Consider the following 144,179-nt stretch of genomic DNA (forward strand, 5'->3'; position numbering starts at 1 on the left):
GGAACTTTACATAGGCTAACTCATGTCTTCATCACAGCAACATTATAGGCGAGGTACTACGTTTCCCATTTTACAGACGCAGAAAACAAGCCATGGAGAGTATAACTACCTAAAGTCCCACAGGTAACAAGCAGGCACACTAGGATTTGAACACCAGGAAGCCTGGCTGCCTTCTATGGCTTCCACTAAGTGGGGGCCCACCGCTGACCCTTAGCAACGTCACAGTAGCAGCACCAGAAATAAGGGCTGGCTTCCTGTGGTCTGATGACCAGTAAGTACCTGAGATCTGAGGACACAAGAAAACCCCACAAATCCAATCGAACTGCAGGAGGGCAATGGCCGAATTAAGAGAATTTGCATTACAAGCTATTTCAGAATATACTGGTTTGGTTAATTCCAAATACATCTTGTGCCTTTAACCACAAGTCATTAAATGTGTCAAGTCTAAATTTCAAAGACCTGCTTAAATAAACAAATAAATATTAAGAGGTTGTATATTCCAGAGAAATAACTTAACACATTCCCTATACTCCTACTTGGACTATTCATTTTCTTTGCAAACCATTTCTCCCTTGAAAATACCAGAGTAAATACTAGCCTGGCCAAGTGAGCTAGTGCATGCTTTGAATTAATGGAGGATGCATTAGTGAGATTATACTGCCACAATAACAGTGAGTCTGCATCTCTAAACTAATCTAAGAGGAACTGCAACACTGCCAAATGTATCTTGCTCCCTTCATCTTGCATTTATGCACCCCCTTTGTCATAGCCACTTGGCAGTCCTAAACATATTTGTACCTGAATCAGGCAGCTGTGTAGGCCATGTTCTTCCAACTCCCAACATGCAATTCTCTCTTCACTTATTAGCTCCAGCCCTTCATTTGCATATGACATAAACACTTACTTGCACATGCACTTTAATTAATTTTGGCCTTTTTTTTTTTTTTTTTTTAACTCTAAAGGGTAAGTCTATGCTACCCAGCTGGCTGCCCTCTCTCTGGTCTTCCTTTTAGGCAGAAGCCAGAATCTGTTCAGGTACCTACCCCTCCCACACAGAACTCAGGATTAACCTAACTAATCTCCAGCGACTGGTTTTGGTAAGTGCATGTGAGCAAATGTCAGCTGAAGGGTTTCCAGCAAAAGGCAGCCGGAGGATTTGAGCTTCTGTATGAGAAGCTATACAAGGATGAGAGAGGCTCTTCCATGTCTGTTGGCTATTGCTATGTCTAGATGTGATGTCCGGAACAGCAGCAGCCATTTGCACCTATAAAATCAGCTAGGCTGAAAAGCACAGAGCAGAAGGATGAGAAGGACCTGGGCCAGGCATACGTAGGTGAGCCATCAAATTAACTAACCACAGAATTTCGCTTCTTCCAAACTTCTAGCTGTAGGATTTATGAGGTGTCCTTACCAGGTTAGCAAGTTGACTCAAGGTTTTCTGTTGCTCGATGCTGAAAGTACCCTAAAAGAAACAGCAGGAAATGTGACTCTAATTCAATTTAATTAATTTGTTCAACATATATTGAGCATCCACTATCCCCAGGCATTGTTCTCCATCTTGAACATAGAGCAATAAATAAAAGACAAACCTGTGCCCTTATGAACATATGTTCTAGTGAGAATTCACTTTGTGTGATGCCTTATATGCTCAGCACAGCCCAAAGTGGAAGACAAAAGGCATCTAATATTGGAAGGTTGGGAGGAAAGTTGCACTTATTATGCATCAGAACACTTTTCAAAGGCCATCTCATTCAGCACCATAGCTGCAAGGTGAGCTTAGTGTTACGGCCCCATTTTACAGATGAGCATGTCGGGGCTCATCATATGTGACAGAGCCACGATAAGAATCCAGATCTTCAACACCAATTCTGATACTCTTTCAGCTCTCCTGCTACATCAAGCCTTCAGGGTGTCCATTGGGTCAACAGGAGCAGCAGAACTAGAGACACACTAGATCCTGGTGTCCGGCAGATGGACACACACGGATGCATGTCACTACCTGGTACCAACACAGGCTATTGTGTGCACTGCAAGGACTGTAAACAGGACAAGGCAGTAAAATCAGAACAATCCTGAACAGATGGATGTCTGGCAACTGTGAGATAAACACTCAGAGTTTTGATGGGTTGGTGACAGTGCAGGAAGGAACGGAGATGAGAGCTCCAAAGGGTCTGTGATTTCCTGGCCTGTCAGCTGTGATCCAGGCTGCCCTGTAAGGGAAGTGGCCCCACCCTCTGTAGAAGATAAACACAAACAGTTCTGCGATCACAGATAGGCTGACAAAAGGGAGGGGTGTGGGAGGAGGAGTGCTGCTTCATTTGAGGGCCATGTGTTTTGCTATAATGATGCACAAAGGAATCTCTCCAGAATTTTCTGCTTGGGGCGCTAGTTAGTGACATAATGATGGAGGCTTCCATTTATTGAGCATTCGACATATGCCAGGCAGTGTACTAAGTCTTTTCTCTGTAGGACCATATTACAAAGTTAATTCTATTACTATTCTTGTTCTTACAGATGAGGAAACCAGAGCATAAAGTGTTTTAGTCCTTTGTCAAAAGTCTCAGAAAGTAAGGAGCAGAACAGGGATTTGAACCAAGTCTGTTCTTTTAACCACCAGTCCACACTCCCCTCTATGAGGGTTTATGGAACTTCAAGGCCCTCTGTGCTTGTATTCTCCACTCTGTCCTAGACAGTGCTTCTCAGCCCATCTCAAGGTAAGGACTGGTTTGTTGGCTTGTTTTGTCTTGTCCAATCTGCCATGGGCCGAATGTCAAGTTCTGCTATGCCTGTGGAGCTCCACTACATATGACGCATAACTCAACCCACACTATATCCTACAAGACCACCCTCTGACTACCTCCTGACGGCGCGGCAATGTTAAATCACCGTGGAGGTTTTAATCCTTAACACTTCCTCTCAGTTGCCATATCGTCTCATTGTGGAGCAACAGCAGAGAGTTCAGGACAGGCACTGGTCCACAGCACTGATCCAGGACACTTAATCTGCAGCCCCTAGTCCTCAAAAGGCCAGACGGTCACTTAACAGTGATGAGTGTTCGTATCTGGAACATCTCAGAGAGGAAAGCCCTCTCATTTGGATTTAAAGACCCAAATAAAAAAGGGAAAAAAAATAATGAAATAAAAGGAAGCAGAAACATTTATAAAAAGGTAGCTCACAGACCTAAACGCTATTATAAGCTGATAAGATGTAGTTATCTAATAGTAGAACAGAAAAATAATTCTGGTGAAGCCATTCAGTAGAACCGTATACAGCCAATGGAGAGGTAGATACAATGTTAAATAGAAAAGATTAACACACAAAATTGTATATAGAATATGATCCCATCTCCAGCACATCAAAATCTGCTATCAAGAAAGGACTTCATAAAATATCTTGTCCTTAATTGTTATTTGGTAGATTATTTTAGTTAGTGACTAGTATTATTTTTTCCTTTAGCATACTGGAAAGATAAATTGTAGCTCCTTAACTTAAGAAATGTTATAAACTCATACTCACTAAGGAGTAAATGACTGATAACTCCTAATATTTCCTAGGGAGCATTTGCCTTTTAGTGGGAGACATGGTTAGTTGACAAAAATTAACTGTCACATTTCAATCAGGCAAGAGATGCGATTGGTGCAACAAGCTTGGTCCCAGCTCTCCTCCTTCCAGATGGAAAAGAGTAAGTGTCCTGGGGGACACCAACAAACCATGAAACCAAAAATATAGATGGCTGCCTTGCTCACCCACTTTAGGAGGTATATATATGAAGAGAATGTTGAACCATTTAGGATTTAAAACTTACCTACCTCCCAAAAGAATCTGAAAATACTGATGAAATTTTTTTGGTTTTTTGGGGTTTTTTGTTTGTTTGTTTGTTTTGCTATTTTAGGGCTGCACCTGCAGCATATGGAGGTTCCCAGGCTAGGGCTTGAACTGGAGCTGTAGCCTCCAGCCTACGCCACAGCACACGGCAATGCTGGGTCCTTAATCCACTGAGCATCTGAGACCAGAGAGAGAACCCGAATCCCCATGGATCCTAGTCGGGTTCTTTAACCACTGAGACACCAAGGGAACTCCCTGAAAATACTGATGAAATTTTAAATTAAAAAAAAAAAAAAAAGAACCGAATACAAACAGTTTACAGTATCTAAAAGACAGATATAAAGACATGACTATAGTGGAGCAATGAATTCATTTACATTTTCCTTCCAGGACACAGCATTATTTTTTAATCAACAAAAATTTTCTGATGGTATCGCCCCAAAGCACTTCCCCCAGCAGGTGTTCAAAATGAACAAGTTTAATCAAAGGGCATCAACTTCAAGGTTTGACTATTTCTTCCTAAGGAAACTTGTGGAAATCAACACATAAATTGTGAAGTATTTGTTAAATTCCAAAGCAGATTCTCGCCACAGCTGCATTTTTCCGCCAAGCCATCTAAAGCATGTCAGGCCTGAGGTACATCAGGTGCATTATGTGCTATCACTTCATAATGTATTTAGAACTCAAAAGACTCTCTTTCCCCTCACTTCACCATCACATCATCCACGTAGGTCAAATCTGGTGTCAAGCAAATTAAAAGTGTTATTTTATTATCCAAAGTAATTGTTTCAGTATTAAAAGGCCATTATGCTGAATCGGTTATGTTGGTGATTAGGCCATTAAGAATGTGGGGCTAACTACTGGTTGAGCTGAAGATCCCTGTTTGTGAAAGCCTTCTTTAGGCTCTCCTATATGTGGCAAATCATTCTTAACTGGGTGCTCCAAATGTTATTTGCACCTCAGATGTATTTTTCTAAGCCATTAACACAGTGAATCCCATCCCCAAATTCCCCAAGCAACCATTAATTAACAGTGTCAGAAGAAAGAACCAGGCCTCCCATCGTGATGCGGCTGAGCCTGAAGCATTCGGCAGTGATGGTGCTCAGAGCCAGACACTGGATGAGCTTGCTCTCATTCACATCAAATATTTCTATCATGGGAGGAAGGGGGTGGGGAGGGAAGGCTATTAGAAACAGCGCTTTAATTGAGAGCAGTTTTTACAAAATCTGCTGGATACAAATATGTTTTTGAAAGCTTCAAGGAATCTCAACCTTGTAAGGAACTTTGAAATGAACTCTTCAGCCTGGCCCTCAAACAGCTCCCACACCTGAGGACTCCATAAGTGCTAAGCCCTTACATTAGGTAACTCAAGTAGTACCACTGATGCTTACAAACCCCTGCAAGGTTTCTACTTTACAGATGAGAAAAGAAGCTTAGAGAGGAGACTCTACACAAAGCATCCATCTGGAAGATATATCAAAGATCCTCATGGGTTTGTATCGAAAACACCAGCTCCTATTGCATACCAACCCCCTAAAACAGCCCTCTTAGCTCCAAGCTTATATTCTACATCACAGGGTAGCTTGTTTAAGCACTGTGTGGTTAATCATAAAATCAACAAAACCCTATAAAATTCCCAAAATTAGCTTTACAGGAAAAAGACAAAATCTGTTTATGATACACACACACACACACACACACACACACACACACACGGACATTCAAACAAAGGCTTGAACAATTGGGAAATCATATCTCATTCTCATGTAAGACTCAGAATTGCGAAGAAGCCAATTCTCTCCTCCAAATTAATCTATAAATTAAATGCAATTCTAACAAAAAAATCCCAACAGGATTTTTTTGAAACTTTGAAAAATGATTCTAAAGTTCATCTGGAAGAATAAACATTCAAGGATAGCCAGGGAAATTCTAAAAATGAACAGTAATGAGATATTAAAATGTGTGGTCCTAAAATTTTTGTTTTTTAAAGTGTGGTCCTGGCACAAAAACACAGAGTGATCAAACGACCATGGTAGAGCCCAGAAAGCATATATGGACATTTAGTACATAATAAAAGTGGCTTCTTATATCAGCGGGAATAAGATAAATTATTCAAGAAATGATCTAAAAAAACTAACTAACCATTTGGGAAAAAATAGAGTTGGATCCCAGGCTCATCCTTTATACTGAGTTAAATTCCAGAGGGATCAACAATTGAAATGTAAAAAGTAGAACTGTAAAGTAATAGGCGAGAAAAAGATGAAGATTTTTATTGTCCAAGGAAAATGGCAGCCTTTCTTATCATGAGTTAAAGGCCAGAAATGAAAAGGGGAAAACCTGATAAATTTTATTTTGAAAAAATTAAGACCCCCTGTAATTTTTTTGAAAAAGACAAATGACAAACAAAAACATTTGCAACAAATATGATTTTTAGGGTTAATATCACTAATGTAAAAAGAATATATAAGATACTTTTTTCTTTATATTTTCCAACACGGCCTGATTTTTTTTTGCAATGAGCACATACTATTTTTCTATTAAGAAAAAATAATAAAGCTATTTTTATTTTTAAAGGAAATACTTGTTTAACCATGCCTATTTCCTCCAGCATATAACATTCAGTATTTAAAGGAACCAACCAATTACTTTAGATCATACCACTGCAACCCTAACCACAGAGGGTCTCAAAGCTGGATGTTCTTAAGAATAACCCAGGAAGGTTTTATTGCTGATTTCAAGAGTGGAGGAATTTGCCTTTAAAATTTAACAAGCATTTTGGTGTGTTTTTGTCTGCTAAACTCACTTTGAAAACTGTTGTAGTAGCATATCCAGTCACAGAACATTTTAAGCAGCAAAAAAATACACTCAGAGACTATCTCTGAATTTACCAGGAGGTACAGAAATATCCAGTGCTTCCTAAGGCCACTGAAGAACTGCTTTCTCTGTCTGGTGGCTTTGGTGGCCCCTTAAGATCTGATGTTACAATGTTGGTGCCAAGTGAAACTTGCTGTCTGGGTTTTATCCTCAAGATGGCTTACATTTTATGCCAGGAAAACAGTCCTCGGGTCTGACACTAAATGCTCCACAGCTCCATAGTGTGACGAATGGGAGGTCTGTCTTCCCAGTTAAATGACTCTACAGGAATTTTATCTTCTCTGTGCAGTGTGAATTTCATTTACTGGAGGTGCCACATGTTTTCTATGGTGAAAAAAAAATTGATTCTTTATTGGAACTTTCCTGCTGTATCCTGACAATCAGATTTTTTTTGCATGAACTTGGAATAACCTTTACAAGTTTCAGTGGGGTCCTCTTTCCCTCTTCGGTCTTCACTTCAGTACTAGGAGCTTCAGAGACTTGAAGTATTGAGACACTAGTACAGTTCACTAGGAATGTGTGGTTTATCCAAAGCTATCTCGTTGGATTAGAAACTTAAGATTTCAAGTCAACGATGACATGTCTAGACTTAAATGCTTTCTCCTTTGAGAGATCTTCCTATAATTGGGTTTTTCAAAGGCTGTGAAGACCTCAGAAGTTGACTGTTTTTTTCTCTTTTTTCATCTTTCAGTGACAGTTAGGTCCTATCATCCACACATTGAAGCTTGTAGTCATTTCTGTCCTCATATGTAGGTATTATTGTACTATATTGTACTGTTACCTTTTCATGGTTTATCTAACAGTAGGTCATTCCCTCCTTCTTTAGTCATTTGATCAGTTGTTATTGAGCACCTAGATACAGTCCAGTTACTTCGCTAGATCATAATCACATAAGAATTTTGAAAATGAACTGTGAGTGATATGATTTTGTTCCTTCCCATGTTTCCCCAAAAAGGATCCAAACTCCACAATCACAACACAGCTCCAGAAATAGCAGCTATATGCTATTGTGAAGTTAGTCTCAATCGTCTTGGTAAATGGCCATGAAATTTTTTAGAGTAGCTTTTTAGTAGCTTACCAGTCAGGAACTAACAACCAGCATTACATTCACCTGGTGCTCACAGTCCCCAGATGGGTACTTTCGGAGTGGTCTTCACTGGTGCAGAAATACTCAAGCTTCCTGCCAGCCGATGATATCAATGACCTGCGCCACCAGTTGCTCTACCTCATACTCAAGGGACACATTGTTTCACAATGACCATTCTTCCAAAACAATCTTTACCTCCTCCTTGAATCCAGAAGTGGATCACTGAACAAAGACTCTACTGTCTGAATGAGGACTGCATGTCTCCAAAGTCTTGACAATGATTTGGGATTGGCACCTGCTGACCCAGGCAATGGAAATTCTCTCTCTTCAACTCTCAACAACCTTGTGATGCTGTTTGATTTCTGAGAAAATGAGAAATGTACTCCTAGTGCCCAGGCCTTGTTCCATGCCAATGAAGACAATCAAAGTGGGATCAATCAGGAGTCCCCCTCAGAAGTCATGGCCATGGATTCCACGTATGAGATGATCTCACAGAAAGTTATTTTGGAAATCCCCAATATCAACACATGGGGCAGATGGCTCAACTCTGTGAGGATTCAGCAGAGCCTCTCACATCTCTAGCTTTCATTTGTAAAATTCAAGACTCTGAACAGTGACCAATAGAGCTGGCAAAAAATACAGTTCTTCAATAATTCAATAATTTCATCCAATTCCCTAATCTTAGAGGAGTCACAAGAGTTGTTCCTGTGGCACGTGCTTGGTCCCACAAGCAGTCTGCTTGTGTTTGTTTGCTTCTAGATAGCCTGCAGTACAATTTGGAAACGCTTGAGCCTAAACATTGGGGGAATTATATAAAGTTCAATCATCCGGAAGTCAGCACAGACTTAAACCAAGTCCCTCATTTGCTGGAGCCAGAGGGGCTCCGTAATAATTCTCAAAGAGTGCTGGTATCAGCTTGGAGGAAGGTCTCTAATCAATAGGCCAAAAGGTTCTCTCTTTCTTCAGACATTGGCCCAGTTTTAAAATGCTTCCCTCTGCCACAGGCAAGGCCATGGTTGGCATGCTTATCGGACCTGGTGAAATTCATTCAGCATGTGAACCCCAAGCGACAGGACACCTGACATCCAACCCTGCAACATACCTCAGAGAGACCATTTAAGCGTGTCTGTTCAGTTTACAAGAAAGACGGGGTTTAGCTGCATATGAAGAGTAATTATCAAAAGAAATTTACTGCTTGCTATCGTTTTCTTCTTCATCCTCACTAGTATCCCTTTTTTTTTTTTTTTTTTTTTTTTTTTTTGCAGTGAGGGGGAAGGTAGGATACAACGTATATGCAGACTTCGAGATCATGGTAAGTGTCCATGGTAGTTAGTTCCACTAAATTATAACCAGTCATTTACTACCATCATAAAGAAACACCCCAAAATACCACATAGTGCTTCCTGGCACACAGGACAGAAGATGAAGTCCTTACAGGCAATTTCAAGTCCCACAGCTAAAAGGCCATAGAATTCTGAAACTGAAAAAAATATTACAAATTATCGAGAGTTCCCTTCGTGGCTCAGTGGTTAACAAACCCGACTGCACAGGTTCAATCCCTGGCCTCGCTCCGTGGGTTAAGGATCCGGAGTTGCCATGAGCTGTGGTATAGGTCGCAAACGCGGCTAGGATCCCGTGTTGCTGTGGCTGTGGCGCAGGCTGGCAGCTGTAGCCCGGATCTGACCCCTAACCTGGGAAATTCTGTATGCCACAGGTGTGGCCCTAAAAAAGAAAAAAACAAAGTACAAATTATCTAGCCTATCCATCCCATTTTACAAATGAGACGCTTTAAAGCTACAGGAGTACCACAGCTTCCAAATGAGCCACTACAATTCAGGGACAGAGCCTGAGTGAGAACCCCACTCTTTCCCTGTGTGTCACTCCCTTGGTGCTCCTGGACGCCTGACTCAGCGCCTCCTTTCTCAGTAGGTGGTGCCTCCACTTCTGGTCCCCTTTCCCGCAGTGCACTCCCCATACATCATTCTCACCACCATTGCCAAAAAGCTCCATCCCTTTATTGTAACTTCCTCTAAAAGTCCTTCCTTGCAGGTCTGGAAAAGTTTTCCTAATCATCTTACAGGACCCAGCTCAAACATCAGACTCTGGGGAAAGTACTCCACCAGAGTTAGTTGTTCACTTTGCACAGACTATGTGAATTTTCAGTCTGGTTTACACTGCATTGTCTCTCCCACTATGAGCTGCTGGGAACAAGGATTAAATGTTAGCCATCTTGAAAATCCAGCTTCAGAAAGACTCAGATATATGGTAGACAATAAATGGCCAAATTAAAACAAGCAAATCAATAACAACAACAATTAAAAGAAAAGAAAAAAAAAACTTTAGGCCAGGCCTCATTCCATAATTCTATGCAAGCTACAGAGATTAAAAAGACAAAGGTTTTGTTCTCAAGGGGCTTACAATCCAGTGGAGAATTCACTTACGACTTCTCAACAAATATTTGCTGAATGATGAATTAATGTGATCTAATTCCAATTCTCCCGTGTTGATAAGCTATTACCAAAATTCAACCAATCTTAGTGTATTTTGTGATGCCATCGTTTTTTATCTTGATTAATGAGACTCCCTATTTTGTAGTCTGACTTCCTCACTTCACTGCATTTATCACAGCTCCCCGTGCTGGGCTCTCGCCATAAAGCTGCACAGAGAACATAGTGGGAAAATTCATTCACACACACTGGAAGCCTCCCCTGTGATAAAACTCTTCGTTGGCCTGGAGTGGGGAAATAAACACACCTACTGCAAGATGTAGGCAGCACCATCATTTTGGTTATCAGCTTGGTGATAAGTATCATCTCTGAGTCCCAGCATTTCCACAGCTAAAATGTATCCTGCGGATATGTCTGCACAAATCTGCAAAAATGTATAAGGACATTTATTGCAGTGATGGTTGAAATAACACAATTTTTTAATGGCTACATCCATATCCTGGAATTCCATGCAACCATTACAGAAAGGATGGAACAGATCTGAATGTGCTGAGAAGGAGAGATGTTCGATAGAGACAAGGCACTGGAGAGCCATGTTGGGTATTATCCCATTTGTGTAAACAAAAAATAGCTACACATATTTGTATCTGTATAAAAATCACTAAAAGAATATGCAAAAAAATTTTTTTAACTGTGACAGTGGATGGTATAGTAGAAATTCGTACACTTCTATAGTGTTTGAATTACTTTACTATTGAATATATTACTTTTTATGATTTCTAAAAGTGTCTTCCGTCTTCTTACCCACCTTCTATTTTAGCTCAGCCAACTACGTTTTCCTAAGACTGAGGTTATTTATTCCATATTAACTCAAACCCATATGCACCTCCCAAACTTATTCTCTCTAAACCACTTTTTCTACTTTCAATATGACCTTTCCAAGGTCTTTCGCTTATGGTTAACCAGATGAAACCATCAGTACATGAACCCTGGATCCAGGTACTGAATTACAAAAAGCACTTTTGGGAAAGAAAAAACTGCTAACTCAATTCGGTCAGTTAAAACATCAGCGAACATTATCAGCGCCACAGTGTCATCGTGCAGGAGGTCAAAGAGCCACTGGCTCCACAGAGGAAGTCACACTGGGGTTTAACTGGGGCAGTTCTGGTTCTGCCATTACGACCATGAGCATTCCAATCTCAATGAAAGCGCATAAGACACCGCAATTATCCCCGGATCATCGGCACGGTAGACCCAAACAACTCCAGTCTATCGCGTCAATGTGTGTTCCGGGAGACTTTAATGCATGGATCATTGGCAAGCTGCGCCATAAAAGCCCTGTAGGAGCCATGGCCGTGTGTGGAGTCAATGCACACTCGGGGACTCCCCCAGGCCCTGATCATTGGCAGCGCATCCGTGTCAATGCACACTTCGGGGGCCCTGCGCACGCTGAGGAACAATGTACACCAAAAATACTTATGAAATACTTGTTACAGTGCATACACAGTACTCACTCTTCTAAATGGCATGTCAGCAAGTTTAGCGTGCAACAAATAACTCCTAAAAGGCCCAAAACACTCCTCGAGGCCCAACTTCACACACAGACCGTTAGTCCATGGAATTGCTGCATGGTTGTGGCGGGAGTGTGGGGTCTTTCATTACAGTGAACAAAGGGAAAGGAACCGCCAGTTGGTGCAATCTAAGCCACTGCTTGCTTCTACTCGGTGTTGTCAAGGTTTTCACTATAATCCCAATTACTTCCTAATTATCTGCCTAGGCATTTGATGTTTAAGATCCAAGAACCTTTTCTCTCTCCCCGCCCAGTTCCGAAGCACCTGCAGAGTAAGGTGAAAAGGGTTAGAAGAAAGCTGCTTGGGTCTTAAGCCTCTAGACCAGCACTGTCCAATGGAAACATACGTCATTTTAAATGTTCTTTGTGGCCATATTTTGTAAAAGGTAAAAAGAAACAGACTTCATAGATTTTAATTATGTAAAATTAAAATCTTATTTCACCTAAAATATCCAAAATATGATTTCAATAGCCCATCAATATTTTAGAATGATTAGTAAGCCAGTTTACACGGTTTTTTTCAGAATCTTCACAATCCAGGCTGCATCTCACATTTAGAGCACATCTCCGTTTGGACCAGCCAAATTTCAGCGGCTCAATAGCCACACGTGTCCAATGGCGGCCCCAGTGGACAGCAAGCTTCAGAGCCCTGAGAAAACCAAACCCAGCAGCTTAAACGCTCACTGTGCCCCGTCAACTACCTGTCTCAGAGCAGGTGTGTGTCTAGCTTGTCTCATCTCCTGACAGCGCTGCACCTGCCGAACTCCTTTTCTCCGCCGCCTCAGTGGGTAGATCTGTTTGGGGCTTTGAAATCCTAAAAAGGACCACAAATAAGCCTTCAGAAAGGGGAGAGAACGACTTTTGGCCAAAATGATGCTGTAGGGGTCAGGTCCACTTTCTTGGAGATGGAAGTGAAGGGGAGAGCGAGGGGCTGCCGGGGTACTGGGGGCGGGGGAGGGGGTGGATAGGGACGAGGAGCCGGGACCGCGCTCAGTGTGACAGTGGAGGCCTCCCTCCCCTCTGCTAACCTTCCCAACGTACAGTCAGTCCGTCAGGGGTGTGGGGTCACCCGGCATCAGCCCGGCTGGGGTGGCTGGGGTCTGAGGCTGAGTCTCCCCAGGGACGCAAAGCGGGAGGGGTGCGAGGCGAGGGAGACACGGACAAAGAGGCGAGCGGAGAAAGAACAGAGGGAGCGTGCGGGTGCGGGCGCGGGTGCGGGCGCGGGCCGGGCGGCAGACAAAGCCGGCGGCTGTCAGGGGGAAACGGGGCGCAGCGCTCATCCGGGGACTCGCGGGACGCGGGGGGCGGGGGAGGGAGGGAGGCCGGCGCCCGGCAGGCCCATTTGAATATCAGGCTCTGCCACACTCGGGGCGCCGCTGACAACTTCATTACCTCCGCGGATAAAAATGACTGCGGGCGAATGCAAATGGCGCGCCCGTCTCAGCCGCCTGCCTCCCGCTCCGCCGCCGGCTGCGGGCGGGGCCCCGCGCGCCCCGCCCCTCCCACGCCCCGCCCCTCCCACGCCCCTCGCCCCGCCCCCTCGGCCCCTCCCGCGCCCCGCGCAGCGCCGCCAGGAGCCTGACCCGGGAAGGAGCGCGGTGGGGGCGGCTGGGAGGTGTTAACCTACTAAATTTGCTCGTCACTGTTAAGCAAATGTCCTGCCTCTTAACTGTCATGGAATGAACGTTTGGAAATGCCAGAAAAAGAGTACTCTGTGCGCAGGAGTCCTGACCTTGAACCCTGAGGGAGGAGGTCAGACCCCACTGGTTTCCCACCACCGCGCCCCATTTTTGCCTGCTGAGCACGCAGGTGAGGGGGTTTGCTGCTCCCTGTTCTCCAGGCCTTCAGGTCCTTCCGCCACCAGGACGTTACTACATCACCATGCAGAAACCCTGGCCTGGTTGAGCCGTCCATGCGGGAATGGAGGCAAGTCGTGTGCAGAAGGAAAAGCGGTTTCCGAGCCTCTCTCCTTCCTTTGCCAAAGAGAAGGAGGAGAGGACTCACTCCCTGACAAGAAGTCACCTCCTGCCCTGCGACAGCTGCCATTATACCACGTGGACTCCTTGTGAACTTCTGAGGAGCAAGGGCGAGGTCATTTTTATTAATAACAATGACAATAACAATAATAGTTTATGTCTACTGAAGGCTTACTATGCACACAGCATTATGCCAACTCTTTTACCAAGCATATTTTATTTTTGCCACCAACCCTATTGCCCTCCTGGAAACTAGGGCTTAGCCAAACCTTGCAAGGGGCCTGGGATGACCCAGCTAGGAAGGGATGGAGTGCCTAGGTGAGAAAGCAGGCGTGCCTCCCTCCAGAGACTGTGCTTGCAAACACTCAGCAATCGTCTGGCCTTTCTTGCAGCTCCCGCTGCTCTCTCATGCCTCTTTCCTCCTCTTGCCTCCCCAAGTCCCTCTAAGGCTTCTTTTCTCCTCTTGTGGCCCAAGGGTAAATCCTAACTAGTATAAATCAGTCAGATCAACCGCTCCCCACCCCCACCCCCTCCCGGGTGTTGGTTCAGAAAAAGACCACCTGACCAGTCCTGGCCAACGCCAGGTGGGGGGGACATCTGCTGGGGACTTCTGGGAAATGCTTCCTTGCTGGATGATATCTTAGCGCTGGGTGTAGTTTAAAGGTCTTCACCACCTGGTAACCAGCGGCAAAGCTACTCTACGGAAACAGATTTGCAAGATTTCGTACACTGACTGCAAGGGCTGAAGTTTTGGAAAGTCACTTTCTAGTCCTATCTGTCCCAGCAGTGAAATCGTGCTGCTTCACGTTTACTCTGGGTTATATTTAAGATTAATTCCTCTCTGGAGCAAGAAAAAAATATAAAGAAGTTAACAAATGAAAACGCAAGAAATGTGTGTCTTTCCTGCTGTTTCCATTTCTTCATCAGTAAAATGACCGAAGAGATTCTGTTCCCAGGCGCTTCACTGGAACTTCACACTTCCAGCCTCTCTTTCTCCACAGGCACCTCCAGCCTCATTTAGTCTCAAGGCCCTAAGCAGCTTTTCCTCAACTCCCTTTTCCATCAAGGCACCTCTTTGCCTACACAGGCAAGGCAACTCTTTCCTCCCACAGCATCAGACCCTCCACCCAACTTTCCTGCATGCACTCATCCAGGTATCTGAACTTAACTACCTTTGAAGTGTTGTTTACTGGCCTTCAAGCAGTCTCTCCAGAGAAGCTGCATCTGGTTTTGAATGTTTTGGAAAACACTAGCTACTTAACCAGTCCCTTACTTATTTCCCTTGGCAATTGCTTTAAAACACAGAGTTCAAATTAGAATGGAAATTGATTTTTATTATTTCAGTAGTCATGTACACTCTTCATTAAAATATGCAAAAAAGCCTGTATAAAATATATACTATATGCTTTAACAGTTCATCAAGAATCAGTAAGTGATGGCCAGCTCGAATATCCATGTTTCCCACTATTGAGGAAAGGAAGCCCAAAGGCCACAACCGGACATCCAAGACAATCCACAGTCTATACCTAATCAGCTCTAGCCTTATCCGTCTACCATTATGAACCCCCAAATCTTACAGTTGCATTTCCTGTCCTACAACATATACTTCAGCAGGTTGGGTGCCCACATTCTTTAGAATGCCCTTGAACCTCATCTCCAACTTTTCCATGTTCAGATTAAATACCACCTCTTGCAAGAAGCCTTTCCCATTCCCCATATTTAGCAACACAAAATGTTGAGGTGTCTAGTATTTGTTCTCAGTAATACTTAGCATATGTCTTGTGTATATTGGCACCCAGGATTCTAGAAATAATGCACATGTCCAAATAGCAGAGGACTTATTATTATGCAAACAAGTAAAATGTGTTATAAATATTATCAGCAGAATGTATAATAAAGCTCACCCCCAGGTTAAGGATGAGCTGTTCTCATGGAGGCAATAAAACAAAGCTTCTTTCACCTCTGGTTTTTGTTAGGATAACTTTGATGTTAAAAAATAGAAACCTTGTCTCTACTAGCTTAAACAACGAGGAAAATATATCTCCCATAGGAAGTCTCAAGGTAGCAGATGCTGAGGTTAATTCATGTTTAAAGTGGTCAAGGATCCACGTTCTCATCTTTCCATGCCTCCATCCTCAGTTTATTGATCTTATCCTTAGCTAGTTCTCCTCAAGGTCTCAAAATGGCTGCCATAGTTCCAGGCATCACATGGTCAAGTCCAGCCTAAAAAAGTGGGACTAGGGGAGTTCCCTGGTGGTCTAGTAGTTAGGATTCAATGCTTTCATCTATGCAGCCTGGGTTCAATCCCTAGCCTGGGAACTGATATCCCACATCAAACTGCTGCATGCTACAAAAAAAAAAAAAAAAAAAAAAAAGTGGAACTAGTCTTACTTTACAGTTTTTAAGTATAGGGAAGTTATATCAGAAGACCCTTCAGAAGATCTTTTCTCATATTTCTGGCCAGAACTGGGTCACAAGCCCATCTCTAAACTTTTGCTAGCAAGGGAGATGAGACTATCATCACTGATAACTAATCAGGATTTATCCCTGAATTATATTGGGGGATAGGTGAGGGGAAAAGGCAGGAAATAAGACAAGCAATGTCAAAACAAAAGCTGAATTTTAGTCTCCGGCCACATCTATTCCTGAATACAAACTATCACAAAGCTTATTGGCTTAAAAAAAATAATTTCTTTTTCTTAAGAATCTGGGCTGGTGAGAAAGGAGTGAGTCCCAAGGAAGAAGGAGAGATTTGGGGAGGTAACTAAAAGTACTTCTCTGTAACTTATGATGGTTTATCATCTGAAAGTCAAAAAGAGTCATATTTAGATTATTCTTATATTGGTTTTTTTTTCCACAAAAATGTGTTCCCCAAAATGGTGTGTATTGATTTATTCAATAGTAAATTGGCTGAATTCAACCAGCAATTTTTCTTAGAGGGTGGAAAGTCATTTTTATACTTTTGCTTTGTTTTTTCCTAAATAAGTAGCCATGTAATGGACTCCACATAGGAGTTTTCCTTTTACAATAATAATGCTTAACAGAATTAAGTCATTTGTGCCCTAAATTCTTTAGTTTTCAGACATCTAAGAGTTAAGATCAGGACAAGAGCAAATAATTCCTTTGATTTAGCAAATAATATGATAACTGAATTAATCACATCAGAATATTACCCTTTTGAAAATCAGTAAAATCATAGAAGCTTTTGAAGATAAAATTATTAAATAACCATTCCCTTCTTTTAATCAGGATAGGTAGGAAAATTACAACATACATTCTTTGTTTTGTAACGTCACTTCCTTATCCTAAATAGGCCTTCTAGTTCTCTTTTAACTTTAATATATCTGAGGCATGGAAAGTTCTTAAGTGGTGGATCTAGTTAGATTCATATCATTTACTAAAATAACACATGGACTTCCTTTTGAGATTATATCTTCCCTCTTCTTATAAATGTATAACTGCTTCTATAACAATACCCAGTCCGATGATGAATGTTCATATATTAATGCTACCTCTTTCCCCCTTTTTTCCCCCCAAGAAGCTCATGGCGCTGCTTGCACAAAACCAGATGTATTTAAACATCATCCCTGCGAACTGTAGACCATTAAAGTCAGAATTACAACCCTCTTGTTTGATGAGAGAAGAAAGCTTAGAGAATTTTCTAGAAGTTTCCAGGCTAGTGAGTGGTAGTATGGGATCTCATTATCTTGTTTTCTGGTTGATTGCCCTTTACACCACACAGTGCTATTAATGATTAACATTAAGGACAGAACTAAGTCTAACCAGGTTATCAAGTCAAATTCCTTAATACAGAGGTGGTGGCACCCACTCCGTCAGCTCCCTGCAGGGGCAGGGTTCCCATTACATCCTCAGGAGCAGAGAGCTTGCCCTCTAACCTCCAGCCCATCATACCCAGGGATCCACCTAGCACTATGTACCATGAAGCCCACTCACAGCTACCTAAGCTCTCCTCCAATCCCTGTTGTATTACATGTCCCAGCAGCCCAGGCAAAATCAGGGTACAAGGAAGGTCCTGGATAAGTGGCTTCTCTCGTCTACAGTATTTAGCTAGTGAGGAAAGGGGAAAATGCAAGAGTGCAGTTGATAAAACATTGCTTGCCCTCTTTTCACCATCGCAGGGAATTTAGAGCCAAATTTTAACATTAGCATCTGACAGCTCAGTCATAAAAGCAGGGTTTTTGTTCACAAATGTTAGTTGACTTTCCTCCCCCCCTTAAATATTTGGATTTTAAAACCCTGGAGCCTGTATTTTTTTTCAATATGAAATTATTCCATTTTGTCATTTGTTTAAACTCACAACTCATGTGTTCAAATCACATACTTCTAAACAGGACAAAGGAAAACACATTCTAGCTCTCTAATATTTTTAAACAATTAAAGCACAACCAGAAAATGAAGGCTCTTCATCTGCCTTTTCTTCCACATCCTCTTCCTCTTCTTCTTTGACCAAAAACTGCTATAACCCACACTAATGAGGTAGAGTGTGTTAAGAATTTTCTTCACTTAACATTTCTCATTATTAATAAATTTTATACTGACAACTATAAAGTGAACACTTAGGATTTATGCACCTAACCTAATTACATATGCTGCATGTACGCATTTCATTATTTACTTGACAGATTCATTCCTTGATACCATAAATAATTAAACAAGAATCAAATATTAACAATCAGATACATGTTAATTCTCCTCAAATCTGTAGAAACAAACTATATTTTTATTTTCAGTTCAACAAGCACTGATTAAAATTTCTTCATTAGGCAAATTTCATAAGCAAAGTTCCTGATCTACTTTTCTTACTTTCACTGAAAATAAAACCTGGAACAAATTATTTCAGGATTACTTCATGGAAAAAAAAAAAAAAAAGAACATAACAGTATTTCTAACAACCCATTGAATTCGTAATCTTTCTCAAGCACTGCTGCACCTTATATACAAAACATTAATCTCTGTGTTTGTTAGGAATTTTCAAATATAGCTTTTATTATAAGCTAGGAGCCAGCACCATATTGGTTCTTAGTAGCATATGACCAGAGCTTCTTGCTTAGTGGGATGATGGTTTTAACCAAACAATCATTGTATAAGTTGTTTAAAGAATAATTTCTAGGCATTATGGATAATAATAGAACCAAGTTTACCAGGACTGAAATTTTACCCTGCGGCCAAAGTATAGCCATTACTTTTTCCTGCTTTAAGGAGCCAGGTTTAAATTTTTTTTATTCATGTATGTCAACATCTTCATTGATCAAACTATTCTCACATTTTATCAAATTTGCTTTGGTAGAGCATACCCTACAATTTCATCATTTAAAAAATATTAAAGATTCATAGATAGCCACATTATTCATAATGCAAGATTAATGCCAGGCTGACAGGTTTTTGTAAAGATCTGACTCTTTTTTCTAAGTGCATATACCATGTCTATGTGAAACGTACCTCTGATGGTGCCTATTGATTACTCCCTTCTCTTCTAATGCTAAAGAGAGAATATTATGGAATGAGTGTCAGGGTTAGTGTGTCTCTGACCTACACATGTACTATTAATAATTGATGAGCTGACTTGAAATACAGCACCAAGAAACCAACTGAGGACCACTGCCGCTGCCTGGAATGACCTATTCTCAGAGCTGACAGTGTGTGCACCCACATTTTGAGGTTCTGTCGTTAAAATATTTAGAGAGACACAAATGCTCTAAGTGCCAGAGCTAACTGAAGGGAAGGAAGCATGCTTCTTTGTTGGAAATCTCAAGCAGCTGCATTTATCTCTTCTCCTCCTATCCTTTCCAGGCCATGAAATTTCCTTTTTAAATTTTTTCGACTGTCAAGTGAACTCACGGTGTCTATAAACACTAGAGAATCTACATTCAGTAGAGGCTTACAGAAAGCAAAAGATCAGGTCTTCCTTCTCATTGCCCACATGCCTTCACACCCAGAGTTGTCTAGTGTGTATCCTTCCAGACTGTTCTGTGCTCACACAAAGATAGAGGAGTTGGGGAGAGAGAGTTCCCCCACCCTCAAAAATGGTATCGCACTCAACATACCGTGCTGCAATTTGCTTTCTTCACTCCGTAATATATCAAGACATTCTCCATATCAGCACATACACTTGTAGTTCATTTTTTAAACAACAGCACAGCATTCCATTTTTAAGGGGATGGCTCATTTATCCATCCCCTTATTAATAGATTGTTAAGCTGTCTCAGATTTACCCAATTAAAAAACAACGCCACATGCGCTGAACAAATATAGTATGCACTTGCTTAACCATTTCCCAAAGACAGAGTCCTAGAAGTAGAATTATTAAGTGAGTAACTGATTTTTTTTTTAAATCTCCTGAATCCATCAATTAGGCCAGAAGCAATAAATATTACTATTTAGGATTTAAATATTATACCATTTCATTAACAGATGAAAGTAATTTAGGAAAAAGATTATCTAAGGCTTTAGTTACGTTAATCCGTGTGTGAGTAGCTTTCTGCAAAAGCTAACTAGAGTCAACATTGCTTCTAATGGTTTAGCAGTATGTCATCAAGCCACATGTCTGTATATGTTATTTTAACATCAACGTCCAAAGCAGCCAGTCTTCATTTTAGCAATGCTACCCACAGCTAAGTATGTTTATAAAGATTGACAATTGTTACACAACTGAAGGCTTTTCAAATTATATTAAAGGAAGCTTATGTTTGAAAACATTACATTTAGGAAATATAATTAAAAGCAAGTTATAGTTATTTGAAACCATCAGAAGTACGTACATTTTGTAAAATGTTCTGCTTTTCACCTAAATTGTTTGAAGCCTTCTGCAGACAGTGTAATGGTTACCTAGCGTGTCTGTCAAGTTCTATTATGTGAACTGGAATACGCTTTCAGCAAAGATGCCTTGCATCCGATGACAGGCACTTCCTATCTGCTAGGATTCATAAAAATTGGAGCATTGATCATTTCATGTAGAGCTTTTCTTTAGCAAGAAGATAAAGGGAAACCTTGTTATGCTAAATAACTTACTAGTCAAAAGTAGCCAGGACACGGAAACCTGGAAACTAGTTAATGGTTTGTAACAAGTCAGAAATAAAGATGTTCAACCAAGAAAATGACATTAAGCAGCACTGGCTACAAGAGAAAAGAGCAGCCTGTCAGAATCCAGCGAGGACTGTGGTGACAGGTAGACAATAAAATGGGATGACACCGGTTCCTCTCACCGGGGGTGTTTTCAACAGGGTTCTCTTGGGAGTTTACATACACTTCCTTTGTAGAAAGCCTTCCCTCTAAAAATGGCAGCGGACCCCTTGGAGATCTTATTAAAATTCTCCTTCTGTGTTATGAAGTGTGTTATTTAAGGCAGATGGCAGTACCCGAACCGTTCAGTTTTCGTTATAGAAAGGAAAGTGGGGACAACAGTCACACCAGTAAGGTGGCTCCATGGCTGACACATCCCAGGAATATTTGCTCAGTAGGCATCATGAAACAGGAAAGGAGTCAAGGGGAAAATCAGTCCGCCATCCCACCTTCAATGGCAGACAGCATGGATCCAATCCAAGCACTTGGTACATAATGAATATTTCATATGCAGATTAGTATCAACTATATCTGCAAACAAATTTCACACACCAGCTTCCATCTCCACAGCACCAATAGAATGAACACTGTTTCTAGTTTTGAGACATTTTCTTCCTTTCACGCTCCACCACAAAACTGCAGCTACTGCCGTGTACCTCCATCTACATCGTGCTGGATGATGAAGGCTTTAAAAGAAAAACTCAAAGAAAGCAAAGAGCCCAGCTACTGCCCAGTGTCTACTTTCACATTAGCTATTTCAAGGAGTTTCAAATTTCAAGAAATCCATCTACTTTATGTAAATTAATGTTAGCACTGTTTTTTACTTAACCCTGACCTAATGTAAAGTTGTATCATTTCCCATCAGGTCTACTTGAAGTGTTATAATATCACTAAACTATTTCCAACAGAGTAATAGCTGTTAGGACAGTCTTCTAAACCATTTCTCTCTCTCTCTCTCTTTTTTTTTTTTTTATTCTAGTCCCAACATATTTTAGCTGTATGACAAAATAAACATTTCATAACCTTTTTCAGCTAAATTTTTTTCCTACTAATGTCATTTCAACCAGTGGGAGATCTATATTTTCCACATGGCAGTTCTACATCTCAAATTATTTCTAATATAGATTAGCTGTCCCTTCTTGTGAGCCATGGAAGACAAAATCTTAGCCTCCTTAAGCCCGTCTTATTTGACAGCATGCACATATTTACATGAAATATAAAGCAAATATTTGTTCTTTCCGTACAAGCTGTCAGCACAAACTTGGGTTGTTGAGAAACCTGTTCAGACAAACAGAATTGGCATTTACTACATGACATATGGTAAGAGGTCAACAATAGGTAAGATCAAAGATTATTGAAAAAGAAATAAAGAGTTGACATACATTTGTGGAACCAAAGTTGATCACGTTATGGCATAAATTATATAGCATATTGACAATTAAACCTTCATTGCTTATTCATGTGATTGCTTCAGAAAACATGGGCTTAACTTTAGTTGCTTATTCACCAGAGTATGAATTTTTGGTCTACTGCAGGGATAGGTGTAAGAAAATGCTTGTTACCTTGAAAAGTTCCCAATTAAAGCTGCTTTTCAGATTTTTTTTTCTCCATGGAACTTTCTGATAGCTAATAGCTAATAGGAACATATTCTGGAGATTTCCTGATGTTACTGCCACCTAATCAGGGCCACCGAGCCACTGTCTCCAGTTGCCTGGCAAAGTCAGGCTTCCACTTTAAGGAACTGGTGGTGCAAGCACTAGTTCACCAAAAGATGCAAATTTGCTTTCCTCCTGCCTCCAGGAGTTGCACTATCATGGTGTCCCTGGCGAACGCCTCCATCCTGGGGTGCCATCTGCCCCAGACCCATCCTGTGCTGAAGCCACAAGGACGGAACTTGTTCTGCTTCCTGGGACAGCGTCCCATCTGCCGAACACACATTTTAATAAGTAAACTCTGTTTCCAGGGAAATACCTATTGGTATTAACAAGAAAATGGCATCTCTACAAGATTCTCTAAAAAGAAATCCTGTCAGTGCCACTCGTTCTACCTTCAAAGACAAGTTCCTGTAATTACTTTCTCCCCTTCATTGCCTTGTCTGGATAAAGCAACCAGATCAAGAGAATCTATCTATGTTCCCCAGATACCTTCCAAAATGTGCATTTGCTTTGCAGGCTGGGATCAGAAATTTCATTATCTGTATTTGTATTAGTAATTCACTGCACAAAGAGAACGGGGTGGGGGGGGGAGAGAAGGAGAGCAAGCCTGGAAGCAAACATCAGACAGACAATTGTATATATGCAAATGCTTGCAAATTTCTGCCAGCATCTCCCTATCAATAACCCAGCAACATGGAAGCCTATTCATCCTTCAGCTTCTTCCCTGCCACACACGGGTGTGGATTTGGAGGAAAATATTCAGGAAATGCTGAACTTTCAGCCACTGGGACTAAATCTAACTCAAAACCTACTACACAAAAGGCTAATGTATAAATACAAGCAATGGTTTTCTAGAAAGACAGGAGATTTGCAACCTCCTGACTACAGAGGGTGGGAAAACATGATGCCCCAGGGGTGGGGGTGGGGGAGGGAAAGGTTGCCTGTGACGCTCCAGCCCACAAGTCGAGGACCGAAGGGTTGCCTCCTGGCTTCAAGGCCATGTATGTGCATAAAGAGCCCGGGCAAGAAGGAGCCTGGGAAACCGGAAACAGGCACCATGAAGAAAAATACCCCCAATTCAAAATCATGAATACAGAGTGCTCCCTTGTAAATGAATATGCATGGTATTTGAAAATGACAGCGAGAATCTTTGTGTATTTTATTTGTCTTAAAATCAATTATTCCCAAACAATATTGGTTCTAGAAAATGTCATTACTTCCTTTATTCTTATTTATTCTACCCACGGCAAATCAGTAATAATGGTAATAATTCACACATACATGTCTTTCACACACAGCAATTCCACTCGGCCTCAAAATCATGCTTCAAGGTAGGGTCAGCATACTTTTACAGGTAAAGAAACCTGGACGTGGAGGTTGTCAGCTCCACTGTGAACTGAGAGCGAAGGGGGTGGCCTGAAGAAAAATCAAGATACTTGTGAGAAGGGACAGGGCAGGTGAAACAGTGGATATCTGCTAGTTGTCCTTCAACTGTGGCCTCTGATTGATTCTGTCTGGTGTTATAGTTCGTTAGCTATTTTCATGTGTATCTGCCCTCAGACAGAGCCCCTGTGAGAACAAGGACTATGGATTTGTTATCACTGCATCTCCTGGAGAACCCAGGACAATCCTCAGAATAAGGAGATGCTCAATAAATGTTTCTTGACATGATTGTTTCGTTAGTTTTGTTTTGTTGTCTTTTTAGGGCTGCACCGGCGGCTATGGAGGTTCCCAGGCTAGAGGTCGAATCGGAGCTGTAGCCACCAGCCTACACCACAGCCACAGCAACGCCAGATCCAAGCCACGTCTGCGATCTACACCACAGCTCACCGCTACACTGGATCCTTAACCCACTGAGTGAGGCCAGGGATTGAACCTGTGTCCTCAATGGATACTAGTCAAATTCGTTTTTGCTGAACCATGATGGGAACTCTGTGTTTCAATAGTTTCAACCAGTTCATCTTCTGCTCATTTTATTCTGTAGTGTCTTGTTCTTTTTATTACATGAAAATACACGAAATCTCAAAAACGCATTACACCTTTTAACACTTTCAAAGGCAGGATTTCAACAGCAAATAACCTATGTTCATAATTCACACATATATTGACTCTCCTCTAAAATCATTCCCTTGGCTAATTTTACACGGGTAAGAAAAAAGCAAGCTTCTGCGGTGACTTCCTAAGCCACTTCATTTTGCTGTCCTGTTTTTGTTCAGCCAGTGTTGTATTTTCTGAAAATTCAAGTGCCTAAGACTCCGTGTCCTTTCACACGGAGTTAGTATGCAGTTCTCACTATGTGGACCTTACTGCTCTACAGAAACATCCTTAGTCTTTCTTCAAGTCACATAATTTTTCCACCTCTCTGACCTTTCTCAAGGACTCTCCACAAAGCCTGAATCCAGTAAGGCATTCTTCCCTCCTTCCTGGGTTTGCAGCCACCCAGCTAGAGCTTTCGGCCAGCCTTGCTTGCAGCTGGACGTGGCCATGTGACTACATTTTTAACAAGTGATGTAGTGATGTGTACAACTTCCAGATCATCTGCTTCAAGATGTCTGAGATTTGATTTTTCAAATAAGCCAGCAAAGGAGGACATATCTGGGGGATATAATGGTACAGGTTCAACCACGTGAAGATACTTGAAGCTGAGTGATGGGTACAGAGGGATGTATTATCCTACATTATCCCTTCATTTATATGGATACGTCTGGGATTTTCTACTGAAAAATAAACTCAAAGGTGCTTGCCCCAGTTGTGTTGTCTCCTTTCCTTCCTGCTGGCTGGAAATAGAACAGACTGGAGCACCTGCGGAGGATGGCAGAGCCACCCCACCAGCCTGGATCCCTGACTGCCTTCCTGGAACAGGGCTTGCCCATCTGCCTTGGAGACATACTGAAAGAGAAATTGATTTCTCACTCGTTCAAGCCATTGCATTGTGGGGTCTCTTTGCTATAACTGGAGTTCTCTACATAATTCCAGCTCCTGATTTACTGATATTCTACTCCAAAAACAGTCTCTGTACCCTGACAGTGTCACCTCACGTGCCTTCCCCTTTTCCTTTCCTTTTCTCTGGCTCTCTTGTAGGTCAGCAGAGGTTTCAAACTCAACCAAACGTTTACTCTGGTTATATTTTTTTATTCCTCTGGAGATCAGGCTGAGCCACAAGCCACACAAACGCTTAAATTGTACTAAGATCATCCTAAGTTAACTCAGACACAACACACTGCACAGTCAAAACCCTTACAGAAATGTCACTTTTGAGTTTGGGAGTCTACTATTTAATATAGTTATCAACAAACTTGATTCAGGAAAGAACCATAAGTTACTACAGCAAAACTTAGGATGAAATGATAATGTTGAGAACATTTCAACTAGTCCATAAAAGGTTAAGAAAAATTTCAATGTCTTCATGTAAAATATGCTTGTGTTCTAAACCACCGTGTAAGCTGATGGGTGTAGACAAAACATCCATTAGTGTTTTAATCTTCTCCTCTCCAGGTCTGGCACCACCCAACACAGGGCATTCAGGACTTTTGAAGTCAGTATATGTACAGGGACGATGCTCCCCAGTCCAGACAAGTTTCTGCCCTTCCCTGTGGCCTCCCAACAGCCTTCTTCCACACTGACCCTGGCCACCACAGTCTGGGCTTAACATGTAGCATGAGGCACGTGGGCTATAATAATTTTCTAAAAGGAACTGTTCATCCTGTGATGAATGGCCAGAGAAGGTCACAGACTCTTTACCTAGTGGTCCTTAGAAATAAAGGAGATTTTCACACAACGGCTTTTTAGAGCTCCCATGGTCCCAGGAGGTCCCATGAAGGTCAGAGGATAAACTTGGTAGGTGAACCAACAAAAAGAAAAGCGAACATGGGATGCAGACTAATGTTTGTGATTCGCTGAAACTAAACAGAATGAGGAGATTTTGGAGGTTCTCCTTGCAGGGTTAGACTTGCAGGTCTTATTCTGCTCACTTCTGCTCATGGGATAAAAGGTAATAATCACGTGTGAATATAGCTGACTTGCTCCCAACCTTGGCCCCCCAGCACGCTCCACACTCCCCGCCCAGCCCCCCTGTTCCCACTCTGCAGCAGAATTCTCTTTGCCAGACTCCTTCCCGAGCCTCAGCTGCCCCGGTGGAATTCGGGTGGGCAGGAGTCAGGAGGATCAGTTTTACACTGAGAGCCACTGGAAGAAGAGAACAGACGGATAAAGAAAAAGAGAAGAAAAAGACAAGAGCCAGGGTGGGCGGGGGCTTCGAAGTTTGGGAAAAGGCTAAAGTTGGCAAGAGTTTGGGAAAAAAATTGACGAGGAATGTGAAGTGGAGATAGATAGAGAGACAGAGAGAGAGACTGATGGATCTTTATCTTTCCAGAGAGAGAGAGAGAGAAGAGCACTGAGGCTGTTAAGAAAGTTTGGAAGGTTAAAATTACAATCCTTTGCTGTTTTTTATGAGAACTTAGTAAAGCTTTAAATTATTTTTAAATTGCTTGTGAGAAGTCAGATGGGGCTTCAGTTTATACGGGGCTACCTGACATAGCACTATACATTTGGAGAAAATGCTAGTCTGTCCATATAGTCAAATATTTCACTTTAACCGTCAACCATTTATTGAATGTCACTGTCACATACACACTGCACCAGGCACAGTATCTTAGACACAAGTTGACCAAAAGAAATATTTCACAAACTCTTTCATTCAATGATCTCTTTGATCAATGCAAAGAGGAGTCTCTGGCAAAGCACTGGCTGACTGCCACGCAGACCTCAAGTATATTGCCGTTTCAAAGACTACTGCCAGAGGGAAATGCGAAAGGAGGTACTGCAGCAGAAGGTTCTCCTACACCTTCCGGGAAGCCTTCAAGTTCAAGGAGGGAAACATCCCTGAATTACCTACTACCATTTCCGGAGTATTTCTTCTTCAAGAAAGGTCTGTGGGGCCTTTTGCCTACATAGGACAGTAATGCATCCCAGACTTTTGAACTTGCTCTGAGAGTTCCCTCGTGGAGCATCAGGTTAAGGATCCCGTGAGGTCCCTGCAGCAACTCAGATCGCTGCTGTAGCATGGGTTTGATCCCTGGCCCCCCAACCTCCACATGCTGAGGCACATTCCCCCCCAAAAAAAAAATTTTGCTCCGTATTAAGTACGGGGGGGGGGGTGTCTGAGATGAAATGCAGTCCTCACCCTCCGGGGGCTGCTGCCTGAAGGGAACAGATAGGTGGGTGACCTAGGGTGCAGCACAGGGGGTGGGTACTGTGGAAAAGGTAGCTGCGAATGCGAGGTGGGTTGTGCCTGAAACACCGCAAAAGCGCCCCTGCCCTGTAGGGGGTGTGGTCAGAGTGGGCGGCTGCAGGAGGGGACATTTCATCAGAGTCTGGGATGAATGGCTAGGCAAAACTAGCCAAGCAAGAAGGCGTGGGAGGGGAAGGGAAAGACCCTTCCAAGCAGAGGAAACGCGCAGTGACTTCATCAGCACCGCATACCTGCCCTCAGGTGGTATTATGATCGTCACATGATAACTGCAGAAACCAGCTCCGAAAGACCCCGCACGTCGTTCCTCTTTAAGCAGTGAGCCAAGGATTTCAACCTAGCACCACACTCCCTGCCTCATTACAGAACCTGCTCTCTGAAAGGGAATCCTTCTCATTTAGTGAAGTCCACGCAGCCCTCACACCTTGGCCTCAGGAGTGCTTAAGATGAACACGAGGGCTCTTTAACCAGCCTGGAAAGAACCCAAAGTATTACTGCTTCAAAGATCATAAAAATTTTCTTGTCTTCTTGGATACAGTTTTAAAGTTGCATTCAGTATCCCCCTATACAAACACACACACACACACACACACACACACACACGCACGCGCACGCACACACACGTGTTGTCTATCAGTGTATGAAAGGCACTGAGAAGTCCTGCAGAAATAATTTAATAGAGAATGGAAACCTCCACCCTACCTCTCTTTCTTTCTTTCTTTCTTCTTTTTTAGTAACTCTTATTAAAGTGTTCTCTATTCAGTCTTATTGATATACTGATGAGGAAAGTGCAGTCTACAGACCCGGGGTAGGGGGCGGGGGAGCTGCCTTTGGGTATGGGTTAGTGGCAGAGTCAGAACCCAATTCACCAGACTTTTTTCCTGTCAACACTCTCTTGGGTAAATCATGCTTCAAAGTGTCCAGTCCATACCCCTACTATATACACAGTACACACAGAACATGAGTTGATAACCTTGTGATTGTCAACTTACAAATTACCCTTTTAAAAAAATACAAAGAAATCCCTAGGTGAGAGCTGAGATCGTGTATACAAATTTGAAGTGTGTTTATACACACTATTAATCGCCCTTGTCATGGTTTACGCTAGTTATCCAAGTCTTGCTGATATCAATTGTTTATCTTCACAGCCTTCCCACTGAAATAATAATACCAAAACAACTACTAGCTCGTTTTTGCACATTGAGAATGTGAAGGATAACATTAATATATTGATGTAAATTTCTAGTGTTTATCTTTATGCATATGCGCTTAAATGGAACCAAAGCTGAAGAAATCACTCCTTGACGAGATAATCACAAAACAAATCTTTGTACCAAGTACTTCATTGTTAGATCAAATCCCATTATCATTAACTAAAAAAAATTCTTTACTTTGGAATTTGGTTGGAATGGAGATGGCAAAAACAAATGGGAGAGGAGACTAGCGATCCTTTTGTTCTTGCAAGAGTCACATTGTAACATTAATTTTTATATTAAAATTAAAGTTGTTTGACTGGAAATTACGGTAATATACAAATTTAAAAACATATTTCAAGGGCAGTCAGTACCCACTTTGAGGAGTGTTTATGAAGAATAACATACTAGAAAAGGTCGATTGGGCTTTTTGGCTAAAAAGTTAATATTCAGTGCCTGTATTCTGCCTGTTACCAAAGTTCCTTTTATCAGCAGAAGGAGGCAAATGATACCCTGAAAATGTTTTAAACGTGCAACTTTGCTTATCTTCCTGTATTAATGATCCTTATGGCAGTTGTTATATTAACCTTATCACGTTGCACAGCAATAGGGGAAACCTATTGTGAGAGGAAGGAAAAGAAAAAGCACTTAGTTTAATCTTGGGACATTTTTTTTCAACCTAGCATTTTTCTGATTGTCAAGGAGAGTGAAAATGAAAGTTAGATTTTTACTGGGTTTTCTTAAAATCTCAAAGAAGAAACTAGACATTTCCAAATGGGTGATTCATTAAACATCATACACTGTGAAAATGGCACAAATTAGATTATCGACGAACTGCTCATTATGTGAACTCTCGTTTCATGGGATCCACGAAGGAGTTCTGACCAGGAGACAGTCAGTGGCTCCTGAGAAAGCCCGTTTCTCCTTCAAGGCTCTGAACTGCTCATCTGCGGATATGACATTCAAGAAATGCCACTTGCCCCTTGTAAGACTTCTATGTCCTTCTTCATACGCCTCTGTGGGGCAATTCAGAGAGGCAATTCAAAGGCTCGGTCTTTTCATCCCTTGTAACTGACAACAATACCACACCTGACCCTGAGATCCTTCTACCTTCTCATTCTCTCAAGGTGCTTGAGAAACCACCTAACTTTATGATTAAAATTAATGTTTTCATTCAACTGCAGATGCTTGAGCTCAATACACATACCAGCAGAATGAGCACCAGCCCCTTCCAGTCCTTCAGCCAGGTAATAGGCTTTTTCCCTTTTTTTTTTTTTTTTTTTTTTTTTTCATTTTCCTTTTAATTCAAAGTAGGGCTACTGATTACAAAGAGGCAGTTTGACTCCAGCAATAGGTCTTCTTCACTAATCCTCACTGTCATGGAAATTCCAGCTGCTACAAGAATAAGAGGCTCAATCCATATTTGCCAGCTCTAATATGAAATCTGTCAGAGCCCAAATTAATGAGTTCCAAATTCCTTACATCACGATAACAGGTTAAGACTGGTCAATTAATTACATAAATCCTCCCCGATTCATTGTGCGTTTGCAGCCCAGATTGTGTCTTACATTACTCCATGACACAAGGCCTTTTGGCTCCTGTTGTTCTGCAGAAAGGCCCCATTTAAGTGGAGGCTGCCTGCCACGGCAAAATGTTAAATGTCACACGTTAAATTTGCACTTTTCTGTAATTGCTTTTGTTAAAAAAAAAATTAAATTACAGCACAGGGCTCCCAGTACACCACTATGCAGAGGGCTGGGATTGTACTGAATGGATCCCAGGGCAAGCAAGCTATCTTTTACAGTTTACCCAGGTCTAATACCCAGTTTGCAGTCTCCTTTGTACCTGGTACCCAGGAGGCAGCAGAGCCCAGAACGTGCATGTTTGTAAAATAAACCAAGTTTCCCTGAGATCTGTGGCAACACAAATATATATTCGGAAGATTCCTTTATGAAAAGATTACATGCAGATTCTTTACATAGCCAGTTTCTCTTTCTACTAGTAAAAAAAATTATTAGATATATAAACCCCACTGTTAACCTAATCACCTTTTCAGGAATATGTATGGCACAAATGTGTGCAGTGTTATACTTGTGCAGGTCTTTGCGGAGGACGTTGCTATTTGTATTTCTAACTGGCACACACCTACAGAGGGAGAATAAATCATGATTAAGATCTCCAAGGACTTCAGAAATTACCTGGGGCTTAATCTTCTTAAGACATCAAAATGCACCTGGAATCACAACCAGTTAGATCTGGATTTAGAACTACAGGAGTCCAGATTCCTATGCAATCTCTCTCCATCCCACTACATTTTCCGGTGGAGTGGACCTTTTATCTACCTAGGTGTTCTGTATCGAATGAAACCCGTTCTGGTTGTGTTGCCTGCATCACCTTAATTGAGGGATGGGTGTTCTTCGAATACACAAACGAGCAGCTATGTTCCCAAGCACCGACTGGCGTGGGTTCTTTCCACTTGGGAGCCCTACCACCTCGCCACCACGCAGACAGCTAGCCAGACCCCAGATGCGGCGCGGTCCCCCGCCGACTGCCGCAGCCACCGTGCTGGCCCGGCAGCGCCCCCCTCTGTCCGCCGGCGGCCTTGCAAGGGGTCTGCCACCGGCTGCGAGCCTGTTTCTAGGGTAAAGAAAGCTCGGCCTAACCGGGTGGGGGACTTGTCTCTTCCCGCACGTACTCCTCCCCACCACCCCCCGCCCCTACGTACACACAAACACACATTAAAACCTGACCCAGGGCCGTTTCTGGACCCAGAGGCACGCGCTTCTTCCCCAGCGACCCAGCCCCGCCACCTGGCGCATCTGTCCTCTCCCTCCCCGGAAGGGGCGGCGTGGAGATTGACACGATGGCGCGCCCACCCGCGGGTTTCAGGGAGACTAGAGGAGCCAGCTAGGGTGTGAGGTGCGTGCCCAGATGAAACTTTCGGAACGCGCTCCCGGGCCCCTCCAGGCCTCGGCCACACCCTGGCCTGCGGCTCCTCGTCGACCCCTCCCGGGCCGGGCGGCGGAGCTGGGGCCGCGGCGCCGCGCGAGCATCTACAGAACAAAGACTCGGGTCCAGCCCTAGACTGGGAACCGGCGCCGCAGCCCCCCGGGTTCCGGACCCGCCTCCCTGACCCAGCCCAAGCCCGAAACCCAACCGAGCGGCGGGGCTGGCTCCGTGAACTCGAAGGCCCTGGGGGTCATCGGTATTCAAAGCTCCCCTCCCCCGCACCAAAATCAACCGCCCCCCCAGGCTCTTCTGCATATTATTTTTTATTTTTTTCTCCAGCCGCCAAGCTGTCATTCTAACGTTGGGAAGGGGGCCTCGCGGTGCCCACGTTGGAGGCAGGTGGGCAGGGGAGGGGGCGCTGCAGGTCGGTGCTGTAAATCGTGCCTCTTTGCGGTTGTTGTTCCCACTCACCACCCGCCGCCCCCCTACCCTTTTTTTCCCCCTCCTTTCTTTCCGCCGCGCAGTTGCTATGGGTTACCAGGGCGGTTGCCATGGGTTACCGAACCGAGGCCGGCTGGCTCTCTACCTGCCACCCAGTCGCCGCCGCCGCCGCCGCCGCCGCGGGCAGAGCGGCCCAGGCGGGAGGCGGCGGGAGCGCGCGTGTGCGGGCCGCGGCGCGGGGAGTGTGCGCGAGCCGGCCGGGCGCCGCAGCCAACAGGCGGCCCGGGTGCCGCCGCGGGAGCGCCGCCGCCGGTGGGGTGGGGGGGCAGAGCTATAAAGAAGGCCCAGAGGTAAGAAAGCAGCAAAAACACAACCACAAGTTATGCCCGTGCTGTGCCTCTTGCAGCAAAGACAAGCGGTGTGGGGTTTTGGATGCATCTACACTTCTCGTCGGGGGAGAAAGGGTATTTTCCTCTTTAGCATAAACCATTTGCATAGTGTCTTTAGACCAGAGTTTAAATGCAGCGGAAAATCGTAGCTTAATTTTTTTTTTTTCTCGTTTCCTCTCTATCTTTTGAAAAGAACTCTTTGGAATTGTGGAGAAAGAGAAAAGGGTCATTAACTACCAGAGTTTGCGCAGCTAAAATAAATTAGTGTCCAATGCACTGTTCATAACAATGATCTAGAAAAGTTTCCAGCAAGAGTGAAGAGCAATTGTGTCTGACTTAAAAGGGACAATGGTGACTCGTTTGTGAGATGCATACGGCAAAGAAGAGAGCCAAAATCCTTTGTAAATATTTCAAATTTAAAGAAATTATTGTTTATTTACATCCTAAGATTTCTGAACTCCATTCCACTAAAAATGTATTCATGTCTTATGACCTTTATGTGCAAAGAGAATTGTATCTATGCTTTGAATGTCAGATTGCAGTAATTAATTTCAGACAGCTTTTTGTATTTGAAAATGTGTGTGTGTGTATATATATATATAAAATAAATGTCTACAATCCCAACAAAAGCAGAAAACTGTATTGAAATAGATTGTATCCTCCATCGAAAGATGCTGCATTGTACTCAGAGGATACCTACTAAGTGATTTAAATATTAAGAGGAAAACTATTGAGAAATAGAATAAGCTCTTTATTCTTATTATGTTTTTATCTTAAAATTTTAGAGGCCTTTCTTGGAAAAGGGTCTTCCTTTAAAGCTGAAATACTGAAAACCTTTTTTTGTACCACAGTAGCTCAAAAATGATGAATCCTTAGGCACGGGAAAAAAAAAAAAAAAAAAACCATAAACTGAACTCAAAACAACATTCAATTTACTGTTGGATATAATGGTAATTGTAGTTAAGCTAAATGAATTTGTTTCAATTCTTAATAGCCATAAAAGACATTTTATTCTTTTGCCTTACAATAGTTATTGCATATCACTTGTTTGTATTTAATTATTCAGTAAAATGTGAACTAAGCATGAAAAGCTCCTGCAAGGTATTTACTATCTTAAGGGACATAACTACTTAAAGACTAACATTTCTGTTTTTCTGTAGTAATTTTTAAAACTGGAAAATTTCACTAGAATTTAAATCACTTTCTTTCAAGTGAGACCTTAAAAGAAGCCCTAAGTAACAGGTTGTTGGCTTTCATTGTTGACACCTTTGGCTTACATATGATACCAGTTCTCAAAAAGAACACATAAACTAGCTTTATAGGTGAATAGTCTTGCCCTTGCAGAGTCAGCCAGGGAAATAGCCAGTTTTGCTGTATGTAAATCATAAAGCATCCAAGATGAGGATTCTTTAAGTTACATTTAAAAGACTTAAATAACATCTATTCTATTTAGTTATTCAAGTAATTGTTTTCTTTTTCTCAAGAAAGCTTTATAAAAATATGCCAGAGGAAAGTAAGACTTGAACAAAGCAAGAAAGCCACTGGGGGCTGAAGTTCATTTAAATCTCTCAACTGCAGAAAATCAGTTTTAAGAAGCCAGTGCTTAGATATCAAAACAACCAAACCAAAGCTAAAAGCCTCAAATGTACACAACTATAGTGACTATTAACCAAGTTTTACCAAAATTATTCGTTAAAAATTACAGATCACTCAAAAACACACTGAATTTAGATCTAAGGCAGAAGAAATACATTCTCTTGTATAAAATAAGAGCTGCAACAAACCAAAGTTGATGTTTTCATTTTTAATGTGAAAATGATGACCTCATGAAGTTTACATACCAGAGTATTAGGCAATACTTAATATCAATTTTGATGGCTGTGGTAGCATCATCTAAACGTTATATGACAATTGGTGGCACGTAATATGCTTTTCAAAACTGCTGTAAAACAGAAATAACATGAATGCAAGTACATATTGCCAAGGAGCTGGGGACTGCACTCAAATGGGTGGCAAACCTTACATGTTAGCAAGATTAAAAAAAAAATTGCTGAATCTTTTTTTGTCCTGTATTAAACTAATATGTCTTAGATGGCAAAGTAATACGGTCCAAGATACATTAAATCAAAATATTTGCACAAAGTTCAATAATGTTTTAGACCAAACAGAAAAAACAAAAGGCAAAATTAAGGAAATCATTCGTATTCTAATTTTTTTTCTGTGGGTTCTTAGATAAAAGCATTTCAAAGACTTAAAATAATGCAGTAACTTTTAAATTCCTAGTTAAAATGAGGTGAGGTAACATTTAATTAAAGCAACAAGTTATCCCAGCTATGTAAAAATATCTTCCTGTTAAATTCAGGGATATTTTGTACCATTCAACAAGGAAGAAACTTAGACAATTATCTCAATAAAATTCTGCCTCATCTGAAATTTGCAGTTCAATGTAGTTTATCTAAGACACTTTATCTTTGGGCCACTAAAAAAAAGACATTTTTATCAAATTATACCAATCCTCAGGCAGATGCCATAAAAGAAAGGGCTTTTTAAAAAATTAATTAATTCTGAAATTAGCAAGTTCCTATCCTTTTCTAAATTATGGCAATATTTATTGGCAAAATTTATTAATGTTTTTAAGATCCCACTTTTAACTTAAAGATAAGGAACAATTAACCACCACTGACCATCACAGAAAGTTCTCTTGTGATAAGAAATTGCACATTAAGTCAGAAGATAAATCGTTAACCTGTAATTCTAATTACACACAGATAATGAAAACAAATTATTTGTTTCCAGAAACCACATGTGAAAGCTGATTCTGGACAATGCAAATGCATTTCTGAGTCTACATATTGCAAATATAAGCAAAATGTCTAGCACTATTTCTGGCTTTTTCTAAGATGTAAACATTATTTTAACATGTCTCTATTCATAAGATACATTTTCCATCTAAGTATGGAAGAGAATACTGGAAAGGTTAAATAAACACTCTTCAAATATTTCAGTTAAAGACCCCCCAAAGCAAAGCGTCTTCCCAAGGGCAGGGGAGGTACCCACAAAATACCAGCTGCCTGTCTGAGAAGCAGGCTGTCTGCCGAGGTGGCTAACGTCACACCTGCTGTGTTTCGGCCAACACCGCCCCAGCGAAACCAGCAGAAAGGCTCTATCTGGATTTTAAATGCTACCTACTTACCTATCTTTTAAAATGCAGTAAAATCAACTAGTTTTTTTTTTTTTTTTTTTTTTTTTAAACACATACATCCTTTCATTTGAGGGCAGGATCTTGTTTTACCAACAGTATGCGCCTATCAAGGGGAGTGCTGCATTCACAGGCTCGTAGCTTTTTACAGAAGCTTAGCCAAAGTGGGACAACATAAAAATACCACTAATAAACAACACAACATCTTTATGAATTTAAATACTTAACATGACAGGGAGCTTTAGGTAAGAAGAGAATATGCGCAAGCTTTCGTCTCTGCGACGGGACCTAATTTGCTATTCCTAGAATGGTAACATTGGAATTATTTTTCAGGATTCCTGCGGAGCTGTGATCATTTTACATCCGTGTGAACTGCTGTCATCACTACTGTGTCCGAACCCAGAGGATGAACTGGAAAAGAAGAGAGGGGGAAAATAATAAAAAGAGGAAATTGGTTTTCACAACACACTCAAAGGCTGAGTAACAGAGGAGAACTTTAATTATCTCCAGTCACAAAGAGAGACAGGAAATTTGGACTTTTAATTAGCCATTTGGAGTGCAGTTGGATATTTTTTTAGCTAGATAATTTAAACGCGAATAATTCAAGTCTGACTAAATGAAAGTCACATAATCAGAATGCAGATAATTGAATTTCTACCGCATTCATTAATTCAGTGTGGAGGTGTGTGTGAAGACTCCTATGATGAGCTGTCACAGCTCAATAAAATCTCAGTCAATTAATTTTTTCATTATCTTAGTATGACATCAACAAAAAAGTGAAGTGTGTATATATCTCCACACATGCATATGTGCACGCCGTGTCACATAAATACGTACACAGTGAATCAACATGCAAGGAGATACCTTTCTGAATCATAATCTATATCATTTTCTTTTTTCCCTTCCTCTTCTTCAGGGAAGCGTCTGTTCATCAAGGCAAACTTGTGAATTGCTTCTTCTACAGAGTACTTCGTCTGCCCAGAAACACAGGCCTCAATGTCTTCTGAATTCAGATGGCTCTGCAAGAAGAGGTGGAGGCTGCTGTCGGAAAGCAGAAGCGCGTTCTGTAGGACCCTGTGTGAAAGGGAAAAGGAAGACCTAATCAGGGGACAGGGATGGCCAAGTACAGGGCAGGAGACAGACAAACATCGGAAGTCATTTCTCGGCTGTGGCAAACTTTGCATCAATTACGGACTCTGCCTATTAAAGGGATGAAAGCATATGTTAACTTTTGATTCAATTATTTGGAAATTTGGGTGAGTAAAAACATGAAGCTAATAGTTAAGAACATCTGTTAAAAGAATAACTTCAAGGACATTTCTTCAATTTAACCATCTGTTATGGCCATGTGGATTAATTAGGGAAATATTTTGCTTATATGGTCACAGAAATTTAGTCTACTTTAAAAAAATTTACTGCCAACCAGCATGTCAGTTCTGTGATCTTTATTGGCTAGGCTGTCACGAAACAGCAAACCTTTCAACGACTATTAAAAACTATATTAAAAAGTCAATACATTTCTCAGCATGTTTGACATTCTCAAACTTTACGAGTCTGTTTATATATATATATTTACAGGCACTCAGTTGAGCGGTGCCTTTTTTTGAACGCTTAAGATCGACTAGAAGTTTCTCCAGGATCTTCAGCAGCACTGCGTACCTATGTTCAAATGAGTCACTAAGTAAAACTGCTCCCGGCCAATTTTGCCATACGTGTAATTAAAATATAATTTTGTAATAAGTCCACACAAGCGTTCCCACATTCAAGATCAAAGTTTACAAAGAGAGTACAGATTTCAGCTAGTGCATCAGAACTACGTGGAGAATTAAAACCACCCTGTAGCAAAATCGACACAGGCTCCAATTCATGTATCGGTGGGTGTGTCTTTTTCTGAAACGCATGTCTTAGAACAGGAGAGTAAGTCAAAGAACACCCTATATTTAAAGAAAAACTGGTTTTATCTTTGAAGCAAAGATTTTGGTGCATGACAACTTAGTCTCTATTCATAGTCCAATAAGGATGCAACACGGGACACTAAGGTCAGAGGTAGGGGACAAAACTGAAACACGGCAACCCACATATAATTCTACCCCATGTGGGATTTTTCAAACAGATCTATGAAAAATAAACTTATGTACTTCGGCCCATATATCCTGAACTGTTTAAACAAGTAATGAGAAAAATAAATCTCTTTTGGCCATTCATATCCATTTGCTTAAAACCCCAGGTCTCTGGAATGTTTCCCTGTCTTCCAAATAAAACAGAATTACTGCTTCAGGAAGGCAAGTGTCTAAAAATGCACAGTATCCAAACCAAAGTTCCCTTTGTTTCCAACAGGCTTGCAAATCTAGTTTGAGAAGATACGCTTTACTGACCTACTACTAAAAGGAAAAGGAAAACCTTTGTGCTTTTTTAAAAAGGCACAGTCTTAAGCAAAGCAGCTAAAGACTAGTCCATGTCCTCTGGCCAGGCTTCTTCCAGAAGATAACCACATCACATGATAAAGATCAATGGACCAAGTACGAGTAGTGAAATAGTAAATCCCTTTTACTACTCTTTGAGATTTATTTTCTACATTTATAAATGTTTACCATTCTTGTTTTAAATGCTTCAAATCAAGAGAAGATTTATATGGCAACGACCCATTAATACTAACTTGCATCCACTGTGAGGTCTGAACAGAGTGTTTCCTGTGTCCTTTTGTCAGTGGTTTCCTGCCAGCAATGTTCCGAGTAGCTGTTCATAGGATTATCCTTACTGCTTTGTTTCTGTTGGAAATGTGTTTTATTTTCTTTATAAAATAATGGGTAATCTTTAAAATTGATTTTAGGTGGTTCGAGGCATTACACCACAAAAGTAATGAGCACTAATGCCAATGATATTGGACACAAATTCATTTTAGCTTCATTTCATGTCTAAAGCAATTCTACTGAGCCTTGAACTGCTCCCACACTGTTATTAACTTGCTAGTAACCTAACACATGGGTACAGCAAACAAAAGTGATCAGAGTCCAGGTTGATCGGGACCTCAAGGCTACTGTCCTTTTTCTTGAGCTATAATTCAATTTCCAATTTTACTGTACATTAGACTCATTATTTCCCAGTGTTTTCTTTTCTGCTTCATACTGCCACCTGGAGGACACATGGGTGAACAGCCAGCGGGAGCCCAGCATACACAGCTCCCCATTCTGGTGGGGAGAGAGAGGTGGGCAGAAAGGGGACACCCACACCCGCCCTCAGTTCAAAAAGACTACATCTGCCAGGCACAGCTTAGGTTTTTGGAATTTCCTCTGTCTCTCTGGCTACATTTACGCCACCATACATCATGGGTGTGAGTTTTAAGTAAACAAAAATAATTTTTGTGGTATTTATGATTTTTATTTTCAGTCAAGCATTTCATTTCAAAACTAAAAATACAAAAATTTGAGAGTGTTTTCCCATCCAGTTGAGTGAGCATAATTAGTTCATTTTAAGTCACGTCTGGTTTACTGTGCATCACAGAGGGTTGCGACTGTCATCATGATATTAAATCCTCTTTTGACCTCAGTCATCCTTGAGCCACATTTTCCACCAACAAATCTAATAGAAAATCACCTTCGACCTGAATATAAAGAGTACTTTGTAAAACAGTCCATAAAATGCCATCTTTATAAGCCTCCATAAAAAAATACATGTATACAACTTTCAAGCCTTTATAAAAGGAACCAAAAAATAGCCTCTAGAATTTTAAAGGAATTTAGGAAAAGGTATTTACAACATGAGTCAAACGTTATTCCTTTCTCCATAACAACTTTAAACAAAGCAAAATCTGTTTTTCCTTGAATTAAACACAGTTGAAAAATCTGGTTTTCCTCAACATGATTTTATTAGGTGTATTATATATGGGTTCAGCTGAGACCATACATAGCTATGCACAACCATATAATCCTAAGAATGCCCTGAGTCTACGGAACCCAATATAATGATACATACACACACACACACACACACACACACACCTGTATAACACGCGGAAGGGGAGTGGTGTGATGTAGGAAAAAAAAAATTCATTCAGCCTGTTTACCTCTTACCATGAGAAAAAAACAAAACCTACACATCTTCATTGGAGACACTCAGGATCTTTGCTGTGGTGCCCTCTATCGGACATAAAGACATAAAACTTGTGTGTGTGGGGGGGGGTGTGGTGCCCTCTATCGAACATAAAGACATAAAACTTGTGTGTGTGTGGGGGGTGTTTGTGTAAAAGTAGTTGTAGTGTTTCCATGGTGTCCTTCTGTAAAAAGTCTTTTAATTTAAATTCCTTAGATTTTTAGGAAATACACACTACAATACAGAAGTCTACACTGAAAGGTACATGTAGCTGTATTAATGAATTCGGCAAAGAGAGCTGGTGCCCATTTGTGACAGCGAGCAAATGTAAACAATTAGCGGGAATGCCAATTTCATCATCAGAGACTTACCAACAGAGTTTATAATTCAGTCTGTAACTTTCTTTCATAACTATTAGTAAATGCGACTTGCAATTGAAAATTAGCACGGGGTGGGGGGAGAATCCAAAAGGAAGATTATAGTCAAGACTGAGGAAAAATGAATATACGGAAAATCTCAGAATCATACTGACCAAATTTAGCTAGCATTTAAGAATTCTAACTATAGGAGTTCCCACTGTGGCTCAGCAGTAACAAACCCGACTAGTAACCATGAGGATGTGGGTTCGATCCCTGGGCTCAGTGGGTTAAGGATCTGACATTGCCATGAGCTGTGGTGTAGGCTGGAGGTCCCAGCTCCGATTGGACCCCTAGCCTGGGAACCTCCATATGCCACGGGGGCGGCCCTAAAACAACAACAAAAAAGAATTCTAATTACAAACCTGCGAGTTACTGGGATTAATACCGTGCCTCCACCTTTCTTATAAAACCTTGTCTATACAACTTAGATGGAATGTGACTCCGAATACTGTTTTAAGTATTGAGTTAAAACATGCAAAAAAGCTAAACATATACCCAGTGTTCAATAACATGGTATAAATTATTCTTCTTTGGCACCTCGTTGAAGAAACTACTTTCTAATTCCTTTATGAAGACTGGCCTGGATATGTACTTTGCTATGAAATATTTATTACTTCCCAAATGACTTTAAATGAAAAAAATATTATTACATACACACACACATGTGCAGAGATAGCACCATTCTGGTTTCAAAGGGCTTGGACACATATAGCACTCTTGGTTCATAACTTCAAAACTTATATAAAAAACAAGTATTTTAAAAACACATGCTAAAAATCTACAACACAAGCATATATTTCACATTTTAACGCTGTGGTGTTTCCCTCTCAAGTTCCCGAAGTGCTCTACGAACAAGGTCCAAGCTATTGATGGTGGCCCTACTTAATTAGTAACCCACGGGGCCTCAGAGGACATCAAGCTGGAGTTAGGACACAATGGATGCGACACAAATCACATCCAGTTTCCCAAAGCAGAGTTAGGCTGCAGGGACAGAGGGGGTGCACCAGGGGCAATGACATGCAAGGTCGCTATTTCTACATAAATCAGACATAGCTGGAGGGCTATGCATCAGAATCTGAGAGACACAGAAAAGAGGGTGGGGTGTTCCCTTCGTGGCGCAGTGGTTAACGAATCCGACTAGGAACCATGAGGTTGCAGGTTCGATCCCTGCCCTTGCTCAGTGGGTTAAGGATCCAGCGTGGCCGTGAGCTGTGGTGTAGGCTGCAGACGTGGCTCCGATCCCGTGTTGCTGTGGCTCTGGTGTAGGCCGGCGGTGGTGTAGGCCGGCGGCTGCAGCTCTGATTCGACCCCTAGCCTGGGAACCTCCACATGCCGCGGGAGCGGCCCTAGAAAAGGCAAAAAGACAAAAAAAAAAAAAGAAAGAAAAGAGGGTGGGGAGGATCTAGAGGGGCCACGTATGCAGGGCATTTCGTTCAGGGCTGAATCCAATCATGCTCGTATTGGACTCCTTCTTCCTTCAGGTTCAAGCCGTTCAAGCCATGTAAAAGGACCAGCTTTCCATTTTAATGTGAAACTCATCAGCTGGGAGATTAATGTTCCCAGCCCCTAATGAAACAAGTAACATCACAAGAGAACTTGGGGTCTGTTTCAAGATTTGACTTCGGGATGATAATCCAGACGCAATCGTAATGAATCTAGCCAGCCCCTGATATGTATGTAGTTGCTTTCCCACTAGAATGGAAGCTTCAGGAGAACCAGGAGCTTTGTATGTCCATTTTTGCGCAGTTCTACCTCCCCAGGACCCAGCCTGGTCCAAAGCAGTCCCATTTAATAAAAAGGTGTTCAGAGTCCTTTCCCAGCCATCATCTGAATGACGCGACTATCCGTGAGGTTGGCGGTGCATGTGTTGTACTGCCTCGCTCTTTATAGAGAACCGAGGCTCACAGGAATGAAGGGACTTTTCCAAGGTCACAGACCCAGAAAACAATCGGAAGCCAAGATTCACAGGAGTCCTGGAACTCAGTTCCTTGAGCCCCTAACCCAGGACACGTTCCATTCTGACCTCCGCATCACATTCAACCAGCAAACTGCCAAACGGCACGTCATGCAAAAAAGAACCGGGAGTAACTGAGCATAACCCCACGGCAGCCCCACGACTCTCACTCCAACATGAATTTGGTTGACCAAGTGTGCAAGCAAAAGTCACGTTCAAAAAAATGAAGTGCTTCCTGATCAAAAAAAAACACAAGCCCTGGGCCTCACCAAACACAGAGACACATGCTGTCCTTTGACCTCAAATAAGGACATTTCTTTACAGAACATACGCAGCTCCCCCACGCTTACAGGGGCTGCAGGATTGACTGGCCCTGTCCAGGCCTCACTGGTGATGACCAGTCTGCAGCTTCCCTGAGCCGTCTCTGGGGTGACAGGCCACTCTGCAAACCTAGCTGCGGGGACCACATCTTAAGGGACAGGCCATCAGCCACCTGGGTCTCATAAGACAATTAAAATCAAAGCTATTCTCCAAGGGAAAGGGCAGGGCAAACCCGGCCAGGTCTTTGTTCTGGCGTGCCAGTGACAGCCCTGAGGCCACCACGGGGAGGTTTCCTGAGAGGTGGCACGGTGCATTGGTGCTTCTCGTCTCTGGTCATTTTTACCCTTTCCGCCTTCTTTTCCTTTTCCTGCCCTCCCTCAACTCACAGTCAGGGATGTTTCCACTCGTCTCCATGACCCCTTCAGAGGAAAGGCATGATGCCATCTAAGAGCAGTAAGCACTCGTGTTCACATGCATACATAACAATAGCCAAACCCTTTTGAGTGAGCCATATGCGGAGAGGGCGGTATATTATTTCAGGCTAGATCTAAGGTACCGTGTAGTAAACTCTATACAATAGGAAGATAGAAAAATGAGCTCAACGCTACTTCATGTCTAAGTGTATTAAAATAACCGGCCAATACTTGGCTACCACTCATGATATGTCAGTCTGAGTGCGTGACATTCGTTAACTCATTTAATCCTCTCTACAGCCTTATGAAGTAGATGCTATTACTATCCCCATTGTATAGAGATGGGAAAACACGGGCACAGAGGAGGTAAAAGACTTGCCCAAGCCCCAGCCCCTAAGCAGCAGAACCAAGATTTAAACCCAGGCCGTCTGGCTTCAGAGGCGTGTGCAAACCAGAGTACTGTCCCATGGGATGGGTATTCCAGCATTCCAGAGTGGAGAAAAAAGAGGAATCAGAGCAGCGTGAATTCAAGTCACTTTAACTGCACCAACCATCACCAAGTACTCCAGAGTTATTAACCCACCGGGACTATTCCAACACCAATAAATACGCTCTTATAAACATTCTCTCCAAAGAGCAGCACTAAACGATTCATTTAGAGGAGCCCAGAAGGGTATTAGCAGCCCATTGTAGAGCTAATTTTGGTCAATCCTAAATGTTGTAAATAAAGGGAGTTTTTAAAAAGTGCCTTTTTAATAAGGCACATTTGTTTCCCGGCAAATTTTACTTTTGTCAGCTAAACTCCCAAGCAATTTGACTCTGCTTTATAGCCTAAGGGAGCATATATTTATTGTTCTCTTTTTGGAAGGTCTGGTCCCAAATATGCATCATAGGATGTGAGCCACAAGATGGCGCTCTAATACAGGAAATGAACTACTGAGCTTCGCCCTGCAGCAGTTATTAGCCTTTCAGCAGGGCTAACATTCTCCCCCACTGGCTCATAGGACACTCGACTCTTGCAAAGCACTTTGCTCACATCTCCTGTCCCGTCACAAGAGTTTCTGCACACTTACTTTCTGAGGAAATCTTCCAAACCCTGACGGCGCTGATCTACGTGCTGGCGATTATTCATGTTGAAAAACAGGTTTTTAGATGGAAGTTCTGGCAGTTGTCTTATGAGAAAGAAAAAAAATTTTTTTAATCATCAAATCAAGGCAGTTTAGTTACAGAAACCCTCCAAAATGAAAGTAAATTATGCATAATTATCACACAACTATTATATAGTATTATATATATTACATGGTTATGTTATATAAATAATAAGGGTATGAAAAAAATCAATGTAAAGAAAAAGCATTTTTAAACATTTTTGAGGTCTTACATGGTCAATGCTCTATAAAAGTTAGTATAATTCAAGTGCTAAATTTAGGATTCAGATTCAGTAGCCAAAAACCTAACCAAACCATCGTACATTCTCCTATGATGTAATCAAGGAGAAAGCCTACAGGAGTTCCCATTGTGGCGCAGCAGAAACGCATCTGACTAGTATCCATGAGGATTCGGGTTCCATCCCCGCCTTGCTCAGTGGGCTGGGGATCCAGTGTTGCTGCGGCTGTGGTACTACAGGCTGACAGCTGTAGCTCCGATTTGACCCCCAGCCTAGGAACCTATACCATGGTATATACCATGGGTGCGGCCCTAAAAAGCAAAAATAAATTAATAAATAAAAGAAGAAAGCCTTTAAAATCCTTCATATTTAGATATCTTAATACATTTCAATTTTTTAATGGTAGTTGATTTACAAAATTGTGTTAGTTTCAGGTATTTTTCAGATTCTTTTCTATTTTAGGTTATTATAAATACTGAACATAGTTCCCCATACTATACAGAAAATCTTTTTTTAAATACTGACTATAATAATCAAGACTCCTTGGAGTTCCCGTCATGCCTCAGTGGTTAATGAATCTGACTAGGAACCATGAGGTTGCAGGTTTGATCCCTGGCCCAGCATTGCCATGAGCTGTGGTATAGGCCGCATACGTGGCTCAGATCCTGCATTGCTGTGGCTCTGGCGTAGGCCAGTGGCCACAGCTCCGATTAGACCCCCTAGCCTGGGAACCTCCATATGCTGTGGGTGAGGCCCTAGAAAAGAAAGAAGAAAAAAAAAAAAAAAGACTCCTCAATATAAGTGAAGTAAGTCACAAAGAGAAAGACAAATACCCTATGTTATCACTTATATCTGGAATCTAACATATGGCACAAATGAACCTTTCCACAGAAAAGAAAATCACGGACTTGGAGAGCAGGTTGCAAAGGGAGAGGGAGAGGGAGTGGGATGGACTGGGAGTTTGGGGTTCATAGATGCAAACTATTGCCTCTGGAATGGATAAGCAATGAGATCCTGCTGTATAGCACTGGGAACTATATCTGGTCACTTATGACAGAGCATGATCATGTGAGAAAAAAGAATGTATGTGTATGTGTGACTGGGTCACCTTGCTGTACAGTAGAAAATTGACAGAACACTGTAAATCAGCTATAATGGAAAAAAATAAAAATCATTAAAAAAAGAAAAGACTCTTCGATATGCTCTTTCAATCACTTACACCAGCAATGCATTACTCTGGAGCCTCTGCCTCAGCCACACAAATTCTCTATATCTTCTTCTCACACAAGACGTCTTCATTGTAAAACACATGCTATTGGTCTGTTTAAAGAAAACAAAGAAATATAAGCCTCACTTGGGGGGGGGGAATGCTTTTCTTATATCCGTAACCCAGTATATGCCCCAATATTTGCCTAAAGTAGGATTTTAAAAACCAAAAACACATGTGCACTTACGCCAGACTCAAATCCTGCACATAACGCACCCACACAGCACCCTGAAGACAGCTGGGGTGACACGAGTGAGCAGTGCTGACCCTGGAGAAGGCAGACCCCGCCCCTCCCTGAGTCCTGAAGTAGCTTCCTGCTCACTGCTCAGCCCTCCCGTCAGAGACAAGTCATAAGACAAATCTTGAAAATGATCAAAAGAGCTGGGGATCATCATCCGCTGCATCTCGACCCTACCCGTCCCTCCGTAGAGAAGCCTTTAGGCGTCAGAGATGCGATGCGCGTGGCCCCTAACGTGACATCACAGACGCCGTCGAGTCCTTGGTGTGGCCATCACCACCGATCGCACACATCACCCCGAACCCCGAACTCCCCGTGCAACAAGAGACCAGCCTCTCCCTTCTCGGCGAGACACGCGAGGGTGGAAAAAGAGGCGTGTGGCGCACGGCCCATTTCTTGGGACCCCCCAAGCTCCGGCTCCGCCGAGGCAAGTCGCCTGAACTCCAGCTCCCGGAGTGACAGAGGGCGATGAAACAGCAGCACCCCCATTCCACAGGGTGGCTGTCAGGTTTGATAACAAGGGTGTGGCACACGTTCTCTCTTAATATTATTATCAGCTACTAGGCGTGGGTGTCCTTCCCGCTCCCTCAGGGCAGACTTGGAAAAAGCCACCCTGAATCCCCACCTGAAGCAACACAGCGACGCTGCTCCTTTGCATGAACACGAGGCTGGTAAATACGTGTATTTCTCCTTCGTGTAACATGAGAGGGAGAGGCTGGTCTCTTGCGGCGCAGGGGGTCCAGGGTTCGGGGGGACGCGTGGGGATGGCTTTGTGTGACATGAGGCGTGTTCGTCTACTGGTTTCGCCTAAGAAGATCTCTATTTCGCCTATTTATATCAAAATCCTATTTCTAAATCTTCATGCTGACAAATGAGCATTTTTTTTTTTTTTGCCCCCAAGATTTATATTATTTCAAAAACTGTTACTATTCCACTACTTCATTAGGCCGCCGGCAGCCGTCTGCCGTGGGAAGGGTCAGTGCTGACGCGCATCCGTTCCTATAACCACTCCTGTGACGTGCACCGCACGGTTCCTCACATTCCTGAACTTTCCAAAATTCGACAAAACCTCAGGATGCAGGGAGGTTAAGAGACTTGCCCCCAAAGCAGTTATTGGCCTAAATCCCATCACGGATGATACGGCTGCAAAACATGCCCGGCTGGCGCTGGTGGCACAAAAACAGTGTGTGTGTGGATTTCCAGGCACACCAGGGCCTCCTTCTAATGTGCCCCTTGGGGACTCAGACACAGGCCGTTTATACCAGAATTCCTGTCCTAACGAGGCCCAGGCGGGTGTCCTCTGAGTGCTCTCTCCCCAGAGAGGAGCAGGCCGCTGCAGGGACTCCCGCATCTCAGGCACAGAGAGGCTCCAGCCCAACGTCCTTCCACGTCTCCGCCCAGAGTCACCACGGACGTCAATGACTGCACGGGACGAAGACCTGCACCAAGTCCGCCGTGCGCGGGACAAGCTCAGGGGAGTGTATTCGAAGGACGACCCACCCCTACCGCTCGCTGGTTTAAAATTCCCAGTAAACGCTAAGCCTTCAGAGTCGCCTGGTATCACATCCCTCGAGACTAATTTAGCCGGGTTCAGCACCAGCTTCTCCACCTGCAAAGCCCTATGGGTACAGCATCTCCATGAGGCCGTCTAGAACTCTCCAGCCTCCCCACGCATTCCTCACCATAGGACAACAGGTGGAAGGCTCTTTAGGATGAGATCACTAATTTACTAAGTTCCTCTAAATCTAATTGCTTCTTTCAACCATCTACCAAGCCAAGAACATTTATTTACTGTCAATTTATTAGCACTCCAAAGAAACGCCAGAGTACCAGCAAATACTCTTTGTGGAACCCATCATTTCTGGCTCTCAGTGGACATTTCTGAATTCACACCGTGTTATTTATGTAGAAGAGAAGGATCTATACTTTCATTAACTCCCCGAGGACAATTAAATTTCATGCCTATTACAAAGTGTGTCATAAGGAGCCACACATTTTTTAGAGGGAGTAAAGGGCAGTTAATGAATTTTATCTTCACATGCTTAGTCTTATACACTCACATTACTGTCCACACAGAACATGCATATCTGGTGTGACCTTACGAGCAAAGCCAGATCAAAACACAAGGTGTACCCTGGCAATGGCCTTCGACACAATCATCAACAAAGCAGTTCTGAGTTTTCACTCTATTTGCTAAACTGGGGAACTTTGAAAGAAAAGAGGGAAGAAAGGAGAAAAGGGAAGTTCTGTGGCTGGTATCTGGGTGGCCAATATACTAATTTAGCCATTAACAGTGGGAAGACTAAAGGATGGTTAAAGGGCCTCTCACTTGTGCTACATGAGAACAGGTAAAATCTGAGCCCATTTCTGGGCTCTCATGAGTAAGTCCGGACTACGTCAGAATGGACAACCTTCATGATCAAAGGCTAATAAACCATACAGAGCCTGTGGCCAAACCTGCCATTTGTCTTTACAAATAAATGTATGCTGGGACGCAGTTATACTCATCCATTTATGTATTGTTTATGGCTGTTTTCACTCGACGACAGTATAACTGAGTTGTTTGGAGAGAGTCCACATGGCCCACAAAACCGAAGGTATTTACCAGCTGGCCCTTTACAGAAGACGACTGCGGACCCTTATTCAAGATAATCTCAGGAGGCCACATGCCACCAGACACTGTTCAAGTGATTATGATACAGCATTATTTCCACATAGAGTAAATCATTTGCAGTTATTTACTTATTGTAATTACTCAGAACCTAGACGAAGGCAAAATAACTGCACATATTCACTTCCTACTGCTTGTTCGGCATATAAAACACTGCACGTCTCTCTTCCAAAGAACTCTACCTCCTCTCAAAACCTAAGATTTATCAGGCAATATAGTCTCCAGAAATATGCTATAACAGATCATAAAGACAGACCATTAATGAGCTATAAAAACTCTTTGTGAATTTTAGATGTATTCACATCTTCATACACGAAGGCAATAAACATTAAAGCATTAATATTAACAAAGGTACAATAAGGAATTCAAAGAAGTTCATTTTTTTAACTTAAGAGCCATCGAACTACTTCAGTTAAGTGACAAGCAGTGTGATCGTTCAAATTCAGTTCTTTGAATTAGAAAAAAATTTTAGAAATGTCTATCATAGTATCGCATCAAACGTACCTAAGAATTACAATGATTTCCATGAATTATTAATGGCATACTTACATGAATACATATCTCATAGTCAATATAAGAATGCCAGAAGTCCTCCTTCTGAATCCTAGGGTCTCGAACCCAGACACTTACAAATTCCTGTAAGGGCATCACAAAGAAATGTGTTTCAGGATCACAAACGGAGCTAGGAAAAGCTGAGAGAAATGGCTGGCAAGACCAAAACTGAAAAGACCTTTAACCAACGCGGCTGTACTCTTAAAAAAAAAAAAAAAAACAAGAAGTAAAGTTAATGAATCAAGCACCACAGGAAGTCCAACACTGTTGCCACAAATGGAATTTTTACAACAAGGCAAAAGGGAACGGGGTGCCCTTCGGGATGGTTTCATAGGTGAGATGGGAAGATAACGAGAAAGGTGACTCCCAAACGGATTTTAACTTTTTGTGTTTTTCATTTTTAATTATGAAAAATAGGTTCACATTTTCCCCAAGTTTTAAAAGCAGTCACTTCTTCCTTTCTTCGCGTCTCTGAGTTAAAATTATAGGCCCTGCCTGATAAATCACTGGCTAGAACACAAACCACCGAGACTGGCAAAGGTCCTGTGACAAGCAGCGCTGAGAGCTGAAAGGACTTGTACGTGCACCCGGCCTCCTGAGACGAACTCGGCTCTAGAAAGACGAGCACCTTTGACACTCTTTTCTAGTTGGAAATATACTTTCCTTTGCAGTAAAGCGTTTCAGCTTCACAGCAACCTCATGATAGAGGTAAAAGAGAAGTTAAGAAAAAATGCACAGGAGGAGTTCCCCTTGTGGCTCAGAGGGTTAAGAACCCAACTGGTATCCAGAAGGATGCAGGTTTGATGCCTGGGCTTGCTCAGTGGTTAAAGGATCTGGCATTGTCGCAAGCTGTGGTGTGGGTCACAGAGACAGCTTGGATCTGGAGTTGCTGTGGCTGTGGTGTAGGCTGGCGGCGAAGGCTCCAATTCGACCCCTAGCCTAGGAACCTCCATATACTGTGGGTATGGCCCTAAAGAGACAAAAAAAAAAAAAAAAAAAAAAAAAAAACCGACCCAGTAGATCATGTTGTTCCTTTTTAGAGATAATAAGAACAGGAAATAGGGGTAAAATTTAAAACACAATACTTTAAAAACATGCTCTTCACTAAGTTAGCTTAGTTTTAACATAGGAAAAGGTACAACAAAAATAGTTCTGTTTGGCACAACAAACTTTAAAAGTATCATTTATTCACTTGGTGATTATAACTCTGTTAACTGAATTTCATTTTAAATATTTTAATTTTTTATTGGGGGGAAGCTTCACGGCTGAAATTTTAGACATTTCTTACTGCTTTGTTTTGACACATCCGAGAAGTAGGCCATCAATGCTCTAGGGCAGAAGGGGAAGAAAGGTTATGGGGTTTTCTGGACAGAACGCCTCCATTCTGTTATGCAGATAATAAAATATTTCAGAACAGAGGACTAAGAGAAAAGGAGAAAAGTCATCCACATTCCTTTAAATAGCTTTTGCCACCTACCAAGTCTCACCTTCTAAGGTGACACTTGGTTCTCGCACTAGAGACTTCTGTTCCACTGCCTGCCTGCCTGCCCTCGGTACATATCCAGGCATTATGACTTAATGTTTCAAAGAGACTTATTTTAAAATCTTTTCATTGTGTATTTTTAAAGTCACAGAGAAGACAGACAATAAAAACAAGACAACAATATAGCAATGCTCTAAATGTTTTGGCCATTATTTCCTAAAAGCACATTCTAAATTATAAGAGGGGAGTTCTCATTGTAGCTCAGTAGGTTAAGAACCTGACTAGTAACCATGAGGATGCGGGTTCCATCCCTGGCCTCACTCAGTGGGTTGAGGATCCGGCACTGCCTCGAGGTGTGGCGTAGGGCGCAGATGTGGCTCAGATCTGGCACTGCTGTGCTGCAGGCAGGCAGCTGCAGCTCTGATTCGACCCCTAGCCTAGGAACTTCCATACGCCACAGGTGTGGCCCTGAAAATAAATAAATAGGTAAATATATAAATAAATAAGGGGGTTATAAAAACAATTGTTAATTAGAACCCTTCATTGCATATAATGTGATTGGGTCAGGATAGAGTAGATCCTGCCTAGAAATGGAATGAAACAGAACCCAGGCCTCCTGCCCTTAGTACACATTTCACCTCGGTCTCTTGCGGGGGGTGGGGGTGGGGGGTACCTCATTTTCTGGGAATGCTTTTCATACACCCATAGAAGGACAAATTAGGGAGAGGAGAGAAGACCAGAGTCCAGGGTAGACCCTATCGAACACCCCTGGTGCCCCTCCACACTCAGGGCCTGGCAGAACGCTGACGAGGGCTGACAAGGTCATGCTGCCCCCGTCGAGCCAGCTGAAGGGAGAGGCTGCTAGTCATCAGGTCACATGTAAGCCACACTCCCTCACAGGGTGTTGGCAGCTCCACTTTTCCACTGGGGAGGCAGACGTTCTTGAAGATCCCACAAGGGAGATTAAATATTTCCACAGCTCCACGTTCCATATCCACAGCAAAAGACATGCACCTGTTACCGAAACAGCAGACCTTCGCCCAGGTTAAACCAAAAGGAAGAGACAAAAAACACACTTGCCAAGGTGCTGCAAAGCTGTCATTAAAAAAAGAGAGAGAGACAGACAGACAGAAAAGACACTCCTGGACATGGAGAACAGACTTGTGGCTGTCAATGGGGAGGGAGTGGGGTAGACTGGGAGTCTGGGGTTACAGATGCAAACTATGCATTTGGAGTGGATAAGCAATGAGATCCTGCTGTGTAGCACAGACAACTGTATCTTGTGATGGAACATGATGGAGGATAATGTGAGAAAAAGAATATGTGTGTATGTGTGTGTGTGTGTGTATATATATATATATAAACTGGGTTAGCAGAAATTGACAGAACAGTGCAAATAAACTATAATAAAAATTTTTAATTAAAATATAACCCCACCTCGAACTTAAAACAGGGTTTCTAAACTAAAATTATAAAGTCCACAGTTACTACAGCATCACAGACCCCTTGACCACTCAACATAGTATTAATCGATGATGGCAGCAATGACAAATGGTTCTCAAAAAAAAAAAAAAATCAGAACTCCCTGCCCCCATCTGTTCGCTATTGCCCAACTACTAACATAGGAACATTGAGTAACACGTCCCTTTTCATAGACAGAGGACTGGATTTATGATCACAAGACCAGGGGTGAATTCTTGCTGACCTACTTCCTAAATTATGAACTTATTCACTGAGCCTGTTTCTATACCAGGAAAATAGAAATGATGCCTGTCCAACCTTGCTCAGCTGTTCACTGGGAGGACTGAATTCTCACCTACCTGTGAAAGCACCGGGAAAATTTTCATTAAGTGCTACATGAATGTCAGGTATCATTACACAGAAAAGAAAACGCTTATAATAAAATGCACAGCACAGAGGGCTTCCCACAGACACTGGCGATAAGCAAGTCAGAAAAACTAAAGCAGCTGCATATCTTTTTTTTTTTTTTCTTGCTTTTTAGGGCTGAACTTGAGGCATATGGAAGTTCCCAGGCTAGGGGTGGAATTGGAGCTACAGCTGCTGGCCTACACCACAGCTTATGGCAATACCGGATCCTTAACCCACTGAGTGAGGCCAGGGATCGAACACGCATCCTCATGGATCCTAGTCAGGTTCTTTTAACTGCTGAGGGACAAAGGGAACTCCCTGCATATCTTTTTTAAGTACAAACATATTGGTTTAAGAACCCAGCAGCAAACACTCTAACACCGAATAGCCTAAGGATTTCACAGAACTTGCTTGGAGGAGGGCCCCTCATGATATTTGTTAAAGGAATGGACAGCATAATGACAAATTACAGTAAAGGATCTATTTTCCTCGTCTCAATGGGTTGGGATTCTCAGATTCTACCGTTATTATTACTCATTTCCTCTCATCTTTACGTGCATATTCTAAAGCCATGCTGGGGAAGAAAAGTCTTCTAAGAACACAGCAATACAGTTCAAATGCTCGCTCAAAATGAACTATGGTGCTAACACTCCAAATAGGTTTTCAATCCTGAAAATCTTTAACTTGGTTAGACTGTTAAATGATGACCTTTCTTCCTTCTCATCCCCTTAAATGTGGCCGTGGCTCTGTGCACCAGCCCAGGCCGAGGTTCTTCACACCCTGATATGATTCCAGGATGACCTCATGCAAACATATGGTTTCAAGCGCTCAGCATGAGCTCATGAGTCTCTCTCCATTCCAGCCCAGGCATCTCCCCGCACAGCCAGCCTCCAGAGACAGCTCACTTGGAAGTCCCACAAGACACAGAGTCCACACTCTCCCCACACCATCCTTCTCCCCATCTCATCCTCCGCAACCCCTGCCAAAAACCCAGAGACCCCAACTTCTCTCTGTGACTCACTGACCACGACCTCCAGAAGCACCGTCCTTCCAACCACCCACAACTCTGTTCCCTCTGCGAGTGCCCTGCCCCCAGGACTAGCCCAACAGGGCTGCTAATTGGCCTCTGGGCCCGCATCCAACTCATCCCCCAACAAAAACAAGAATGGTTCCAAAGCACACCTCTGATGATATCATCTTCCTGCTGAAAATCCTACAAAAGCTGCCCCATAACCTTCGAGATCAAGTTCACACCCTGTAACGAGCACAACAGAGCCTTTCGTGAATGTCGCGCATCTCCAAAGGCTGAGCTTAGGTCCCATCCACAGCAGGCCACTTCACACCTGCACACCTTTGAACGTGCTGTTCTCTCCGCCTGGACCACTGTCCTCACCCCCCTTTCTGCTTTTTTCGTCGTCATCATCATTGTCGTCGTCATCCTGTTCTTTCTTTTATTTTCTGCTAACTCCAACCCGTTTTCAACTCAGTCTCCAGAATGCAACTCAGTCTCCAGAAATCCTTCTGGAATCCGTCTGGAAACCCTCAGATTCCCCCAGTCTGATTAATCTGACGCTCCTCCGAGACCCTGATGCCACTGGGAAGACCCCGGGCCTCCTTCCCACCACTGAGTCTTACTGCACTGTCATTACCTGTAGGCCTCCTCTAGAGACGCTAAGCTCCTTCGGGGTAACCTGGGCTGTCTGTTATGACTTGAATGCCTGGTCCATCCAGTGCAGTCCAATAATACCACTTAATCAATAAATGAATGCCTGGAGGAGTAAATGAACCAACTTCAGGGCCAAAAAAGAAAAAAAAAAGACGAGATCAAACTTCAATGGAAATAAAAACCTCATCCACTTGGGTTCTTAGACTCCATGAATTAATGATAAGTTATTTAGCAGCTGGTCTCAAGTTTATCTTAATTTAGCAAACCCCTTCCTCTAAGGGTGTGCCAATTAACAGCATAAGCCTACAGGAGCAATGTTTTAGATCTATGAGAACCAACTGTTTTCAAGCACCCTGAAGAACTCCAGAAGCACCTATTTACATAGAAATAATTGAAAATCCTTCTGAGGCCTGCAATAACTTGAGAGCCCTAAGACGTGTACCAGACCACAATTTGTTTGCCTAGTTGGAGTTAAAATATGTACTCGCAAGTAATAAAAGTACATTTATTTTAAAATATTCTATAATTCAGATGGGCCTTCCCTCTCCCACCCTGCAATTAGTAGGAATTAGTGAAGTTTCGCGATACTTCCAGCTACAAACAGCAACCCAGGAAGCCAAGGTTCACCTACAATCTCTTAATTAGACACATCCCTCATGACTCGGCCCACCATCCCTCAAAGGAATGCTGACAGCCTGTCGGCCACAAAGGACAGCTCCCAGTTCCATACGTAGAATCATATGGATTTCCTATGAAAATGGCTTCAGCAGCAGCAGTTAGTCAATTTAATAACCTTATTAAACACTTTAATGACTTCTTGGGCCTAATGACTGTATCTCGTACCAAGGAAGAAGCCAGGCAGAGGAGAATTAAAAATTTAAGCTAACTGATCCCTACTGTTCTCCATGCTGAAAACAGGCTTCTAAAGAGAGACAGCTGCGCTCTTCGAAAAGCTAATTCTTACGTTGTCTTATTATAATCACCCTTTGATTCCAACGCACCCCATTCCTTCCCTGAGTCCCGCTTCGGCTTCAACCTTTATCCATTTACCTCACGTTTTTCCCCCCTCAGCCCTGATAGGAGATGAAATTAATAAAAATAAGTGTACTGAACAAGGCATGCACATGTGCCGGGCACGTGAGAAGGGTTTTACACATGCTTTCCTTTAATCTTCATAAGAATCCTAAGAGGTCAATAATAGTAGCCTATTCAATAATAGGAATCATCCCACATTACAGATAAGAAAACTAAGGCTTCTAAAGCTTAAGCAACTGGCCCAATGTCAAATGGCCAATAGGCTGAGCTAGTCTCGAGTTCTGATCTGCCTTGCCTGTGTGCTCAAACAGGTTCTATCTGGTGATTCTTTTAGCAATAATACATCTCCGATTTCACTCTCTTTCCAATTTCACTCTAAGTGCACTCTTTTGGAGGGGGAAAATTATCTTCTTTGCTATTAGCTAAAAAAATCAGTTCCAACAACATGTTCTTCTGAAACTCTCAAAGGCCTCTCAAAGGCCTTGTGTTTCATTCTTATATTACTGGCACCAAGCAGAGTATTGACACTCATTACTAAGTGCTCATGAGATGTCTGGGAATTAATTAACAAATTGATTATAAAGAAGTTTCAAAAACAAAGGATGTACAAGTTCTGTATGCTGAAAATTGTAAGATGTAGCTGAAAGAAATCAAAGAGGCATATACTGCTTTGCATATGTCTATGTAAGTATATTCTATACTGTGTTCACATATGGGAAGACTCAGCACAGTAAAGAGAGAAATTCTCCCCAAATTGACCTATAGATTTAATTCAATTCTCATCAAAATCCCAGCAAGTTTTGTTTTGTTTTTTTTTTTTTTTTTTTTTTTGTCTTTTTGCCATTTCTTGGGCCGCTCCTGTGGCATATGGAGGTTCCCGGGCTAGGGGTCCAATCGGAGCTGTAGCTGCCAGCCTACGCCAGAGCCACAGCAACGCAGGATCCGAGCCGCGTCTGTGACCTACACCACAGCTCACGGCAACGCCGGAACCTTGACCCACTGAGCAAGGGCAGGGACCGAACCCACCACCTCATGGTTCCTAGTCGGATTCGTTAACCACTGCGCCACGACGGGAACTCCCCGCAAGATTTTTTGAAGACATAGATGAGCTCACTCTAAAACTCACGTTAAGGCTTATTACACAGCTACAGTCACCGACATGGTGTGGTACAGGTGGAGGAGCTTAGATCAAGGCAACAGAAGCGAAAACCCAGAAATACACCTCTGCAAATACGCCCAACTGATTTCTGACAAGGGTGTAAAAACAATTCAATGGAGAACAGGCAGCCTTTCAACAAGTGGTTCTGGAGCAACTGGACATCCACAGGCTGGAAAATGAACTTCAACCAGAACCTTGCTCTTATATTAAACTTAACTCAAAATGGGAGTTCCTGTCATGGTGCAGCGGAAATGAATCCGACTAGGAACCATGAGGTTGTGGGTTCCATCCCTGGTCTTGCTCAGTGGGTTAAGGATCCAGCATTGCCGTGAGCTGTGGTGTGGGTGGCAGACTCGGCTCGGATCCTGCATGGCTGTGGCTCTGGCGTAGGCTGGCAGCAACAGCTCCATTAAGACCCCTAGCCTGGGAACCTCTATATGCCATGGGTGCGGCCCCCAAAAAAGAAAAAAAAGACATAAAGTTAACTCAGAATGGATTGTAGTTTGATTGATTGATTTGATTTTGCTTTTTAGGGCCGAATGCAGCATATGGAAGTTCCCAGGCTAGGAGTCGAATTGGAGCTCCAGCCAGAAGCCTACACCTCAGCAATGTGTGATCTGAGCCGTGTCTGCAGCTTGTGGCAAGGCCAGATCGAATCCACACCCTCATGCATACTAGTCAGATTCGTTCCCTCTGAGCCACAATGGGAACTCCTGGATCATAGATTTAAATGGAAACATAAAGACCTAAAGCTTTTAGAAAAAAATACAGGGGAAAATCTTTCATCCTATGATTAGACAAGGAGTCCTTAGACTTGAAACCCAAAGGACAATCCATATAAGGGCAAATACATTAGACCTCACTGAAACTGAAAACCTTTGCTCTGCTGCAGATCTTGTGAAGAACACAAATTAGAGACTGGAAGACAATATCTGCCAATCACACATCCCTCAAAGGACTTGTAACTAAAATACATAAAGGACTCTTAGGGAGTTCCCTGGTAGTCTAGTGGTAAGGGCTTGGTACTTTCACCACTGTGGTCGGGTTCAATCCCTGGTCTGGGAACTGAGAACCCATGTCAAGCCACCGCATGCTACAGCCAAAAAAAATTAAAAATTAAATTAGGTTTTTAAAAAAAGAATTTTTTTTTTAAAGCCGCACCCGCGGCACATGGAAGTTCCCAGGCTAGGGGTCAGGTTGGAGCTACAGCTGCCAGCCTACACCATAGTTCACGGCAAAGCCAGATCTTTTAACCCCCTGAGCGAGGCCAGGGATCGAACCCGGATCCTCGTGGATCTTGGCTGGGTTCATTAACTGCGGAGCCATGAAGGGAACACCTTACAAATAGAATTCTTAAGACTAACGCAAAAAAAAAAAAAAAAAAGAATTAATTTAGAAAACAGGCAAAACTCATCTTAGAGGGATTTCACTCAGGAGGACATAAAGCTGGCAAAGAAACACATGAAAAGATGTTCAACCTCATGAAACATTAGGGACTGAAAATTTAAACAGCGATATGTCCCTACATACTTATCCATTTCCAGCAATATCATCACTATTTGTCATGTTAGCCATCTTGATAGGTGTACATTAAAAACTTCTACTCTAGCTTTAATCTTCATAGTACAGTAAACGTAAGTGTTAACTGTAAAAATATTCACTCAGATTTACAAAAAGATGAATAGACAGACGCTAATAAATAAAGCAGAATCTCTAGGTGTTATTAGTATAAGTTTTTCATAGCCTTAAGGAAATTTTTCTACCACAGGAGTTTCCTTCGTGGCTTAGCAGTAACAACCTGACAGACTAGGATCCATGACAATGCGGGTTCGATCCCTGGCTTCAATAAGTGGGTGAAGAATCTGGTGTTGCTGCGGGCTGTGGTGTAGGTCGCAGACTAGGCTTAGATCCCGCGTGGCTGTAGCTCTGATTTGACCCCTAGTCTATGCCATGGGTGTGGCCCTAAAAAGCAAAGGAAGGAAGGAAGGGAGAAAATTTCTACTACAAAAATGAAAACTTGTTAGGGGTTAGGGGTTAGGGTTAGGGTTACGGTTAGGGTCTCAGGACACTTTTCTTCTTATTCCAAAGTACATACTAACTTATACGCTTATGTATTTCTACAGGAGGTTCATTCACTCATTAAAATGTACTGAGGAGTTCCCATCATAGCGGGCAGTGGTTAACGAATCCGACTAGGAACCATGAGGTTGCGGGTTCGGTCCCTGCCCTTGCTCAGTGGGTTAACGATCCGGCGTTGCCGTGAGCTGTGGTGTAGGTTGCAGACGCGGCTCGGATCCCGCGTTGCTGTGGCTCTGGCGTAGGCCGGTGGCTACAGCTCCGATTCAACCCCTAGCCTGGGAACCTCCATATGCTGCGGGAGCGGCCCAAGAAATAGCAACAATGACAACAACAACAAAGACAAAAAAAAAAAAAAAAAAAAAAAAAAAAAAGAAATCAACATCAGAACCAGGCTTTCCCAGAGCAAGCCCAGAATGTCGCCATCAGTCAGCGTAAGCACATCTCAAACATGTAAATGTTAATTAAGCTTAGAGATAGCACATCCATAATAGCAGCTCACCTTCCCATCTCTCCCTGGAGGGCCCTGTGTGACAGGGTCCTCACGGTGCATGGAACGCTCCTGGGCCCACTTGGGTCTGCTCCACACAAGCTATCTCCTGCCACGGAGCTGATGGATTTATTGTCACCAAGGTGTCAATAACTGGTAATTGCCATTATATCTGACACAACGTATGTACATTTTGAAGGAGAAAAAACTCTTATCCAAAAGGTAGGAATCTCTGAAGGCAAAATTCAGCCACCATGACCCAGGAGAGCTGGAGAGCTGGGAAGACACACACACACACACACACACACACACACGAGGTTTCAGCCCACCCTTCCAGTCATATCGCATGTGTAGGGCCGACCCACTTACACAAGTAAGCCCTGGGCAGAGGAACCAACCCAGTGCCGAGGAGAGGCTGGATTGTCATACTTCACTGACATTACCACATAGACGAGCTCAACGTGGCTGGAGCTAAAGGTCCTTCGCAATGAGCAAAAATCAAACTGCTCATTCTGGACTTTAGACTAGAAAAAGAACAAAAAGCCTGACTCCACAAAAGACAATGCCTGAAACTGTGTTTCTTGTCACAGCCACCTGCCTTTTCATTAGGATTCTGGGTTCTGTCTCATTAAACAGAAGAGTTGATTCAGTTGGGTCCATCTAATTATTCTTATTAAAATATGTAACCATAATATTTTAATTGTAAATTAAAGCTGCATGCATGAATGAATCTGAATTCATTTTAATTTTCCAATGGCCCAATGCCAAGGCCTTTTTATGGGGAAGATCCATCAGCTCGGATACTGCTCTCGCGGGAATTCAAACCAATGTGCAAATGGAACATGTTTAACTAACAAGGGAGCCTCTCCCTCCCTGCTCTCCTCTCTCTAGATTTATTGCAGTAATAAAGCTATTTTAACAAGAGAGACTGCAAAGGATTCCCTACCCTCTCCCCACTTAAAAAAAAATTTTTTTTTATGGAACTTCTACTCAGGTACTACCCAATAGATGTAACCAAGGTGTCAGTCCTGGCCCATGTGCATCTTGAACAAGGATGGTAACTAGATCTCAAATCATGTGCCAAATTCATGATTAATTAGCAATGTCTCCTGAGGGCACCAAGTGCAAAGTGCCCACACACGACCCCCTTGGTCTAGATCCTAGAACCAGTGATGCTGCATTCAGTCAGTCCTTATATACACAGTTAGGTGGGCCCTGAATTATTTTCCACCAAACAAACCCCAGCCTCCGGGATATATAAAGGCTCCATCAAAACCTCCTCCTTTTATAAAGGGCAATGACTACAGGGTGCTGTTAAGGTCGATGGTGAGATAAAGATACCCTGATGATTGAGGCTTTAGGAAAGTCTCTCCTTGATGCCCAAGCTAAGATCTGAAAGGTAAGGAGGCGTCAGTCCTGGTGTCAAGGCCAGGGGAGGGAGATTATTCCAGGCAGTGGGAAAGACATCTGCAAAAGCCCGGGGGCCCAGGGTGCACAGAGCACTCAAGTCTCCAAAACTGGGACTTTCATGGTGGTCTAGCGGCTAGGGTTCGGTGCTTTCACCACTGCGGCCCAGGTTCAACTCCCCGGTCTGGGAACTGAGATCCTACATCAAGCCACTGCACACGGTGGCCAAATAAATAAATAAATAAAATAAGCTACAAGGAAATACTGTTTAAGAAAAAAAAAAGTCTCTGAAATAGGGAGTGATAAAAGCACAGGGTGGAGGGAGGGGCAGGAGATGAGACTAGGGAAACAACCAGGGTCAGATCATATAGGGCCTTAGAAACCACATTTAGGGGTTTGGACTTGGTTCTAAGAGCAATGTGTTAGAAGCCAGGAAATCATTCTGGCCACACACATAAGATGAATTGACATGTGGTGAATGGTAGCAGGTTATAGGACATCCAGAATCGCGCCTTGTTATGCTTGGTTCTTGCTGACAGAGGCTAAAGTAAGTTTCTGAACATTATACCTCTTTCCCCTATGGCATTTTTTTTCCCTTTTCCATTGAAGGACTTTCCAGTTTAAAATTCCTTAATGTTATAGTATCACTATATAATTATTGATAACAAAGGACTTTTCAAGGTCAATAAAATGCTTCATGTAGCTGGTTAAAATGTCTCATGTTTATGGATTGAAATTACCTTAAAAATCAAGTGATTAAACTGGCTAAGCCAAAAATAAAAATAAAAAGCCACTAATTGGAAAAAAAGTCTTTGTTGCTTTCACAGCGAGTTTTCTCCCCCCAAGAGAACAATTTTTAATATCTGTCTTTGGCTACGGCCATACTACCCTGAACGCTCCCTGATCTCATCTAAAATGTGTCTTGGGAATAGTGCTGGCTGTCGGTCAGTACAGCCTGCCCAGAGCTCAGGCACATACAGGTGTGTAGTAAAGCATTCAGCTTACCCAAAGGGAGGTCTGGCCTCTGACCTTGGCTACTAGGGGGTGATCTCTAAGCCTCTGGAATGTCCTGTCAGACAGGTATATCTTTGTCTGCCTGGGCTTTGGCCACTGGATAGTCAAACAATGTGGATATGGTGGAGGCTTGGGGTCACACTGTATCAGCTGTGACCTCTGGAGGACTTGGAGACTAAAGGCATCTTTACCAGGAGGAGCGGAGCCTAAAGGTCAGCCATGCAGGCAGTGTGAGCCCCAAGAAAAACTCTGGACACCAAAGGTTCAGGGGAGCTCTCCTGAGTTATCACAAATCGACTCCTTAAGGACAGGATAACTGGTAGCTCTGCATTTGGACCCTCCCCAGCTTGGCCCTCTGCCTCTCTTCCTTCAGCTGGCTCTAAATGGTATCCTTTCCCTGTAACAAACCATAACCATGAGTATAAGTGCTCTCGGTGAGTTCTGGGAGTCCTTGTAAATTATCAAAGCTGAGGATGGTCCTGTGAATGATCAAAACTGAGGTTGGGAGTTTCTGTTGTGGCTCAGTGGAAATGAATCTGACTAGCAACCATGAGGACGCAGGTTCAATCCCTGGCCTTGCTCAATGGGTGAAGGATCCAGCGTTGCCATGAGCTGTGGTGGAGGTGGCAGACGTGACTTGGATCCCATGTTGCTGTGGCTGTGATGTAGGCCGGCAGTCACAGCTATGATTTGGCCCTTACCCTGGGAATTTCCATATGCTGCAGGTGCAGCCCTAAAAAGACAAAAAAAAAAAATAGAAAGAAAGAAAGAAAAAAAACTGAGGATGGTCTGGGGAACTCCTGAACTTGAAATTGGTGTCAGAAGTGAAGGCAGTCATGTGGGGACTTGTGGTTTGGCCAACTTCACAGAGGTGTTTCTGGAAGCAAACAGCTTGGTCTCAGGACTGTTTAATACAGGGGCAGGGAAACAGCATACCTTGTATTGTGCTGAGCTCTGTGGGGAACCTTAGGGGGACTACCAGAAATGGGTACAAAGTAATTTCTGTGGTGCTGGAAACACCCCCACTTTGAGCCAAATGATGCTTATACAGATGTGAACATAAGTGAAAACCTACTGAGCTGTACACAGCTGTACTGAGTAGGACATTTTACGCATTTTACTACCCACGTGTTACATCTAATCTTTAAAAGTTAAAAAACAAACAATAACATTGCTTTTGGAGTTCCCATTGTGGCTCAATCATCAGGTTAAGAACCCAACTAGTATCCATGAGGATGTGGGTTCAATCCCTGGCTTCGCTCAGTGGGATCCAGCATTGCCACAAAGCTGTGGTGTAGGTTGCAAATGTGACTTGGATCTGGCTTTGCTGTTGGCTGTGGTGTAGGCTGGCAGTTGCAGCTCAGATTGACTCCTAGTCTGAGACTTTCCATATACCACAAGCATTGCCCCCCCAAAAAAATGAGCAACAAAAAAAACAACAAAAAAAAAAACATTGCTTTTGAAAATGGGGGAGCCCAGCCTGGAACTGAAGAGTAGAAGTAGGCTGGATTACTAAGAAGATCCTGAACCCAAAGACAGGGCTGAAAGAAAGGATGAGAGATCTAACAAAGAAGTTTCTGGAAGGATTCTCCAAAATGGATTGTTTAGTTCTTTAAACTTGGGCAAGGCGAACTATATGACCATGTGACTGTGTCTATGACAATACGTGTGCATGTATGACTGGTGTGTGTGTCGGGGTGGGGGGGGGTGATGCACAAATGCTCCCTAAAAAGGTCCATGTGCCAGCACTGGTACTATTTAGTTCAGCTCATATAGTAATGATGTCTGTGGTACAGCGATAAGCAGCGGAGACACAGGGGTACTTCTGAGGGAGGCCATTGAGCCCAAGACTGGCATGCAGGTGGCCCTACCCTCCTCCCAGTCAGACGGCAACTCAGGGAACTGAGGCCAAGTGGGTTTGGGAAGGGAGAGCCTCCCTGAATTATGTGAAACCAAGCCCAGGGAGCCAAGAGATAAGAAGCAGGGCAAAACTGAAACTAATGGCAGCCAGCCTGGCAGGCAATTCCCCTGGGCTGTTACCAACGGTGGGGGAATTCAGAATGAGGCAACACAGCCGAAAACCAAGAGAGCAGGTCAGGAGACTATTCAAAGCAAAGTGGGAGGAGAGCCTGGGAGAATTCTGAGTCATAGAAAAAGACACTTTCATATGCAGTGGCTGATAGTCAGCAGAGAGACCGTTCAGTCTTTGGAACCAAAGACTATAAGGGCCACAGGTGCCGCGATATGGGGGGGGTGGGGGCCGGTGAGTGCAGGAGTGTGGCTGTTTTGGTCTTTCATTAGCTCTCTTGCATGACAATCCTGTGGTATCTTGATTCTCTTCTACTTTATGGTTAGAGGATGAAGAACTAACCTACAGTGAATCAAAGCACGTGGATTATTTATTTTTGGATTTGGGATGACATACCTCTTTCTGTTGTTCTGGAAACATCTTCAACGCAGGACACGATCAGTCTGAAAAAGAAAATACCAACTCAGTGACTTGGAACCACCTTCCAGGAGCAGAATGCCTCTCAGGGCCTCCCGCCCAAACCCCCAAGAGCCCACCCTCCCGCAGTCTCTGCACATGTGCTCTGCTCCTCCTTCACCTGCTCCCCGCGGACTGGGCCAAGGTGAACATCAGTCCACCTGGGGGCTGGGATCCTGGGACATGGCAAGGCTAAGGGGGCTGACTGATGACAGGCCCTCAAACTGAAGGCCAGGCAGGGTCGGGCTGGAGCTGGAGCCTTGGGGGAATCAGAGGAGGCTTGAGATATGGGGGAGCAGGGGGGCCAAGAGGGGCAGCCGGGGATGCCGGTGGGCAGTGAGATGGAGAGAATGGAAAAGATGCCCAGAGACCTGCCACTGAGAATGGCCCTGACTGTTTTACCTGCACCCCAAGCTTTCAAAGAGGAGATCACTGCTGTGACATTTACACTTCCCCGGAGTTCAGATAAGAGGCAGTGTGGCCCCAAGAGAGACAGACGAAGGTCAGGACCTTGATTCTCAGCCTCCAGTCAGTGCAGTCTGGAGTGCAGTCAGTGCTGTCGGCTGATTGCAGGCCCTGCATGTTCCTAGCTTGGCCACTACTCCTTAAATCCCCATTGATTCCAAAAGGTTGGTGGCGTTAACCCCTCCTCCCTGCCCACTCCCCAAACGTAAACCCCCTGACTATACGCACACATACAGCTTACAGCAGAAAGTAAGGCTGCATGGTCACAATTGGCCCCTATTTTGATAATATAACTCTGACCCCATTTTGCAGGCAATTAGTCTCATCCACAAGTCTTCCCTGATTCTCCACTAACACCCCTGGCACAACAGGGAGTACGAGAAAGCCAGAACACCAGCTCCGGCATCCAGTCCCACAAGGTGTCCGGGAGGAGAGGACCCAGGGCAGGCAGAGGAAAGAGCTCCCGCAGGAGGCGAGCAAACCACACCGTGAGCAGCCTGGAGGCTTCCGTTCCCGGGGAGGGAGAGGGCAGGAGGACCCATGGGAGATTTTCAGTGTTCACGGAAAGAGGAGGAAGAGGCCTGATGATGGCACACAGAGAGGATGCGGGAGAGTGTGCTGGTTAAGAGATGCTGAGCCGAGGAAAAGGGTTCGAGGAGCATGAAATGCTGCCAAAAATGTATGCCTGCATCCTCACCTCTGGAACCTCTGGAACCTGTGCATGCAGGTCATTTGGAAAAGGGGTCTCTGCAGGTGGGGGCCCTAAATCCAATGGCAAGTGTCCTTATAAGAGACAGAAGAATAGCAATCCACACACAGAGGAGAAGGCGGAGGCAGAGACTGCAGAGATGCAGCCACAAGCCAGGGCCACCTGGAGTCACAAAAGCTGGAAGAGGCAGGAAGGCTTTCTCCGAGAGCCTCCAGAGGGAGCACGGTCCAGCCAAGAGCTTGATTTCAAGTGTCTGGCCTTGGGAATGCGAGAGGATGACTCTGTGGTTTTAAGTCACCGAGTTTGTGGCAATTTCTTTTTCTTTTTTTCTTTTTGCTTTTTAGGGCTGTACCTGCTTCATATGGAAGTTTCCAGGCTAGGGGTCGAATTGGAGCTTCAGCTACTGGCCTACACCACAGCCATGTGGGATCCGAGCTGCATCTGCAACCTATACCACAGCTCACGGCAACGCTGGATCCTTACCGCACGGAGCGAGGCCAGGGATCAAACCCGCAACCTCAGGGCTCCTAGTCAGATTTGTTAACTGCTGAGCCAAGAGGGGAACTCCCGTGGGAATTTGCTAGGGCAGCCACAGGAAACTACTACAGAGCGGCCGTGTGGAGATTAGGCTGGAAAGGTAAGCTGGGGTCCTGACTGGGGAGCAGGAAATTCATTCAGTCGCACTCATTCACTCACTCAGCATTTATGGGTCACATGCTGGATTCGAAATGGGACAGAGAGTGGAAAGCAGAGCTGGCTCAGAGCTCACAAGATGACTTCATAATTGTAAGGTGGAAATGACAGGAAAGGAAAGGGAAGGGAAGCCTCTTATAAGAATGGAGAGACTAAAAAACTAAAAAAAGAAAAACCCCAGGACAGAGCGACGAAATAGGAGGTGGGGAAACGTGGCCTGGGAAGACTTTACTGAGAAAATGGCACTGAAGCTGAGGCCTCAAGGGTGGTGTGGTTGCCAGGAAGGCAACAGGAGAAAGGCTTTCTAGGCAGAGGGACCAGCACGTGCAAAGGGGCAGAGGCTGGAAGGAGGCTCAAGAGACCTGGCTGAAAGTGAGGCCTCAGGTTCCCTGCACAAAGCCGAACGCTGATCTGGTGGGTCCTTGACCCTCAGGCCTCCAGCCCTTCCAGATCCCCTTGCCAACTCTCACTCCGCCTCAGGGATCCTGCTCAGACACCACTTCCCTGCTCTTGCCCCCGTTACACAGCGTGTTGTGCAATTAACTGCTGGCATCAACTTCACTTGCATCATAAAACCTGTATTCTGTCTTCCCCAATGGACTGAATTTCTGCAACAGAGAACTGCTGTGTCCTCATGCAAACTTTGCAACCACCCTGTGTGGGAGAGGTGAGCGTCCTCCCTTTACAGGCACGAAAACTGAAGGTCAGAGGATCAAGCGGTCCCAGGTCAAAGGGTGAGGGGAGAGAGCCAGAGCCCAGGGTCAACTCACATGCTTCCCAACCCTGGTCTTCTGACCGCCCGAGGATGCCACCTCAACCATGTGACATGACCAAACAGGGCAACGTTTGGGTCTTCATTCTCCCCGCGGGGCTTGCGCTCCCTGCCCCTCACCCACCCCAGGCAGAAGGACTCAGTAATTCTCACAAGGTGCGGGCCACCCTGAGATGCTAGACACCAAGCCGGCTTGGGAAGCAGGAAGCTGAAAATTCTAAACCAGTCGAATCATCGCAGAGAACACGTGGCCAAGATTTTGTATTTTAGGAATTCCCTGACGGCCAGGCAGTTGAGGACGCAGTGTTGTCACTGCTGTGGCTCGTGTCACCGCTGTGGCTCGTGTCACCGTGGGACAGTTTGATCCCCAGCCTGGGGATTTCCCCATGGCTTGGGCACAGCCAGAAAAAAAAAAAAAAAAAAAAAAAGAATTTCATATTTTAAATCTGGATAGTGGATGGGGGGGTTGGGTTTAGCGGTGGGAAGACTTGCATTTTCCACTCCATCCACTTCCGTACAGTGAACACAAATTAACTTCTTACACTTTACTAAGTACTGATTGTTTCAAAATAAATGAAACACCATAATTCTATCAGAAGCATTAAAAAAGGGAGTTCCCGTCGTGGGCCAGGGGAAACGAAGCTGACCAGTATCCATGAGGACACAGGTCCAATCCCTGGCTCCTCCAGGGTTAAGGATCCGGCGTTGCCGTGAGTTGTGGTGTGGGTCGCAGATGCAGCGTGGCCCTGGCATTGCTGTGGCTGTGGTGCAGGCCGGTGGCCACAGCTCCGACTCGACTCCTTGCCAGGGAACTTCCATGTGCCGTGTGTTCGGCCCTAAAAAGAAAGAAAAAGAAGTGTTAGAAAGAAAAAATGGCAGTCCCAAAATGGAGACACTTGTGCTAAAACCAAGACTTAATACCTAACCAATCTGCTGTTACAACCTTCCCCAGGAATGCAATCCTAACCTGTCAGTGTGGAACTTTCTAGTGAGAGGTCCTTCTTTCCATTTCCCCCAAGGAAGATGAGGTAACCTGCCACATGGACCCCTTCTGTCCCCTATAGCGCACTCCCTCGCTGTATGACCAAGGGCAGCTTAACCCTCCGACCTTCTGTTTTCTTACCTAAAGGGAGGACACTCACCTCTCCCCTCACAGGGTGGTTTACATGAGGGGACCTAGAAACACTCCACTGGAGAAATTCCGTCCACTGGGGAAGACAGAATATACTAGAAATCATCTTTCTGTTTGTCTGTTTTGTCTTCCTTGTCCTCCCTTTGAAAACCTCTGTTTTTTTGTTTTGTTTTTCTTTTTAGGGCTGCACATGCGGCACATGGAAGGTCCCAGGTTATGGGTCAAATTGGAGCTATAGCTGCCGGCCTACACTACGGCCACAGCCACTCAGGATCCAAGCCTCGTCTGCGACCTACACCATAGCTCACGGCAACAACGGATCCTTAACCCACTGAGCGAGGCCAGGGATTGAACCTGCCTCCTCATGGATACGAGTCAGATTCTTTACCTGCTGAGCCACAACGGGAATTCTGAAAACCTCTCCCTTTCTGCAGCCCCATGGAGTTCCCCCTCTACTTGCTAGATGAGATGCTGCCCAATTCATGAATCATTCAATAATAACAACTAGATCCTTAAAATCTACTCACCTGAAATTTGTGTTTTCAACAGAAGAAATAACAGCTCAAACATAAATTACAGAAGCTTTTTACTTCATGTAACATAAACAGCACATTCAAATGCATGAAGAGACGTGATCTTTACAGCACTATAGAAAATGTCACCTGCTACTGGAACTTGCCATGGCATTTATTTACCGGTGGGGAGAAAGAAATTAAATGATAGCACAACCGTTGGTTTGAGATAAAAGGTTATAACATGTCTAAAATTTAGTAAACCAAAGTCGCTAATCAGAAATCACCCCCTAGGAGTTTCTGTCGTGGCTCAGCGGTAATGAACCTGACTAGTATCCATGAGGATACGGGTTCCATCCCTGGCTTGGCTGAGTGGGTTAAGGATCCAGAGTTGCTGTGAGCTGTGGTTTAAGTTCTGGTGTTGCTGTGGCTGTGGCGTAGGCCGGCAGCTATAGCTCTAATTCAACCCTCAGCCTGAGAACTTCCATACGCTGTGGGTGTTGCCCTAAAAAGACAAGAAAAAAGAAAGAAAGAAATCACCCCCCATAAACTACACCTTCCTGGTGGGTTATAAAATTTTAGATCTGGGAGTTCCTGCTATGATGCAATGGGATCACTGGCATCTTTGGTGTGCTGGGACACAGGTTCAATCCCCAGCCTGGCACTGTGGGTTAAGGATCCAGCACTGCTGCAGCTGTGGCAACCCAAATCTGATCCCCGGCCTGGGACCTCCATATGCCGTGGGGTGGCTAAATAAGAAAAATAAAAAAATTTAGATTTATTTAGCTCTCCAAATTTCCCCAGGCTAGCCCACGTGTCTGTCATGATAATGAACTTGGAGAATTCCTGCCGCCTGGAAAGACTTAAGCCAACAAGTGTGGAAACCTGCCTCCAGATGACCATCAACGAGGCTGTCCTTGGAGCATTTTCCCTCCTCAGCACCACTGGAGGCACAGCACACAGCCACAGTCACCCACTGCAGTCCCGTCGCCCTCCCACTGACCCTCCCCGCGAGAACTAGTCAATCTCACAGCCATTCCCGACGGCAGGGATGGTGTCTCAAGCCTGTTGTTGAGGTGGCTGCACACAGGTGACAGGTCTACACGGTCTCCCACCCCTCTCCCGCCCCCCAGGGAAGCACGGCAGCTCCGAGACGCCCCTGAGAGACCCAGCATGTGTGTTCACAACTGCATCACTGCCTTGAGAGCAGCACTTGCCAAAACCAGAAACTTCAGAAGAAACCTGCTCCCATCATCCACCCTAGAATATTTCTTCTATAAAACAGAAAAAGTCTGTGAAACAAACAGAATTCACTAGAGCGGAGGTCAGCGATTTTTTCTGTGAAGGGCCAGATGGTAACTATTTGAGGCTCTGCAGGCTTTGCAGACTCTGCTGCAACTACTCACACCTGCAATTTGTAGTAAGAAAGTTCCCACAGATGAAAAGTAATCAAATGTACATGGCTGTGTTCCAGGAAAGCTTTATCGACAGCAGGTCTACAGTGTGCAGACCCCTGCTATGGAGCAATCAAGAATTACACTGTCACTTCTATACCTCAAAAGCTCTTTCTTAGATCAACAGCGAAACACCTTTGAAATGTTAAGCTGGATCCATAAACCTGTGGTGGTCTCCTCTCTGACAAGCAAATTACTGAGAGTCTGTGGACTCCATATGTGAGTGGAGTGAGAAGAGGCTACTAGCAAGCATAGTTTATATTTTTCTCTGAAATGAAAGTGGAAGGGGGTGAGGTTTAAAGAGCAGAGTTTGGGGTTTTCCTATCAACCCAAGCCTAAGGCTGATTAACCCAACAAACTTGTTCATTGGGAAACAAGCTCTGAATTTATATCAGCACCACAGAGGCATCCTACACAGAATGAAACTAGCTTTAACAAAAATTTATGGTTATTGAAGTTCCCATTGTGGCACAGGGGAAATGACTCTGACTAGTATCCATGAGGATGTGTGTTCCATCCCTGGCCTCGCCCTGTGGGTTAGGGATCTGGCCTTGCTGTGAGCTGTGGTGTAGGTCGCAGACGCGGCTTGGATCCCATGTTGCCATGGCGATGGTGTAGGCTGGCAGCTGCAGCTCCAATTTGACCCCAGCCTGGGAACTTCCATATGCCGTGGGTACAGCCCTAAAAAGCAAAAACAAAACAAAACCTACAGTCACTGATCCCATTCTCCTTCCCACTTAGCTTCCTCACAAGAATTATTCGAGAACCTCAAATGGATCCAGCTCCTGGGCGCCCCCGGAGGTAGACCCTTCTCTCCCTCTAGCTTCTGGAAACTTCTGAGACTGACCCAGGCTATTCAGCCATCTCCTCACTTGAGCCCTCTCAAAGGCTCAAACAGTGAATAAACAATTTCATGAACCAGACGTGTTTCCCTGCATTTCCAACACAGAAGCCAAGAGAAATCGAAAGTGGTCCCAGAAGAGTGTGCAGATGGAATCTTAACTAACGTCACAATGGGCAGGGCCATTCTAAGAGCAAAGGGAGATGAGGATATTTTTATAAGGAAATGAATTTTTGTATCTTTCTTTTCTTTGTTGTGTTAGAAGCAGCAGTCAACCCTCAAACAAAATATGCTTAACCTCTCTTTTCCCTTCAGAAAGCGTGGCCAGGCTCCAAGAGCTGGGGGCTTGAGGCCAGGGACAGGCCTGGAAGCTGAGGGTAGAGGGAGCGAATAAGCAAAAAAAGACATTATTTCCCTCCATGTCCCACCATCTAGCTTTGGTACTAGTTGGTCTGATTCACGCTGGGCTTCGCGCCATCAGGATCACACATTACCTTTTCCATGTTCAAGAGAGCCCACTATGGGGCAGTTGTGCTTAGGGAAAGGCATCAGTTACCTAGTTCCTTTCCTATTACAATTCTGCCTCCAGAGAGGGTTATTTAATTCAAAAAAAAAAAAAGTTAGACAAGACCTTTGTATTAAGGGGGGTAAAGGGTGTGAGGTAGGAACCCCAGTGAACACTTAAAAGGGTCCAAATGGAGCTGGCTGAATAGCCTAGTCAGTCTCAAAGGTCTCTAAGAAGGGGGAAGGGGGGTGGCTACTTCCAGGGACTCCAGGAGCTGTGTTGACTTGAGGTTCTCAAAAGTTTATCGCCTACCCCCCTCAAGAGGGAAACCTCCACCCCCTGGGGCAGGAGGCTCCTCCAGTGTACACAGAGGGAGCTGGGTTCCGTCCACACTAGTGTCTCACCAGCTCACTGCCTCCCAGAAGAAGGGCTGCCCTTCCAGGGAGTTAGTGTTGTGGTCATTGTGCTGCCCTGTGCGATGCCCTAGAGCACTGAAGGTCCCCAAAAATTGTCCAGGACATTCAGAAGAACCAGTTCTAGTGCTATGGTTAGTAAACACCTCCCCACTCTCACAAAAACATAAATACAATAGAAAGAACTTGAGAAAACGGTGATTTTAAAAAACCCAGAATTACAGTAAAGCTGAATAACCACTTTACAGCCACTGCAAATTATGTTACAGAAAGATATTAAGTAACAGGAACTGTTCAAGAAGTACTAAGGTTTTTTAAGCATGTTTTTATTTCTTATTCATTTAAGAACTGGAGTCTACACAAAACAAGTCAATAGTGGTCATTTCTGAGTGGTAGAATTAATTTCACTTTCATTTCCTCCTAAGACGTTTGGCAATTTCACTTTCATTTCCTCCTAAGACGTTTGGCAATTTTCCTTTTTTTTCTTTTCCGGTTTTTTTTTTTTTTTTTTTTTTTTTGGTCTTTTTTTTATTATTTTTTTTTTTTTTTGGTCTTTTTATTTTTTTTTTTTATTTTTTTTTTTTTTGTCTTTTTGCTATTTCTTGGGCCGCTCCCGCGGCATATGGAGGTTCCCAGGCTAGGGGTCTAATCGGAACTGTAGCTGCCAGCCTATGCCAGAGCCACAGCAACTCGGGATCCGAGCCACGTCTGCAACCTACACCACAGTTCACGGCAACGCCGGATCGTTAACCCACTGAGCAAGGGCAGGGATAGAACCCGCAACCTCATGGTTCCTAGTCGGATTCGTTAACCACTGCGCCACGACGGGAACTCCTTTTTGGTCTTTTTAGGGCAGCAGGTGTGGCATATAGAGGTGTCCAGGATAGGGGTTGAATCGGACCTGTAGCTGCCAGCCTACACCACGGCCACAGCAATGCGGGATATGAGCCGCATCTGCAACCTACACCACAGCGCACCGCAACGCCGGATCCTTAACCCACTGATCAAGGCTAGGGATTGAACCCGTGTCCTCATGGATACTAGTCAGGTTCGTTAACCCGTGAGCCATGACTCGAACTCCATTTTTTCTATTTAAAATTTAAAAAATCACTGACTTCTTATTTTCATCTGTGTAAGAACATGACATCAGTGGGGTAATTTAAAATTCAAAGTTTAATTTAGGTTCAGTTTTACCCAGACCTGCTCTCAGTGCAACCTATGTCCTTTGCAGGTCTGTGGTGGGGGGAGGGGGGAGACCCCCCCAAATCTCCTCTAGGAAGAAGCTCTTGGCCAAGGTCTTGCTGGAGGGACAGCTCTACAAGTAGCCCTGCTTTCTATCACCTGGGGGCCCTCCTTGGACACAGGAGCCTGCATCGTGATGGGCATCGGACTCTAGGGAAGCCCATCGGCAGGTTAGTCAGGTGTCCGAGGCATGACCTCAGGGAGGACTGGGCGCCGGCTCCCTCCCAGCATCTGGACTAGGAAACCCCAAGACTCGACAGCTCTCTGGGTCCCAATGCTAGGAAATGCCGAGACAACAGAAAGATAATGTGATCGTAGCTGGAGTTCCAAGGGACCAGAGCTTATATTTAAACAGAAGCCGTGACATAGATAAAAGATCTCTTGAGATAGTAAAGAAACTGGCCACCAGGAAAGTTGAACTTCAGAAGCCAGCTTCAGCTGCTGATGTCTGCAGGACTGCCTGGAGCCAATGCCATAACTCAAGAGTTTGCTTACTTCCCAGTGGCTTAAGCACCCAGGGTCTGCTGGGTACCCATGCACAGCATCCCTACGATAAGCACCCCTTTATTCAAGGTAGCTTGAGGGAGATCCCAGTTTGTGCAACCAGAAGAGTTCAAGAAAAAAGAAAGAGGTGTACCAAAACCCCAGAGTTGGACTAGAGTGGGGCTGCCATGCACTTTGGGGGGGGGGGGCACGCAGCAAGGCACACAGAGCCATCTGTAAACCCAGCCCCACGTGTTCTTCCTCATCTGATCTTAGGACTTTACAAAGGCAAATCAAAATGGAAACACAAGCCAAAATCTGAAATTTGGTTAAAGTTGGAAAGACAAAATTATCATTAAACTTTTCCAGCATTTATCACAAAAAACCTATACATTGAAGAGGGTCAGCAGTCTTAAAAAAAAAAAATGGTTTAAAACACACAAAATAATGAAAGCACTCACTTGCTTATCTCCACAATGGATTCCATTTAGGAATCAGGAATTTGATGCCAGGCCACATGTAGAGTTTAAAATCCAGAAACAAAAAAATACATGTACATAGCATTTTAGCCCCACAACTATTTTGGTGGCATTTAGGAAAAGTGCTGCCTTAGACTTGCAGGTGCTCTGGACACAGGCAGATGCACGTCGAGCCTGAGCTCCCTTCACACACACGCTACAGAGAGCCACCCAGGATATAACAAAACATGACTAGAATAAACAGAATTGAAGCAAAGAAAATACAAAAAGCAGACGTAGGGGGGAGGAGCTGACCACAAGAGCAGAAAACCGGATAATACTGGGCTTCCTAACTTCTGCTTCCTTTCTCCTCAAAACAACCCTAACCTCCCAGATCAGATCCAAAATTATTTTTTTCGCATTTGCCAAATGGTCTCCTTCCTTTTTTATGCTAAGTTCCTCCTAACTGGTGATTCACCTGGGCTACTCACTTTCTCCTTTTAGAAAAGCAGATATTTAAAAAGGAGAGAGAGAAAGAAAAGCAGCTAAATCTCCGAACTTGGGGCAGGGATACCGGTAATTTAAACATTAAGTGTGAATTAGTCCACTTGCACTGCATTCCTATTAACCAAGAGCAATCAACCTCCAGCTACTCACTCTCCTCCCCCACCTCCGCCACCACGCAAACCCACTGGCCGTTGTGTATGTGGCATTCCTTGTAGGCTGATGTATCCCTCACATGCCTGCCTCAATGCCTGGCCATAGGATCATTAAAGACCTAAGCATACAGCCTCCTGAAGAACAAACGAAAATGCCCTGCCCTTCTCTCCTGCCAACAATTGGAGAGACCTTTTTTTTTAACTCTACACTCACTCTACCCCATCACCCGATAGATAAGAGGACTTTGCACAAGTCCCCACCACTTCCCAGCAAAACACCACCTGCGGGAGCCACATCGGAAGTCCATACAACATCAACTTTTTTTTTCTTTCTTTTTTTGGCAGCTCCGAGGAATATGGAGTTCCCTGGCCAAGGATAAGATGACACGGACTTGGAGAACAGACTTGTGGTTGCCAAGGAAGAGGGGGAGGGAGTGGGACGGATTGGGAATTTGGGGTTAATAGTGGATAAGCAATGAGATCCTGCTGTATAGCACTGGGAACTATATCCAGTCACTTATGATGGAGCATAATAACGTGAGAAAAAGGAATGTATACATGTATGTGTAACTGGGTCACCTTGCTGTACAGGAGAAAATTGACAGAACACTGAAACCAGCTATGAGGGAAAAAATAAAAATCATTATAAAATTTAAAAAATAAAATAAAAATTAAAAAACACACTACCTGAAGGATAGCATCAAAAGAACAAAATACCTAGGATCAATTTTACCAAAAGGGCAAAACATATACATTGAAAACTACAAAGCACTGTTGAAAGAAAGTAAAGAAGATCTAAATAAATGGAAATGCATTCCACGTTCATGGACTGGAAAATTTAACATTGGTAAGGTGACAATTCTCCAAACTGATCTACAAATTCAGTGCAATCTCTCAGAATCCAGTGCAATCTCAGAACTCCCACTGTGATGCAACAGGATCAGCAGTATCTCTGCAGCACCAGGATGCAGGTTTGATCCCCGGCCCAGCACAGTAGGTTAAAGGATCCAGTGTTGCTGCAGCTGCGGCAAAGGTCATTGCAACTTCACGTTGGATCTGATCCCTGGCCCAGGAACTCCATACGCCACAAAGGAGCCAAAAAAGAAGACTAAAAAAAAAAAAAAGAATCCAGTGCAATCACTATCAGCTCTATCAGAATTCCAGCTAAATTCCTTGTACAAATTGACAAGCTGATTTCAAAATTCATATATAATTGCAAGGGAGAGAGGTCCCGTTGTGGCTCAGTGGAAATGAATCCCACTAGTAACCATGAGGTTGTGGGTTCGATCCCTGGCCTCAATCAGTGGGTTGATCCAGTGTTGCCATGAGCTGTGGTGTAGGTTGCAGACACAGCTCAGATCCTGCTTTGCTGTGGCTATGGTGTAGGCCAGCAGCTGTAGCTCTGATTCGACCCCTAGCCTGGTAACCTTCGTATACTGTGGGTACGGGCCTAAAAAGGAAAAAAAAAAAAAATTGCAAAACAGCCAAAACAACCCTGAAAAAGAAGAACAAAGTAGAGGACTCTTACTTCCTGATTTCAAAACTTACTGCAAAGCAACAATACTCAAGACAGTCTGGGACTGGCACAAGAATAGACAAAGAGATCAACAGAATAGAACTGACAGTCCAGAAATAAACCCATATCTCTATAGTCAGGGGATTTCAGCAAGGGTGCCAAAATAATTCAATGGGGAAAGAAGAATCTTTTTTAACAAACAGTGCTGGGAAAAGCGGGTAGCCATGAATTAAGTTGGACCCCTAATTACACCATATATAAAAATTAAGTCAACCTGGGTTAAAGACCTACATTAAAAGCAAAAACTATTGGAGTTCCCGTCGTGGTGCAGCGGAAATGAATCCGACTAGGAACCATGAGGTTGTGGGTTCGATCCCTGGCCTTGCTCAGTGGGTTAAGGATCTGGTGTTGCTGTGGCTCTGGTGTAGGTTGGCAGCTGTAGCTCCAATTAGACCCCTAGCCTGGGAGCCTCCATATGCCACAGGTGCAGCCCCCCCCAAAAAAAGCAAACACTATGAACTCTTAGAAGAAAAGAGGTAAACCTTCAACAGACTTGGATTTAGCAAAAGATTCTTAGATATAATACCAAAAGTATGAGCAACACAAGAAAACATAGATAAATTAGACTTCGCAAAAATTAAAAACGTGTGTGCTTCAAAGAATACCATCAAGGGTGTTCCCTGGTGGTCTAGCGGTTAGGACTCTGCACTTTTACCACTGTGTCCCAGGTTGAATCCCTGGTCTGGGAACTGAGATCCCACATCAACCCACTTCACGTTATGGCCCTAAAACAAAGAGGATACCATCAAGAAAGTGAAAAATGGAGTTCCCGCTATGGTGCAATGGAACTGGCAGTGTCTCTGCAGCGCCAGGACACAGGTTCAATCCCCGGCCCAGCACAGTGGGTTAAAGGATCACAGCATATGGAGTTCTCAGGCCAGGGATCACATCAGAGCTGCAGTTGTGAAAAAAAAAAAAGGAGTTCCCGTCACGGCGCAGTGGTTAACGAATCCGACTAGGAACCATGAGGTTGCGGGTTCGGTCCCTGCCCTTGCTCAGTGGGTTAACGATCCGGCGTTGCCGTGAGCTGTGGTGTAGGTTGCAGACATGGCTCGGATCCCGCGTTGCTGTGGCTCTGGCATAGGCCGGCGGCTACAGCTCAATTTGACCCCTAGCCTGGGAACCTCCATATGCCGCGAGAGCGGCCCAAGAAATGGCGAAAAGACAAAAAAAAAAAAACAACTTCTAAAATGGACCACAGTGAGGGACAGCTCCACATACCTGTGAATATGCCAAAAACCACTGAATTGTACACTTTAATTGGGAAATTGAACAGTATGTAGATATCACAATAAAGCCATTTTTTTAAAGTACCATCTGAAACCTTTCATTCAAGGCCCCAGGGTCTCTCGTCCTACAAACCACAATGTCTGCCAAGCTGAAGGCCTTCAGGCATCATTGCTCCCCTGGGTTCTCCCATCTCTGCCCCCCACTCGGACCCCACCCCTCCTCTGCCATCTCCTCTTCTAACCCTCCGTCCTCTATGCCCTGGGAACTCCCAGCCTGGAGCCAGCAAATGTCCCCCATTCTCCCCGTCTCAGCAGCTTTATCTCAGCTGGGCCCTGGCTTCTCCACCCTGTCCTTCCCTGGCGACCCTCCCAAGTCAAAGCTCTCATTTCCTTGGCACCCCCATTTCTCAGAACCAGGAGACGCCCGAGTTCCCTGACCACTGCTGTCTCCGACAGTGACCTACAGAGAAGTACCTGGAACCTAGGCCTGCGACCGGCTCCCCTTCTCCTCACTTCCTGGCCTGACGTCCTCCTCTCCTTCTCATCCCTCTCTCTTCCTTTTTTCCTTCCGCTCCTCATTCATACTTTTTTGGGGACCTCCTCCGAGTGTTCCGCCCCACTCTTTCTGGATCCCTCCCAGGAGGACCCCATTCATGGTCTGACCTGAGATGTGAGCCGTAGCCTGTGACCTAACTCTTTGTTTACCAACAACGTGTTTACCATGTGGCCACATCCCATTTTTTTTTGAAATAAAAAACTCAAAGTCCCCTCTGACCACCCCTCCTTTTCTCACTTCCTCATTCTCACTCAATTCGCTCTTCCACTTGAAAGAAAAGCCATTGGAAGTTTTGATTCTACGCTTCTTATTCTCCTCTGACCCTCAGTTCCTCCTACCATTCAAACACTCTCCCCTCCAGCACCCTTATTTTCCTGTTCCGCTGACACACAGCTGCATCTGTCTGCTGGTCCCCAAACATGGACCACCAGGGCCTCTGTCTCCTCCACTTTCTCGCTTGTCCTGCCCACGACTGAAGAGAAATGCAACCGTTTCTGTGACAGGCTCCATCACCAGGATATGAGTTCCAGCCAGTGGGGCCCTCCAGGGCTCAGGAGTCTTCCACTCACCCAGGCAGCTTCAGACCCTTCGCTCTCAGCTCCAGCCTCCTCCCTCCTCTCGGCCTGGCCTCTGTCATCTGATAACTGCATCTCCCTCTCCATCAAATCATAACGCCATCAAGTTTATGCTCTTCATCTTGGTCCTCTGCCCCCTTGAAATCTACCCATATATTCACCCACGTGCCTCCGTCTCAAAGAAAAGCATCAAACTCTCCATTGTCCTCATGATCTTTCCTCCCAGACCTTCTCCAAGACCTCAGCCCGTCAATTATTCCACCCCCTTAATAACTCCAACTTTTTTTTTTTTCTGCTTTTTTTAGGGCTGCATGGGCAGCATATGGAAGTTCCCAGGCTAGGGGTTGAATCAGAGCTGCAGCTGCCGGCCTGCACCACAGCCACGGCAATGCCAGGTACTTAGTCCACAGAGCGAGGCCAGGGATGAATCTGCATCCTCATGGATACTAATCAGGTTCATTACCGCTGAGCCACAATGGGAACTCCAAAATTTAGGTTAATTTTTTTTTCCTTTTGGCCACCTTGCAGCATACGGAGTTCCCTGGCCAGGGATCAGATCCGAGGTGCAGTTGCCGTCTAAACCACAGCTGCGGCAACGCCAGATCCTTAACCGCTGTGCCAGGCCAGGAATCAAACCTGCGTCCCAGCACTCCCAAGACGCCACCAATCCCTTTGCGCCACAGTAGGAACTCCTCCAACTTCTTTCTTATCATTAGTTCCTTCTCCTTCTCCAACAAACAAACTTGGGTTCTTCTCATCCCAGTACAGATGGGCAGCCGTGGCTAATTCATCAACCAATGGAACACCAGGCACTGCTGCAGACACCAGACATGAGCAAACAAACAAGGCAACCCAGTTCCAGGTTTCACTTACATCAGATGAGAGGACCATAAATGGACCACTCAGCTATAAAAAAAGAATGAAGTTTTGCCATTTGCAACAACATGGATGGACTCTGAGGGTGTTATGGTAATTGGAATAAGTCAGACAGACAAAGACCAATACTGTATATGCGGACTCTGAAAAATACAAGGAGTTCCCGTCATGGCTCAGTGGTTAACAAACCCAACTAGCATCCATGAGGACACAGGCTTGATCCCTGGCCTTGCTCAGTGGGTTAAGGATCCAGCACTGCATGAGCATGAGCTGGCATCAGCCTGGCATGAGCTGTGGTGTGGGTCACAGACAGGGCTTGGATCCCATGTGGCTGTAGCTGTGGTGTACGCTGGCGGCTACAGCTCCAATTCGACCCCTAGCCTGGGAACCTCCATATGCCACAGATGTGGCCCTAAAAAGACAAAAAGATAAATAAATAAATAAATAAATAAATAAAACAAAACTAGTGGGTATAACAAAAAAGAAGCAGACTCACAGACATAAAGAACAAATGAGTGGAGTTCCCCTTCTGGAGCAACGGGACAGGTGGTGTTTTAGGAGCACTGGGACGCAGGTTCAATCACCAGCCTGGCACAGTGGGTTAAGGATCCAGTGTTGTCACAGCTGCAGCTAAGGCTGCAACTGCAGCTCAGATCTGATCCCTGGCCGGGAACTCCAGATGCCTCAGGGCAGCCAAAAAAAAAGGAACAAATGAGTGGTTACCAGTTGGGAGAGGGATAGAAGAGGGGCAATACAGGAGTAGCATATTAAGAGGTACAAACCATTAGCTATAAAATAAGCCTCAAGAATATACAATATAACACAGGGACTACAATTGATGTTTTGTAATAACTATAAATGGAGTGTAACCTTTAAATCGCAACACCGTACACGTGTAATATACAATCCTGTACATCAACTACACTTCAAATTTTTCTTTTCGGCTGCACCCACGGCAAGCAGAAGTTCCCAGGCCAGGCCAGGGATCAAACCTATGCCACGGCAATGACCACGCCAGATCCTTAACCTGCTAAGCCACAAGGGACTCCCAACTGTACTTCAATTTTTAAAAAAGACCATGACCGAAAAGCTTAATGAAGAAAATGAAAGAGGATGATGTGGTCAATGGCGACTCTAGAGACTTGACAGGGATGACTTCACATTCGAGTCATCAGGGAAGGTGTCTTTGAAGCAGTTACATTTAAGCCAAAACCTAAAAGGCACGAGGGAGCCAGGGGAGGGCACTGGGATAAAAGCTCTCCAGGAGGAGCGATCGCCTCATGCCAAAGCCCCAAGGCGGAACAAGCCTGGCTTATCTGGGGAGCCAAGGAAGCCAGTGTGGCTGGAGCGTGGTGGATGAGAGAGAGGAGCTCGGAGAGGAAGGCAGGTGCCCTGTGGACCACGCTAAACAATGCGGAAGCCGTAGGGGCATCTCCAGCAGGTGAGTGGCATAATCTGACTCAGGCGTTGATAGAAGCCCTCTGGCTGCTGGGTGGGGAACAGACTCTCAGGGGCCAGAGCAGAAGCAAGAAGGCTTCAGCCATGGTGCAGACCAGAGGTGGCTCAGACACAGCAGTAGCAGCGGAAGTATGTGTGAGGAGGAGTGGCTACCAGTGCACTTCCTCATCTGGGCCTGTCCAATAGGACCAGAGAGAAAGTGATGACCCACGGTTGCTAGGAGAGAGGGACTACAGCATCTACTCAAGAAGGGTTCTGTGAGACACACCGCAGGGGAAGCAGACAGACCCCCGCTGCAGCTCCGGGCCTCTGGGTTTCACAGTGAGGCCCCCACGGGGAGGAGGGAGTTCTCCTCCCTGCGTCCACACTGAGGCCCCGAAGGCTGGTCTTGACCCGCACACGGTGAGTGGCAGGTGCTTGGTGGGGACGTGAGCAGTGTCCGTGGTGCGGCACCACAATGGCTTCCCAGCAGAAGCCACAGACTCACTGCCACCTCCCGCCTTAATTGAAGACGTTCCCCCAAGGGCCACAGGCAGCCCTCTCCTCTTCTGCTCTACCCTCATTCTCCATCTCAGCCACCACCCCCATCTCACGTGCCAAGGAGTCCACAGCCAGAACTGCCTCTGAGCCCAGCCTGGCCACCTCCTCGTGGACGTCTCCCTCCAGATACCCTGCAAGCCCCCCAAACTGACCAGGTCCAATCCAGGCTGGCGGCCACACGACAACTCTTCCTGGCCCTTCCAAAACCCAGCCAACTCTACCACCTCCTACGCTGTCCATTTTCATGAATGGTGTCAGCATCCACTGACTCAATGACAATCCCAGACAGCGCCTCTGAGTGCTGCCTTGGCCTTACTTTCCAAATCCAAGTGGTCAGCAAGCCTTGACCGTCATCTCTATAAACTGCTTCCTGAGTCCATTCCCCCCTCTCGGCCTCCAATATCACTGGCGTGATTCGGTCTCTCGTCATTTCTCTCCTGGACCAGAGTTGGAGCCACAGTAGATGCCCGGGCCCAAAACTTAGCAAGTGCTCATAAATGATTTTTGAATGAATGAGCTGAGCATGCGTGAATGAAGAAAATGACTGTGTGAACAGATGAGGAAATCAAACAAAAGGAATCCAAGCACGCTGTGTAAAAATAAAGAAAACCAAGGAATAGAGAGTCTAAGGGAAGAGATGCGACCAAGCAGGTACAAGGCATCAGGTGTCAGAGTGCTATGGGGGGAGGGGAACAGGAAACGGCACTTAGAAATTGTCTTTCAGTTGTCAAGTACGAAACCAAGCACTTCACACGTGGTTGACACCTGACTCAACCCAGCAACCGTGTGATGGCTTGTGCTCTAGATGGGGAAACAAACATTCAAAGACGTTAAATAACCATCCAAGGCCACCCAGTGCACAAGGGGGTGGTATTCAGACTCGAACCTAGGTCTATAGTCCCTAAACCCCATGGTGGTTAGTGGACACAGGCTTACAGAAAAAGCCGGACTTCAAAAGACAGCAATAATAACCAATGCACCGAAAGTCCTTGTGACCAAGAGGCACTGTTCTAAGCGCTTTACACACTCCCTCATCAAAAGCCTATGAGGTAGACATGAGTATTACCCCTATTTTAGACGTAAGAAAACAGAGGTACCAGGAAGGTAACAAGTAATTTGTCAAAGGTCAGACAGCTGCTAAGCACAGAACTAAGATTTGAGCCCACAGCGGGTTAGGAACCTGACAGAGCATCCACGAGGATTAAGGATCGAACGATCCCTGGCCTCACTCAGCAGGTTAAGGATCCAGTGCTGCCATGAGCTGTGGGGCAGGTCGCAGACAGTGGCTCAGATCTGGTGCTGCTGTGGCTGTGATGTAGGCCTCAGCTGCAGCTCCCATTTGACCCCTAGCCTGGGAACCTCCATTTGCCACGGTGTGTCCATAAAAAGAAAAAAAAAAAAAAAAAAGAAAGAAAGAAAAAATACTTGAGCCCAGGCGGTCTTGTTCCAGTGTCCACGCTGGTTGTGCCTTTATCCTTACACAGTGTTGCCCAAAGGATGGACGGAAGATGGCAGAGGTGGGTTCCCGGTAGAAGAAGCAGTCTGATTGCCCTCAGGGAGGCGAGAAGGTGCAAGTCCCATTTGGAATCAGGAAGCGGCTGGTTGTGGCTGGGATCGAGGGGGTGGTGGGAAGGGAGCCTCCAGAGGAAAGATGGGCTCGGACATGGGGCTTCCTGTGACCTGGTCCAGGGCCTTGGCCTGTCTTGTTTGATACTTTTAAATATCTGCCTCCTTCACAAAGTAGTGAACAGCTGGAGGAGCAGGTTGACTGTTTTCTTTCTCCTTTTTTTTTGTTTTCTAAGGCCGCACATGTGGCACATGGAGGTTCCCAGGCTAGAGGTCGAATTGGAGCTGTAGCCGCCAGCCTACACCACAGCCACAGCAACGCAGGATCTGAGCCACATCTGCAACCTACATCCCACAGCTCATGGCCACGCCGAAACCTTGACCCACTAAACAAGGCCAGGGATGAACCCGCATCCTCATGGATGCTAGTCAGATTCATTTCCACTGCGCCACACAGGAACTCCCAGGACAGTTCTGATTTATACTTGTCATGTTGTAATTATTAATAGTGCATGCACACACATACACACACCCCTGAAGAGTGCTCAAGAGTGTCACGGTTTAAATGCTAAGTTATTTCTGGTCACCCTAGCATAATCCACTGCTATAAACAATGACCACAATTTTGGTGTATTTCTTTGCTATCTTTTTCTCAGGTGCCTAATATTTTTCATCACCATAATCAAGTGTTTTCACAAAACTATATCTCCTTTTCTTCCATTTTCATTAAAACAAAAATTGCATTCTGTGTTCTTAGATAATGGGTCAGAGCATTCCACTGAGTAGATATTATCGTTCCTCTGTTGAACACTGAGGTGACCTCAAGATAGTTTTTTTTTCCTTTTTTTTTTTCTTTTTAGGGCCACACCTGCAGCATACGGAGGTCCCCAGGCTAAGGGTCTAATCAGAGCTACAGCTGCCAGCCTACACCACAGCCACAGCCACGCCAGATCTGAGTCTCATCTGCGACCTTTGCCACAGCTCACAGCAATGCCAGACCCTGAGTCCACTGAGCCAGGCAGCAATTGAACCCACATCCTCATGGATACGAGTTGGGTTCATTACGGCTGAGCCCCAACGGGAACTCCAAGATAGTTTTAAAGGAAATGAGTTTGTGGGGTACTTAGAGGACCAGGGTATGAACCCCAAGAGAAATCCCAACCTGAGTGAGGAAGAGGCCAAAAAATAATTAGGAGGAAATTTTCACAAATTCCATTTTTATGAACAAGGGAGTCCCCTAGACCAATCCACTCCCTCGTTCTTCCCTGATCAAGGATTCTCGGACCCAATTCCACATGAGAGAGAGAGAGAGAGAGAGCTTCCCTACACCAAGAGCAATTCTTTGACACCACAGGGTGTCAACTCAGCTCTGACACTATCTACCCAGAGGGAGAATCGGATTCCACAGGTACAGGGGGGCTCAGTCCCACGAAACCACCCTCCACTACAGATGCCAGGTGCAAAGCCAGGTGGTTCCCTGTGCTTCCGTCACCTGGCTACAAACTGGATCTTCCAACAACCCCTCCTCGGGTGTGAGTAATTTGCTAGAATGGCTCCCAGAACACAGGAAAACCTATTTACTCACTAGATTATGAATTCATGTCAAAAGGGTATAAAAGATACAAAGCAACAGCCAAACGAAGAGCTACATAGGGTGAGGTCCCAAACAAAGGCGCTCGGTCCTCGTGGGGCCTGGGGCCCGGCTCAGTGGCACGAGGGAGTGTTCTGGTTCCCTGGTGTGGAAGATCTCTGAAAAGACCAGCGTCTGGGTTTCAGGGAGGCGTTGCTGCATAATCACGACTGCCTAAATCAGTGGCCAGTGGTGACTTATTCAACCTCAATCTCCTCTCAGAGTTCAGCGGAAATGAATCTGATTAGTATTCATGAGGTTGTAGGTTCGATTCCTGGCCTTGCTCAGTGGGTTGAGGCTCTGGTATCGCCCTGAGCTGTGGTGTAGATCACAGATGCAGCTCAGATCCTGCGTTGCCGTGGCTCTGGCATAGGTAAGCAGCTGCAGCTTCAATTCGACCCCTAGCCTGGGAACCTCCACATGCTGCAGGGTACGGCCCTAGAAAGACCAAAAAAAAAAAGCAAAAACGCAAATTAACCTCAAGCTCCTCTCCCCAACCCCTCAGAAATCAGGGGACAGGATTGAAAGTTCCAACCCACTAATCAGATGGTTTGCTTTCCTAACAACCAGCATCTACCCTTGGGTGGGACCCAAAAGTCACCCTCCCGGAACTACTTTCAGGAACTGAGAACAAGAGACCAAATATTATCCCACTGCTTTGATTGCTCAGGAAATTCCAAAGGCTTTGGGAGCTGTGAGCCAGGAATGGCAGTCATCTGAATGACCACTTTTTTCCCCCTATTGATTGCCGTATTTTCATTTCCTTTAAGAAACAGTTACTGAGCACCCACTATTTTCAGGCACCACAGCAGGAGCTGTGTAGAGCTACACATCCTGTTGGCGACACTCCTTTTTTTTTTTTTTTTAATTTGCTTTTTAGGGCCACTGGTGCGGCACGTGGAAATTCCCAGGCTAGGGGTCAAACTGGATCTGCAGCTGCCGGCTACTCCACAGTCACAGCAACGGGGGATCCGAGCCAGGTCTGCAACCTACACCACAGCTCACGGCAATGCTGGATCCTTAACCCACTGAGGAAGGTCAGGGATGGAATCCGAGTCCTCATGGATCCTAGTCAGGTGTGTTAACTGCTGAGCCACAACAGGAACTCCCCACTGGCACCGCTTCTAAAGGCATCGTTACAAGCGAACCCCAGTTCTGGCCAGCACCATCCCTCAACGAGACTCTGACACAGCCCCCCAAGTGACTTTCTGTTCTCACCCACACAATCCCTGCTGCTCCACACATGCAGAACGATCCCTCAAGACAAAATTCAGGTCAAACGCCTCTCCTGCCTACACGGCCCCCCACAGCAACCCACTGCAATAACAACTCCAAATCCCTTGCCGTGACTTATAAGCTCCATGTGCTCTGATCCTGGCCTACATTCCTGCTTCACCTGCTTCTCTCTCTTCCTTATGCTCTGCCCTGGGGCCTTCTCTCCAGCTCTCAGACAGAACAACTTCATTCTGCCCAGGCCCTTGTTCCAGAATGTTTTTCTCCAGCTCTTTTCTGTGTTCTCAGCTCGCATGTCACCAGAGTTATCTTTGCTGCAATACCTTAACTAAAGTTTCCTTCCAGAGTCATTCTCTTTCTGATAACGCTTTCTCTATGGCACTCGACACGATCTGAATCTGTATTATTTGTTTATGTGTATTTTTTTCCCTGTGACGCGGACTCCAAGAAGGCAGAGACTCTGGGTTCACTGCTACACCCCAGTGCCCAGCCCGTAACAGCAGATGGACAGCAAATGACCAGAATGAATGAAGGCCAGTGGACAGGACAGTCACCATGAGAACAGATCCTTACCTAACCCCAAAAGTACTACAAACTCCTTTTTGTTATTCTGCAAGTTCATCAACTAGTATCACTTCCGCTAGTGTGGAAGTACCGAAATAAAATGTCCATCTAAGTCCACATTGTGGGAGTTCCCGTCGTGGCTCAACAGGGAACAAATCTGACTAGGATCCATGAGGCTGTGGGCTCAATTTCTGACCTCACTCGGTGGGTTAAAGATCCAGCGTTGTTGCCAGCTGTGGTGTAGGTTGCAGACGTGGCTCGGATCCTCGGTTGCTGTGGCTGTGGCGGAGGCCGGCAGCTGTAGCTCCGATTAGACCCCTAGCCTAGGAATCTCCCTATGCCGCGGGTGCAGCCCTAAAAAGCCAAAAAAAAAAAAAAAAAAAGAGAAGAAGAAGAACACATCAGCAACACCAATAAGCAATGTCACCTGGATTAAAGGAATTAAATTTTTGCTTTGGAGGACCTACCCCCCCAAAACACAAAGAAAAAACCTTTAACAGTCTGAAATTTAAAGCAGTTGTCCCTAAATGGCACTTAGGACCATGATCAAGTTTTTATTAGTCCACACAAAATAGAAAAACAGAAAACGATGCACTGAACCTTTTTTTTTTTTTTTTTTTTGGCCATGCCCAAGGCATGTGGAAGTTCCCAGGTCAGGGACTGAACCCAAGCCACAGCAATGACCCAAGCCACTGCAGTGACAACACCAGATCCTTAACCCATTGCAAACACAAGAGAAGGCCACATTAAACTTTTTTAAAGCTTTTTAAAATCTTTCAATTTAAAGGAATCTCCTTTACTCTTAAATTATGTCTTTCTTACTTTTAGGATATCAAAATATTCTCCCTTTTATAAAATGACAACGACTGTATCTGATAGATTTGGGGAGGTTTTATGATGCCCTTTATATAAAAAGCAAAAAGTCAGCAATCCTGTGCAAGGCCCCAGCCTTCTTTTGTAATTTTAGAAATCTAAGAACTCCACAGATCTGGGTACCATTCGTCTCTATATTCCCTCTACCCCTTCTCTTGAAGATCTTACTAGGCCCACAGTTGTACCAACTCTAATATAGAAGCTGCGGCCTGGGGAGCCAGGGCCTCCTGGCTCTGTAGGAAAGGGCAGACTCAATCTATGAATCATGAATCAATCAATCCATTAGCGATGTCTGCCACGGTAGGGCAGATGGTGGGAAGGAGACGGGCGATGGGGTAGAGGGAAAGTGGCATGAGCAATACATCTAGGAAAATAACCCTTCCCCTAAGGCATGTCAGAGCTCAATATTAAAACCACTTGGAAAATTTTAAGTGAAAATGTAAGTTGTTCAGCCCCTTAACATAAGTCATTGCTGAACAGAGAGAGGGAGAGGACAGCGAAGCCAGAGGCACCCAGCGGTCAGCCGGCCTCCCTCACTACCTCAGGGTCCCGGACTCATCGCCTGTCTCACCACAGCGTGAGAAGCCATCAGTACGGAACCCATGACCCCCCCAGGGTTGTGGTGCCCCTGGGAAGGGACCTTGGCCAAGGGAGTTGGCCAGTAAAGGGCTGGGGGGGGGGGAGTCAAAATCCGAGCAAATTAAACTAAGCCAGTGGGAGGCTTTTTCAAAGAAGACTAATCTTGTGATCTCATTAGCAATTTAAAGTCCAAAGGTTAACAAAATACCAAGAAGGAAGACAAATGCAGACTGCTGGGGAGTGGGAAAGAAAACCCAGACTGGCCTCATTCTAGGAGCAGGCCGGACCTACCTCATTCTCCGTAAATTCACCTGGATTGAAGATGTGAGCATCGTTACCATCATAAGTTGAAAAAGGGTGAAACAGCTGGGAGGCTCGTCACACCCATTAACTAGCTCCCCCCAGGCCCGGACAGAGCTCTGCCCACCTGCTGCTCTGCCCGCTGGGTGGAACCCAAGACAGGATTCCACCCAAGTCAAGCCAGACCTTAGGCTTCCACCCTGCCAAGTCTGGAGCTCACACACCCTTCGACCCAGCATCCCTGCCTCTGGGACTGGCTCTTTGAGAAAGACCAGCACCCAGGTGCAAAGCCACACTGTGTGAGGCTGCTCACTGGGGCTGTTTATCACTAAAAAAAGTTGGGACAACCAAATGCCCATTCTTTTCTTTTTTTTTGCCTTTTTTTGGGGAGGCAGCACCTGCAGCATATGGAAGTTCCCAGACCAGAGGGTCGAATCAGAGCTGCAGCTGCCGGCCTACACCACAGCCACAGCAATGCAGGATCCAAGCCACGTCTGCAACCTACACCACAGCTCACGGCAACGCTGGATCCTTAGCCCACTGAGCGAGGCCGGGGATCGAACCTGCATCCTCATGACTGCCAGTCAGATTCGTTAACTGCTGAGCCACAACGGAACTCCCCGAGTGCCTATTCTTAGGGGAGTGATAAAGTGAGCCATATTCACGGAATACCTTGCAGTTGTTCAAAATAGGGGGAAATCTGCAAGTGCTGAGGTGGGGGTGAAATGGACAGCACTTATGGCTTGAACCCAGCCAGAGCCCTGATGGGGACTTGAACCCATGTGCCAGGACTGGAACCCAGCCTAAACCCAGATTGAGACTTGAACCCATGGTTTTTAAGTTAGAATCACTCAGCCAGTGTCCAGACTTACTGAGGTTCAGGTTCTTTGCATCTCAGTGCAAAAGGACGTCAGTGAGAGGCAAAGTGACAGGCAAGAAATCAATTAGGAGAGGATGCTTGTGAGAGATGCAAGCGGACAGGCAGGGAGGCTCTGCCCCAGGACCTGGTGGGCTACAGTTTCATCATCCAAGGTGAGTGGGGGTGGGAAAAGACTGCCTCCCCCTCCTCCTCTGAGTAGTAGCCCCTCCTTGGTATCCAGTAAGAGAGTATTTGACCCTATAAGGTCAAAGTAGGACTGTTACGGGGCTTATTCACATGAGCAGAAGGGGGGGGGGGTCCTTAAACTCCTGCCCTAGGTCTGAACCTGAAGGCAGGCCTCACCCCATCCCCCACCCAATGACCTGAGGCCAATCTCGAGCCTCCAGTAGTCCAGCCAGCCTGCCTAGTTCTGACGGTCCTCTTGAGCAATTATTAACCCAGTGATCTCCCAACGCTCCCTAAGTTTCCCTCTCTATCTATGGGCCCTTACTGGGACTTCCACCACGACCTGTGCAACTACCCCACTCCATCCCTATCAGGGGATGGATGCCCTGATGGGCTAGATGGAAACACGCTGCAGAACGATCTGCAGTGTAATTTTACCATTTAAGTGTGCACATACATGTGTATACACTGATAGGCTAGAGAGGTACAGAAAAAGATTCCAGAAGGATACATGCCAAAGTGAAAGCAACTGGGCAGGGAGGGGGGAACTTCCTTTTTTTTTTTTTTTTTTTTTACTTTATATACTCTTAGACTGCTAACCACTTTTTTGAATATATTAACTTTTGTGATTAGAAAATATAGATAAAATAAATATGTAAGTATACACAACTTATATAAATACACAAGAACCTAACCCCCCCCCCGCCCCCGCCCCCGGTCATCTTCACTCTTGCTAAAGCAGGAAAAACCCATTACTGGCAAAGAGAACAAGGCTGGAGCAGGAGGGAAGGCTCGACACCATCTCTCCAGCAGTTGTTTGGTATTTTTTCCTCCCTCAGCAGACACATCAGGTTGTATTTTTATTTAGTTCTGACCAAGAACACTCACTTTTTGAAGCAGGATTTGCATTAGCAGAAAACAAAACAAGAGGCGCATAGCAAACTGGTTTAGATGCGAGCTCTGCCCAGTCTGTGGTGGTATCAGGTGCTGACAGGCAACAGCCTTTTTGGCTGCAGGTCTCATTGATAGGCCCTTCCGACTCCACCCAGAGTCTGCACCCATCTCTGAACATACTATTATTTATATTTTCTCCTCCCCTTGCCTCCCAGTGAGTGTGAGGCAGCTCCCCAAGAGATGTAAGGCAGCAAACAACAGTTGACCTGAAGACAGTAAAGGCTATTAACATAGGAATTGAGATAAGAATGAGGAAGACGCTAAAATGCTATTTTAAGTATAAATTTTTAACCCACATTAGCATATTTAATTTTTGGTAGATACACACTAATAGTCTTTAAGGTTTGTAGCAAAACTAAGGCTTCCAACAACCAAGAAAATAATCAAGAAAGTCACTGCTACAGTATCCACTTCTGATTCATTGAATAAGTCTAAATTCAACAAGTTTCCTCATGCTCTTCAGAGGCCACCAACATTTCTCATAACCTATCCCATGAGCATATAAAGTATAACAAATCTGTTGACACACACCCACCTTGCTGACACAGGGGTTTGATAATCTTCCAAAGCTAGCTCGAAAGGCGGCATTGACGTGTTGAGAGCTCAGGTTTGGAGCCACTCACACGTGGGTTCAAATCCCAACTATGCCACTCTCGGCTGTGGGACCTTGGACAAGTTACTTAACCTCTCTGAGCCTCCATTTCCTTGTAGGGGCGGAGAAAGCATTCTTAATAGTGCCTGTATCATTGGGTTACTGTGAGAACTACATCAGATAAGAGACTAAAGCACATAGCAAGTGTGCAATAAAAATTAAGTTTGACCACTGGCTGAATTCTTGGTACATTTTTTTTTTTTTAAAACTTTTCTTTTTTTCTCTTTTGGCCACCCTTGTGGCATATGAGTTCAGATCCAAGCCACAATTGAGACTCATGCCTCAATGCTGGATCCTTTAACCCACTGTGCCAGGCCAGGAATCAAGATGCCCTGGCACTGCAGAGATGCCACCAATCCCATTACACCACAGCAATGAATTCTTGGTACCTTTTTCTTCAAAATGCAAAGACAACAGACACTGCAAAAAAACTGTAGGACTCTAGTAAAAAGCTGGACTGGAATATATGCATGTACATCTCTACAGGTCAGAGAGAGAAAAGCAAGACTCGCCTTTCTCAAAGGAGGCACAGGGACCTCTGCACATTTAGCTATGAGAGATAGCCACACATGCGACAAACACTGCAGCAAAAATCATTAAGCAAACAATATGTCACTAGAACACAAAATATACATTAGCCTGGCTATTCATGATTGACATGAGTCGTGATCTAGTAATACGTGTGTCTTGAAATCCTAGAACCTTCCCACCGCTTCCAAGGCAGCCCCATTCAGAGGGTGACTTCACCCCAGGGGCTCTATAAGAGCCTTTCCCACATGGCAGATGCTCAAGGCCACCATTAAATCTCCCCTTCACTTCCACTTTCCAAGTTAACTATTCTCCGTTATTTAGTGGCTCCTGCGAACCAGAACAAGGAAAGATTTAAATGCCTTTTCGCAGTTTCCAGTAAACTAAACAGAAAGCAGGCAGTAATAGAAAGTTACCGTTTAGGAGCAGCAACTCTATGCTGGTGGTATGCAGAGGATATAATGGGTATTGCTTCACTGAATTCTCACAACCAACCAGTTCCCAGAGAAGCAGACACTAAGGCCTAGGGAGGGGAAGTCAACTTGCTCAAGGTCACCACCCCAAGGTCACCAATCTGCTCAAGGCTGGAATGGGAATCCATCTGTCACGGGATAACCTCTACTCACTTTGCAAATCTCCCTTCCACTCTCACTGTCTCCGGGAGCTCTACCTCCCTGCAGCAGCCTCAAGCCCCCTGGTCACTCTTCCCCGGCGCCATGGCCTCCCTCCCTTCTCATCCCAGTGACATCTGGGTCCCTGTTTGTTTAAGTACTGAGTTAACATCTGTCTCCCCTGCCAGACTGTAGGCTCCTCACGGTTGTTTATTTAAGACCTCTGGCCTCGGAGTTCCCGCTGTGGTACAAGCCCAGTGGGTTAAGGATCTGGTTTGCCGCAGCAGCTGCTGCTTAGGTGGCAACTGCAGAAAGGATCTGACCCCTGGCCCGGAACTCCGTGTGCCTCGGGGTGGCCAAAAAGGGGGGGAAAACAAAAAAATAGAGATCTCTGGCCTCGATCGCAGCGCCAGGCACTTAATGGGTCCTCCACACACCGTCACACCCATGGAAGGAGTAAATGCGGGGAAACCGTGCTGGGAATCACCCAGGCGCTCGGGCACCGCAGGCAGGAAGCACAGGCGCCCAGGGTCCAGCCATGTGTGGGCTCCATGCCAGCTGCCCACTCGGAGGGGGACAATGACGCTGGGGCAGGGGCCTTTTTGGGAACTGGAAGAGGACCGCAGGTAGCAAGCCTCACAGTGCGAGGCAGACACGGCAGCACCTTCGCACCTGGAGGAGGCCAGTGGGCGCTATGGCCTCTCCATTAACCCACTTTGTATATTGTTCACAATACACTGCTTTTCCGATTCAGTCTGGTTGACCCTTTTCACTATCGATGGCTTATTTCCGATTGACTATTTTTCCAGCTCTTTTAATCTGCTTTCTAGTCCCTTCCTTGACTATCTTTCTTCTTAAAATACTTAAGCAAAATCATTGGCCATTCACAGGTTAGGTTTTTAAACACTCAACTATGAAACTGAAAGCAGCTGAGATAAAGGAAGCTACACACACACACACACACACACACACACACACACACACACACGTTATCGAATCTCAGCATTTCTTCACAAGTCACTGTCAAAGGAAAAGCCCGAGAGTGTCAGAACAATATATTCTAAGCAAGTCACAGCACCATATCCCATATTACACACCCTCCTAAATACACAAACATTAAACCAGTAGAAAATGTAAGTCCTTTATGAAAATGGACTATCCACAGGCAAGTTATTTTAGGCTAAGATGATTGAAAAAAGGAAAAAGAAAATTGTATTTGCTACCTGTTGAAAAGTAAGGTTCTAGGGGCTCAGAGCTTGATTATCCGTCGATGACAGGCTCGGTTTCTTTGTTTCTTTTTTTTTGCTTTTTAGAGTCATACCCGCAGTACATGGGGTCAAATGGGAGCTGCAGCTGCCAGCCTACGCCACAGCCACAGCCACGCGGGGTCTGAGCCACGTCTGCGACCTACACCACTGCTCATGGCAACACGGGATCCTCAACCCACTGAGAGATGCCAGGGATCGAACCCGCATCCTCATGGATGCTAGTCGGATTTGTTTCCGCTGCGCCACAACCAGAACTCCTCATGATGTTTTTATTTTTATGCCCCAAGTAAACAAGGAGCTTCAAGAGAGAAAGAGGAGTCAAGAAAGAGGTGGAGTTTTGTTTCACGACTATTCGGGGAAAGGGGGACAGTAACAAAACCCTGGCTTGGCAGAGCCCCCGACTCACAGAGGGCTGAAACGCCCTGCTCCCTGCTCCTACCAGAGCGGGCCCTGCGGGTATATAATTCCTCTGCATGTTCTTTTCTGAGACTCATCGACACGGCAGGTCCTACCAGACAGGCCAAACGGTCCTGAGGAGCCCAGTTAGGCAACCTCCTGACCAAGAAAAGTGCCTCCGGTAAGTGAAACCGTGGGGAGGGCATTCCACCCACAGGTTCTAACAAGATCAAGTATCTGCCAGATGTCTCTAAGGGCTCTCCCCACTGCTGCATGAATAAATACTAGAAGTCTGCCCTACCACCTCGCACCTCTAGTTAACAATACAGTATCGCTCACTTAAAATTTCACTAAGAGGGCAGATCTCATGTTAAGTGCTCTTACCACCGTGAAATTAAAAAAAAAAAAAAATTTAATCATCAGGTATCTGCTAGGTGGTTTTCTAGTTAGCCCTTTAGGAAGGAGCGAAAGAGAGAATCCCCAAAATGCTGCCAACACGGATGCCGCTTCCTGCCTCTTCTACACACACACACACACACACACACACACACACACACACACAATGTCAATACACAAAGGATGTTGCAGCTGTCAAGCCATCACACTATAGCAGGCAGTAAACCCTAAGGGAACTCAGGATAGAAACAGGATGCCTGCCATCAAGCCATCAGCCATTGTGCCCCCTGAGGGGACTCAGGAGGAGAAAGCTCAGGACACTGGCCCCAGAGAGCTGAGGTGCATTTCAAAGGAATGACTTCAGTGAGCCCAGACTCTTGCATCGTCCCATACTTAGAAAAGCATGGCATTCCTTATCTTGAAACAACTGGCTTTCTTTCACAGTAATCTTCGGATGTCCTGACCACCTGGTCTTTGTTGCAAAAACTCCCATCTATATCCTGGCTCGTCCTCCACCTCCTCGGAGCAGACCCTTAGGGCTTCTCTGAGAGACTTAAGTCAGCTCTGTTCACCGAATAAAACATCATTCTCAACCTTTCAGCTGTGCGGATTTTTTTTTTTCAGTCAACAACCTCCACATTGTAATCCCTGTGTACATGCTCCACGTTTTTGTTTAACGTAACCGTAGGTCCCTTCCTGAGAGAGACGGTGTGCTGGGCAAAAGGAGGCAAGGCGGCTCTGAGCCCCAGTCAGCTGCCACCTGCAGGGAGAGCCCCTTGCCAACTCTGTTGCCTCGGCTGTAAAAGGACAGAGGAAGGAGTTCCCGTGGTGGCTCAGTGGTGACAAATTCAACTAGGATGCATGAGGGACCCAGGGTTCAGTCCCCGGCCTCGCTCAGTGGGTTGAGGATGCGGCGTTGCCATGAGCTGTGGTGTAGGTGGCAGATGCGGCTCAGGTCTGGCGTGGCTGTGGCTGTGGTGTAGGCAGCAGCTGCAGCTCCGATTAGACCCCTTGCCTGGGAACGTCCATGTGCCAAGGTTTCAGACCTAAAAAGCAAATAAATCCATACAATGACAAAGGAAGAGGAAGGAATGTTATACTAAACTGTGCTCTCATGGGCCCTGGACGAGTGTAACGGGAAAATGCTCGGGGTTGTGTAGAGCCTACACTTTGAATGAAGTAAACCCACAGCCAGACCCAAGCACGGCCACAGGCATCTTGAGTCCCCAAGACAGCATTTGAAGCAACTCAAACTACTCTGTCACCCTGATCCTAAACCCCCACTTACTCCTCCTGGCAATGTGAATACAAAGTCAACAGTGCGCAAAGCTTCTGCCATTCGCTGCAAAAGCTTCTCTCCCCAGCCTGAGCACGGCCCGGGATGAAGCCTGGCGTCCAGGGAGCACACCTGGGCACCAGGCTCACCTGCCAGCTGTCAGCCCAGGCAGAGGAGAGGAAGCGAGGCCCCGCCACGCGGCTGCGGGAAAGGGAAAGCAAAGCCCTCTCAGACCACCGCCCGAGACCAAGGAGACCACCCGCTCTGGCCCCCACTTCACAGGGAGGCCTCCGTCCTGATCAACCAAAGGCCGCCTTATAAAATCACAACTTGGCCCTGGCACAGTCATGACCGTGCACCCGAAAGCTGACATCACATGCGTTTTTGTTTCCTGCTTGTTGTGACTCCACCACAGCCGGCAGGCACTGTGTCTGTCTCATCACTAGTTTTTCTGGGTTGCTTGGCACAGCACCTGCCACTGGGTAGGTCCCCTATTTCAGGAACAGACCCGTGAGGGGCCCTGGGCATCCCGGAGTTGGCCAGAGGAAGGGGAGCAGCTGTGAGGGAGAACACGCGGGGAAGGGTCTCCGGCCTGGGAAATCCAGATTCCCATTTGTGCCTCAAGTGCCCGCCCAGAACCCCGAGGAGTCTGCGGGCTCATCTGCTCAAGAAAAGCTCTACCTGCTGAGAGGCCACAGCTTGCAATGGCTTCTGAAAGACCACAGGGCAGGCCTAGCCGTCACCAGCCCCTGCGGACCTACCAAAGCCACACAACTGAGGTTTCTGCTCCTCTCTCCGTGGGCACACAGCAAAGGCAGAAAACTGGCTTCAGAGAAGCAGGTCACCCTGAGTGTCCACACGGGAGAGCCCTTAGAGACACTATACTGCATTACAGTGTTTTCTCTCTGGAGTCACTGAGCTGTGGCAGTCTAGTGCCAGGTACTGGTTGGTGGCCCCTGAATTCAGACCCACCTGCAGAATGGCCTGGGGAGCAAAAACGGGGGGATGAGGTGTGATCACCGGGGTTAGAGGTCAGGCCACTCAGGATAAACAGCCCCATATTCCGCCCCCGCCCCACCAGTGCTGCTATACTCAGCTGAGAGCCCTCCCCACCCCGCCCCCTGCCCCGCCCCACACTCCCCTCTCTGCCTGCCTTGGCCTTACCCACCCACTGGGGCACAATGTCAACAGCAAACACTCCCACAGCCCTTAGGCTGGCCAGGAACTACTCCGAACACTTTATACACATCCACTTCTTTCCTCTATACAATGGCCCTTGGAGGAGGCATTATTAGCATCCCCATTTTCCAGATTAGAAAACTGAGGCCCTTCCTGAAGCCCTAGGGGAGAATCTGTTTCCTGGCCTTTCCTGGGTGCCAGAGGCTTGGCTCATGGCCCCTTCTTCCATCTTCACTGCCGGCAACACACCGCCTCTCTGACCCTTCCTCTGCGGTCCCACTGCTCTGGGCACAGCTGGGAAAGGTGCTCGGCTTTCAAGGACCCACGTGATCAAACTGGGCTCACCTGGATAAGCCAGGCTATGCTCCCCATCTCAAGGCCCTTGATGACATCTGCAAGGTCCCTTTTGCCATGCAGGGGGACACACTCGCAGGGATCTCTTTGACACGGTTACTCTCCCTTCCACAACGTTTGCCTATAAACCTTGAACACAGTGGCCCCCATCATACTTCAGCTGCATCAGCCCCTGAAGGCTTGATTATGTGGTCATTTTCCACAGGTCTCTCCTTGAGGGGTACATTAGTTCTGTGCCCCTAAATCAACTGAGAACTCTTTGAAGGAGTATCCCCAGTGACAGTGATACTACATGATGGACAGCAAAGATGTTTGATAATCTGGGTTATCAAACAACAATGCGAATGAATCTACTGCATTCAATTCAATCCCCACCTCAACCATTATTTTATATTTTTTGTTTTGTGTATATATATATATATATATATATATATATATATATATATTTTTTTTTTTTTTTTTTTTTTTTTTTGGCCACGCGTGTGACATGCAGAATGTCCAGGGCCAGGGATCAAACCAGTGCCCCGACAGTAATCACAGCCACAGCAGTGACAATGCCGGATCCTTAATCCACTGAATCATCAGAGAACTCCCTCAACTGGTATCTTTAAAATTATGTGTAAGGTCAAGTCTTCATGTGTTTAGGAGCTGCTAATTTATTTTATAGGAACTGTTTGTTCATTTCCTTTGACCATTTTCCTATGGAGTCCTGTTCTTTTCCTAATTGATTTGTTCTTTATATATTAGGGAAATTAACCCTTAATACATAACATGACGACGGACAAATACATTTTTTCAGTTTGTAATCAGTCTTTTGTTTTGCATACAGGGGTTTTGCTACACCGACTCTTTCCAGGTGATAAATTTTATCAATTTTTTTTGTTTTCCTTTTAGGACCGCACCTGTGGCATATGGAAGTTCCCAGGCTAGGGGTCAAATCAGAGCTGCAGCTGCCGGCCTATGCCACAGCCACAGCCACAGCCACACCAGATCTGAGCCACATCTGCGACCTACACCAGCAGCTTGCAGCAACGCCAGATCCTTAATCTGCTGAGCAAGACCAGGGATCAAACCCACATCCTCAAGGATACTAGTCCAGTTCTTAACCCGCTGAGCCACAAACAAGAACTCCCAACCCTTTCTTTATGGCTTCAAGGTTTTGTACCATACTTGGGAAGCCCATTCCTACTGCAAAGTTAGCTCTGGATGACTGTGGAGACCAGATATCTACAAGCAGTGGAAAGTTCTTTTCGATGGTCAGGGGTTACATCCTGGCCATAATGTGCTATTGGCCATAATGTATGCAAACAAATTTTAATTTTCAAAGTACCTTTGATTTTTGGGTGCTCTGCAGTTGATAAAGCACTGTCCCCTGACAGTGAATCAGGCAGCACAGGGCTGATCTTATTCTGCAGACGTCAGCCTCCCAAGCCAACGACAGGTTCAACAACCACCCAGAGGCACATGGTGTGGTCCAGACTCACCCTGAGGACTCCTGAAGCTGTCTTCTCCCCACCCCCATGCCACTCTTCCCAAAAGAACATCCAAATGCATTAACATCTTAAAGGACGTCTCCAAAGGCATTTCTAAATAACTTCAAAAGAATGTGAATAACTTTTCTATTCAAAAAACAGTATAGAAGTTCCCATCATGGCTCAATGGTTTCAAACCTGACTAGTATCCATGAGGATGTGGATTCAATCCCTGGTCCTGCTTAGTGGGTTAAGGATAGACGTTGCCACAAGCTGCAACATAGCTTGCACGTGTGTCTCGGATCCAGTATTGCTGGGGCTGTGGTGCAGGCAGGCAGCTGCAGCTCCAATTCAACCCCTGGGAACTTCCAGATGCCACAGGTTCGGCCCTCAAAAAAAAAAAAGAAAGAAGGAAGGAAGGGAGGGAGGGAGGGAAAGAAAAGAAAAGAAAAGAAAAAAAACAGTATATATTTATTTAAATGGGTCACACAGTGATCCAATTAAACAGTGACTCATCCTTCAATGCCCATGCCAATGTTCTCACCAACTGAGAGAATTCCCTGTTCCCTGTTTGCCGATGTAACCCTGCAAAATTTAATGGAAACGCAAGAGACGTGAATGTTCCCAGATCCCAAGGCTTCTGAGTGGGTCATCAAGGGCAGTGCTTCCCAACTTGCGGAGGGGGAGACGGTGAGTTACACTGCAATTATGGAGGGCTCATAACAAATCCCACACCCCCCAGCCTTCCCCGTCACCCCGCCACCCAGGAGCACATCTCACGCCCCCAACAAGTGTATTGATGGTAGAAAATTGTTGAGAATCACTGTCCAGGGGACAGGGTCCGGATCTGCAGAATCCCTATAAACCCCACTCCTTTGTTTCTCCAACCAACCCCAGCTCTTCTTCACCACCCTGGCGTCCAGTCACCCCAACCAGGTCAGCTCTGGAACCCAGCCCTCAGGCCTTTTGTGCCTCTTGTTCCCGCTGATGCTGCCCCACCTCCTCTCCCACCCAACCCACCAATGTGGCTCCTTCCCACTGTGCAAGTCCTGGTTTAAACTCCACCTCCCCAGAGGGGCCTTCCCTGACCACCCACTAGAGCAAACCCCCCATGCCCAGGAATGCTCTGCGCTTTTATTTTCTCCTTAGGATGTATCATGGTCTGTTACTATTTCATCTATTGATTTATTTTCTTGTTTACTGTCTGTCCTCTCGAAAGTCCCATGAGGGCAGGCACCTGGTCCAAATCATTCATGCCTTAGAGCCCTAGCACTTAGCAGAGGGCCTGGCATGTGGCAAGTGCCAACAAATAATGGGTCAATTAAATCCGACTGACTCAGTCCGAGCTAATTCTCTGCATTTCTGTGTCACCATCACGTTTCTAAGTGGCCCAAGCATGTGAGCTGGGAGGGCAGCCACAGAACAACGTGCTGGACCCCTCCCATCAGCCCACCTCATCGCACGCGCAGTTACTCATTCATCTTGGGAGAAAAGAAAGCTTAGGATCATCAACAGTGCAGAGTGGAATGTCTTTTTTTTTTTTTTTGGCTGCACCCGTGGTATGTGGAAGTTCCTGGGCCGGGGATCGAACCCGTGCCACAGCAGCAACCAAGCCACTGCAGTGACAACACTGGATCTTTAACCCACTGGGCCACAGGAGAACTCCCCGAGTGGAGTGACTGGAAGGCCATGCGTCTTCCTCTAGTGTTTTCTCTCCTTCCTCTTGACCTTTCTCCTCTGGACTGTGGAGGATGAGGTTGGAGAATGACGTTAAAGGTACACCATTCATGGAGTTCCTGTCGCGGCTCAGTGGTTAATGAATCCGACTAGGAACCCTGAGGTTGCGGGTTCCATCCCTGGCCTCGCTCAGTGGGTTAAGGATCTGGGGTTGCCGTGAGCTGTGGTGTAGGTCGCAGATGCGGCTCGGATCTGGCGTTGCTGTGGCTGTGGTGTAGGCTGGCGGCCACAGCTCAGATTCGACCCCTAGCCTGGAAACCTCCATATGCTGCGGGTGCAGCCCTAGAAAAGAAAAAAAAAAAAAAAAAAAAAAAAGGTACACCATACATAATCAAAACCAGCAACCCAACTGAAAAGAAGTGATTGTTAACCATGGGGTCAGACACTATGCAAAGATTATAACACGAATTCTCTCATCTAATCCTCAAGACAAATTTTATTATCTCAGTTTTACAAACAAGGAAACACTGTCCAAGGCCATACAGCTAGTAAATGGGAGCTAGGATCGAAACACAGCCACCCTCAGGAAAGCCCTCGCTCTTACTCACCACAGGGTACCCCCTACATCAAACACGGCATCCAAGCTACAAGGTTAGAAATAGATGCTTCATGAGCTCCTGTCGTGCCTCAGTGATAACAAACCTGACGAGGATCCATGAGGATTCAGGTTCAATTCCTGGCCTTGCTCTGTGGGTTAAGGATCTGGCATTGCCATGAGCAGTGGTGTAGGTCGCAGGCAAGGCTCAGATCCTACGTTGCTGTGACTGTGGCCTAGGCTGGCAGCTGCAGCTCCAATTCGACCCCTGGCCTGGGAACTTCCATATGCCTCAGTGCAGCCCTAAAAAATAAAATAAAACAAAATTTAATAAAATAAAGGTAAAACAAGGCAAAAAATAAAAATAAAAAATAAAAGCACCAATATCCAGCCATTCCAGAGATTTAAAAAAAAAAAAAGAAAGAAAGAAAGAAATAGATGCTTAAAAAATGACAAGGGGTGGAGAATACCACCCAAGAAACTGAGTTATTTAATGTCTCAAACGCTTTCAGGTTGTGAGGCCGGGGGCAGCATTCTGTCTGTATACGAGCTGGGAAAGCCAAGAGCCTTACAACCGAAATGACGTTTTTGTCTTCTGAAAGGAGTTTACTACTGAGGGAAGTGTGGCACCTTCACATGACAGATGTCTTTAGGGTCATTAGCTACAAAAAGACCCCCTAAGAGTAACCAGAGAAGGACAATTCAACGCCATAAGCAAACCTGCGACCTCATGGATGCTAGTCAAATTTGTTTCCCCTGAGCCACGATGGGAACTCCCAGAGGGGTGTGTTTTTAATGGTTATGTCACCCTCACTTCCTGAGTTCTAAGACCTAAGCTGTTCAGACACAGATACAAAACAGCTCACTTGCAATGGAAAGATCACTGTATGTGCCAAAAGAAACAGCACTGGTAATAGGGTTACGGGAAGGGGGGAACAGAGAGGAAGAAGTTTCAAAAAGAAAGTAGGACTGGGGGAGTTCCCGTCGTGGTGCAACAGAAACGAATCTGACTAGGAACCATGAGGTTGTGGGTTTGATCCCTGGCCTTGCTCAGTGGCTTAAGGATCTGGCGTTGCTGTGAGCTGTGGTGTAGGTCATAGATGTGGCTGGGGTCCCGAGTTGCTGTGGCTGTGGTGTAGGCCAGCAGCTACAGCTCTGATTCAGCCCAGGAACCTCCATATGCCGCGAGTGCAGCCCTAAAAAGGGAAAGAAAGAAAGAAAGAAAGAGAGAGAGAGAGAGAGAGAGAGAGAAAGAAAGAAAGAAAAAGAAAGGAAGGAAGGAAGGAAGGACGAAAAGAAAGGAAGGAAGAAAAGAAAGAAAGAAAAGAAGGAGTCCTGTTGGGACTCTGCAGTAATGAACCTGACTAGGATCCCTGAGGACTTAGGTTCGGTCCCTGGCCCTGCTCAGTGGGTAGAGGATCCAGCGTTGCCATGAGCTGCGGTGGAGGTCGCAGACACAGCTCGGATCCTCCATTGCTCTGGCTGTGGTGTAGAGCGGCAGCTGCAGCTCTGATTTGACCCTTAGCCTGGGAACTTCCATATGCCGAGGGTTCGGCCCTCAAAAATATGCATATAACAAGAATAACTTGTTGACAGACCACAACGGAAGAAGGGGAGTCATGGATGACTCACCAGCCGGGGGACTGGAAGAACACCGGCGTCATGAGCAGAAAGGAGAAGTTGGGAAGGCGGCCCGTTTTTAGAGTTAAGAAAGAAAGAAGGTGAAGGAACAGCTAGGATGGTGTGGACATCCACATGGAACAGTTTTCAGGCACCTGGAAAAGAGTTTGGGGCTGAGATAAGAAAAAGATACAAATGGAAGTTCTCCGGTGGTCCAGTGGCTGGGACTCAGTGCTTTCACCACCGCAGCATAGATTCAATCCCTGGTCTGGGCATTGAGATCCCACATCAAGCCCCTGCATGCCACAGCCAAAAAGAAAAAGGAAAGGGTATAGGCATATAAACCGGAGACAAAGTCAGTATTAAATGTTCCTCTCTTAAACTGAGTGATGAATTCTTTCAAAAGGGAAAAGCATCGCAATACGCCAGAGAGTACAATCTTCCCACCAAGCTCACTGCCTCGGTCTCAAAGAACTGCCACTGGGGGAGGCAAGTGCCATCACTCGGGAGGACAGCAGCACCAGGGGTCATGATCTTACTGGTCAGGTTCAACTCTGAAGAACCGGCAAGTCCTCTGAGGAACCAGCAAAAAGGGAGACGTCACTTTTGAGCAAGGAGTGTCCCCTAACAGAGCAGGAAGGGCACCATGAATGCCAAACAGCCTGGCTGCGAATTCTTTTTTTTTTCCTTGGCTGCATTCTCTGCATATGGAAGTTCCCAAGCCGGGACCGAATTCAAGCCACAGCTGTTGTGACCTAGGCCACAACGGGGACAATGCTGGATCCCTAATCCACGGTGCCAGGCCAGGGATGGAACCCATATCACCAGAGAGACGACACTGGATCCTTAACCTGCTGCATTACAGCAGGAACTCCCTGGCCGCCCCTTCCCAGGGGAATTTCTTTCATATCTCGGGGCCTGAGTTTCCTGATCTGTCAAGTGGAGATAACGGCCTCCTCCGTGGATCTGCTACAGAGATTAAAGGAGCAAACGTGGAGGAACAGGCCTGGAGCTCACTGTGTCAGCTACCATCCCCACTCATGATCGTCTAGACTCTTCCAAGACCCCTGCGGGGGGAGATGCTGAGGTCTCTTCCTGATAATCACAGAGCACCTATGCCTTTTTAAACACTGTCCCCTTCATGCATCTGATGTCTTAAGTGGGATAGAAATGTTTATAGGAGCAGAATTTTTATTTTGGCCATGTCTGCGGCATGTGGAAACTGCTGGGCCAAGGATCGAACCTGCACCACAGCTGCAACCTAAGTCGCTGCAGTGAACACGCCCTATCCTTCACCCACTGAGGCACACGGGAACTCCTGGGAGCAGAATATTTTAAATCAACGTGCTCTGAAACAGCCTCCGTGGCGAAGCGCACACCTTGGCCATCCCCGAGGCACATACTGACCCACGGGTGTCCAATGCCGGCCTTGACCCCAGAAAGCTGAGATAAGACACAGAGAAAACCCTTTTAAAAGGAGGTGAAATGCCAAAGTTATTATTCCTTCAACTATTTGCCCAAAGCGCTGGCGATAATCCGAACACATCGGACTTGTATTTGTCCACAGACTTGACGGGGCAAAGTTCTCACAACAGAGGTCACCGTTTTTCAAGAATTCCCAACCGTGAGGGAAATGAGGCGGCTGAAAAGAGCTGCACGCGGTCTGCACCTCCCTGTCAAAGGTCAGACCGGTTTTCTGGCGAAGGAATGTTCCCACGCACTTGGGCAGATGGAACCCAGACTCTCGGGGTCTGATCAGCCACAGGGACAGTGGACAGAAAGGCTCCACAGCCCCTGCTCAGAGACCCCCGGACCCAGGGCCACAGGAACGCCACCCTGCGGTGCTTCCCAACCGCTGCCTTGTCCCCAGCTGTCCCAAATGCCACAATACACGAAGCAGAGCTGCTACGTAAGTGAGAAAGGGGAAGGCAGTCATCAGGAATAGAAAACTCCCTGCGCTTTGTGTTCCTAATTCCTACGGAGCATGGATGCCCACGCACAAAGCCCCGTGCTCTCTGCGCCCTTTGAACCGTTTGGATGCACAAGTTTGAGAGGAACCAGGGGGGACCATGGACTAAAAGGGACAAGACCATGGAGTTACAAGAAAGGGATGGGGACGGGGTAGGGCTGAGAGGCTAAGAGAGGGAGACGTGGAAGGTCAGGAACCCGCAAGGCTGTCTCCTGCACCAGCAGAGCAAGCGCTGGGCGGACTTCTCCCTTAGTGAGGGCTTTTCTCTATCAAACCGTCAGGGCTGACATTGAGGTCAAAGAGGAAAAGCCCAGAGCCGTCCCCTAACCAGCACCTCCGGGAATTAGCAGAAAACCTGGAAGGACTTTGGAATTCCCTGTGCGAGGAGCTGGTGGGCTCTCACCACGGTTAATTAGCTCTCTAGCGCTCGAAGGAATCGGAGACCCCCAACTGACACCTGGGTTAAAAAAAAATGCCTCTGGAGTTTCCCCCCTGTGGTGCAACATCTCTGGAGGTTTGATGCCAGGGACACAGGTTTGATCCCAGGCCCGGCACAGTAGGTTAAGGATCAGGTGTGGCCACAGTTGCAGTGCAGGTCACAACTGCAGCTCGGATCCTGGGAATTCCTTATACTGCAGGGTGGCCAAAAAAAAAAGTCTTTCCTCTCCAAAACTAGTAAAAGAGTCTAATTTTACTATTTAACATCTAAAGAGCAGAGGAACACACTGAAAAGAAGGAGACATCCGCCCCATCTTTCTTGGTTCATCTGGGACAAGTGCCCCACAGAGATGACAGTCGGATAAGGTTCTGGGCCCCCAGGGCTTGAGTTGTGTTCTTCCTTGTTTTCCTGACGCCCAGGGAACTTCGGGCAAATGCTACAGGGTCCTTAGTGGAGTCTGGAAAGCATAAAAAGACCCAAAGAATGAAAATGCACACCTGAGCTGGAAAATGGGAAAGAAGGGTAGGAACAAAATGGGGGAAAAAGGAGAAGAAAATAACTTTGTGCCACTGGCTTCAAAGCTAAAATGCTCTGAAGTGTCACATCTACCTCCCAGTTCATAAATAACTGAGACAAAGCCCGGGCTGCCCACGATATCACTGAAAAAAAAAGAAAGAAAAAAAACCTACCTGTGATAACTCAGCCCCCAAATCACAGCCCTTTATAAATTGCATGGAGAATACCAAAGATCAAGAGTGGGAATGGGAGTTCCCGTTGTGGCTCAGTGGCTAACCATGAGGTTGGGGGTTCAATCCCTGGCCTTGCTCAGTGGGTTAAGGATCCAGCGTTGCCATGAGCTCTGGTAGAGGTCACAGACACAGCTCGGATCTAGCGTGGCTGTGGCTGTGGTGTAGACCAGCAGCTGCAGCTCTGACTCAATCCCTAGCCTGGGAACTTCCATATGCTGCAGGCGCAGGCTTAGAAAGGAAAAAAAAAAAAATTCCAGGAAACAAGTCAGAGACTTTATCACACGCCTGGACACAGGACAGGTCTTGGGCGAAGTCTGGCTTGCCCTCTCCCACCCCCTTTTATTCCCCTCCCTTCTTCCCCTTTTCTGTTCTTCCAGCTCTGGGAATCCAGCACTCCCTAAAGGAGGGCACCAGCTATTAGGAATTTTGGAATTTCTAGTCTGCCTCTGAAAGGAGTTTGAGACTTCCCTTTCTTATCCTCCGAAGGGTATCTGGGGGTGGTGGGATCAAAGACATGCGCATGCGTAGTCATTCTAATTTCTACAATAAAGGAGCCAGCTGTATTGACAGAGGAAGAATATGCATCCCTTATGTTCTCTTCTGCAGGAGAATGTGTTCTCTAGAGATTTCTGAGTGCAGTTTTTTTTTTTTTTTGTCTTTTTTGCTATTTCTTGGGCTGCTCCGGCGGCATATGGAGGTTCCCAGGCTAGGGGTCGAATTGGAGCTGTAGCCACCGGCCTACGCCAGAGCCACAGCAACGCAGGATCCGAGCCGCGTCTGCAACCTACACCACAGCTCATGGCAACGCCGGATCGTTACCCCACTGAGCAGGGGTAGGGACCGAACCCGCAACCTCATGGTTCCTAGTCGGATTCGTTAACCACTGCGCCACGACGGGAACTCCCTGAGTGCAGTTTTTAACTGCATGGGTGCATGATCTGCGATCTGGACTCTCAGAGTGAGAAAGCCCAGGTCAGAGATCTACTGGGGTGAGCTGGAGGGGGCATGGTGAGGAAATACCAACCCAAGGGTAACAGGACTAGTTTTGTGCTATATTCAGGAAAGAAAACTAAACTGAGAAATGAACACTGTTTTTTCTTTAATGCTTAAAAACCACACAATCTAGAGCAAATGTACTTCTAAATTAAGCAACGTCCTTGCTGCATACAACTCCTGTGTTCAAGAAGGGAGGCTAGGGGAGTTTCCATCATGACGCAATGGTTAACGAATCCAACTAGGAACCATGAGGTTGCGGGTTTGATCCCCGGCCTCGCTCAGTGGGTTAAGGATCTGGCATTGCCGTGAGCTGTGGTGTAGGCCGCAGACTCAGCTCAGATCCCGCCGGCGGCTACAGCTCCGATTAGACCCCTGGCCTGGGAACCTCCATATGCCACAAGTGTGGCCTTAGAAAAGACAAAAAGACCAAAAAAAAAAAAAAGAAGGGAGACTGGGGCGCATGTTTGTAAGGAGTGGCAGAAGGATACTTGCCTGGAAATCCAGAGGATGGGGTTCCCCTACACGCGGGGAGACCATCATTTTACGTCGGCTTTTCAGCACAGGCATTCTTCAGAGTCCCTTTTATGGAGTTCCTGTGCGGCTCAACGGTTAAGGATCAGGCATTGTCACTGCTGTGGCATGGGTTTAGTCACTGGCCTGGGAACTTCAAAGTGCCTCGGACAGTCAAAAATAAATAAAATAAATAAATAAATAATTAAAAAGAATTTTTTTCCAGTACTATATACTCATGATTTCATTACTTTGGTCATTTTTCTATAGTTTAAAACCATTTCAAAACTGCAAAGTGATTTTGGGGTTTTTTTTTTTTTTTTTTTTTTTTTGTCTTTTCTAGGGCCACATTTGTTTGTTTGTTCTTTTCGTCTTTTCTAGGGCCACACTTGTGGCATATGGAGGTTCCCAGGCTAGGGGTCTAATTGGAGCTGTAGCCACCTGCCTACACCACAGCCACAGCAACTAGGGAACCGAGCCGCGTCTGTGACCTACACCCCAGCTCACGGCAATGCCAGAACCTTAACCCACTGAGCAAGGCCAGGGATAAAACCCACAACCTCATGGTTCCTAGTCGGATTCGTTAACCACTGTGCCACAGCAGGAACTCCTGAAAAGTTTTTTTAAAAAACAGAAATCTATTATGAAATTCTCCATACTACCATCCCCTTTCTAATTCCATTTCCCAAAGGTAATCACGGTCTACAATTAGGGGCATAGCCTTACAGACTTTTTCTTTTTCCAAAAAAAATGAGATTATATTATACCTACTTCTCTGCACTTTGCTTTCATTACTTTATAATAGACACTCTCCATATCAGCTCATCTATAGCAATATTCTCCTTGTTCAAGGAGGTAAGTCTTTTTGTGGGATAAAGTCCCAGAAAAGGAATTGATCCATCAAATACTGCCAAAGTGCCTTTCCCAAAATTTGTACCAATTTACACTCCCCACAGACATGTATGGTGACAATCTATTTTCCCACACCCTCACCATGGTGTTTAATCCTCACTTATCTGATTATTAATGAGGTTACATGTTTTTATATACATATACGAACTGCTATAGTCTTTGCTCGTGTTTCTACTGGATTATTTTTTTTTCTTACTGATTCCTAAGAGTTTAGGTCCGCTATATATATTGCAACTATTTGCTTAAGCACTTTATCATCTGTCTTTTAACCTTGTTTTGGCATCTTTCTGCTTATAGAAGGAATACGTTTCATGACATTAGATCACTATTTTCCTTTATAGAGTTTGCGTTTTCTTAAACTTGGCAAGGTCTTTCCTACTCTAAAGTTAGTTTGTAAAACCATCTTATATGCGTATATACTTTTAATAGCTATCATTTTGGTTTTGACATTTAATCACTGATCTAAGTGGAATTTACTTTTGTGAATGGTGTGAGGTACGGATCTCCCTTTTTCCTAAATGGGCAGCCAACTATTCCAACAGACCTTACCACAGTCAACTGAATCATATGTTCCATTCCTGTGTTTACAAGGGAACCAGTTCTGCACTTCCTACTCCTGGCCCTATAGAACATATTTTGATGTCTGGCTGAACAATACATTTCAAAATGTATTGCCCATGCGTACTAGTCTATTTTCCCAGGAAAACTTAACACATTTGTAAAAAATTAAGTGAAGTTAAAGGGCTGGCCTAAACCAATAGAGGCCTCAGGACCTATTAGCCCTTTTTTTTTTTTTTTTTTTTTTTTTCTTTTTTTGGTCTGTTTAGGGCTGCACCCACAGCATATGGAAGTTCCCAGGCTAGGGGTCAAACCACAGCTACAGCTGCCGGCCTACACCAAGCCACAGCTCACGCCTGCGCCGGATCCTAAACCCCCTGAGCGAGGCCAGGGATGGAACCTGCAACCTCATGGTTCCTAGTCGGATTTGTTTCCACTGCCCCACAATGGGAACTCCCCCCCCCTTTTTTAATGACCTATTAGTCTTATTTGGTCACTGGAGCATCAAGCTTCAACTAGTAGGTGGCCTTACTTTTCAGGGATTCGCACATTACACAGACATCTCAGACTTCACAGAATTTTGTTTGAATTTACCAATCTCAGCAAATCTTTCCAACACTACCATTCTACCAGGAGGCCAGAACGGACTTCTTGTGCTTCAACCAATCCAGGTTCTGAATCTTTCCTCCTCTTCTCCCCAAATTTTACCCTCCTGGCTCCTATCTTTCAGCATTGTAGATTCCCACCCTAAATCACTGTAAAGTGCTTCAGCTCACCAGACTATATGCCAAAGGATGATGCGTTTTGATGGTGCTTCCAGGGAGCCCTGATGGTCTTCCACACACTGGGGAGCCCAGGGGGAGAATTGGGGGGTCTTCCAGCATTTGAAGAATGGGCACCACTCATTCCAAAGAGAAATACTGGGGGTGTGATGGAACGAATATGAGACTAGAGGTCAGAAGACCTGAATTTTAGTCCCCTTTCCTCTTGTACTTGGCTGCGTAGCTCATGTTAAACTAGTCTGCCTCTCCCCCGGGCTTCGGCTGCCTCATTTGTAAAATGAGGTTACTGGAAGAGAAGAGTCATTACTAACCCTTCCACCATGGGCGACCCTTTAAGAATCTAAAGTAAGTTGTGGATCCTCAGCCCCAGAATACTAGACTTTTGCGCAAGAGTATAAAATCATACATTTCCAGGGACTTCACGGCCTCCCTAAGCCACTTGTCTGCATTCCCCGGGTCACTGAGACTTATTGCGAACTTTTTTTTTTTTTTGTCTTTTCCAGGGCCACACCTGGGGCATATGGAAGTTCCCAGGCTAGGAGTCTAATCAGAGCTGTAGCCACCGGCCTACACCACAGTCACAGCAACTCGGGATCCGAGCCGCATGTGCAAACTGCACCACAGCTCACGGCAACACCGGTTCCTTAACCCACTGAGCAAGGCCAGGGATCGAACCTGAAATCTCATGGTTCCGAGTTGGATTCGCTAACCACTGCGCCACGATGGGAACTCCCTTGCTGCGAACTTTTCAAAAATAACAGTGAATGCAACAGAAATGTATGCAGAATCCCATAACCTTAGGCAAAGTTGAACCAGTTCCAGAACTAAAAAAAGTTCTGGAAAGTTTTTTTCCGGCACTAAAAAAAAAGCCTCTCCTCCACAGAGACTGGGAGGAGGAAGTGGTTACTCAGGGAAAAATAAATGAAAATGCCAATTAAGAGCTGCCCTTGATTGAGGTCTGGCTAAACCCTTGACATACATTCACACAGGAGTGACTGAGGTGGGCAGTACCTGTTCCAGAGCCAGGCTGCCTGGCTCAAATCCTGGCTCCATCACTTACTAACTGTCTGACCTGAGCTCTGTGCCTGTTTCTTCATCTGTTAAAGAAAGGAAAAAAGAATGAAAGAAAAGGAAAGACAAGAAAAAAGGAGAGGGGGTATTAAAAACAGTATCTCAAGTTTTGTTAACATAAATATGGTACTTGAAACCACACCTGGCACACAGTAAACCCCAATATTACAGAAATCTGGGACACACTTGCTGGGTGGTTAAAATTGTGAGTTTAGGGAAGTCACAAATATCTTTTTTTTTTTTTTTTTTGTCTTTTTAGGGCCACACCCACAGCACATGGAGCTTCCCAAGCCAGGGGTCAAATCTGAGCTGTCGCTGCCGGCCTACACCACAGCCACAGCAACGCCAGATTCTTAACCCACCGAGCAAGGCCAGGGATCAAACCTGCGTCCTCATGGATACTAGACAGACTCGTTTCCGCTGAGCCATGATGAGAACTCCGGAAGGCATAAATATGGATGCCTCATTTCCCCCCAGATATAAATAGAATCCACTTCAGAAGCTCCTGGTGAGGAGTTCCCGTCGTGGCGCAGTGGTTAACGAATCCGACTAGGAACCATGAGGTTGCGGGTTCGGTCCCTGCCCTTGCTCAGTGGGTTAACGATCCGGCGTTGCCGTGAGCTGTGGTGTAGGTTGCAGACGCGGCTCGGATCCCACCTTGCTGTGATGTAGGCCAGTGGCTACAGCTCCAATTCGACCCCTAGCCTGGGAACCTCCATATGCCGCGGGAGCGGCCCAAGAAATAGCAACAACAACAACAACAAAAAGACAAAAGACAAAAAAATAAATAAATAAAAAAAATTAAAAAATTAAAAAAAAAAGAAGCTCCTGGTGAGGATTAATGAGCCTGCCACTTAGAAACTCTTTTCACAGCGTCTAGCACATATCCGTGCTCAGTACATGTCAGCTATTGCTATGAACAATTCTGGGAGGCAAGGATTATCAGTACCATTTCGTAATTTCTGAATAAAGGAGCCATCAGATTTAGAGAGTTAAGTCCCCAGCTAACAGTACCCCAGCCAGCAAATGACTGCGCCCAGAGTTCGTCTCTAATGAGTCCGAAACCAGAAGTTGTAACCACTACCACATACAATCTCTTATTTGAACAGGGCTTGGAGAACATAAGAGCTGATCCAGATCTACTAGATTCTAAGAGGAAAAACAAGAGGTGAGTGATAACAGTCCCAAGTGTAGGGTATTCCCTCCATGGAGGTCAACCATGACTTTGGCTAAGAGCCCTGCTTTGCCACCCTAAGAAATGGAAGATGACAAAGGCTTGGTCTCAACCAACTCTAAACCCCTCACAAGTGGTTGTTAAACCACAGCCCTGAGACCGAAAGAGGAAAAAGAAGCCATTTCCCACAAAGGCTAAACTAACAAAGTGAACCCTCTAGAAGGAGAGCCCCTAAGGCTGAGAAAAGATACTATGAAGAGTGCTCTAAAATTAAAGATAAACCTTAGTCTTCAATCAATATACTTTTATATAGGAAAGAATGAAGGTGTTTATTTTGGATACCAAGCTCCAGGAGGCCTGCCTCTAAGCAAAATAAGAGGAAGTTCAGACCACAGCCCGCTGGGGTGGAGGCAGAAGCAGAATGCCAGTCAGCCAAGAGACCCCTGGTGAGGGCCAGTGTCACCTGAGCAAGTCCCCACTCGTTCAACACCGATTTCCTCACGAGTGAAACAGTCACTTCTGAAGTGAGAAGGGAACAGACCGGCAGGAGAGAGAGGGTGAGCCCGTGAAATACAGGTGCTAATCACCTCCCTCCTTCACATCTTATGTATATCTGCTTCTGGGTGTATTTTATTTTCTATCTTTATTTAAAATAGTCCCGTCAGTCAATCTTAAATCTACCACGCCTTTTTAAAAAAATTATTTTTTGAAGGCCTGAGGCCTAAGCATCCCTGGAAGAGATGGCAGAAGTAGCAGAAGCATCTCACTCACCTCCCGGTCTCAGACTGAGGAGCCCCAGCTGAGCCTGGGCCATGGATGAAGCTGTGGGGTTCTGCCCAGCGTCTGCACTCACCCCCTCTGGCCCAGACCCCTCCCAGGGGAGAAGAGAGAGTTCATGCATTTCAGGCCTACCTCCACCCAGAAGAACGCTGCAGCGGGCGTCAGAAATCCACAAGAACCTAGGCCTGCTTCTGCGCCCAACTGGCTGAATGCGCCCCACCCGGGGGGGCCTCAGTTTTCCTGTCTCCAAAATAAAAGGCTTGAAGGAGATCACATGAAAGCCTCCTCCCTCCTCTCAATTTCTAATTCCATTATTCTTCCATGGAAACGTGCCTTGCAGAAAACAGTAGCCCCTGCTTTCAAGCAAGACACGTGGCTCTAGGTCCCCGTGACCAGCCCCCTCAATCACCGCATCCCATCTTCAAGAAGTATGATGCATCAGAACTGAAACACAGGCTGTTGCTTTCGCGTGGTACCCGACCTGGTCATCGTCAACATGGATTTTCTCTCGGGTCTTTCTTCCTCTGAATCCCACAATCCCACGAAAGCCCCCTGCCTACCCCTCCCAGTTTCTAAACTCCAAGCTGCCCTTCCGTGAATAAGAAAATACCCACCCCAACCCGGCCTGGTGGAAGGTGCCTCAGCACTTTTCCTGGCGTCAAGGATCCCACCTCCGCCCTACTCTCTCCCCGGAGTGTCTTTTTAGCCGGATCGATTCCCAAGCGTGCCCTCTCCCGGCAAACAAGCCGACCGATGCCTCCTCCCCCTCAACCCCGGCAGGCAAGGCGGCCGCTCACGGCTCCAGCCCCAGCAGACCCAAACCTCTCACCAGCCCGCAGCGAGCGGCCCCTGGGAGCAGCGGGAAGGGCCCCACGCCTCGGGAGAGGAAAGGAAAAGACAGCCGGCTCGGCCCCGGCCGCGGTGCCCACCCCGGCGGCGCGGGGGAGGCCTCCCCGCCGGGTTTCCTGTCACTTACGGGCGGCAGCTCCGGGCAGAGCCGGGCAGCGGACGAGCTGGTGGCGGAGTTTGCTGACTCAAAGGCGCAGCAGCGGCGGCGGCGGCGGCGACGAGCGCACACGAGCGCAGCCCCGCGCTCCCCGCGCACGTAGCGGCCCCGCGCCCGCCGCCGGCTTCCGCCGCCACCGCACCGCCCAGCGCAGGTGCGGCGCCGCGCCGGCCCGCCCCACCCCGCCCAGCCCCGCGGCCGACCCGGACGCGGCCCCCCGGCCCCCTGTCCCCCCGGCCCCCGAACGGGTCGGCCGCCGGGGGGCGCCGCGCGGTCCGCAGCCCGGTTCCTCCTCCCGCGTCCGCAAAATGAGGCTGCGGAGCAGGCACCCCCGCTCGGCCTGATGCTAAGACCTTGGCCTGCGAGCCGCGCCCTTGGGAATGGCCATTTGAATGCCACCTTGAGCTTGCTGACCCCCGCTCCCCCTGCCCGCCCCCCGCTCCGTCCCCTTAGTTATGGGGAGGCCTGATGAGTGAGGAGAGGGATGCCTAGGTAATGGTAGAATGTCGTAGAACTCAAGTGGTGGGCATATGGGTGTTTGCTGCAAAATTCTTTCAACGTGTCTGTATGTTTGAAATATTTCACTTTGGGGGGAAGGAAATGAGATCTGCCCAGGGGCCCGAGTCAGTAAACCATGCGTCTAACCCACCTACTTGCCTGGAAAACCGCAATAATCGCTTAAACCGCTCCTAGACAACTACATGGCAGAATAATAAAAGTAGTGTTAAAAAAAAAAAATCCACAGAGCGAACTTCAAAGGTTTTATTGGCTTCATTCATTGATTCATGATGGGGCAGCATCCAAGCTAGCAGCTAGAAAGGAGCTCTAAGGAACGGTAACAAAATGAAAGACTGACGTGTGTAAGGAGGCAGAACAAGGAAGTGATTCTAACAAAAAAAGGATTGGTCATGGCGAGTCACTGTCCTCTAGAAGACGGGGGTCTATCAGGCTGATCACGCCACCGGTGCTGACCAGGTAATTGCAGATTCCATTCCTTATTGGGAAAGGCTGAAACTAAAGTCTTAAGTTTCCATTTGGTGATGTCTTCGCACAAACACTTAGCATAAGTGACTCCATTTGGGCCCCGTTGTCTCTTTTTTGACAGTAGCCTAATGGTTCGTTATTTAAGCACAAGTTTCTTCCATTAGACACAGTCAGCTACTGATGACTTTAAGGGCCTTTCCAGGCCTATCTGAAAATACACACATCTATCCCCCACACCCCAATTGGCTTGACAAGGTAAAACTTCTAAAACTACAATATTCTGTCATAACAGCCTGAATCCTGACCTTGCGTCACTGAATCTTGAATCACCTGTATCTAATTTCCTAAAATTGCACCCAAGTTATAACACACAGGTGAATGGAAAGATAATCACTTCTGACAATCAAATTAAAATGTTTTCCAAATTCTTTTCCCTATGCTCCACAAAGAAAAGCATTGACTGAAAAACAAAATGCAGTGTGTCTAAGATCCCAAGAGATTCTGCAAAATTAAAATCTTCCTGGATTTATTATCATCAAGAGCCCACCCTTACACAAGAGTTCCCTTATGACAGAAAGTTAAGGACCTGGTGTTGTCACTGCAGTACTGGGGTTGCTGCTATGCTGAGGGTTCAGTCCCTGGCCTGGGAACTTCCACATGCCGAGGGCATGGCCAAAAAATAAATAAATAAATAAAGTACTCCCTTAAAACTCTGAACAAAGCAGCAAAATACCTTTGGAGAGTCTATAGGAGGTCATTTAAATATCTGTTAGAATTATGGCCTTAACAGAAAGAAACAATATGAAACGAATTCAGAGTAGAATGAAGCAATAATGAATTTTAATCCATTCCATCAGGATAGCATCTGAGTGGTGTTTCTAGTTTAAGAATTGTAACATGCGACCTGAATCCAAGAGACTGAGCTAAGTGATCAACCACTTTTGTTAGGTTTGACTTTTTGTTATACCTGCAGTGGGCAGCTTAAAAACAAACAAAAAACTGGGACTCTCTGGTGCTTAAGAAATCCTAGCATGCTAATAAAATCACCATAAAATTGCTTTTAAGAAGAACTTCTCTTACCTGTCCAAATCTTGCCTCAACTGTCGCTTCCAGGATCAGGGTAACTGATTCAGGAGTTCCCGTCGTGGCACAGTGGTTAACGAATCGGAGTAGGAACCATGAGGTTGCGGGTTCGGTCCCTGCCCTTGCTCAGTGGGTTGACGATCCAGCGTTGCCGTGAGCTGTGGTGTAGGTTGCAGACGCAGCTCGGATCCCGCGTTGCTGTGGCTCTGGCGTAGGCCGGTGGCTACAGCTCTGATCCGACCCCTAGCCTGGGAACCTCCATATGCCTCGGGAGCGGCCCAAGAAATAGCAAAAAAAAAAAAAAAAAAAAAAGACAGGGTAACTGATTCAAACCCCATCTTTACCACCTCTTGCTATGTGATCCTGGGAAAATAATTTTCTGGGCCTCATTTTACCATGTGAAAAAAGGAAATGAAAATAAGAGCACCAGCCTCATAGGGTTGTTGAAGGGGTAAGGGAAAAAATCCAGGGAAACCTCCTGAACTGGGCTAGATGCAGAGTATGCGCTCAATAAATTTTAGTTATTATATTAACGTTGTTGGTATAATATGATCCTCTTCTCTAATATCTTCCACCTCCAAGTGCCCTTACTTAGATATATTAAGGAAAGTCAACTTTGGCCCCTAAGATGCGGCCCTAAAAAGCATAAAAAGAAGAAGACACTGAGTTCTTCATCCATCTCCTGGGAAAATGGCCACATCCACAGACAATAAAAATGGACGTTGCCTGGACTTGATGTTCAGAAGTTATAATTAACTGATACTATACAGTTATTCTATTTTATTTATCCATTTATTTAGGGTTTTTTTTTAGGGCTGCACCAGCAGGATATAGAGATTCCCAGGGCAGGGGTTGGATCAAAGCTGTAGCCGCTGGCCTACACCATAGCCACAGCAACACCAGATTCGAGCTGCTCTGCTACCTGCACCACAGCTGAAGACAACGCCGGATCCTCAGCCCACTGACTGAGGCCAGGAATTGAACCTGTGTCCTCATGAATGCCAGTCAAGTTCATTTCCACTGTACCACGATGGGAACTCCCTATACATTTAGGGCATGTTATCCAAAACTGTCTTTTTTTTTTTTTTTTTTTTTTTTGTCTTTTCTAGGGCCGCACCCACGGCATATGGAGGTTCCCAGGCTAGGAGTCTAATTGGAGTTGTAGCTGCTGGCCTACACCACGGCTCACGGCAACGCCAGATCCTTAGCCCATTGAGCGAGGCCAGGGGTCAAACCCGCAGCCTCATGGTTCCTAGTCAGATTCGTTACCCACTGAGCCATGATGGGAACTCCAAAAAAAGTATCTTTAAATTTACATGAATGGTCCTGACTTCTTAAGAAACACTGTCGTAGTACATATTCGTATTGTACAAAAGATGGTTTTATCATTCATCAAACAACTAATAATGGGATGTGAGCAAAAAATTTAAACAAATAACAAGTAATTTGGATTTTGATTCCTCATTTTACATTATAATCTTTTCTCAATAAAATGAAGATATACAGATTAATGTGAACAAAAATAATTACTCTTGAAGTTCCCTGGTGGCTCAGCAGGTTAAGGATCTGACATTGTCAGTGCTGCAGTTCAAACCCTGGGCCAGGAACTTCCACATATGGTGGGCAAGGTCCAAAAAAAAAAAAAATCACTCTTGACATTGTCAATAAAAAAGTTTAATCAGTCAATCTAAGAAAGAAATGGAAAATTTTATTCGCTCAGCGGAAGCAAATCTAACTAGCATCCATGAGGACAAAGGTCCGATCCCTGGTCTTGCTCAGTGGGTTAAGGATCTGCCATTGCTGTGGCTGTGGCGTAGGCCAGCAGCTACAGCTCCAATTTGACCCCTAGCGCGGGAACCTTCATATGCCTCAAGTGCGGCCCTAAAAAAGGCAAATAAATAAATAAATAAATAAATAAAAGAACAGAAGAATGCCATTTGCAACGACATGGATGCAGCTAGAGATTCTCATACTAAGTGAGGTAAGTCAGAAAGAGAAAGACAAATACCATATGATATTACTTCTACGTGGAATCTAAAATATAGCACAAAAAAATAAAATAAAATAAAATAAAATATAGCACAAAAAATAAAATAAAATAAAATAGGAGTTCCCATCATGGCTCAGTAGTTAACGAATCTGACTAGGACCCATGAGGTTGCGGGTTCGATCCCTAGCCTTGCTCAGTGGGTGGAGGATCCGGCATTGCTGTGAGCTGTGGTGTAGGTTGCAGACTCGGCTCGGATCCCATGTTGCTGTGGCTCTGGCGTAGGCCAGCGGCTACAGCTCCGATTCCACCCCTAGCCTGGGAACCTCCATATGCCGCGGGAGCGGCCCAAGAAATGGCAACAAGACCAAAAAAATAAAAAATAAAATAAAATATAGCACAAATGAATCTATCTACAGAACAGAAACAGACTCACAGACATGGAGAGCAGACTTGTGGTTGCCAAGGGGGAGGAGGGAGGGAACGGGGTGGACGGAGTGTTTGGGGTTAGCAGGTACAAACTGCTACATTAGAAGGGATGAGCAATGAGGTCCTACTGCATAGCTCGGGGAACTGTGTCCAGTCTCTTGGGACAGAACATGATGGGGGATGATATGAGAAAAAGAACGTGTATAAGTATATTATTGGGTCACTTTACTGTACAGCAGAAATTGGCACAACATTGTAAATCAACTATACTTTACTTTTAAAAATTAAAAAAAAAAATTTTATTCAAGCCAAACTGAGGGTTATAATCCAGGAACAGCCTCTCAGAAAGTTCTGAGAATGGTTCCACCCCTTAGATGTCAAAGCACAGTTACACAGGTTTTTGAGACAGAGAGCTGTACGGTAAATGACCCAGATAGTTTGCACAATGCAGATCTGCAGGCACAAAGTGGTAGGTCCTCGAGACCCACAGCAAGATCAAGAAGGAATGTTATCTCTGGAGGAGTTGTGCTGTTGGCGCCAGGAAAAAGGAGTTCTTTATGGTTGAGCAAGTATTTCTGCTGATGGGAGGTTTGGTTGATGCATCATGCAGATACGCAATGCAGAATACAGCAGGCAGAGGAGGCCAAAGAGTAGAGAGAAAAAATTTTTTTTTTGGCTTCAAGCTTGGCATACAGAGGTTCAAGGGCCTGGGATTGAATCCAAGCCAGAGCTGTGACCTACACCACAGCTTCGGCAACTCAGGATCCTTTCACCCACTGCATCAGGAAAGGATCAAACCTGCACCTCTGCAGCAACCAGAACCACCGCAGGTGGATTCTTTTTTTTTTTTTTTTTTTTTTTGTCTTTTTGCTATTTCTTGGGCCGCTACCGCGGCATATGGAGTTTTCCCAGGCTAGGGGTCTAATCGTAGCTGTAGCCGCCAGCCTATGCCAGAGCCACAGCAATGCGGGATCCAAGCCGCGTCTGCAACCTACACCACAGCTCACGGCAACGCCGGATCGTTACCCCACTGAGCAAGGCCAGGGATCGAACCCACAACCTCATGGTTCCTAGTCGGATTCGTTAACCACTGCGCCACGACGGGAACTCCGCAGGTGGATTCTTAACCCACTGCTCCACAGCATGAGCTCCTGAGAAAATTGTTCGCTTCTCAATTTTCCTTGACTTGCTTTAGAATATGAATTTTTATTTAAATGGTATCAATCTAACGTGTTTTTTCAACATGCCTCTCTTATGCACCCCTCTCCCCCCAAAAAGTGCTAGAAAAAAGCTTTGAGCCTACCGATCTATTTGTAAGACAAAGAGGTTTAGACTTCTCATCCATCCACCCACCGCTCCATTTTCCTTTTGTTGTAATTTTTGTGGACTACTGTTCTCTCAGTTAATCCCCTAACCCTACTAACTTTGGCACTATCTTTGACCAGCTTCCTTCCCCTGATTAACTCAGGTGCAAGTCCCATACATTTCATTGGGCTGAATCAGAACCACAGCTTCCAACCTATGCCACAGCCACAGCAATGCTAGATCCAAGCCTCGTCTGCAACCTACACCACAGCTCACAGCCATGCCGGATCCTTAACCCACGGAGCAAGGCCAGAGATTGAACCTGTGCCCTCCTGGATGCTAGTCAGATTCATTTCCCCTGAGCCACGATGAGAACTCCATGGTTAGATCTGCTTCCCATTCTTATGTCCAAATGTTCAACTCTCCCCAAATCCTATAACAGCCTCTTTACAATGCTCTGATTTCATGGTTTTTAAACATTTTTAGAACAGGATCTTTTCTGTTCATTTATAAAGTAGAGAAACCAGTGTTTTGTTACCATACATGTATTAGAAGAGTTCAATTTTGTAACTTTAGCTTATCATAAAGAAATCAATGACCCCCAGAAGCTGCTTTGTTGAACACCAATGTTTGAAATCAGAAGTGTGTGAATAGCCATTGGAATGGCTTATCAGTGTCAACCTCCAATTTATTTTTCTATTTGGTTGCTCAATATTGAGAAAATCCTAATCTACTCAGAAAATTATTCATATATAGTAATAGTTTGTAAACAACTTAAGATTTTCTTCAGTCTAAACTATTCAGAAGTTTGAAAGAGGAGTAGTTGAAATTTTTGTTCTAAAAATGAAACACTAGGAGTTCCCATCATGGCACAGCAGAAATGAATCTGACTAGGAACCATAAGGTTGTGAGTTCAATCCCTGGCCTCGCTCAGTGGGTTAAGGATCCTGCATGGCCGTGAGCTGTGGTGTAGGTCGCAGACAGGGCTTGGATCCTGTGTTGCTGTGACTGTGGCTGTGGTGTAGGCCAGCAGCTGTAGCTCTGATTAGACCCCTAGCTTGTGGACCTCCATATGCCATGGGGGCGGTGCTAAAAAGAAAAAAATAATAAAAGTGAAAACGAAACACTAAGAATATCTAACTTTGTTTGTGCTTTATTGCATACAGAAAATACAGGTATGAAAACCAGTGCTTACAATAAGTGCCGACATTTCTTTTGTTTTGTTTTTTGATTCTTTAGGTCTGCACACATAGCATATGAAGGTTCCCAGGTAGGGGTTCAACCGCTGGCCTACTCCACAGCTACAGTAACACCGGATCCTTAACCCACGGAGCGAGGCCAGGGATCGAACCTGCATCCTTATGGATCCTAGTCAGGTTTGTTTCCACTGAGCCACGATGGGAACCCCAGTGCTGACATGTTTACAACAGGAGTTACTGCCTCCAGACATGCTCTGTGTTCACTTGGTTTTACACAAATGTAAGAGGAAAAACACTCCCATGTTTCCCCTTTCTTCTCACACAGCTACAAGCTTCACAGCGCCTCTGACACCAGCTGTGTGGGATTTCTCTACGTTCAGCAGTTTCTGGGCCACCAGCTCCCTGGAGTGAGTGTCCGATCCCACAGGTTAAAGGTTCAGCCCCACAAGACTGCCTGCCCTTCAGACACGAATCTCAAGTCCCAGGCTGTCACCTCTACTTCTGACCAACCAGTGATAAATTGGGGTTCCCATGACTCGCTCCTTAGGTTCAATAACTTGCTCGAATGGCACACACAATGCAGGACATGACAAATGATAGAGATGAGGAATCAGATGAAGAGGTACATGGGGCAAGGTCTGGAAGGGTCCAGAGCAGGGGCTGTTGTCCCTGTGGGGGTGGGGTACCCCACCGTCCTGGCAGGTAGAAGTATTCACCAGCCCAGTAGCTCTCTGAACCCCCACTTTGGAGACTTTGATCAATTGTTGATTCAGTCTCCAGTCTGTCTCCCTCCCTAAAGGATGGGGAGTGGGATGGAAAGTTCCACACTTCTAATGTGGTGACCAGCCCTCATCCTACCCAGGAGCCATACTTCGTCCCAACAAAAGATGTTCCAAGGGATCCTGCAAACTCCAGGGGATTTAGGAGCTCCGTGTCAGGGACCACGGCCAAAGAACAAAAATCCCTATTCTTATCATCTAGGAAATTATAAGGATTTTAGGAGCTCCATGCCAGCAACCAGGGTAGAGGTCAACACATGGATTTTCTGTTATTTCACAACAACTAAGAGGAACACACGTCAGGCAGGGAGGTGGGGGCCTCGCCCAATATTCCACGGGATGCATGCTGCTCGATCAAAATATCCTTCGTCGCCTGTAAAAATAACAATTAAAAATAAATTTTAAGGATTTCCTGCTGTGGCACAGTGGGTTGACAATCGGCATTGCTACAGCTGTGGTGTAGGTTACAGCAGAGGTGTAGGTTGCAGCTGCAACTCAGATTCCATCCTTGGCCTGGGAATTTCTGTGTGCTGTGGGTGTGGCCAAGAAAAATTTTTTTTAGGCAAGAAATAGATTCATTAAGATAGGACACTTGTGAGAGATGCAAGCAGGCAGGCAAGGATGCTCTGCCCCGAGGATCCAGGGGGCTACCCACCCACCCCCCAATTTTTTTTTTTTTTTTTTTTTTTTTTTGTCTTTTTGTTATTTCTTTGGGCCGCTCCTGCGGCATATGGAGGTTCCCAGGCTAGGGGTCGAATCGGAGCTGTAGCCACCGGCCTACACCAGAGCCACAGCAACGCTGGATCCGAGCCGAGTCTGCAACCTACACCACAGCTCACGGCAACACCGGATCGTTAACCCACTGAGCAAGGGCAGGGCTCGAACCCACAACCTCATGGTTCCTAGTCGGATTCGCTAACCACTGCGCCACGACGGGAACTCCCCCAATTTTTTTTTTTAAAAACGAAAAGAAAAAGACCAAAAAGCTTCACATTATCAAAAAATGTGTTTTAAAAGCGTTGCTGTTTCAATGGCAGATTTTATTTTATTACAAACTGAAAATATAAATCTGTTGGTTAAAACTGGTCAAAACCAAAGTGTAGTATTACGGAGCATATCTTGAACATAAACCCCGTCTCAAGTCATTTAATTTTTAGGCCTTTAATACAAGTTGCAGTATAGCATAATTAGCAGTCAACACTGAGCAAGAGACTAATGGAGAAGCCCATCCTCTTGGATGGAGCCACTAGAGTTTCCTGCTCTGCTTGTGCAGTCGCCTCTATTTTACATACATGGTACTAGTTCTGAATCATGGGTGCATTACAGCCAATAGCCATGTGGAGGTAGCAGAGCAGTGGCTCAGAGCCCAAGAGCCCAAGGCTCAGTTCTAATCCCAAAGCCTTTCCTTGACCTTGGGCAAGTCATTTCTAATCCCAAAGCCACTTGACCTTGGGCAAAGTCATTTCATCTCTCCCAGCCCTAATTTTCTTATCTGTGAAATAGGAGCCACCCAACAGGGTTGGAATTAGGAGATAATACATATAAATAATTTAACTCAGTACTGCAACAGAGTAAAAAAAGAGCCGATAAATATTACTTGGATATTGTGAAATGCAATTCATATTTTATGGCAAGACAAGAAAAATGTTAACAAAAAATTTTTCTCTGCCCTTTGGCCTCCTCTCTCCTCATTGTTGTGCATTGTCTATCTGCATTACGCATCAACTAAGCCACCCCCACTGGACATTCTCCTAGCAACAACAAGACAACTCCTTTAAAGATAGCATTCCTATCTCCTGGTTTATCAATTCCCAAAAATTGATAAACCAGGAATTCCCATCGTGGCACAGCGGAGACAAATCCGACTAGGAACCATAGGTTGCGGGTGCAATCCCTGCCCTTGCTCAGTGGATTAAGGATCTGGCGTTGCCATGAGCTGTGGTGTAGGTTGGAGACAGAGCTCTGATCTCACGTTGCTGTGGCTGTGGTGTAGGCCAGTGGCTACAGCTCCGATTAGACCCCTAGCAGGTACGGCCCTAAAAAGCAAAAAAAAAAAAAAAAAAATAGCATTCCTTCTTGATCTTGTTTGGGGCCACTATGATGCTTAGCTCTGGACTGGGTAAATTGTCAATAAAATGTCATTTAATGTACAACCCTCTGTCTCAAAAAACGTATAATTGTGTCTTTACTTCTAACAGGTGGGACCATCCTCCAAGCTTTCTGAGGTGCTCTTCTCAAGTTAGGCTGGCAGCTGCAGCTCCGATTCGACCCCTAGCCTGGAAATTTCCACATGCCGTGGTTGTAGCCTTAAAGAAAAATTAAAATTAAATGAAATATGTAAACAAATTAAGAGACAAGCACAAAAGATATGAACAGACAATTCACAAAGGAGGAGGTACCAATAGCCAATAAACCATAGAAGGAGAATCCATTTTTCTTTTTCTTTTCTTTCCTTTTTTTTTTTTTTTTGCCTCACCCCTGCACTCAAGGCGTGTGAAAGTTCCTGGGCCAGGGATTGAACACATGTCACAGCAGCAGCCTGAGCCACAGCAGTGACAATGCTGGATCCTTAAACTACTGAGCCACCAGGGAACTCTGAGAATCCATTTTCCAATTACTAGCTTTGTCAAAAAATGTTAATTGAGAGTATCGCATGTTGACAACATGTATTTTATGCTTTGCTCATGAGAGTATAAATCAGAAAAGCAATTTTGGAAAGCAATTTGGTGTTGTCCTATTATAACTAAAATTGTGGAGAGTCTATAGGTCAGCAAGACCACTTCTGAGCATCTCTCCTGCAGAAATCCTCACAATGTGAATGAGTGTGTATGTACCAGGATAAGCATTGCAGCATTGTTTGTGACTGCAAAAAAAACTGGAATTTCTGGAGTTCCCATTGTGGCGCAGTGGTTAACGAATGTGACTAGGAACCATGAGTTTGCAGGTTCGATCCCTGGCCCTGCTCAGTGGGTTAAGGATCCGGTGTAGCCGTGAGCTATGGTGTAGGTTGCAGATGCGGCTTGGATCCTGCATTGCTGTGGCTCTGGTGTAGGCCAGTGGCTACAGCTCCGATTCGACCCCTAGCCTGGGAACCTCCATATGCCACGGGAGCGGCCCAAGAAATGGCACAGAGACAAAACAAAAAACAAAAAAAAAAAAACTGGAATTTCTATGTCCACCAATATGGAATGTTTAACTATCTATGGTACATTCATAGTAGGGAATACTATACATCAAATAAAAGAAAGAAGTCAACATGTATTGACATCCAAAGACCTTTGAGACGTATGAAGTGAAAAAAGCAAAATGGGAAATAATAGAGTGTGTTACTGTTTATATAGAAGAAGTTTTAAACTTAGAAAACATGTTGTTTGTATACACACATATTTATGTGTGTGGACGTATATGGTCTCGAAGGGCAACCTCAAGCTCTGAGTAGATATTTCCTCTGGAGAACGACCCAATCCTGTTGCTGGCCCATAAAACACCTTTGTAAGAATTTTTTTAAACTCCTTTTCTTCTAGACAATGTACTGCCATCTGCTGGAAAACTGTCATTTAGAAATGGAAAAACTTGGAGTTCCTGTTGTGGCTGAGCAGTAACGAACCCAACCAGTATCCATGAGAACTTGGGTTCAATCCCCGGCCTCGCTCAGTAGGTTAAGGATCCGGCATTGCTGTGAGCTGTGGTGTAGGGCAAAGATGCAGCTCAGATCCCGAGTTGCTGTGGCTGCAGTGTAGGCTGGCGGCTACAGCTAGGATTCGACCCCTAGCTAGGAACTTGCGTATGCTGTGGATGTGGCTGTTAAAAAAATAAGAAAGATAGAAATGGAAAAACATATCAGCCTATGCATATGCCCCCTAGGGTCGTTTAGGGCACAACCCGCATAACAGTGCTCCGTGACCCTAGAGGCCATGTCTCTTTATGGGTAACAATTGATTTTTTTTTCTTAGGGCTACACCCACAGCATATGGAGATTCCCAAGCTAGGGGTCGAATTGGAGCTACAGCTGTGTGCCACAGCCACAGCAACACAGGATCCGAGCCACGCCTACAACCTACACCACAGCTCATAGCAACTCCGCATCCTTAACCCACTGAGTGAGGCCAGGGATTGAACCCACAACCTCATAGTTACTGGTCAGATTCATTTCTGCTATGCTACAATGGGAACTCCCTGTTATATGTTTATATATTTATTATTCTGTTGAATATCATCCTCTGGGAAGTTCAAGACCTTGCTCATTTCTCTATTGGGTTGTCTGGCTTTTCAAAAAAATTTTTAAAGGGTTATTTATATATTCTGGATACAAGTCCTTTGTCAGATTTTATATATTGCAAGCATCTTTCACTCTGGTTAATTTTTTCACTCTCTTAATGGTGTCCTTTGATGAACAGAACTTCTTAATTTTAATGTAATTCAATTTATCAATTTTTTCTTGATGATTAATGCTTTTTATGTCCTGTTTTAAGTCTAAAAAATAGCACTCTAAATATTCATTAGAAGTTCAATAGTTTTGCCTTTCACATTTAGGTGTATGATGCATCTTGAAATGATATTTCTATATAGTGTGATATTAATTTTATTTTGTATATTTATATTTCATAAAATGTGCCTGTAATGTGCCACCAATATTCATAGGTCCTGGGCCAAGAGTAAAAGGAAGACATGCATATCATACGTCTAAATATTTACAAGTTATAAATCAAGCTGACAAACTGCTAAATGAAATATAATCTATTCTTCTACTTTGACAGATCTACCCTCATAATGTCAAAATTGAAAAATATGTTCATAGTCATGTTTCTATGTGATTGACGTTTAGTAAAATATCAAAGATGACTAAATTTAATTATTATTATTGGGCATGTCTGGGTGTTCTGTTGATGGATTGGTGATGTTTGTATGAGTGATAAAATAAAAAATGCATAATTCATAAATTATGATATATTTATTCCATAAAGATATTTTTCTTAACTTTTTAAGCTAACTTGTTAATTTTATTATTATAATGACGATTTTTTTACATAATTTTTTGTTTTATTGACTGTAATGACCTAATGAATTAAGAATAACATGTAGTAGTTCCTGTCGTGGAGCAGCGGAAACGAATCCGATTAGGAACCATGAGGTTGCAGGTTCGATTCCTGGCCTTGCTCAGTAGGTGAAGAATCTGGTGTTGCCGTGAGCTGTGGCTTAGGTTGCAGACATGGCTCAGATATGGTGTTGCTGTGGCATAGGCCGGCAGCTTGGCTCTGATTAGACCCCTAGCCTGGGAATCACCACATGCCATGAGAGCGGCCCTTAAAAAAAAAAAAAAAAAAAGAATAACATGTAGCTATAGTCAAAATGAACAAAGTTTGAATGTATTTTTATCAAACATGTCATTTGTTTTTAAAGTTATTCTTCTGAAATATTCTATATCTCCTACTAAAATTAAAAATCAGGGGTTCCCTTGTGGCACAGCAGGTTAAGGATCAGTGTTGTCACTGCAACAGCCCAGGTTGCCTCTGTGGCATGGGTTCTATCCTAGCCAGGGAAGTTCCACACGCTGCAAGTGCAGCCAAAAAAATTTGTATTTGATAAACATAGCATTTGTTAATTGGCAGTTCCCGTTAAAGGATGCAGCAGTGCTGTGGTGTCTGTGATGCTGCAGGATGAAGACACAGCTCAGATCCCGCATGGCTGTGGCTGTGGCGTAGGCCAGTGGCTACAGCTTCAATTCAACCCCTGGCCTGGAAACTTCCTCACGCTGGAGGTGTGGCCTTAAAAGGCAAAAAATAAAAAAATAAAATAAAATAAAATAAAATGAAGAATTCGAGATTGTGAGTTAATGAATTCATAATGATGAATGACTGTCATTCATACCCAAGTTTGCTGCTCAAATCCTTCTTGAACTTGGAAGCAGTAAGTCTCTGATGCCAGCAATGACGTAACCTACAAACCTCACTGCACTGGCACTCAGCTGCCTTTGTACGCTGAAATGTGTTACACGCTAAAATTTAATATATTGAAAACCAGCTAATGTTTATTCATGTGGCCAACTTATTTTGTATAGACCTTGGAATAAGACTTGATCTCAGTCTCACTGTAAAAAATTCAATTGACAGAGTTCCCATTGTGGCTCAGTTGGAAATGAGTCTGATTAGTATCTATGAAGACATAGGTTTGATCCCTGGCCTCGCTCAGTGGGTTAAGGATCCAGCATTGCTGTGAGCTGTGGTGTAGGCTGCAGAAGCGGCTCAGATCTGGCATTTCTGTGGCTGTGGTATAGGCCAGCAGCTACAGGTCCGATTTGACCCTTAGCCTGGGAACCTCCATATGTCATGAGTACAGTCCTAAAAAGCACAAAAAAATATTCAATTGCTACCCATAAAGAGACATATATATATAGTTTTATATATAAACTAATGTGTTCAACCTTATTAGTTATCATAGAAATGCACTTGAAAACTGCCAACCAAGATAGGACTAACAATACTCAGTTTCACAGAGGATGTGGATCAACTAGAACTCTCATAATCCACTTTGGAAAATCCTTTGGTGTCATCTACTTAAGCTGAACATACACATACTAAATGGCCTCAGGAATGCATTCCTGAATAGATGCCCAGCGTAAATGCATGCCCATGTTCCCTAAATACATGTAAGGATGCATAGGAAGGTTCTTAGCAACACCGTTCATATTGCCAACAACCCAACTGACCATCAGTATCAGGAGAGAGAAATAAACTGTGGTGTATTCATACAACGCTGAGAGTGAATGCACCTATCACTCTGCACAGCAGCATGGATGACTTCCATCATGTAATGTTCAGTGAAAGAAGCCAAACACAGATATACAACAAGCAGAAGTCATCGGCAGCATAGCCATGAAATGATATTCTGTGCTGGGGTCGGCACAGGTGCATATGGAGAATGGACATATAGAGGGAGCCTAAGGTCTGGTCTGATTCCCCTCACACACCTTGCAGCTCAGCCCTTCCCAGCCAAGAGACTACTGTATAAGAATCTACCTGAGTTCCCATCGTGGTGCAGCAGAAACGAATCTGACTAGGAGCCATGAGGTTTCAGGTTCGATCCCTGGCCTTGCTCAGTGGGTTAAGGATCCAGCGTTTCTGTGAGCTGTGGTGTAGGTTGCAGATGCAGCTTGGATCTGGTGTTGCTGTGGCTCTGGCATAGGTGGGCAGCAACAGCTCTGATTAGACCCCTAGTCAGGGAACCTCCATATGCTGCAGGTGTGGCCTTAAACACACACACACACACACACACACACACACACACACACACACACACAAAGAGTCTATCTCCTGTAAACCCTTTATACTCCCTCAAAATGTTCTTCCCAGAATTTCCTCTTGGGAATGGGAAACTGTTGGCTCCTAGCTCAAGCACTTTGGTAATTCTCCAAGACTAGGTCCCCAGGGAGGGTCACATGCCACACAGTGCTCCATGGTGTGTGCTGTCTTCCTCTGACACATAGCAGCAACCCTGAACAACCACTGAAGTCCATGGTTTTTGCCGGACCTGACAGTGGTCCTGGCCTCCCTTTTACGAGAGCTTCAGAATTTGCCGATTTTCTTTTCAATGCCTCTAAGGATCCTGAGAAGCATCACTGGAAACCACAGAAGCTTTAAGACTTTCCCTGTTCAACATTTACATAAGCATGAATGGCAGCAATAAGAATTTGAGCAATATGACTTCTAGGAAGGTCTTTATTCCCCACAGGTAGAATCTTCCCTGGGCCAGCAGAACCTGCTTAACTGTGATGCATGCTTAAGCCCATAACAGATGATTTTATTTGATTGACTCTTATCAAAGTGGAACAAGTGGAATAATTTGCTTCTGTGAGCAAATTTCCTGCAATCTCAACTAGATACTGCATTAATTCCTGCGCAGTGAGGCATGTTCTCATTTAACACGTCTGGTATACAGTTTTGTGCATGCTGCCCTGCCTCCCTGGCCTCCTGATCTAGAGACACGATTGATAACCTACTGAGTGACATGGTAGCATCATTAGCACTATTGTTGGAAGCAGCAGCAGGAGCTAATCAAAAGGAAAAGAACAGAGGATGGAGGGAAGTTCAGGGATGGGTAGAGTGGGGTCTCTTTTGTGTATATGACTCAGTCCTTTTTTACAAAAGAAAACTCAAATGCAATGGTTTGTCTGCAAGAAAATGTGTTAGGTCAAGAGTTCCCTGATGGCCACCGCAAGGCTGATGTCCACTCTCCCCACCAGACTGTGAGCTTCTTGAGGACAGGGACTGTGCCTGCAGAGCTCTGTAGCTCCAGACACAGTGCCTGACATACAAGCAGTAGGTCCTCAATAAAGAGTCATTAGGGTGGAAAGTAGGAGACAGGGAAGGAAAAGAAAGAATGAAGGAAGCAGTCTGAATGAATCTAGCTGAATAAAGCCTGCTTAAGAAAGCCCCAGTCAGCAGATCCTAAGTTGTATAGAATTATTTTCACTTTTTTTTTTTTTTTGATGTCCAAACCAACCAACCAATCCAGAGCTCATGCCCCAAACCGTCCCCTTTATGAAGCTTTCACACTTCAAGCCAAGCCCCCATGCCCTAAATTGCCCCAAGGCCAAGTGCTGGCATCTAGGGGCTACCCAAATAGCCTAGAGCCTGCTGAAATTATTCACACCAGTCTGTCCCTCTTCTGCCCATTCCTTCCCCAGAGAATCCCAATAAAGGCTCTGGGCCGTGCTCTGCCCTCTCCACTCTGCCCTCTCCTGACCAGTCCCTGGTCCTTCCCTGTTTGGCCCTGTGTGGAGGGTGTGGCACCCCTCTTGCATCTAGGGATTAGCCAGAATCAACGTCTTCCTTCAGGACAGTCATGTCTGCGTCTATGGTCCTATCATAGCCGATTACAGCAAATTCCAGGTAAATTTTTAACACACAGAATTAAACATTTCCCCCCATGGAAATATGCTTCCAAGTAAGTAACAGAATTGTGTGGAGAAGACAGTGCTTGTGGATTTTTCCTGTAATATCTGTTTCATAAAGCAAAGGGAGCCTTGGGGGGAAAAAAACCCCACAAATTTTGTGAGAAGAAAACAAACAGCCCATATCTTTGCATCAAACCAAAGATCGGAGTTATTTTAAAAAGAGGGTCTCTTCAGAGTTCCCGTTGTGACGCAGTGGAAACGAATCCAACTAGGAACCATGAAGTTGCGGGTTCGACCCCTGGCCTCGCTCAGTGGGTTAAGGATCTGGCGTTGCCATGAGCTGTGATGTGGGTCGCAGACAAGGCTCGGAACTGGCATTGCTGTGGCTGTGGCGTAGGCCAAAGGCTACAGTTCCAATTGGACCCCTAGCCTGGGAACCTCCATATGCCACAGGTGCAGCCCTTAAAGGAAAAAAAAAAAAAGAAAGAAAAGGTCTCTTCTTTTCTTCCTCAGGTACACCTGGGTCAAGCCCTAAAGAGATTATAGTTTAGTTCCGGAATTTTAAAAAGTGTTACTATCCAGAGAACCTGTGTCAATTTCCAGTTGAGCGAAAATGAAATTAACAGGAGAGATGTTCAGTTCCTTTTGTCATCTATAGGAGGAGCATTGAATTGTGCCAGGCAGCACTGAGACAAAGCCAATCACAGTCTGTCCTGTTCTGGTGCCTCATTTGGAATATTTATCTTTCTTCAGTCTCACTGTGATTCACTTTTCCTGGAAAATAGCGTGGACCAGATGAAGCCAGACACAGGCTGTCCTGGAGTATTTTTGCTATACATAAATGGATATAATTCAGCTGAATATCAACACTCTAGTTAGAAAACATCACCTCCACATTGCTGTGGCTGTGGCGTAGGCTGGCAGCTGTAGCTCTGATTTGACCCCTAGCCTGGGAACTTCCATATGCCGCACCTGTGGCCCTAAAAGAAAAGAAAGAAAACATCACCTCCATACCTACTTTTTTTTTTTTTTTTTTTTTTAATATCGAAATGTCAGAGTTCCTGTCGTGACTCAGCAGAAACGAATCTGACTAGTATCCATGAGGATGCAAATTCAATCCCTGGCCTGGCTAAGAGGGTTAAGGATCCGGTGTTGCCCTGAGCTGTGGTACACCACAGAGACGAGTCAAAGACGAGGCTCGGATCCTGTGTTGCTGTGGCTGTGGTGTAGGCCAGTGGCTACAGCTCCAATTTGACCCCTGGCCTGGGAACTTCCACATGCTATGGGTTCAGCCCTAAAAAGACAAAAAAAAAAAAAAAAAAAAAAGTATATACATATATATATATATATATACACATATATATGTATGTATATAAATGTCTTTGTTCTCCATGTTTCCCTCTGTGTAAGGAAGGCCATCAAATTAAACCCAAATTAAATTGTATCTATCTATACATAGATACATTTAGTTATATATAAAGATACATATAATAAGATATCTGCATGACAGATAGATAGATGGGAATGTCTTTATTTGTTCTCCAGGTTTCCCTTTGTGTAAGCAGGGCAGCAAAGTGAACCCAGAACCATAGACGACAACGGTCCTCTCCTTTGCCCCTGCTTTGGTTTATATTTATCTTCTTTTTTTTTTTTTTTTTTTTTTTTTTGTCTTTTTGGCATTTCTTGGACCACTCCCACGGCATATGGAGGTTCCCGGGCTAGGGGTCGAATCAGAGCTGTAGCCGCTGACCTACGCCAGAGCCATAGCAACGCAGGATCCGAGCCGCGTCTGCGACCTACACCACAGCTCACGGCAACACCGGAACCTTGACCCACTGAGCAAGGGCAGGGATCGAACCCGCAACCTCATAGTTCCTAGTCGGATTCGTTAACCACTGCGCCATGACGGGAACTCCTAACAGTAAACCCATTTTTTTTTTTTGTCTTTTTTTTTTTTTTTTGCCATTTCTTGGGCCGCTCCCGTGGCATATGGCGGTTCCCAGGCTAGGAGTCAAATCGGAGCTGTAGCCACCAGCCTATGCCAGAGCCATAGCAACGCGGGATCCGAGCCTCGTCTGCAACCTTCACCACAGCTCACGGCAACTCCGGATCATTAACCCACTGAGCAAGGGCAGGGACCGAACCCGCAACCTCATGGTTCCTAGTCGAATTCGTTAACCACTGCACCACAACGGGAACTCCTATATTTATCTTCTTAAGGTTTATTCATTCATCCAGTAAGTATTTAGGGAGCACCTCCTATGTGTCAGTCCACAAACTAGTTTGTTCACTAGATATTGTTCCTTTCCTCATGGAACTAACACTCTAATAAGAGAGACAGGTGATAATCTAATAACCACAAAAATTAATAATTAAGTATGACCTATGTTAAGCACTATGAGGAAAGGGCACTAAATATTATGAAAGTAAAAACCAAAAGAACTGACCTGTGGGAATCAAGAGAGATTTCAGTGAGAAAGTGGGATTTGACACAAGATCTGGAAGGGTAGGGAAAGAACACATGAGCGTTTCAGGCTCTGGAACAGCATGCCCAAAAGTCCTGTGGTTGAAGCATGGGGCTGGGGGAGATGGTAGCAGGAGATGAAGCTGCGAAGGTGGTTATAGGATAGATAAGGCAGAGATGAAGAGCCAGGTTAGGGATTTGGGGCTAAATTCTAAAACATGAAGCCAGTTAAGTGTTTTAGATAGAACAGGAATATGATCTGTTTTCTCCTGTGAGAAGAGCACTCTAGATTGTATTGAAATGGGGCTGGGAGTGGGAAGAAGATTGGAAGATGATGGCCAAGGGTGTTGGAAATGAATGTGGAGGACACGAAAGTTTTGAGAAGTATTTAGAAAGCAAAATAGACTGTCTTGGTTAACTCTATGTGGTTTGGTTGGCAGTAATTTCAGAAGAGAAGAGTACCATTCTCGTAACACTCGAGAGGTAGCAAGTTAGAATGGGAAAAGCTTGGACTGAGGAAGAAAAAGTACACTCAGTTTTTAACTCTGCTGCTTATTAGTTGGGTAGCTTTGGACTTGTTATTTAGACTCTCTGAGCTTTAATTTCTTCGTTTATAAATAACCCATATTAATGTTACTCTATAAATTCAGGTGTGCAAGACTTTATACCAACCAAATGCCTCTGGTCTCCATTTCACTTGACTTATGGGAAATTCGATCTTAGTCTTGGGGCTACTTCTGTTGTGGTTTGGCAAAGGTCTTGAGGTCTTACCTAGGGCCAAGGCACCAAGGAGGCCTCGGGCCATCAGATCACAATCTATCCTAGTTACTCTCAAGTCACCCACTGTTTCAGAGCCCAGGCTCTGCCTCTTTCCTGTCTGAAAGGAGGAAAAGATCTTTGCTCAACCTAGTGGTCATTTGCCAGAGGTCAGCCTTCTAAAGGTACCACTAAGCCCATGAGCATCCCAGGGCTCTGGGCCTGCCTGAAAGTGAAATGTAGCTACCCAGTCCTCTCAGGCAGGGCTCAGAAAGAAGGGCTGTGTGTAGCTAAGACAAACTACCCAGGCTACAGTCTGGAAGGGTGATCTAGGACCGAATATAAACTCATATAAGGATTTTTTTTTTTTTTCCACCTGTGGCATATGGAAGTCCCCAGGCTAGTGGTCAAATAAAAGCTGCAGCTGCCGGTCTAGCAATTTGGGATCCGAGCCGCATCTGTGACCTATACTACTGCTCATAGCAATGCCAGATCCTTAACCCACTGAGCTGAGGCCAGGGATTGAACCTCGTCCTCATGGATACTAGTCGGATTCGTTACTGCTGAGCCACAACAGGAACTCCTCATGTAAGATTTTAAGCTGAGGCACCCTCGCAGGAGGGCCTGCAGTTTTTTCTACTTCTGCTGGTCCTTCTTGGAGGACTCATACCTTCCATCCCGGGAGTCTTTCCTTCCCATTGCACGACCTGTCAAAAGCACCCCCTTCTTTCAATCCATCTGGGACACCTTAAAAGATTCTCCATCAGTGATCTCACAATGGGTAGAACACCTTCTCAGGGTGTAGGGAGAGTAACATGAGTAAATCTAGCTAAAAGTCTGACACGTTGTCAATAACTGTCACTTAAGATTCTGGAGAGGTAAAAAAAAAAAAAAAAAGGAGTTCCCGTCGTGGCTCAGTGGTTAACGAATCCGACTAAGAACCATGAGGTTGTGGGTTCGATCCCTGGCCTTGCTCAGTGGGTTAAGGATTCAGCGTTGCCATGAGCTGTGGTGTAGGTTGAAGACGAGGCCCAGATCTGGCATTGCTGTGGCTCTGGTGTAGGCTGGCAGCTATAGCTCCGATTAGACCCCTAGCCTGGAAACCTCCATATGCCATGAGAGTGGCCCAAGAAATGGCAAAAAGACAAAAAAAAAAAAAAAAAAAAAAGATTCTGGAGAGGTGATAAGTTTGAAAAAACAAGAAAAAAAATGTTCAAGACAGAACAATACACTGAAAATAATATCTAGAATGGCAGGAGGAAGTTATAAATCTGCCAGCTTCAGCTGAACACAGCTGCTCTATGGACATAATTTTGTGGGACGAATGACAAAAACCAAGGGAATAGGATCCTGTTAAGGCTGAAGTTGATTTCTACCAGTCACTAAAGGAGATTCTGTTTTTGTTTTTGGCTTTTTAGGGCTGAACCCAGAGTATATGGAAGTTCCCAGGCTAGGGGTCAAATTGGAGCTGTAGCTGCCGGCCTAACCACAGCCATACAATTTGGGATCCTAGCCACGTCTGTGACCTATACCACAGCTCGTGGCAACACTGGATCCTTAACGCACTGAGCGAGGCCAGGGATTGAACCCACATCTTCATGAATACTAGTTGGGTTTGTTACCACTGAGCTACAATGGGAACTCCTAAAGGAGGCTTTTTTTTTTTTAAAGAGGAAGTTCAATAAGGACTGATTGCAGGAAACCATAGGGTTAATTCCAACAGAGAAACACAAGAAGCTAAGATAAGGTAAGGAAGAAAGAAGAGTAGTCTGTGTAATTGCTCCCGGGTAAGTTTCATTCTTTCCTTGTGTCTCCAAGGAGTTTCTTTCCACATTCCAAGATCTAGTCAGATTTTTCTCCACCCACAGTAATTTAAATCCAGCATATATGATCAGGGAAACAAATTATATCCTTAGTTTGTTCTCGATTTTTTTCAGAATTGTTTTGAATTCTTGATGCTCTGGCAAGGGGCAAGAGAACCACACACTGAGGTGAGAGCCGGCCTAGGGAGTTAATCTCGATGCAGACTTGGCCCCCACAGCTAAGCTCTAACCCTCACAATCACTGTGGCAGAGGAATATTATAAAGATATTTAAAGATATTATCTATCATATTCTTCCTTCTCCTCTCCCCACCTCTTCCTCATTCACAGTGTTTTTCTTTCTGTCTCCACCCACATTCAAGTAAAACCAGAAATATCATTAAGTTTCCTGGTTCTGGTTTCTAAAACCGTAACCCCATTGAGATTAAGCCAGGTGTCTCTCAGTGACACATCAAGATAAAGGAGTATGACCATTAAGAATGCGTTTGACCCAACAAATAGTGGTTTAATAAAAATGAGTTTCTTGGGAGTTCCTGTTATGGCTCAACAGAAATGAACCCGAGTAGAATCCATAAGGACTTGAGTTCCATTCCAGGCCTTGATCAACGGGTTAAGGATCCCGCCTTACCGGGAGCTGTGGTGTAGGTCGCAGACAGGGCTTGGATCTGCTGTTGCTGTGGCGTAGGCCGGCAGCTGTAGCTCTGATTCAACCCCCAGCCTGGGAACTTCCATATGCCGAGGATGCTGCCCTAAAAAGACAAAAATAAAGATGAGTTTCTTTTTTCTTATAAAACTGATAGTCCTGAGGTAGCACTTTGCGCTTTGGGTCCAAAAACTCTTTGACAGCAGAGTTCCGGGCCGCATGCCTTGAGTTCTCCCTGCCTTCCCATCATGACTGCAGGCTGACTGCAGCGACTCTCACAACCATTTCAACAGGGCAGGCAAGCCGTGTGCGGCGGATGCAGTCACCCCACCTCCCTATGACCTGTACCCTCACACACCCGTCCCCCAACTCCCTGCTGAGGGCTCTCTCTGACCACCCAAACCTCCGTGAGCAGCCCTCAAGCAATGCTTGACACGAGTTGGTGAGTAAATCCTACTCCCTCGCCCTTGGAAGGGGTGACCACATTAAAGTTATGTTCTACATTGCTCCCTCCAGGGGACTATGCCTCAGTTACCCATACTGGGCGACTTGCTTAATTACTCATCTTTTACCGGCTTCTTGCCCTTCCCAGTCTCTCTTCCTTACTTCCCGAGCAATGTTTCCTGGGAACATCTCCTAAATAAACCCTTGATGCTCAAATCCCTCTTTCAGAGTCTGCTTCTAGGGAAACCTAAACTAGGACAGGTGACGGGTGACAGCAGCAGCAGAAGCTTGATGTTGCTAGGGCTCACCTTTGGGGAGGGGGCCGGGTGGGGAATTTCCCAGAAGCCCTCTGGAGAGGGCTTACAGCCTATTGGCCAAACGGGGTCACGTGGGCTCCCTCCTGTAGAGAGGCTGCCTGGGAAGATGGAGGAAAGAGTAGGGCTGGCTCGAGGCGTTCGGCTTAGCCTGTAGTTAGGCTAAAGGGATGGAAAGCCTCAAGCAAGAGTGACTTAAGCAAGATTGAAGTGTTTATTTCGGTTTCTCACATTAGAATGGAGAGGTCATCACGCATTGGTTATGGGACGACGCTTTTCCTTTGTCATTCCGCAACACCTGGTTTGGATCCCAAGTTCACCATGTGGTCCAAAAGTTCTCCGTGGCAGGTACTGTTCTAAACTTCTCATATGCATTATTTCATGTAATCCTCTTAACCGTGTGGTGTAAGTGCTACTGTTAACCTCCGTTTGGGGGAAATGGAGATTGGAGAGATGAAGCAAGTTGCCTGCTGCAGTGTCGGAGCCAAGGGCACGCTGGAGCCAGAGTTTATGCTCTTAAGCCGCATTTTAAAGATAATATCTTCCTTTCCAGGAACATGGATATATTTGCATTTAAGTATCTTTAATTCCTCATACATTTGTTTTTTCATTTTATGGCTATACCCACGGCCAATGGAATTTCCTCTGCCAGAGACTGAATCTGAGCCACAGCTGTGACCTACACTGCAGCTGCTGCGATGCGGGATGTTTTAACCAATTGGGCTGGGCCAAGGATCAAACGCAAACCTCCTTGGCAAGCTGAGTGGCTGCAGGGATTTTTAATCCACTGCAACACGGGAATCCTTCCTTGTACATTTTTATTAACCTGATTGCTGTAACCAGCCTGAGTCTTGGATTCTTTGATCACTAGAAATTGAAAAGAGGCCAGAGGAGGAATTCAGGCTAGGCTTTCCTGGGACTTTTGGCCCAGGAGGGAGTGAGAACAAGTACTAGGTGCCCTTGCTCATTCCCGAAGGCGCGGGAGGCTGGTCCTTTAAACGGAGTGAGGGTGGGGTGGGATCTGCGGATGGAGTGAGGGGCGGCTTAGGTGGTCTGCCCACCCCCATGTTGGTGCTACCTGCGGTGCTCTTGAGCAGTACCCTACTCTTGCTCCCCTTTGAAGTGGCAGCTAGGTTTTGGCCGTTTTGTATCTTGTTCATAATTTGCCCCAACTGTGCCCACGTGTGGTTATTTTTAGTCCCTTTTAGTTTCTTCCTGTCCTTGAAGAGACGTTTTTTCAGGTGTGAGCACTACAGTAAAAGTTCCCAGATCTCATTACCAGGGTCTCTTTTTTGCTATTGTTAAAGGTATTTGGGGAATTAAGTTTTCTTTGTGGCTAGTGTATCTAAATATGGGGTTTTTTTTGTATGTTGACTTAATTTTACTAAACTTAAGAATTTGTAGAATCTTGGGTTTTCTGTATAGACATTTATCATCTGTGAATAAAACCAATTTTGTTTCTTTTCTTTTTTTTTTGGCCACACCCGCAGCATGTGGAAATTACTGGGCTAGGGATCAAACCCGAGCCACAGCAGCGACCTGAGCTGCCACAGGGACAGCTGTGCCACAAGACAACTCCTGTTTCTTCCTTTCTAACCCTAATGTTTGCCTGCCTTTCTTCCCTCTTTCCTTCCTACCTTCCCTTTCTCCTTCCCTCTTTCCCTTCCTTTATGCACTGGCTAAAACCCAGGCATTGTGTAGAGGAGAAGTGATAATAGCATCTTTTTCTTGTTCTTAGTTTTTAAGGAGAAAGTTTCTAATGTTTTATTATTAAGAATTATTTTTTATTTTTTTTATTTTTATTTTATTTTTTTTGTCTTTTTGCCTTTTCTAGGGCCGCTCCCGCGGCATATGGAGGCTCCCAGGCTAGGGGTCCAATCAGAGCTGTAGCCACCAGCCTACGCCAGAGCCACAGCAACGCAGGATCTGAGCCACGTCCGCAACCTACACCACAGCTCACGGCAACGCCGGATCCCCAACCCACCGAGCAAGGGCAGGGACCGAACCCGCAACCCCATGGTTCCCAGTCGGATTCGTTAACCACTGCACCATGACAGGAACTCCAAGAATTATTTTGACTGTAGGTTCTTTTGTAGATACTCTTTACCTGGCTAAAAAAATTTCACTCAGTTTCCTGGTTTGCTAGGGTTATTTTTATGTTTTTATTTATTGCTTTTTTTTTTTTTTTTTTGTCTTTCTTTTTGTCTTTTGTTGTTGTTGTTGTTGCTATTTCTTGGGCCGCTCCCGCGGCATATGGAGGTTCCCAGGCTAGGGGTTGAATCGGAGCTGTAGCCACCGGCCTACGCCAGAGGCACAGCAACGCAGGATCTGAGCCGCGTCTGCAACCTACACCACAGCTCACAGCAACGCTGGATCATTAACCCACTGAGCAAGGGCAGGGACCGAACCCGCAACCTCATGGTTCCTAGTCGGATTCGTTAACCACTGCGCCACCACGGGAACTCCTTTTTTTTTTTTTTTTTTTTAGGGCTGCACCTGCAGCATATGGGAGTTCCCAGGCTAGGAGTCAAATTGGAGTTATAGCTGTCAGCCTACTCCATGCTACAGCAACGCTGGATCCAAGCCTCATCTGTGACCTACACCATAGCTCACGGCAACGCTGGATCCTTAACCCAGCGAGCAAGGCCAGGTGTTGATCCCACATCCTCATGGATCCTAGGCTGGTTTGTTAACTGCTGAGCCACAGAGGGAACTCCTGCTAAGGTTTTTTTTCACAAATGTTTTCTCTCCAACTATTGAGAATATAGGACTTTTCTTCTTTAATCTATTAATATAACTGAATTTCACTCCAGTTTCCATTTACAAAACTTTTGAAAAATGCCAGATGAAACCTGTATTCCAGAAATAAACTGAACTTAATTTAGATGTATTATTTTTTTCTACACATTGCTGGGTTTAGTTTACTGACATTTTGTTTAAAGTTCCACTCATGTTCATGTGTGAGATTGGTCTATAATTTCCCCTTCTTCTACTATCGTATTTTTGTTTTCATAGAATGGATTGAGCGTTTATTCCTTTTGTCTTCTTTGGAAGGATTTTATTAAATTGGAAATGATCTATTTCTTGAAAGCTTACTAGAGTTTATTTTTTTTTAACTCTGTCTTAACTTTTCTTAAATAATTTCAGTTTACTGAAAACTTGCAAGTACACTACAAAGAATTCCCATATATGCTTTATCCAGGTCCCCCCATTGTTAACATTTTATTATTTTGCCTTATGGTGATCTGTGTATTGCATACATGTTTTTCTGAACGATTTGAGACTGAGTTGAAGACATGACGTTTCATTACCTCTTAATTCCTCAGAATATATTCCCTAAAAACAAAAACACTCTTCTACATAACCACATGCACCAACAAAATTAATAAAGATATTCTGTTTCTATCTATCCACAGAGCCCATTCAAATTTCGCTGATAATCCCATTAAGGTCCTTTATAGTCTGAGATCCAATCCACGGTCAAAATTGCACTCAGTTGTTATGCTTCTTTAGACTTTTTGTTCTCAAACAAGTTTGTCTTTCAGGTCTTTCATGACCTTGACATTTTTAAAAGAAGTGTTCAGTTACTGTGTAGACGGCACTGAAATTTGAACTTGCCTGATAATTCTTCACCATTAGGTTCAAACTGTTGGCAAAAAAAAACAAAAACAAAAAACCCCACGCAAATGATGCTGTGTTCTCAGTGTAACATATCACAAAGCATAATGTCTTTTCTTCCACACATTTGTTCCAGTATTTGTTAACACTTATCACTTGGTTAAGTTAATGTCTCCCATGTTTTCCCACTGTAAAGGTAATTAGTAAGTATTTTATACTCTTAATTAATAAGTGATCAATGACTTTTTGTGAAGAGATTCTTTAGACTATATACATATTCTGTTCCTTATCCAGCTTTCAGCTGTAAACTTTTGTTGATGATTCTTGTCTGAATCACTTATTACTATTACAGTGGTTGCCAATTGGCAGTTTTCTGATTCTGTCATTCCTTCTCCATTTATTTGTTGGCATATTACTAAACGGTAGAATTATATACTTTCTCCATTTGTTTATCTGGTCATTTATTTTTATCACAATAGTCTCATGGATTCCTGTTTTATTCAGTAGGATAAAATCTGATGCAATGGCTTATAATTCAAAATTGTTTTTATAACACAAATTATTACATATTGGGTGGCGAGAACCCCTCAATTCCGGTTTTATGTCTTTTTGATATGCCCCCATAATTCTCTGAGCACTTCCTTACCTTTCAGCACAGTCAAGTGCTCCAGGCCCATTTGTATCAGTCATTTCTCAAGGAGCCGTGATTCCTTTTCAAGGAGAAGGATGGTCAGTTAGTTTAGAAATGAAGACCTGGATGCTAGATGAGCTCATTGCTTCTGGTATGTCTTACTTCTGGTCCCTCTCAGTGGACAGAGCTGGGAAATATATGTATACACACATACATCTGTCTCGATTTCTAATGTATCTGCTTCAAAATCATGATACACCAGTACCTCCAATTCAAATTCAGTACCACGAGGTTTATTTAGTCTGCCCTCCTGGGTGTTCCCTTTTGTCTCTCCTGTACATATACTCAGGAGCTATCCCAGTGGTTCAGTGGAACCCAGAGTTTAGGGCCCAAGGAGAAATCAGAGAGGTTGAAATGTAGCTGACAAGGTATTGGGAATCTAGAATATTCCCAAGAGATTTAAGGCTTGATTGGGGCTATTAGGGCAATAAATAGTAAGCGCTCAATAACACATACTCTACAACACACAATAACTGCTCAAGTAGTGGTCATGGAAATTGTTAGTATACATAGGGTTGAGGATGGGCTATTAGAAATTTTTCTTCCATCTGTTATTAGTCCTAGTGTCATGGTCTGTCTTATGTATTTCTTGTCAGTGAAATAGGCAATTCTAGCCCTAGTTCCAAACAGCTGGCTGATAAATGAACTATTAGAAAATAGCCTAAGAGTTCCCTGGTGGCTCAGTGGGTTAAGGATCTGGCATTATTATTGCTGTGAGTCAGATTGCTGCTGTGGCGAGGGTTTGATTCCTGACCCTGGAACTTCTGCATGAGGCAGGTGTAGCCAAAAATGAAAAGAGCCCGTTCATAATTTAGAGGCTACTGGCGCTTTTTTACTTGTTACTGCCATGGCATGAAACAACCGTGATTACCACATATCTCAAATTTCAAGGGTATATATGGTCTAGACTAATGAGAAATGGCAATTTTCTCTTCATCTTATAACCAGAAACAGGGTATTATTGTTCTTTTATTTGCTCACCAGCAAATAAGAACAACCAAAAGTGGACTTTGCTTCTCAGTGATTGCTTGCTCTTCAGAGCAGAGCTCCATACAGTGAATCCCAGGACCAAAAGAGGCCAACAGTAATTAAACAGAGTTTCAAAGAGACTGTTAACTTAGTTAATTTTTATAAAACTTTATGAGATAGTACCATTATTTCCTCCCCATTTTAATTAGAATTTCCAATCATGGAGTATTTAAGGAACTTGCTCAAGGTGACACAGCCGGACCCCTGTGTAAACAGAATTAAACAGAATAAGGGGAACTTCTGGTGTGGTACAGTTAGAAATATACACTATCAGGGAACTATATTAAATGTCCTGTGATAAGCTATAACGGAAAGGAATATTTTAAAAGGAATGTATGCATATATCTGAGTCACTTTGCTCTACAGCAGAAGTTAGCACATTGTAAATCAACGATACTTCAACTTAAAAAAATGCACAATATCACCTATTCTTGCTGAAGGATTATGCACAAACTTGCATTTCTTTATTTTCTCTAAATCAGTCTAATTATTAGTGAGTCTTCATCACACTAGCTGGTGAGAAATTCAGTCTCAGTCATTTGGGGGCTCCTTTGTCTTCTACACAAGAGTCTGGAGGACTCCAGGGCATTTAGAAAACAACAGAAGACCTCAAATTTCTAGGTCGTATCTATTCCATTAGTCACCACTCATCCTCATTTCCAAGCCACATGGTCTGTGTTAAGTCTGGCCAACCTGCGAAGTAGGAATGGGAAACCAGGAATCCCTGCAGAGTAGGATCTCTGTGTCTGGGTCTAGCCTGCCTGACCCCTACTGGGGACACTACCAAGTTTGGGGGGTTGTGGCCTGCCTCTCCCAGGAACTATTCCAGGTCCATTTTCCTCCCTGCCCACTTCTTAATTTTTAGCATGATCTCTTCACAAAAGGCACGAATAGCCATTTCCAAGCAGTTTCTTCAAGTCCTTTAAAAAAGACAGAAGACAACAAGGACATTTAAAGAACCTGCCTTCTTGAAGTGCGGGAGAGGGGAAATAGAGACAAAACATAGTTTCACAACATCTTAAATTATCCAACCCCAAATCTAAGTGGTCCAGCTGATAACTCAAGACCAGATCCTTGCTGCTTCTAACAGAACAGTGATGACATTCCCTGTGAGGTAATGCATGGTCCCTATTTTCTTAGGCAGAGCAGGTCTAGCCACATCCACGTCATACAACATGAGCACCAAGTCTAAAAGATCTTGACTGATTGGTTTCCGACTTGAAAGAACAGCTAAGTAGAGGGCTTCTAAATGTGCCATCAACTAACCAGGATCTCACAAACCCCTTTGGAGGTTCAATGAGAAAAGGATAATTCTTCTGCATTTTTTTTTTTTTTCCTTAAAGATCTCTCATGGCAACCCTTCAGTAGTTTCCTACCACAGAATAAAAGCCATAGTCCTTTTGATACCGGAATCCGGGTTCTTGTTCAGGCAGTCGAAGAATGAACTCCACAAACACACAGGCAGTGAGTAAGCAAGTCTTTATTGAAGGAAAGCAAATATCTCCCAGGGTTGCTGGGAGGGGGGAGAAGAGCCCCCCTTTCTCTATTGTCCTATAAGGGTTTTTATCTTTTAAAGGTGGGGAGGATACCAACCTGGGGTCCAGAAAGAAGTGGTTTTCTTCCATTGGCCTTGTTCCATTACCCATATCAGTCCTTGCCCAATAGGGTCTTAGGGGTGGAAATGTCCCATAAGTCTCATAGTTTCTTTTCTTCCTGTAAACTGAGTCACAGGGGATTAGAGATTAATGTCCATCTGGGCGTAGGTACACTCCCTATAGTAAACAAGGCCTGTGGGGATGTAACTCCCTGGAGCCCTTAAGCCACAAATGCTCATCACTGGCCATATCAAAGAAGGCATCGAAAGCCCATGCTCCTCCACTGACTCCCTTATTCTGCCTTGCTTTCACTGAACTCCAAGGCTCTATGTGCTCTACCCTTTTCTACATCCAATCAATGTTAACTTTAAAACTTATCATCAATGAGAGTTCCCTTTGTGGCTCAGTGGGTTACAAACCTGACTAGTATCCATGAGGATGTGGGCTTGATCCCTGGCCTCACTCAGTGGATTAAGGATCTGGCATTGCTGTGGCTGTGGTGTAGGCCAGCAGCTGCAGCTCCGATTCAACACCTAGCATGAGAACTTCCTTATGCTGCAACTGTGGCCCTAAAAAAAAAAAAACCAAAAAATTTATCATCAAGAGCTTAAGGCCCCATCTTATGCTTCTATGACAAGTGCCTTGATATGTTCATAGCATTTTGGGGTCTCATGCACAGATTTGTGGCTCTAGAAATTTGCTTTTGTCCGCAAGTCGGAGTTGAGCAGACAGACTTAACTACACCATGTCTATTTGTTAATTTTACAATAAAGAGGAAGTAACTGTGCAGTGAAGGGATATGGCATGTCCTCTACCCATGTATTCCTCTTCTACCCAAAGGGCAGAATAACTGATTAAGAGGTTTCCTGGAAACATAGTATCCGAATGGATTGCTCCAGGTGAGGGAAGTCAGACTGAAGGTATTTATAGTCGACCCTTGAACAACAGGGTTTTGAACTGCACTGTCTGCTTATACCAGATTTTCTTTTTTTCACTAAATACCTGCTGATCTGTGGTTCATTGAATCCCTGGATGCAGAACTTCTTATATGGAGGACTGACTGTAAAGTTATACATGGATTTTCGACTGTGCGGAAGTTCACGTCCTTAACCCCTGTATTTAATCCCTGAGGTGGGTGCTCTTATATAGTTCAGTGGAATGCAGACTGTTATACCGTATAGAGCAATTAAGTACAATCTTTTAAACTTTAAAATGCATAAATCCTTTGGTACAATAATTTCACAACAGGGATATAGTGTGACTTTCATTTATGCGAAGGGATTATATCCAAAGATAATCATCGTAGCATTGTTTAGAAAGGATCTAAATGTCTATTACCAGGGGATTGGAATAT

At 44.9% G+C, this 144,179-nt stretch overlaps 2 protein-coding genes across 4 annotated transcripts in view; both read right to left on the minus strand.

Moving 5' to 3' along the window:
- The window catches only part of LOC100521594, a 53,851-nt gene extending 40,134 nt beyond the window's left edge, over nucleotides 1-13,717 (minus strand). Inside the window, exons 1-4 of the mRNA XM_021078745.1 lie at nucleotides 13,579-13,717; nucleotides 13,196-13,381; nucleotides 12,505-12,617; nucleotides 1,412-1,462 (exon numbers count right to left, since the gene is read on the minus strand). Coding sequence (XP_020934404.1) covers nucleotides 1,412-1,462; nucleotides 12,505-12,617; nucleotides 13,196-13,381; nucleotides 13,579-13,717 — 489 coding nt within the window. The remainder of the gene's footprint in view (nucleotides 1-1,411; nucleotides 1,463-12,504; nucleotides 12,618-13,195; nucleotides 13,382-13,578) is intronic.
- Nucleotides 34,524-112,932, minus strand: SNX10 (sorting nexin 10). 3 transcript variants are annotated; one of them, XM_003134848.5, is made up of 8 exons: nucleotides 112,614-112,643; nucleotides 111,917-112,024; nucleotides 63,869-63,915; nucleotides 49,242-49,328; nucleotides 45,736-45,836; nucleotides 44,203-44,301; nucleotides 36,798-37,007; nucleotides 34,524-36,344 (listed from the first exon to the last, which is right to left on the minus strand). In XM_003134848.5, the coding sequence occupies exons 3-8, from the start codon at nucleotides 63,890-63,892 to the stop codon at nucleotides 36,263-36,265; spliced, it is 603 nt and encodes a 200-aa protein (XP_003134896.1). In that variant the 5' UTR covers nucleotides 63,893-63,915; nucleotides 111,917-112,024; nucleotides 112,614-112,643; the 3' UTR covers nucleotides 34,524-36,262. The 3 variants fall into 3 exon arrangements, with proteins under 3 accessions (XP_003134896.1, XP_020934708.1, XP_005673363.1); XM_021079049.1 differs by lacking the exons at nucleotides 111,917-112,024; nucleotides 112,614-112,643 and adding an exon at nucleotides 112,761-112,932; XM_005673306.3 differs by lacking the exon at nucleotides 111,917-112,024 and having other exon boundaries at nucleotides 112,614-112,724.

This window comes from Sus scrofa, chromosome 18, assembly GCF_000003025.6.
Source record: "Sus scrofa isolate TJ Tabasco breed Duroc chromosome 18, Sscrofa11.1, whole genome shotgun sequence".
Classification (NCBI taxonomy): Eukaryota; Metazoa; Chordata; class Mammalia; order Artiodactyla; family Suidae; genus Sus; species Sus scrofa.

Coding starts and splice junctions, on each gene's coding strand:
- SNX10 (XM_021079049.1), bottom strand. CDS start 63,892: ATGTTTCCAGAACAACAGAAAGAG. Junction 45,837..49,241: donor ACTATGAGATATGTATTCAT/GTAAGTATGCCA, acceptor TTCTTTAAACAG/ACCAATAGCATGTGTTTTAC. Junction 36,345..36,797: donor ATAGATTATGATTCAGAAAG/GTATCTCCTTGC, acceptor CTTCTTTTCCAG/TTCATCCTCTGGGTTCGGAC.